This window comes from Lethenteron reissneri, chromosome 14 (genome assembly GCF_015708825.2).
Source record: "Lethenteron reissneri isolate LAM-NWPU_2019-01 chromosome 14, ASM1570882v1, whole genome shotgun sequence".
In the NCBI taxonomy this organism is placed as follows: domain Eukaryota; kingdom Metazoa; phylum Chordata; class Hyperoartia; order Petromyzontiformes; family Petromyzontidae; genus Lethenteron; species Lethenteron reissneri.
This window is the reverse complement of record NC_083792.1, coordinates 9,312,750-9,456,928: the sequence shown is the minus strand read 5'-3', so window position 1 is coordinate 9,456,928 and position 144,179 is coordinate 9,312,750. Positions and strand designations below refer to the sequence as shown.

The following is a 144,179-nucleotide window of genomic DNA, read 5'->3' as shown; positions in this document are numbered from 1 at the left end:
CGAGCGCACAGCCACCCAGGACCTTGCCTCCTCCCACCAAAAGAAGAAGAATGCGTCCAGACGGGACGTCACCACATGTCTCGTGTTTTTTCATCTTTGAGCTCATTTTCTTTATGGGTTTTGATAAAACAAAAGCACTCGCATGAACCGTTCATCTCGTGCAGCTCAACTCTCCTCCGACTTTCCCTGACTCCCCCTCCCCCCAGTCTTATCAGTGCAGGGCAGTGGGGGCTACTCTGACTCACAGCGCAATGCCGCTTCACGCATCTGCCCAGCGATGAGCAGAGCCAAGGCATTCGCGAGCGAGTGAGTTAGTGTACACACGCACGCGTGCGTGGGTGGGCTTTTCCCCGTCAAAACTCCGGGGCAGCTGCATGGCCTCTCTCGCTGCGGGTTTTTACGATGAAATCCGTGAGAACACGGGCAGACACAAACGCCGAACGCCACGTGTCGGGCGCTGTACAATATCCACAATACGTTCAGCCACTTAGCCTTTGATAAGAGTATCGTATAACTCCTTGATGGTGTCTGCAATTAGGCAGATGAATAGCTCAGCAACCGAGCACTCGTAAACCAAACTTGTGTCGAGTTGACAGAGCAATGCCAAAAGTGTTGTTCCTGTTGTGTAACAGGGAATTGCCAAGAACACTGTCCACGTGGTATTCCTTTAGTGCCTTCGGAAGCCAAGATGTTTTTTTTGGGGGAAATGCACCTGCACCTTAAGTTCCAAAAACAATTCCATACAGCCTTCACTCTACAACGTGCTCTCTTCCAAATGCTCGAGTTGACGTCAACAGCGCCGGCACTTGTTTAAAGGGCACATACATATTCTTAGGTTTTTTCCCCCCCTACGGTTTACTTGGAATTTCTCTTACTTGATACAGCTATCGTGCTGTGACTGTTCCACCTGAAGAAGGAAGCTTGTGTTGCCTCCGAAACGTCGTGATTTTTATTTTATTTTTTATTTTACTTTTATTAATTTAAAATGTTTTACCTACGTGACTTTACCGACAAAACCTAAGAATATGAATCCTTGCAGTCACGAAAGCTTCAAATCTGGCACATACATATTAACTGCTGTGTGTGTGTGTCTTTATGGCGCGGGGAATGCGTTCCTGAAACGTGCGACGACGATTATCTAAACGACGTAAATCATCGGCGATTTTCAGGGTTCGTAATGTGGAGGATGACGAAGGCTGAGAGGCGACGGGAACGACACAAGACGGACGATGACGACGGTGGTGACATTCAGAACAAAGTGACGACGTATTTGCGAAGCAACGTAAACGTGGGAGACGTAAATCGGGGTATTGCTGTGGTTTGAGTGCCGTTGTTGAAACGTGTTTCATAATACTTTCGTTTGTAGCCCTGTCTCCATCTTCCGCTGGATGAAGGCCTCCTTAAGGTCAAGGAGGGGGGGGGGGTGTTGTGTTTGACCATACTTCACCAATGTTCGTCAGTGCGGGTTCATGAAAGGAGGTCAAAGCCGGGTTCAAGCATCGCACGGCACTAAGGGGGCGCCGCTCTGGCGAGGTGTTAACTCGCTCGCCTGGTATGGGGCCGTCCATAAATGACGTCATGCGATTTTGGGCGATTTTGGACGATTTTTGACCACCCCCCCCCCCTCCCTCGTCACACGGCTTCACAAAAAGTCAGACCCCCCCCTCAAATATGACGTCACAAAGCTCTGCCCCCCCCCCCCAAAAAAAAATTTAACATGCTCAAATTGCTTTAAACTATTGTCATTGTAGTGCGTATTTAATGTGGCGCTGCACTCTGATGTTGTAGGAGAAAACATTAATTAAAAAGTCTACTTAATTAAGTAGAACGTGTTGTCTATATTTATTTAAAGTTGCGCATTTTGATGTGACGTCACATTTCTCAACCCCCCCCCCCCTTCGTTACACATCGTCACAAATGTCTGAACCCCCCCCCCCCTAGGTGCGTGACGTCATTTATGGACGGCCCCTATACAGGAGGTTGTGGGTTCGATCCCGACCCTGACGCCTGCTGTACAGTTGGAGTTTGCGTGTCTCTGTCCCCGTGGTAGAGTGGATTTTTCTCCGGGGTCCTCCGGTTTTTGTTCCTCCACATTTCAAATTAACATCACGCGTTCAGACGATTTGACTGCTGTCAATTTCCACGTGACAGGCCACTTTTGCTCAGCTACGAATTGCGGCCAGGTCGCTTCTGAAAAACAGCGACACATCTCTGCGGGCCTATCCTGGTAAAATAAAAAATATCTCTTGATTTAGTGTCACTTGAGCGGTGACAAGGGAATCAAACCGAGGTCGTCAGGTCTGTCACGCAGTGCGCTACCCGCTACACCGCAACTCCAAATATCATCGTGCCCCCCACCCACCCACACCGCTACTCTTAAACAAATGTGACGCTTGGCGACCGATTTCCCCACTGTAGTGACAGCAGCCGATGTGCGACGACACAAAGTGTGGAGAACTTCACAAGAATGACGGCTCTGTGTGCGTGTGTGTGGGGAGCGGTGGTGTAGCGGTTAGCGCGCTGCGCTCCAAACCCGGAGACCTGGAGACGTCACATTGCCGCTCACGGCCGACACCCAGTGACGATTATGTGAACCGGTCCTGGCCCTCCCCTTGGTCGACTCGGCCTAAAATTGATACCTGGTGCGGTGTTTAGTAAGCATCGCCACCGGGGAGATAAAATAGGCCGGGCGTGGTGTTGGCCACTCACCCCCTCGTGTGCCGTGCCGGCCTTCATAGGTGCTCGCTAACAACACCCAAGTCTGTTAAGGCCACACGTCGTTGTGTGTGCGTGTGTGGTGAGTGCGACCCGCGTGCAACGGCATCGTCGCTTCACAGATCCGGGTCGCTCTTGAGAGAGAGAAGTCGATTGCCCCACTTTGCATCTCCGCCGACGGCTGCAGTAACACCGCGGGCCCCGTGACGATTGTAAACGGACCCAGAGATGTCGAGATTGCTGATTCCCAATGACTACTGCGCCTCAACGAAGCTCGCCTCTGCAGCAGGAGATGGGCACACACACAAAAAACAACTACTTTCCCTTGTCCATGTGCCGTGAACTATCTCAAAGGATCAGAATGTGTGTGTTATCTTGGAGGAATCCGATGAGCTGTAAAGCTCTTTTATCCCAGATGTAGGGGCGGGTCAGAACGTTACAACAACAAACAGTGCAAAAAAAACGATAGGAGTGTAAAGTATAGGAAAGGTATGCAAATCAATTAAAATGTATACGAATAAAACTAAACTAGGTTTATTTTATCTTTCCAGGTAACGTCCACTGAGCTATTCGCTTATTTTTCAGAAGCGACCTGGCCACAAATGATTGCTAAACAAAGTGGATTATTACGTGCCCATTTATACCAGCAAAATAATCCAAATAATCATGGCCTTCCTTTGAATTTATCTCTGTCCATGATAGATCACTCAATGACGTTGCCTTGCATACTCCTCCCAGTGGCATCCGATTGTTGCAACTTTCTGTGTGCTTAAATCAACTTCCACGGATGAAAAATAACGACGACAGTTGAAACCTTGCAAGGAGATTCAAATACCTGTTATTTAAAAATGTGAACTTAAAAAATAGCGGTAACGATGATGCAAAGATTGTTCCTCTTTAAAAATAAGCTACGGGTAAAAACAAAAAGTTATTTGTCTGTCCAAGAAAGCCTCACTGAGACGAAGGATTCCATTTTACAGGGACCTGAAGTGATATGCTTGGGCCATTCCTTTTTAATGAGTGCTTGGCATGTTGGAGGAAACCAGAAAATTTGACTAGTACCCAATTATTTTTGGTGTTTAGTTTGTTGTCCTTCCGCCGCACCTCTAATTAGCCCCACCCCTCCCACCTCCCACCCAGCCCCTCCCCACCCTCCCCTCCCCTCCCCACCCAGCCCATCCCCACCCTCCCCACCCAGCCCCTCCCCTCTCCACCCAGCCCCACCCTCCCCACTCAGCCCCTCCCCACCCTCCCCTCCCCACCCAGCCCCTCCCCACCCTCCCCACCCAGCCCCTCCCCACCCTCCCCTCTCCACCCAGCCCCACCTCTCCCATTTTTGGATGCACGACGGACGGACAGAATAATCCCCTGTGGGCTGGTGTAACCAGGAGGTTCCTACCAGTATAAGTTCAACATACATAGTATACCATACATTGTACAACATACATACTCAGAGGTACACCACACAGACAGGTCCACACAAACAGGTTCACAAAGGCAGTGCCTTCACGAACACATTCCTGGTCACTTCAGCCCAGCACAACTGAGCGTTTCACAAATCAACGCCTCGAAAGTGCCAGCACGCCAAACGAATACATGCACATTCGCATGATATATTTCCACCAAGTGCCTTTGCGTTTAAACGAGTGGTTTGCTGTTGCTGTCTCTCACAATTTGTATCGTGATTGTGGTCGCCACGAGACGATGCCGAGCGTCTGCTTCACTCCGTGTCAGATAATCATTTCTCACAGAAAGATTTCTAATCTTTTTTTTCGTGCGATTCCTTTCAAGGGACTTTGTTTTTTTTGTACCCACACATTAGGGAGTGTGCGCTTTCCCACAATGGGAGGACGATTCTTCACAAGATGTTCCAACTTTTTTTTCAGAAGTGTAATTTAGACAAAATTAACGTGACAGTTTCTGGTGGAATCATTGGGGAATACATTAAGTGTGTTTTTTTTGTTGTGGAGTCAATACCGAACCAGGCCGACACCATCATCCCACCGTACTTAAGAACCCAGTTTTATCTTCTTCTTGGTTCTTTCGGTAAAGTCACGTAGAAGGGAAGTAATAAAATAATTAAAAAAAACATAATAAAATAATTCTCACGACGGGTGAAGCCCAGATTCAAACCCAGACTCTCAAATATCTGAACGGCACCCAGCACAGCGCTCTGTACTAAGTGAGCCAACACCCCAGGACCAACCTCACGGCACAGTCGCGTGTCACCAGGCAGCAGCAGCAGCAGCTCGAACATCTTCTGCCGAGATCACTCGAACGAGCCGAAAGCGGCCTCGCTACGTGAACACGACGGCGCACGGAAGGTGGCGCGGGCATGGCGGAGGCAGGGACGCCTGACCGCACCACCATCACTCCAAAGTGATGCGCTCAGACCGTTCGGCGTGACCTCTCCCACAACCCCTGACGATACCGGCGCTGCAGTTTGCTGCGTCAAGCACTTTTTTTGGGGGGGGGGGGGGTGAGGGGAGGTTTCTTTAATCACTCCTGTCCACTGCTCCCCCTCAAAAGATCTCTCAAACACCCTGGCCTGACAGCGCTGACGCACAGTCCAGCCGTGCTCTTTCTTCCCACTCATGCCCTCAATAACAAAACCAGCCAGCCGGCCGTGGTGGAAACCACCAGGTCCACAGTTTGTCTGATTACATTTTTGTAATATATATTTTTTTAATTTTACAGCCCTTAGTCAATCCACTGCTGCCCGATGACCTCCCCCGCACACCGTGCCAGTCACGTGGTTGTCTTAACCATACTTCACCATGCTGGTCAGCGAAGGTTTGCGTAGGAGTGGGGGGGGGGCTGGAACGAGGACAGGTTGGGTTATCACTCGCCACTCGTGTTCGCTGTGGTCGAGAATAGAACTCGGGTCGCGTTAGGCTCACTGCGCAAAAGTACGCTGTCCACTGCACTCGGCCCCTGCTCCATTGAGTCAATTTGCTGCTGGGTAATGTTGCTTAATGGAAAGCACAAATGCTCAAAGGAGACTAAACAACGAGACATGATTTTCACACGGAGACGAATGGCCGTATGTATTTATTTACTTTGTGCAATGGTGGATGTACTTCCACCTCTTCAGCTCAACTATAGCATGAACCAAACAAACAAAACGTGATAAAGAAAACTAAGCAAATAACTAATTCGTCCCATCAACAAACCTGTGATGTGTTGCTGCGGAGCATAAAGGATGAGAGTAAACATAATCACAACTCTGTGTCTCCACACGTAAACACAAATGTGTATTTAGTCCATGAGGCTGTGGGGCTTTCCGGGCCAATACTTTTCAAGCAATCTCTGGGTCGATTTCAACCTACTGCGTCTCATCAGCGGAGTCAGGCTTGCTAAGACAAATGCTGCTTGCTAATTTACAAGACGTTTACTGGCAAGGGCGCTCCTTATAAAATATGGCACCCAATTAAACACAGAGAGAGAGAGTCAGAGAGAGACAACACCGTGCCACAAAAACTCATTACGCATTACTGCCGCGCATTTGTCCCATCAAGGCCACTGAAACATCATCGCTCGCTGTCAAGACACTCTCCCGAACTTCAAAAATACATTCTTCTTCTCTAGTTACGAAATGTCGAACGTCTGCCGCTATAACCATTCGTGCGTTCCCCTGCAGACGCAGGCTGCACATGAGCGGCTCGTTGCGAGACGTTAATTCGCTCGTGAGGCCGCGCGGTGCCAAAGCCTTGAGCTTGTGGATAGTTGTGGTTGTGGTGGTGGTGGCACATTTTTAGTGGCGCCGATATCGCAGACGTCAAATGCAGAAATCTAATAGCGAAGCTGAAAATAGCGAGACGGCGGCTCGCGTGTAAATATACGCGGTCTATATGGGACTCTTTTTTTATTTTGCCAGTATCAAAGTTATGGAAAAAAATAAGAACAGGCTTTACCCTTTCTATATTCTCTCAGTAAAAATATTCTTGCTGTGGTTGTCACACCTGATGATGATTGCTTGTGTTGCAATCGAAACGTCGCGATTCAAAAAAAATTTTCACCTATGTGACTTTACCGAAAGAACCAAAGAATATGGATCCTTGCAGTTACGAAAACTTCAAATCTAGAATTTACCCTTTCTGACAATGAAACAGGTTTTTAAGACGTTTAAACGCGTTCAACCACGCATACTTGTGGCGAAAACGTGCAGACTTGATGCCTTGTAGTATGTATCTATACGGTGGTTGAACATCTCAACACCTCCGATTTTATTGCCATCAATATACCCGGTGTTTGACAACCTCGCGCAAGGGCGAACGTCACTTCACTCAGATCTCACGTGATACGGGGGGTGGTTCTGCCACAGGTCTAATCACAGGGGCAGCTCTCGGCATGTTTGCCTGGTTTGATAAACAAGGAAAGCCGGAGTGATTGCATCTACCCCCATCTCTCGCGTTTAGCAATCAAAAGTCTGAACCTGTCCGAGCAACTTCAGTATATTTCCAGCCCCTTTGTCAACTCGCCCGCTGGATGAATTTCCTACACCATGCCATGTCGATCTTGATGGGGGTTAATTGGTCAGTGTGGGTACGTGCAGTGGTGGGATTCCCAGGAACAATTGAGATCTCACTCGCCGTGGCAGGGAATCAAGCTCAGGGTTTAGAGTGCAATGCGCTAGGTAACTTCCACCACCGCTACCCAACCTCAAGAAGCTTGTATCGACTTAAATATTATTATTTGTGACTTTATACAATACACTGGGGACTTACAGCGCGCCGAGACGCTGTCACGTCTTCAGATGCTGTGCAGAAACAGTGGGCACTTATTTATATTGTTTTATGTTGGAGGGGCTGGCGGTCGTTCACAGAGGATTAAAGGAAGGTTCTTGAGCCTGGACCTAGGAGTTGACAACACAGAAGGCGTGGGGGTGGGGGGAGTTCTAAACTATTGGCACAGCATAGGAGAATGAGCGACTTCCCACTGATATGAAACAACGTTATGACTTTTTTTTCGATTTAAAGCTTTCGTGACTGCAGGGATTCATCTTCTTGGTTCTTTCGGTAAAGTCACGTAGAAGGGAAATAATAAAATTATAAAAATCAAACATAATAAAATAAAACATAATAAAAATTTCCCTTCTACGTGACTTTACCGAAAGAATCAAGAAGATGAACGTTATGACTGTTAGTTTCGACAGAGAGCCTTGGTTCGTGGGGCAGCGTGCGTGGAGAAAAGTTGTGGTTGAAGAATAAATAGCAACAGTGCACTTGTAGGAAAAAAAAATACTTCTGTTCAGTCCGATAACATACGTTATACTTCAACCTAACATCACAAAATGACGATCTTGAGGCCGCATTGATTGCATCGCCAGAAACCCGACAGCGAAATTCACCGACACATGTACAAAATACCAAAGCAGCAGCAGCAGCAGCTGTAAGCGTTACACAATACCGTGAGACTCGCTTCGTAGCGAGCGAGCGAGAGAGAAAGCGAGAGCGAGATGATAGAAAAAAAATCTCCACGCTGCTTGCTACGTACAGTATTACCACATGTGCTTGGCATTGCCGAGTCGAGGTCGCGGCAGCCTGATAAACAGGACGCTGCTGGCCAAGGGGAACGAGGGACAATCATTCGCCATCGCCCTCACCACTCAAAACCCTCCTCCTCCTCTCTCTCCTTTGCTGCCACTGCAGCAAGAGGAGAGAGAGAGAAAGTCCTGGCGATAAGCATTTCAGTGCGCTAACGGCCTCCTTGAAAGGGCTCACGGCACGCACACATTTAGAAGCTTCACTTCTCCTGTTTGTACTTTGGGGTTTATATTTTCTTCTTTTGCGGGGTGGGGGGGGGGGGGGTGTCCTGCCACCGTGCTGTAATGGTCAACAACACTGGACTTGCAATCCAGAGGTGGCCGGTTCGCTTTGATCTGCCCGTGCTGAGGTTCAAAGACAAGTGTTGTCATCACACCCTGGCTCTCTCCGCCCCGGCAGTATTTAATGGGGGACACGATACACGTTCGGCATCAGGTCGTGTTGGGTGGAGTAAATTGTTTGGTTGTTCCCACCTCTTCCAAGATGTCTGGCCAGCATGGAAGAGTAGGCCAAATACCCTCGAGAGCTTCCCCTGATAGACGAGGCCCTTCCACCAGCAGTGAGGCGAGCAAGGGATTTTCAGGGTTGCGCCTTTACCGTACCGCCTTGTAATTCCGAAACGGCCAAGTCCTCCGTCTCCGCCTCGTGTGCCCGCAGAGAAAGTTCAGAGTTCCCTGACCTCTCGGGACCCAGGGCGCAAGGGGCACGCGGATGGAGAGGGTGGAGGAGGTGGTGGTGATGGGGGGGGGTAGGAGGCGTCTGAAAGCCACACCTGGCCACCACGGAGCCACCTGGCAAAGCCATTTCCCGACACCAGGGCTCTCCACGGACACTCCCCTGCAATTGATTATTCACGCGGGGGCCCAGGGTTCCTGTGATGTGCTACGATTAAAGGAAAACAAAGGAGGAATGCAGAGAGTGAGGAGGGGAGGCCGAGGAATTGGTCGGCGGGCAGAAGAAAAAAAAAGGCAGCTGGGAAATACGTGCCGAGCGAACCTGTGTACACAAAACGCACGCGCGCGCTTTGTGTACACAGGTTCGCTCACGCGGGCAGGGACACAAAGGCAAAGATATAGGCTAAGCAGACTGCTGGGGCAAGTGCGGTTAGCGAGCACCTATGAAAAACACAAAAGACAAAGATTCTCCTTATAGCCTTAACAGACTGCTGGGGCAAGTGCTGTTAGCGAGCACCTATGAAGGTCGGAACGGTACAACACGAGGGCGTGAGTAGCCAGCACCACGCCCGACTGCCTTTGTCTCCCTAGTAGTCATGTTTATACACACCGCACCAGGTACTCATTTGAGACTGAGTCGACCTAGGGGAGGCCCAGGACTGGTTCAGGTAATCGTCACTGGGTGTTGGCCGTGAATCGAGCTCGTATCGCCAGATTCGCAGCGCAGCGTGCTAACCGCTACACGACCGCACCCCCACCACCACCACACACGCGCGCACGTGGCGATGAGAGTTGGAGGGAGGCAAAGCGATGAATTCAGATTAAGGAAGCCAATTGAATCGCGTAGCCTCACGCGACACCTCTCTCGACGCTTGCAAACATAACAAACAAAACGTCATGAAACCCGCGGTCTAAATGTTCTGATGACTTCAGTGTGACGGTGCAAGGTCTTGCGTCCGCGTGACGCCTGGCACGCCGCGCCCGCTCTACTTTTATGCGGATTCGCGGTTCTACTGCCAAAAACAACAAACTCCCCCCCCCCCCCCCACACTTCGGAATATCGATGGGTCCCTGTCCATTGTCAGATGGAGGGGGGGGTGTGTGAACGCTGCAGATCCTCGCCTTTACGCAAACGTCGTGGGACGTTTCATACGCGCCACGAGAAAACGCTCGTGCGAGCAGACTTCCCGGCAACACGGTCAATCATTGCCCCGGCGTAATCTCCCCACGTTTTTTTTTGAGTCTCGTGCAGCTGCGATTCAGCGGCAACTGTTACACTGCTAAAACTCAACCCCGCGACCTTCACCGCTGAGATACACCTCCTCCGCCATCGAGACCTCTGACTTCAAAGCCAACCTCCCGAACTACAATCGGACTGCTCCGACTAGACACGCTGGCATTCCCGACGGCGGCTCCGTGCCTCGGCAACTGTGTTCGCACGCGGTGCAAGCCATCGGGGTTGCATTACAGGGCGAGAGACGGCATGAAGGCTTCGCTGTCAGAAGGAGCTGACGACGCGAGGTGGTGGCGCGCGAGTTGCAGATGCAGCACTGCAGATGCAGCACGGGTTGCTGGGTCACGCGAACGTTGGGTGACTTTCTTCCCGTGGGTGCTCGGGTGCCATAGCCTCGCTTGCAAGGAGAAAGGGGGTAAAGCGAAGACGGACTCCACCTCTTCCGTCTGTACAGGGCGGAATGATGCCCCCCCCCTCTCTCATACGTGTGTGGAGTTTTTCTGGGTGATCCCGTTTCCTTCCCACATTAATTAGCAAAACAAAAAAAACATGATATTACATAGAGAACCGTAGAACTTGGGCAATTGTTGGTATCGGCTCATTCTCGTCAACCATCACGCAAACTCCGGTCATCCTCGCAGCAGAGGATGTTGGCTCACCGTCGAACAAAGACGGTTGCTGCGTTGCGCGCTTTAAGATGCGCTTCTGCGGCCGTCTGGAAAGCTCTTCCTTCGGATATTAGGAAGCCACTGGAGCGATGTACTTTGACATCTAAATTGAAAACGAATTTCTTTAGAACTGCTTTTTGTGTTAAGTGTGTTGTCCTTCCCCCACACCTATGATTTGCACGGTTGGTTACATACGGTGCGAAAGAAGTTCAACGTACATTGTCCGCTGCCTTCCCACCTGTATGTGTGAGTGAATACGGTGTGGCCCATTACAAGTAGCAATTGTTATGATTCAAGGGTAGGTAGGACTCTTAGCCACACACAGCGCGTTAACTATAAATAACAGGTGACGCAATTATGAACGTGCAGACTGGTCGTGCGGTGAATGCGGCTAACAGCTCTCTGGAGAGAAATAGGCAGCACAACTCAGAAATTAATAAAAAAAAATGAGTCGAGAGGAATGGATTCCTTTGCTGGAACTGGGAATTGAAAAGAAGTGATTTGTCGGCCAAACAAGATGCTATTCCATTTCCCAATGTCAGAATCAATGCCATACCGCGTGGCAAAGCACCAAGGTAAATCGTCCATGGAACCGTAGCTGGAGAGCGAATTCCTGCAGTTAAGAAGTGCATGCCTGAGGTGGCTGGGTAGCTGGGTGGCTAAGGGGTCAGAGCACTGCTGATCCAGCACCGCTGAGAGCCTGGGTTCGACTCTGGCCAGCCATCCAGGTAATCAGACACAAGTGTGTTGAGTGATGTCACTTAATCTAGTTTTTTCGAGCTCCACTGTTTGGCATTTGGATGCATTTTATGAAGGGTATTTGACCACTTGTCGGAGCACAGAGGTCTGAAGTAGTTTGGTGACGCTATCTTATGGCGCTGTTGTCTGGCACAGGGTGATGCACTACTAGCCACAGACCTTCCAGACGGATGATAGTTTCGATTTAAAGCTTTCGTGACTGCAGGGATTCATCTTCTTGGTTCTTTCGGTGAAGTCACGTAGAAGGGAAATAATAAAATAATAAAAATAAAACATAATAAAATACAATTCTCACGACGTTTCGGCCACAACGCAAGCAGCCGTCCTCAGGTGGAGAACAGGTCTGTCAGAAAGACAGCGTCTTTCCTGTTCTTCACCTGAGGACGGCTGCTTGCGTTGTGGCCGAAACGTCGTGAGAATAATTTTATTATGTTTTAGTTTTATTATTTTATTATTTCCATTCTACAGTGACTTTACCGAAAGAACCAAGAAGGATGATAGTTCTTCAACACACGACAACGCGACACACTCACATTGCAACTGGAGTCATCATCATTAGCCCGAGTCTATCCACTGACCGATTAAGGCCTCTCTACATCGTCATCCCTCGCCGTCCTGCGATGCCACAATCCATCTTGCTCCCGCACATGGACTGGATCTCATTGCTCCACCCATGCGGTAGTCACCCTCTTGGGCGTGTTCCCTCCTTTGGGGTTCGCTTCCCCGCAGCCTGTCTTTTCCGTCAATCATCATCATCATCCCTTCTAGCGGCGTGTCCCAGCCAAACACACTTACCCTCGTGAAGTCAATACGATGTCTCTACAAATCTGGCTGTCGCCTGATGAAGCTGGTTGTAATTACCGGCGAAACGTCGTACTCGAATTGTAAATGTTGTGGGTTTACTCTCCAACACACCGGTGTGCTGTACTAGTAACGAATTGGTACGTTCTGTTTACGTGACAAACCTTAGGAATTGGCCGTGTCGGGTGGTGGGGGGTTTAACGACACATTTATATTTATGCGATCTAACCCAAACAAGCTCTGTCATGGACGATGTCTCTACGTTTGCCATTTGTTGTTCAATCCGTGTGCGCCTCTATTTGCAATCTAAGCAATAATAATCACACACGAGGACGACACCCCTCCCTCCCCCCCACCCCCCCCCCCAATTTTCCAGAGTGTGAAAGCTCCCCTGGGCATGCAGCGCGGTGGTGTGGTGGGGCAGTGTGGCGTGCCGTGGCATGTGGCACGTGGTGTGGCACGGGCATAACGATGGCATAGCATGGAATGCTGTGGCATAGCGTGGCGTGCCATGTCTCAGCGAGGCGATGTTACTGCGTGATACAAACCTCAACGCGCCACGTCGCGTGGCATAGCGTGTGCGGTACTGCGGGGTTTGCGTATGACACGGTGTGACATGCAGTTTCATGGTGTTGATCGGCCTTGGCCTGTATGTATGTAGAGGACGGTGAACTTCTTTCGCACCGTACGTAGCCAACCGTGTTCATGGGAGGTACGGGGGGAAGGACAACAAACACTAAACATTAAACAGCAGAGTTCTAACTACGCTGACTGGCGTCGAGAAGTACGGGGCGCGGGAACCGTTATGTCAACTTTGTTATATTTCAGAAAGGCCAAGGCAATGATAGCGGCACCATGGCACGGGAACAGCATTGCATGGCGTGCGTGGTGCGGCATGGAATGGCGTGATTTACCTCACACAGCCAGTGTGGTGGGGCATGGGAAAGCACAGCGGGTAAACAGCGTGGCATGGCACAGCAAGATATACCTTGTTTCGTTCAACAACAACCAATACCAAAATCCAACATTCGCCACGAAGTGACGGTGATGCCACCACCGCGGTGGCTGTGCCAGGCCAACAACACGTAACATACATACACACATATGGGTACAGGTCGCTGTGTTGTCTCGATGGTTTTATACGAGTCTCTGGATCTCCGTGGGTCTCTATGGGTATCTTCCGATATCGGTAAGCCACTGGAGCTATGCACTTTTAAATCTAGATTGAAAACACATTTCTTTAGAAATGCCTTTTGTGTGTGTGTGTGTTTAGTTTGTTTTCCTTCCCCCGGCATCTCCGAACAGCACGGCTGGCGAACGTACGGTGCGAAAAGAAGTTCAACACGCATCACGGCATGGTCGTAGCGTCGTTCCGTGCCGTGGCAGAGTGTGGCACGGCGTGGGGTGGCGCGGAGTGGCACGGAGCGGGGTGGCACGGCACGGGTGGCATGGCACGGGGTGGAAGGGCACGGGGTGTTAGGGCACGGGTGGCATGGCACGGGGTGGCAGGGCGCGGGGTGGAAGGGCGCCAGGTGGCATGGCACGGGGTGTTAGGGCACGGGGTGGCACGGCACGGGGTGGCAGGGCGCGGGGTGGAAGGGCGCCAGGTGGCATGGCACGGGTGGCAGGGCGTGGGGTGGCACGGCACGGGGTGGCAGGGCGCGGGGTGGAAGGGCACGGGGTGGCAGGGCGTGGGGTGGCAGGACACGGGTGGCAGGACACGGGTGGCATGGCGCGGGTGGCACGGCACGGGTGGCATGGAACGGGGTGGAAGGGCGCCAGGTGGCACGGCGTGGGGTGGCAGGACACGGGTGGCGCGCGACCTTTCAGACGTCACCGGTGCCCCCCCCCCGCACGCCCGCAGGCTCCGCCGCACACCGCCTCGCGAGTCTAAGGCGGAGGCGAGCCACCTGCTGCTGCTGCTGTGGCTCCCGGCTCCTCGTGCTACAACAACCTCGGGCTTCCCGTAACCCCGACGCAGCCGGTTAATTACACAGCGAGAGAGCCGCCACGGAGGACATCAATCACTGGTAGTTACCGCGGGCCCAGCAACAAGGGGGGGGGGCAATGTGACGGGACGCGCCACGGAGATTTGAGTTGAGGGGACTTTTCATCATCGGGGGTTGGGAAAGGCAAAAAAAAATAATCACAAATAATTGTATCGGGCTATTAAGATGTATTTCAATTGGGGGCCGTCCATAAATGACGTCACGCAATTTTGGACGATTTTTGACCCCCCCCCCCATCGTCACACGGCGTCACAAAAAGTCAGACCCCCCCTCAAATATGACGTCACAAAGCTCTGCCCCCCCCCACTATTGTCATTGTAGTGCGTATTTAATGTGGCGCTGCGCTCTGATGTTGTAGGAGAAAACATTTATTAAAAAGTATATTTCATTAAGTAGAACGTGTTGTCTAGATTTATTTAAAATTGCGCATTTTGATGTGACGTCACATTTATCAAACCCCCCCCCCCCCTCGTCACATATCGTACCCGGCCGGGTACGGGTACCCGTTTGCGACCCGGGTGCGGCCGGGTACGGGTAGGCCGTGAGTCACTGGTGAGTAACCGTTTGTCACTCATTTCTCAACGTCTTGTCTCTTCTCACAATTCAAGTTCCTAGAATCAACGCACCCGCGCCTGCAACATGGCTTCATCCCAGAGGTTGCAATCAGGTACCCGATACCCGTACCCTACTCGTACCCGGCCGGGTACGGGTAGGGTACGGGTACGGGTACTCGTTTGCGACCCTGTTGCGGCCGGGTACGGGTAAGGAATCAAAACTCGTTTGCGACCTCTGGTAAACAGATATCATTGCGACTTCTGGTGCAGTTGCACTGCCTGCACACTCCAGAGCTCCGCCACTGAACTGAACCCCCCAAAAAAAACTAATTTTGGAACGAGTCAAGGCAATGTTGCAAATTTTTTGAGAGCTATTCAATGTAAACATTGGCTGATGAAGCTCTGGCAATGAGTGTGATGTTATGAATTTCCTCCTTTGTGTAAAGTATGACATTATTCGGAAAGCTTCAAATCAAGATTATTCGGAAAGTTAAATTAGCCCTAATAATAGACAAAAATATATCATTGTTATGGCAGTAGTATTGACATCGATATTAAGACAAGCTTACTCAATAATAATAATAATGAAATACTTATTTTAGTTACCGAGGAAAGCCTCACATTTGGACGTTTGGCCATTTCATATTTGGAATCATCATAAGTCCGTGTCCATCCACTGCTGGATTAAGGCCTCCCTGCATCGCCATCCATCACGGTCCTGCGATGCCACAATCCGTCTAAGGGGCACTGCTGCAGTAAAGTGCTGAGCGCCAGTTCGATCTGCTGGCACGGCAGTTAACAGAGTCGGCAAGTCCCTTAAAATCCCACCGGCTTCTGCCCACCAAGGCGATCGGCAGTCTGGGTGCTGTGGGCTACAGTTGTGGCTACTCCCACCTTATCCAAGACATGTGGTCAGTATGGAAGAATAGGCCAAAACACCCCTCTAAAGGGGGGTCACTAACGCTCCCTTTAGTGGAGGCCCTTCCACGAGCAGTAGCGGGCGCAAGTGATTGCAGGACAGCGCCTTTATTTTTAGATTTTTACTTTCAAAAATAAAAACAACAGTCCATGATAAAGACGGGACGCATTCTCATTGTTGTCCAACAACGGAGCCCCAGGTTTTCAGCATCTACTTCCACGTGCCAGCCGTGCTGGTCTTTCCCTGCCCGGCATCTGGATCCGGCTTTGTGGTCGCGTTGACATTTTTTTCCCCTTCACTTCCCGTAACCTAAATACCGAAGAGTGAGGCTCCTAGCCATGACCCGGTGTTGGAGGGGTGGTTGGAGGGGCAGTCGAGAGAATGGAGAAGGAAAGGAAGGCGGGATTGGGTGAGAGAGGGCACACAGGGTTTAGGTTGCGGAGGTAGCGAGATTGAAGATGGTGGTGGGAAATTCTGTTTAAAAAAGAAATCAGCAACTTGTTGACCTAACGTTGCCATTCGTGGGTCAGCGAACATTTGAAAGTCGATACGCCGCCGCAGTGGCTAGGCCGAGACGGTGCGATGCTCATTGCAGATGGAACCCTGGCCTCAAGTTTTCACGACGCGTGCCTTATTTGTGCTCGACGGCGTGTCTACCACCGTGCTGAGCTCTCCACGCACATCATCAACATCATCAACAACAACAACGACAACACTGACGTCACTGCGTTATTGATTCTCCTGCACCGGAGCAGCAGGCCAATTGGGACAAGCGACAAACAAAATAAACTTCACCGTTGACCCAAAAACATTTGGCACGCGGTGCTGTCAGCAGTCAAACAGTAATAACAATAAACGGCACACATATAAGAAAAATACGTCTGTGTAGGCACGCTAGAATGTATGTATATATATATAGGTGCTCGCTAACAGCGCTTGCCCCACCAGTCTGTTAACTTTATACTGGGGATCTTTGTTTTTTGTATATAACTTTTTTTCGCACCGTACGTCGTCAACCGTGCTAATCGGAAGTTCGTGGGGGGGGGGGGGGGGGGAGGGTGACAACAAACTAAGCACACGCAACAAAGCAGTCCTATAGAGATGAGTTGTCAACCTATAAGCCGGTGACAGCTCGCACAATCCTGCCCAGGCATGCGGCTGATATCAAAGACGCGGCTCACTCTCTCACTCTCCGTCACGCCCAAACCGGGGAAGCTTAGCCGAGCCATCGTGGATGCGACTCTCCGCCTCTCAAAAGCAGGGCAATGCCACGCTTGTCCATTAAGCGTCTAAGTGCCACCCTGCTGATGGTGCTGCCGCTGCTGCCGCCGCTGCTGCTGATGCTTCCCCGATGGTGCCCGGTGCGACACAGCCAGATGCTGCTGCTGGGCAGCTATTCGAAACGTTTCAAGCAGCTGTTGGCATTTAATGCCGAACATCGCGCGCGGCTCAGAGTGGGGCGCTTTCGCGTTCCTGGCCGATTAAAGCGCCCCGAGAATGGGGGGCGAGGGGGGGTATTGGCATTTGAAGATTGGAGGGGGGGTGTGGTGGGGGGTGGGAATCACTGATACGACGACGTCGCATTAGCTGGCATCAAAGCGGTCTGTCGCGCGATGCGTGAACGAGTGGGAATGAACGAGACCAACGGGTTATTTCGCGTCATGGTGAAGCCAGAGAGAGTCGTCGACTCCGGTGACTATATACGCGTCGACAGGGGCGTGCGTGCATCGTGGTTGTGTGCCGCCGCTTGCAAGGCCAGTCCTGCCCAGTCGGTGCAGCGACCGCACGGGGAGCGGAGCAACGCGAGCAAGTGCCGTCTCGGACGACACTGGACTCGTTTTCAACCTCAACTCGGGCAGTCGACTGAGTGACGGTCCCGTGACCTCTGGGGTCAATGGGGCTCCGAGAGGTCGAGTGAGTCTCGTGCATCCAGCTCAACTTCCTCTTTACCCTCTTGGCCCAGGACCCCCCCCCCCCTCCCCGCCCCCCAGAGAGGGCCAACAGCATTCTGTCTTTGCCTTCAAATGCCTCCCTCGAGAACGACCAGCAAATGCCCATCAATGGTCAGCCAGCTCTTGATGCCTTATACGGCTGTGGAGGTCCAACATACAGATTGCTGTCCAGGAATTTTCCTCTTTTTTAAAAAAAAAAAAACCTAAGTACAAACATATTGTAATTGAAATGTTACAAAAACATATTTCCATTTCTGTCGAAACACGAGAATGTAATTTGTCTTGCTTCGCATTGCAAACAAACATACCCCCCCCCCCCCCCAGTCCCGTTATGCAGTACACGTGGTGCATACGTTAAATAGGAACATCCTGCATGGCACATTCTGTTTCATGTTTGCTGCTGCTGCTGCTGCTGTGCAACAGCGATGCCAGAGCAATGAACCCTATACCCCATGGCAAGGGGTTGGTATTCATTCCAGCGAAGCCCGGCCACTCTGCGACAACAAAGGCGTTGTCTTCGATTTCCGCCGCTGCAAAATAAACGGGAGATATCCATCTACCATACCGGCGTTCTCGTTCCGAAGCAAAGCCGGCCAGCCTCTCGCTCTCTTCCCTTGGGGCATGAAGACTTGATACTTGTTTTTTCCAATCTGAGCAACCAGAAAGAGAAAAAAAAAGCGTAAGTCGAAGAGACGGGTTATAAGGAATTAAGAAATAACGAAAGGGAAACTGTGGCCATGAATGCCGCCACCGCCGCCGCCGCCGCCGTTAAAGCAAAATAAATTAAGCGAAGGTGTCCAGGACATGTCACGAGAAGAACTGAGAACAACAAACATTGGTGAAATTAACTGCACAGTGGAAACGGCGAGGAGGCAAGAGAAGCAGCGGATGACGGCGGATGAGATGGCACTGGTAAGACAACAACCAACGCGTTTGCATTCGCCACGACTTGGCCGCAACATCGGACAAAGACGACGGTGACGGCGTCGCGCGCTTTCAGACGCGCTTCTGCGGCCGTCTGGAACGCTCTTCCTTCCGATATTAGGAAGCCACTGGGGCTGTGCACTTTTAAATCCAGGTTGAAAATTAATTTCTTTATAACTGCTTGTCGTTGCGTTTAACTTCCCAATAGTGGGAAGTTAAAGGTTGACGACAACAACAACTGGCCAACCAACATGGACTTCACACCAAGTAGAATCTCTGGGTGCTGCTAAGAATATGCTGCTTTCACTTTACCGGGCTAAGGGGGACCGGCCAGACTGGGTCAACCCTGGCCAGGATTCAAACTAAGATCTCACGGACCTGTAGTCCCCCCCGCTGCTTTACATCCCCGCCAAACAGCGGTGCCGCTCACAAATAATTCATAACAGGAGTGGCATCGACTTCCACCCACAAGGGTTGGTATTCCGCTGGGAGCTTCTGTATTGTCAGGGAAGCAATGGGGTGATATTTGTGTACACACAGCCGTGTGATTTGTTTATAGATACTCCACAAAGGGTCGTTAATCATTACATCCTGTAAACGTCAACAGCATTCTCGTCAGATCTTACAGTTTTCCCCTTGTTTTGAAAAATATTTTTCATCAAACTTGTATCGCAGGTTCCACTATAGTCACACTATTCAATCGCCCGCTGAGAAGAGAATAAGATTAGTATCATCATTATAAATCCACGTTGCTGTATATATACACACACACACAAACAGTACACAGCACCGTTGAAAAACTACATTACATTACAAACATTCCAATACAATGATGGAAAGAAGTGAAACCGCGTGTAGATTGTATCGGGGATATGCGGAGGCCACTGGGTTGAGCCATGCAGGGCATAATGGAAAATACAGACCGAGGGATCTGGGAAGCAGAAGACGAAGACGAAAACAAAAAGACGGGAGCCATCGCTCAGGCGCTACTTGACTTCATCCCCCAACTCAGCTGCGAGCAACAGACTGCCCCCCCCACCACACCCCCCACCACCACACCCCCCCACACACCATAGCACCTTCACCCCCCACACCCCCCCCCCACACACACACCCCCCCACTCACCACCACACACCCCCCACACAACATAGCACCTTCACCCCCCCCACTCACCACATAAACCTTCACCCCCCCCCACTCACCATAGCACCTTCACCCAACCCCCCCCCCACTCACCACCACACCCCCCCACTCACTATAGAACCTCCACCCCCCCCCCAGTCATCACCACACCCCCCCCCCCCATTCACCACCACACCCCCCCACACACCACAGAACTTTCACCCCCCCCCACTCACCCCCCCCCACTCACCATAGAACCTTCACCCCCCCCACTCACCACCAGACCGCCCCACACACCATATGATAACCTTCACCCAATCCTCCCCCCCACTCACCACCAGACCCCAAAAAAACCCACGGCTCTTCCTGCCAAAGCCGTGGCCCCCAGTGGGAACACACTACACACACACACGAACCCTTGCGAGTGTTCCCACGCATCTCTCTGTCTCTCGTGACCCACACCTTGATTTTATTTCCCACCACGCAGCCAGCACGTAATGTCCCCCCTGCTGTACCGTGCAAGGCGGACGGGCAGGCGGGTGGTGCGTAATTGCGAAGCACCATAATGTGTTTGCACAAAGAAAATTTCGTCGAGTATCCCGATCTGTTTTCGGCAGAGCCTACATTGAACTGAAAATCCACAAAGGCAGAACAAAACAAATACTGCAAAAAGTCATAACCTCCCACCACCACCATTCCATCACCGCACTCCCACAAAACTGCTGTGCTGTGTAAAACACCGATGCACGTGGAGTGATGTTGGGATTTGAAAAGACGAGAGAGGATGCTTCGTGTGTTTTGTAAGCGCGAATGTGAGCTGCCAAGCACACCCGGTGAGCTCCGGCTCTCCCGCGTTGGAACGCGTGCTGTCCGGCACGATGTCTGACGTTTCGCCCCACGTGCCCGAGGGCTTTTTCAGAAATTGAACGGAGCAGCTCAAATTGTCCCTCGATTATACGGAGTAGCTGCCGGTTGCTGCCGCTCATGCTGCTGATGTTTCAGAACGCGAATCTTTAATTCGACTGGAGGAATCCGATGAGCTATGAAGCTATTTTTCATAGATGTTTGGTATTATCTTTGTCAAATGTGCATACAGGGTCATCCCTAACCCCCCTCTCGAATTCTAAATTATTTATCCGGAGTACGCTCATTTACAGAGAGGGCTTGTTTGACCACACTTCACCATAACAAACCTTAAAGCGGCAGGGAACCTTTTTTTGCCAAGGAACATTTGGATATGTATAACATCTTTCGCGGGCCATACAAAGTTATCAACTTAAAAATTTGCCTGTTATATTTGGTCAAACATTAAATTAACTCGCCCCTAATGCGATGGCTGGAACTGCTTCTCTTTGGCGAGGCGTGTGATGTTAGCTGGTATTGATGATGTTGCTACTCGCAAATGCTTTTCCAGGTTTGCTCCTAAATTCATTGAATTTCGAGTCCCGCCTGCGGTTGCCTTGGCAGGGCCAGACCCAAATGATTTCGCGGGCCTTATACGGCCCGTGGGCCGGACGTTCCCCACCCCTGCCTTAAAGTATCACTGTGAGAGTGATTGCTACAGTCCATCCCTGTTGTCTGACAGTGGATTCATAACTAAGACTTAAACGAAACATTTTTATTGGAATTTACCAGATAAGGCCCATTGAGCTATACAGGGCTTTTTCAGAAGCGACCTGGTCACAAATGATAACTCTACTCTAAACGCGTGATGTTGATTCTAAGTGTGGAGGGGAAAACCGAAGGACCCGGATAAAAATCCACGCGATCACGGGGAGAACATGCAAACTCCAACTATACAGACCTCAGGGTCGAGATGGAACTCACGACCTCCTGCATATTAGGCTAGGTAGTTAACATCTCGCCACGCATAGTAATATAATACTTTTACAGAAAACAAACACATTACAAATAAAAATATTATGATTTTTGTTCAAGTCCACAATCCACTGCTGGGGTTGTTTGACCATACTTCAACATTCTGGTTAGTGTTGGCTGGTGAAGGGAAATGGGTCAGCACCAGTAATATAATCACTCGGAACTAATGTAATCAGTCATGGTCGGGGATCAAACTCAGCTTTGCGAGGTTCAGAACACATTGCGCTCACCACTGCACCACCACCACCACCCCGCCATCCACCCACCCCAGTATTATTTACTATTCCATGAAATGAATTCAGTAATTTATTTGTCACAGTATGCGTTTTAATATGCCCATGTTATTATGAAGTCAGCGTTATTACAAGTCGATGTTTTAGTTTTTTTAGTTTTATAATGTTGCGTGCTGTTTGCACGGTGCAGTCCGTATTGTGTATCACGATGCTCTCTCTTTTATCTCACTGCACACTCGCACCTCTTCTCATTAGTATTCCACCCGCGCATTACAGGGGTTGTCTTGCCAGCTCTCACATGCAAGTGGCAGACGGGCAGTGTATCAACGGAACTCCACGTGCGTGCGCGTGCGTACAGCCCCTTTTGTCATTGCACTGCGAGATGGAGGCCTCCCCACACCGGGGGTTGCTAGACCATACTTCACCACAGCCTGCTTGCTAAATGCAGGGTACATAGATGCGCGGGCAAAGTACAGCACAACGGTGGATAGTGCGGCAATCCCCTCTGTTGAATCTCCTGCGCTCAATGTGGCCCAAGGGTTTTATCACCTGATTTTAAATGAAGCATTTTAATGGCACTGTTATTCGATGCATAGAGAGATGACGTCCTGCAGCGTTCTGTTTGCTCGTGGCAGATACTCCGCATCTGTTCGTCAGTCGCGACATCGATTGAATCTTAAACTCACGATACACGCATTGAATCACTCGTTCAATCCATAGTTGATGTTTTCATCATCGTCTCATCGTCATAGGGTGAAACCTGCAGCCGCTGAAGTGTTACCGAAAAAAAAGTATTGATTATCGAATCGAAATTGTGACCCTGAATGACAGTAATTCATTGACTCACTGGTGCTGAGAGAAGGGGGATGAGTTAATATGTCCACCGGCCGTATGATGATTATTATTGTACATTTCTATTGAGAATGGACCAACGACAACTTACAATGTGCTCAAAAATAGACACGCGCTCAGCGTGGGGATTTTCCTGGAATAATAGATACGTGTGGCATTTGTCGTTTTAAGCAAAGATGATGGTGATAAATGATGCGTTTCATGATACATTAGGGGCATTTGCAGACTCACGTAACGATGCATCAACAAACTTTGGTGGTGGTGCCTTTTGTCTCATGCTAGTTATGGTTTCCTGAGTTGAAAGTGGAATGATTGGCACGTCATTTTTTCAAAACACATCAATAATAGTTTGATGATGATGATGGCGACGATGAAAATTAATGTCTTTCAGAAAAATAAGTACAAGTATGATTTTGACGAACAAAAAAAATTCAAATTCGGCCATCTGTCATAAAGTGTCTGAGACAGAAAAGCTCACAGACAAAGCATGGAACGTTTCAGGTTGTCCCCCAAGTCAGGGCACGCCTTTTATAAAAAACTAATTAGAATTTTATGAAGGGAATTTGTTTCGTGGATTTTTTTGGGCGCATTGCTCATCGTTGTGCTATTTTGCCTCTCCCGTTGTCATGGGAATGACGAACGCATTGAAGATGGTAAAATCAAAAGTAACAGACATACGCTCATAGTCGTGAGCGGTTAATGACGAAAAGTTGAGTAATGTGACGCAAAGTTGAGTAATGTAAAACGAATTCGAAGTGACAACCTGCTCAAAGTGAGCATTGAGTCCGAGGGACAACCAGTTGACTTCCCTGCACAATCTAGTCTATATTTTATCGACCCCCCTAAAGATGATGGGCTGAGTCAACAACCCCCAAACGGGATTTGAACTCACAACCTCTCTACGTGTCTGCAGGACACTTGCTCGCTCTACCGCTGACCTGGCTGAGTAGAACAGGGCACATACGGCATGGGGCTGGGAGCGAGGCTGGAGGTTCGCAGAAGCACTTGCAGATGACTCAACTAGCACGAGATCGGTCAGCTGCTCCTCGCCGTTATAAACAAACAAAAACGAATCTGCGCCAACGGGATTTGTGTACACGCGAGCACGCTATACATTGCAGACTGATGGAATTTCACGCTCGCTCAAAGTCACAACAAAGTCTTGGCCGTGAGCGAAATTAACACATTTTCATACTATATTCTTGGTTCTTTCGGTAAAGTCACGTAGAAGGGAAAAAAAAACATTATATAATAAAATTCTCACAACGTTTCGGCCACAACGCAAGCAGCCGTCCTCAGGTGAAGAAACAGAGCTGTCGGAAAAAGAGCTGTCGCAAAGACAGCGTCTTAATGAACACTGCTAAGCTTGGCAGCGTATTTTAAGCTGGATGGGAGGAGGAGAGTGCCTTGACAAAGGAGTTTACATATCAACAGAGGGAATTTAGCAAATTGATGACAAATGCAGATATGAGGTTAGTCAACCCATACGGTCAACCCGTATTCTTGCACAGGGAAATTGAGTAAAAAAATATTGTTTTGTGTCTATTTCTTTGTGTTTCTCTCTTGTGATGGGACTTTGTAGGATGAACTTTGAGATTTATAAAGGGGCACGGGGTGACCAATAATGTCTGAATTGGTCTGTAATAAGGTAGGGCACTGATTGACACGGATGTATTCTCACGGTCAACGCACATGGCTCACGATCGTTTTAAAATAAAATAAACACATTCCCCCATCCTTTTCCTAAAAAAAAGTGAGAACGTTGAATGTAAAGTTTGCCACATTGTACACAAGTCTGGTCAAAGTGAAAGAGCCCACAGTTAGTTCTGTTTGAGAAGTTGGACCACACAGGAAAAACAACAAAAGTAACGGCTGCTGGAAGGGGAAGTTTGAATGATTATCAGTAAACTCATTAGCAACGTATCATAAACAACCCGTGCGCGCGTGTGTGTTTTTCTACACAGCCAGCCTGCACAGTGGATGATTCAGATGGACTGTGCTTATTTTTAGCTTCAGAGGGCGATTACGTTAGGTTTCGGATCTTCCCATGTTTGGGTCCCCCCTCATCACAGTAGAGCACTTCAGTCATGACAGTACAGTATTTGTGAATCACCAAGAGCATTGGGCACAGACACCGCACGAATACACAACAGAAACGGATCGCTTCCCTTTTAGCCTTTTCAACAGCTTCATTAAGACTTCTGAGCCCCCCTTATTTTCAGAAAGCCAGCCCCCCCCTCCCTGGGTTTTTAGATGTTAATAGCTGCTGGATTCACTGTGAGGTAAGCATTTTCCCAACGAAACCCGTACCGCAGAGCACAATAGGGGCCACTGTGTTTTTGTTGTGTGCGTGTGTGCGTGTGTGTGTGTTCGCGTGCACTAACGAACTATAGAGGAACGGCAATCTTCTGCCACTGATCTCCGGCTAAAACGCCTTGATCTCCGAAACAGAGGCAGGATGAGAGAGAGAGAGAGAGGGAGAATGACTCTGAAAGATCTCGCGCAAAGTTATTTTGTTTGAGCAACACGGCACGATCAAGCGCGATAACTGATAACAACAACGCCACCGCTAACTCTGTCCGCCACCCATCCCTCCTCCTGCCCCCTGTCAAACAGATTAGAACTGAGAGAGAATGGGAAGCACAGTTCAAACAGAAAGTTGAGAGAATGGAAATTGCACGAAAAAGAACAGAGGAGAGATAAGGAGAGTGGGGATTTTTTTTTATTTTGGGGAGAAAGAGGGAGAGGAAAAAAAAATGAGCTTGGGAGTGATTTGTGTTGAGTATCGGCCAAATGCAGCTGGCGGTAAAGAAGCTCTGTAACTGTTCCACTTTTCCTTCCAAAACAACACCCACCCACCTCCTTTCCATACTCCTCCGCCCAGCCCGCTCATCCTTCGGAACAAAGCAGGCAGGCAGCAACCCGCAGAGGGAGATCATTAACCTGGCCCTGGTTCCTGCTCTCCGCTGTTGCCGCTGCTGTTGGGCCCACGGGCGTGGTAATCTGTGGAGGAGTGCTTGCTGCACGCTGCTGCGCATCTTGTAAGGGACGTTGTGCTGTTTGTGTAGTGCGTGTGTGTGTGTGAGCGTTGAGTCAAGAAGCCAGCACTAGGGTGGTTTTTTTCTAGTGGCAGCTTCCTGCTGAGCCGACAGAATGAGCCAGCAGACACAAACGTGCAGCAAATGAGCCAATCCCAAGCGCTGCACCGCCAATGGATTACAATATCCCAAAATCATTCATCCAATTTGTCACACCTGCAAGAAGCTGAACTTGCAGCGGGGCTGTTTACTCAAAACTAGATTTTAATTGGTTTGAATCAGGGCCACATACCGTAACTACTGTACGGAAAGCTTCTGCCAGACTAAGAATTGGTGCCCAATACTTGGAATATCATTTTAAAGAAAGCAAAAAATCTACACAAGAAATATGGAAAATAAGTACTGAGCAAGCAGGCAACTCAAAAGGACACCCATGCATTAGCCACTGAATGAGCAGCAGCTGAGGAAAGGACCCCCTGTGAATCAATCAGCATTTATCCGAATTCTATTCCCATGACATCATCATGGGTCATAAAGTTCAGGCCGCTTAAGTGAAAAAAAAGCTTGTGGAAATGAAAGCTCCCGAGGCAAAAAAAACCTCCCTCTGCCTTTCTCCACACACTCACAAAAAAACATCTCAGCAATACGAAACCTCCAGACTGAGAGAGAGAGAGAAAGAGCCCTCGAGTGTGGCATAAACCAGAGCGATTTCATTTCCTTTAAGACGGCTTGCACTTGCGGGAGCACCCGACCCGAACGAAATGATGATGCATTGTGTTAAAAGTCGCAAACGGACGCACTGTGGCCATATCGGCAGGGTGTGTGCAGCGAACACACACACACAGCGTACACACACACAGCGAACACACACACACAGCAAACACACACACACACAGCGAACACACACACACAGCGTACACACACACACAGCGTACACACACACACAGCGAACACACACACACAGCGAACACACACACACACAGCGAACACACACACACACAGCGAACACACACACACACAGCAAACACACACACACACACAGCGTACACACACACACAGCGAACACACACACAGCGTACACACACACAAAGCGAACACACACACACAGCGTACACACACACAAAGCGAACACACACACACAGCGTACACACACACACACACACAGCGAACACACACACACACAGCGAACACACACACACACAGCGTACACACACACACACAGCGAACACACACACAGCGTGCACACACACACAGCGAACACACACGCACACAGCGAACACACAAACTCTGCCACAACTCATTGCCCCATTCCCCCACCGCCAATTCCAGACGGTAAAGTACGCGATGCGACAGGCGTGAAAAATTGAGTCACAATGGAAATATCTGGGAGATGCGAGAAAACTTCAGCGACTTCCATTGCTACAGTGGAGACAGGGGGTGGTGGGGGAGGCGAAGGGGCATCTGGCGAACAAATAACAAGAGGCCCGTGGAACGACGAGGAAGAGAAATTAACATGCCTCTCCGTGAACTTGGAATTTAGCAGCGACTTTATTTCTTTCACTCTCTCTGCTTAACTGGGAGGCTTTCGCGACCAATATCCATTTTACAGACTTTTACTTTTGGGTTGGTTTGCGTCGTTACGCCCGCCACCACCCGACACAGCCAATGAGTAAGGTTTGTCACGTAAACAGAACGTGCCAATTCATTACCAGTACACCACACCCGGTATGTTGGCGAGCAAATCCACGACATTTTACGATCCGAGTACGACGTTTCGCCAGTAATTACAACCGGCATCATCAGGCGGCAGCCAAACTCGCTCCCGGTTGAATGAAAGCGCCCGTTTTTGTTTCGGTTCGTGACAATTTTAAAACACGAAAGGGAGCAGCATTTCATTTGGAAGTTTTTAATAAAGTTAAATTCTTTTACAGATGTATTCAATGGTAATCAACATACGTATGCACATCGGCAATAATGAGCAATATGTTAAAATCCGCCCCCGCCCACACCCTGAAATGACGCAGGTTGATAGAACCATGCACACGGCAGGGTCAGGGGGCACGTGGGTGAAGAGTGGATCAATGTGTGTGTGTGCACGGTGCAGTGTGTGTGTGCACGGTGTAGTGTGTGTATGTGCACGGTGCAGTGTGTGTGCACGGTTCAGTGTGTGTGCATGGTGTAGTGTGTGTGCACGGTGTAGTGTGTGTGTGCACGGTGCAGTGTGTGTGTGGTGTAGTGTGTGTGCACGGTGCAGTGTGTGTGTGTGCACGGTGTAGTGTTTGTGTGTGCACGGTGCAGTGTGTGTGTGTGTGCACGGTGTAATGTGTGTGTGTGTGCGTGCACGGTGTAGTGTGTGTGTGCACGGTGCAGTGTGTGTGTGCACGGTGTAGTGTGTGCGCGTGCACGGTGCAGTGTTACTGTTTCGTGTCCGGCTTCATTAAAAGAAGCGGCAACTTGGAGGCGACGTCAAAATCAAAAGCTAAATTAGCGAAAAGGGGATGAACGCCTCCTCCTCCATACCCCCCACCCCCCCGAGAAATGAAAGTGCAGAGATTTCACAGTCCGTCGAAAGGTTTGTTCCCACATCCAGAAATCAGCAACGGGAGGGGGGAAATCATAAAAAACAGGCACATGCGCAAGGACGTACAGAAAGTCGTAACACTGTAGGAGTAAGTGGCAGGTACAATGAGGCATAATGATAACATAGGTGCGTGTCTTAGCACAAGACACAGGTCGTTATTGTAGTCGACTTGCATTAGCTTTCTTCACGCGAGTCTCGCTATCGCGTGTAAACTACTGATAAAGCATTTTCAAATACACGCGCATCACGCGCGCCCGTGTGTTAGCGACAAATTAAAGTTAAATATGTTTCGCCTGAAAAAGCAAGCGGTGTTTTGAATATTATTTCAGGTAATATTGCAGTTTAAACAGAAACAAAACAACGGGTCGGGATTAAGTATTTCGTGGAAGTTGTACGTTTAGTTTCCCATTTGCTAAAGTTAAACGAGCTTAATGAAGAGAGTTACAGATACACCCAAGTCTGTTCTCTCTCGTCGAGTCAGTTAGTGAAGTCAGTACAAGTCAGGTGATCGAACACCGACAGTCCATATACAATATACTGTATATACACATATATTCATTGTCTTCATAAGGCTTTTTATACTGTGGAAAGAAGATCACTTCTTTAACCTCCCCGTTTGGCCACCAACCAGTGATGACCCTTGACAGGTAAAGCCGAGAAAAACCTCTCAACACTAAAACAGCAACTTAACATTTTTTTGTACAATACCCTTCCATACGTTTTAGCGCTCGCTTCAACGCAATTATAAAACCGGAACACTTAAATTAAACGCGCGTCGCCTCACCATCACGTCACCTTAGACCGAATTCAATTCTTGTGCAATAAGAACGTGTTGTAAAAAAAGAGGCGAAAAGGCATTTCGATGAGAGTTTCTTTCCTTTGTTTTGCGCTCGAACTTTCCTCCGAATCCTTCGCGACGCCGCTGCAGCAGCAGCACCCGGCCCTCCATCATCATCATCGTCGTCATCCGAAGCAGGAGTACTTCTTCCACCAAGCCTTGGACAGGCTGCGCAGGCAAGCGGGCGCCAGCGTCCTCGCTCTCTTGCGGCGGCCGTCGCTCCCCGGGTCTCCGCGCCACTGCAGCCTGGGCCACCTGCCGCCGGCGTCGGGCGCGCGTCCCAGCGCGGAGAGGATCGCGGCGTCGAACACCTCCTTCAGATTCTTCTGCGTGAGCGCCGAGCACTCCAGGTAGGCCCGCGCGCCCGTCTGCTCCGCCAGGCGCCGCGCCTCCGCTTCCGTCACGGGTCTCTCGCCGCGTTTCGCCAGCCCGATGAGCACCTGGAACGGTTGAAAGCAAAGTGAGCTCAGGAGCGGGGGGTTCGTCACCGTCACCGTCGTAGCCTCGCCTCCCGTGGCAGTACACCGTGGCGCCACGCGGCAGGGGGACCGTGCGATGCACAAGGTGAACGCAGGCTGGGTATGAGTCTGCCAGTAGAGGGGCGATGTTGTTATGCGGCTTCCCGATTAAGTAATGTGGCCTACTCTTTCTTCGGATAACGGCAGTGGGTTGTTTAACGCACCTCTGACTACCATGCTTGGTTACGTATGGTGGCGAAAGACGTTCAACATACATAAATATACTTTCGCTGCGAAGCCCACAGTGCATAGCTTTTTTACGGATATTTCAACCCTCAGTATTAACCAGGGTGGCTGCTGTGATCGAACCACAAACCTGTTGCAACGCGCTACTCGCTGGGCCGGCTGCGTTTTTCTCCGCTACGGTAAGAAAGGAATTGTGTTGGGCAGCAGTGAGGTGCCACCCCCAACCAAGTTGCCTATTACAGGCGGATTGTTTTTCTTTGCAAAGCTCTTTCGGTAATGTGCGTTGGAAGTCAATTATTTACCCAGCTCTGAGCAAAAAAAAAACGGGTCAAATTATTCGATGGGAGCGCCGTTCACTGGAATGGTTTTTTTCTTCTCGTGAAGTAGTTTGCAGTTGACTTTTATGGTAACGACTTATACATATATTTGTGCTATTATGTTGTTTAATGTCTTTATTATTATTACTACTTTCGGCAGTACTGTATTATTGAATACAGTATGTAATGTAAAGTCCGGCAATGCATATATATAAGCACGATATTTATATTTAAGTACGATTACTACTATACAGCCCTTTGTCAATCCACTCCTGGATGAAGGCCTTCCCACATTAACGGTTGTCTGACCATCCACACTTCATCACAACGTCCAATGAGTGCTGGTGAAATGGAGATCCAGGACCGGTTCAGATATCACTCTGCCACCGATGTTAGCCACGGCTAGGAATGAAACTCATGTCACCGGGTTTGTCTTTCAGTGCAGTAGCCATGGCGTATAAAGACAGCCCCCACGGTCTGCGGAGTCGGGGCAGCTCCGCATTGTGAGGCTGGGTTTCGGAATAATAAACTACAACTGCAGCGCTGTCTGCTTCAATCGCTCGCTGCTCGAAGTTCGGACATTCACCAGAACGGCTCTTGAAGCCGTCCAGCGGCTCGCCGGTCGAGGCAGCCACACGTAAACATCGCCGCTCAATTCCCCACCGCAGGAAAGAATAACACGGCGAACACAAATAAAAATACACAGCACGCGAAAATGTAAGCTTATCAGATCAATTACATAAAGGAACGTGGGAGTTGTATTAAAGCTTTAAATAGTGGTAAAGGTGCAGCCGGGCAAATTGCTTGCTCATGTTACTGCTGGTGGAAGAGCTTCCATTAGAGGTGCCTCTACAGCAGTGTGCTTCACTCCTTTTCAGAGGGGGGCCACTTTCACTGATAAGACATCAGCAGTGTGAGGGGTCACCACACCCCGCCTGCAAGGGGGTTGTTGTCACGTGTTGTTGTGTACTGCCAGGGGCCGCACGTCAGGGGCCGCACTAAAGACCACCAGGGGCCGCCAGTGGCCCGTGGGCCTTGCTCTATTGGATATTTTGGCCTACTTAAGGTTGGCCAGACATCTTCGAAGAGGTGAGGACACCCACACTTTACACCAGCACAAGTGGCTTGCCGATCCACTAACTGTGCTGTACCCATTTATACTGCTGGGCGGACAGAGGTGGGAGGATTTAAGAAACTTGTACCATCCTTTCAACAAACTACGCCGGCGGCTTGAACTGGTGACCTCTGCATTGCAAGTCCAGTGTGATAAGCACGGCGCCACTGCAGCACGCCTTCTATAATGAGAGTCTAAAAAAATACTACAGATGCTATTCCAGACTTTTGGCCGTGGGAGCAGCATAAGAAAAGAAGCGACCTCCCTCTCTCCGCCCCCCAACCCCCTCATGTGGTTGCCAACCTGAACGCGGTCACGGAGGTCGCACTGGGTCCCCACGAGCAGGATGGGGGCACGAGGCGCGTGCCGCCGGATCTCAGGCACCCACACCTCGGCCGCGTTGGCAAAGGACGCCGGGCAGACGACGCTGAAGCAGAGGAGGAAGACGTCCGTGTGCGGGTAGCAGAGCGGCCTCAAGCGGTCGAACTCGTCCTGTCCACGGGCGCCACGACACGAGGTCACAAGGTCAGGCTCGTCGCAGCTGGCCGACAGCCTCCCCCCACCAAATAACCCGCACCCCCCCCCGCCGTGGCGTTTAAATATAGCGAAGAGATACCCACACCACGCTGGACAATGGTTATTGAGTTTTTTTTAATTCTACGTTTGCTCCCTTCAGTAAGGTGACATAAATGCTGTTTGTTGCACTAATGACAGACATTTACAATATTCACATTGCATTGCTGCTCTTGCAATGTTGAGTTTTTTTGACCGAATTTGGAAAAAAGAACGGCTCTTCTTGTTATTACGCTTGCCGACCCCTGAAATATTCTGTAACGAACAAACAGCAGGCTCAGTACAGAGTTGTTAGCCGCCAGTTGCGCAGGCTTTAATACAATTATCGTGCTTCACAGTGGAACGCCTCCTTATCGGTGAGGAAGTGGGAAATTAACTTCTGGGATTCTATTCATCACCTAACAAATGAACCACCAGGAATCAATTCGCTCGGAGGAGACCCGCAACTTTCCTGAAGTGTGGCCGCTCCTTGCTCGGGCAGCCTGTGGTGTGTGTTTGATCAACGGCGCTGCTGTTCTTCGTATTCCGTTGAAGAAACATCCACAAACACCGTGGAGCACAATGCACGTCGTGCGACACTTCACTCCAATAGGCGTGGTAAATAGTTATTTAAAGGAAAAATTTACGTGCTGTTTTTAAGTATGTAATAAATATACGTGTATATATACATTTTAAAAAATCCATGTTAGTCTGTCATTCAATGCTCTGGACTGGTTTTGACTTCTCCGGAATCATCAGCAGTGTGTGTGTCAGACAAATGGTTTGTTTCCCTTGTGTTGTAGATAAGTGGCCTCCACGGATACTGCTGAGCCACCGAGATACCACAAACATATGTGCCTGGTAGCTGACCGCGGGAAAACTAGGTGGAAATTAAGCCCCGATTCTTATTCTTATTATAATTATCAAAGGTCCCATGATATAGCTGCTCAACCCAAGCTATAATTGCTTTGATACGTGCAATGCCTTTGCACCGTTTGTATTTTGGCATTCTCTGGTCTGACACTGGTGAGGCAAGGCCTCGATGAAAGCTGTCTCTGGTGTAAGCCAATCAGTTTTAAAGACAGTGTCATATATTATCAGGCCATGTTTGTTTGCATGTTCACTACAAGTACGTGTGGTTAATGCAGACTTGATGCCTTGCAAAAGGTTTGTATTTGGTGTGTGGACATCTTAACACCTACTGTGTTATTCCCAGAAAGGGTAAAACCTATTAAGAGTGATTCTAGATTTGAAGCTTCCGTGACTGCAAGAATTAATACTCTTAGGTTTTTTCGGTAAATTCACGTAGGAAAATAAATAAATAATGAGAATTTTATAATAAACAATAATAGAAAACATAATAGAAATAAAAACATTTTATTTCTATTTTTTTTGCAATTTTTATTTACTTATTAAAAAAATAATAGAAACAATAATAGAAATAAAAATGTTATTTATAGATTTATTTTTTATTTTTATTACGTATTTATTTACCTACGTGACTTTACCGAAAAAACCTAATAAGAGTGGTTCTACTGTACTTTGATACTGGCAACAACAAAAAAAGGCCCCGTGATATGTGCCGTTTAATTGTAAACGTTTGTTGCCAAGATGAGGCAAGGCACGGGCAAAGTATCCCACCGCTCACCTGGCCTGCAGTGTCGCACAGCTGAAGTCTCACCGGCTTCCCGTCCACGGCTACGACAGCTGCACGGGCAAGTGGGGGCAGAGGCAGGAACACAAACACCGAAATTTAAGTCACCCGAACGGATCGTGGCAAGGGCGGCACGACACGGCTCCCGGGACGACCCCTTCTTGACACCGACGCGCGTGAAGGAGCCGACTCTGTCACGCGTCACTCACTCGCGCACGGGGAGAGATGAAGTCACGCAAGTGCCGTCGGGAGGGCATGGGCCACTTTCCGTGAACTCGCGTGGCACTGACACTTATTTGTAATATAATCAACAGGCCGCACGCACACGGTATGGCCCTGACTTCTCCATGGCTCCTTGTGCCGTTACCATTACACCAGTATGTGTTTATGTTTTCGGGTGTCACGGTGGCGAGGTATTATCTCCCTCGCCTGGTATACAGGAAGTCGTGGGTTCGATCCCGACTCCGATGCCTGCTGCTGTATATTTGGAATTTGGATTTATGATAGCCAGGTCGCTTCTGAAAAAGAGCTACATAGCTCAGTGGGCCTTACCTGGTAAAATACAAAACAAATATTTAATGTTACAAGTGTGTGCGGTCGGCGAGTTGTGGAAATCACGATACGCAATGCTTCCACAATGGATTTTTCCAACCAAACCACCAACGCACACGTAAACCCAACCGCTGCTTTTCCTCCCACCTGCGGATGGAACGTCCTTGCGTTACATTTGCATGAGACTTGGCATGATTCACGTGTTAATTTTCTCCCACTTCCATTACATTAAGACTGCTTTTGAAAAAGAAAAAAGTCAAGCGATGGAAATTGTTATAACCCAGGGGTGCTGAGCTAAGTGATGTGCCATGTGTTTTTGGCAAATTCCCAACACCACGTGTAGCCAATAAAAGTGAATGGCAATATCACACAATTTTCTTTCGGTTCCACGTAATAGTGTACCATATAATACATCGTTCTGCCCTCTCACCTAAACCCTACCGCCCCCCCCACCACAATTCTGCTTCTATAAACGCCACTGCTTAACCCAGAGTTAAAAGTCAGCTATACATCAAGTTAGAAATCTATTGAATTTGCGACAGCGCTGTAGGAGAGCCGTAATCAGGTCGCCATCGAATACCCTGTGAGTGAATGCGCCGTGTGACCAGTTTGGTGTATTACTGTAATCCAATCAAGCGTGGAGACTCAGCAAGCAAGAACTGGAAACTGCCACACTACAATCACCCATTCATTGCCTTATTAGCAGCAAACCACGATGCGTCGGCATGGTTCCCTGCGTCATGTGCTTAACTGTTCATGACTGAGCAATAGGGGAGAATGCCCTGGCCAAGGGTATCAGGACGGAGAAAAATTACCAAGTGAACCAAATGGAAAAAACAGAGTGCAACTTGATACGTGGAAATAGCGCAGGCACAAAAAATACTTATACAGCAGAGAGACAATCGAGCCAATGTACTTTGTATCTGGAGGATGAGAATTATGACCCAATGTCTTCCAAAGTTGTTCTTTTCTCTTTGGCCCCCTCCCTCTCCCAGTCTCTGGTGGGGGGGGGGGGTTGACTGAACGCACGAGGTCGTGCCAGTTTAGACAGACGGCAAGTTGCTCGCAAGCCAATAATAACAGGACAGCGGCTCGTGTGTCAAACTTTGAATTCAACACTCGTCGCGATCGCCAATGGGAGTTATGACCCGTTGGCAGGTCAGCTCAGTGGGACTGCTTTCCATCCCCTCCGCCCCGCCATCTCGAGTACAAGGGTCACAAGTTTGGAAACCAAATGCTGACCCTTGTTGCTGCACATCTGATATGAGGCATCGCAAAAAACACCCATCACACCGGCGGACATCGATATGCTACGGTAGCTGCCCAGCTTTTCGGGCGACAACACACGACAGTTAAAAAAAACCTCAGAGGTCAGCTCAGTGATGCGTTTCTGGGTTGTGTCGCGCGCGGGTCGTTCGGCACGATGTCCGACGTTTCGCTCCACGATGATGGGAGATTCTTCGGCGCGCGGTGGGAAACATTGAACACGTCGAATGGCACGCAGTACAAACCGAAGAGACATTGGAGAGTCGTACAGCACAACCACCAACGCAGTAACCAGAGCAGAGAGGCATCAACACCACTCTAGTTCCCCAGACACTCTAATAAATCACCGAGGCGTTTTCTGCGACTGATGGCCATCACCATCCCACGGGAGATGGTAGATGGTCCGTAAAAGGGTACCCACTCAGGATCTCACCAACTTGCATGACTGGAATGGTCAGCGGGGAGTGGGCGAGTGACAATTACTCACGAGATGACACTTACTCACAGGGTGAGTAACGAAGGCATCCTCTCTCTTCCAACACATGTCACTAAAATGTGGGTCATATGTCACTGAAATACAGTAACATTGGCAAGCACACTTTAAAGAAAAAATAACACATTTTCTAAAAAGTGTGATCCAACCATTTTTGGCACGTTTTTATTTACCCTGTCCGGGAGACCTTGATTTTTTTCCCTGGGTTTGGGGCACGCACATGTTGACGTACAAACACACAAACAGAAAGAGCACTGATCTGATGCAAATGTTGGCGGAAGCCACCCTTTCTCCTTGCCAATTCTTGGCAAAAAAACAAAAAACACCGGCGAAAATTGGAACACCGTACGGTAATTTTTACAGCGAATAAATTTTACACCCGATTATTCGTTACGGGGAAAAAAAACATGCCATGACGCCAACTCTCGACTCGGACCCACCCAAACATTCCCATGGGGTGAATAACAACTACAATTATAGCAGTTATCATTGTCTGCTGAATTTTCCATTCTTGCACCACAATAGCAAAAAACAACCACCGCTGTATAGCGGGCTCCAGCTCGGCCCGGCACATCTGCGAAAAAAATAGAAGCGCTTCACGGCTCATCGGATTCCTCCACTCTAAATAAACGACCGTGATTGTGTCTACCCGCACACGCTGCTGCTGTTACCGGAGAAGTTGTCAAAGGCGGTGGGCACGTAGTCGGTTGGATACCCGTTCGTGGTGTAGCTGATGACCAGACTGGTCTTTCCGACGGCCCCGTCTCCAACCAGGACGCACTTAACTCGCCTCTCCCCTCCGCCAGGACTTGTCGAGGCTGATGCCACCGTGATGCCCTGGTGTCCTGCACCACCACCACCTCCACCTCCTGCTCCACCATGCTGAAGCCCTGCTGCTGGTCCTGTCACTGCACCAGCAGCACCACCAGCACCACCAGCACCACCAGCACCACCAGCACCACCAGCACCACCACTAGCACCACCACCAGCACCACCAGATCGTGAGCCTAACCCACGACTCCGCCGTGGTGGCACGGGGGGTGCTTCTGTTTCGGTCAGAAGCTTGTAGTCGGAGTAAGGTGGCATGGGTGTCTTTGCCAGAGACCAATGATGTCTCTAAAAGCTTCCCTTGCTGCTGATCAACAATGGCACTGCTGCACCTCCTTGACCCTGCTTCAGGAGCTGCTGCAGTTGTTGGTAGATTGATGCCTTCTGATGATGCCTTCTGATGATGCCTTCGTTGTTTGACGTCAACACTCGGGTGTTAATTCAAACTAACGCCGACAAGTTGCACTGCTGCTGCTGAATTAATGAGGATGAATTGATGAAGATTTTTTTTTAATTATAAAAGTCGAAGTGACGGTAACGCGCCAGCCCCTGATTGGAACGCGGAGATCGTGGCCAGGTTTGGTGACAGAGCCCAGACTTGGTTCCTCTCGCTGAGCCGAACCCTTCAGATATTTCCTTCACCCCACTCCTCCTTCATGATCGTCCGGACGACGCGACTCGAATCACAGCCGACGACGTCGCGTTAAACACTGACCGCGCAAACTCGACGGCGCACATGCCGCCGCTGGGAACCTCTTCCACGGCCCCCCCCCAAAAAAATTAGCCCGTGGGATTGTCCGTCGCCTGCGTTGACAGCAGCGGAGTTTGCTGGGGGGGGGGGGAAGTTGAGAGATTTGCCGGCTGACGTTGCAAGGATCGAGCGCGCAGAGCGACTGACCGACCCGGCATGGGGCCACTTCGCGTCTCACTGAGAGCGGAGCGGATCGTGGGGGGGGGTCACTCCGGCGCGTGACCACGCCCAACACAAATCTGCATAACCACACCCCCTAATTTTACATAACCACGCCTACACTAATTAACATAAACACGCCTACAAAAATTAACATAAACACGCCCTGCATATTTTACATAACTCCGCATTTGCAGTTGGATCCCCATTCTCTGCAATGAACTAATCCCGTCCCGTTATCGATTGTCTAATTAACCTTTTAAGTTTGGTGATGCTGCTGCTGCTGCGTTGGCAGCGATGCACAATCACAAATATCGCCTTCGAGTTCACATCAAGTTCAGTGGTTAAAGTCGCCTATATTTTAATACAATTAACGCCGTTCACGACCCCATTAACTGTCCTATTTGTTTTAAAAATTCCCGTTCATATATTTTTATCTGTCCTTCACAAGTATGCTCAAACCCCCACGAAACATACTCCTAGGTAAAAAATAAAAATAAATAATCAAAATAATAGAAATAATACTAGAAATAAAATAATTTTATAGGGGAGAATAAAATTATTTTATTTCTATTATTTATTATAATAGAAATAATAATAGAAATAAAAGTATTTTATTTCTATTATTATATTTATTATAATAGAAATAATAGGAATACAATTATTGTATTTCTATAACTATTTTATTTCTATTATTTATTATAATAGAAATTATAGAAATAAAATTATTTCTATTATTATTTCTATAAATGTTAGTATTTATTTTATTTGTTATTATGTTTTATAATTTATTTTTATTTTTTACCTACGTGACTTTACCGAAAAAACCTTAGAGTATGAATCCTTGCAGTCACGGAAAGCTTCAAATCTAGAATTACCCCACGAAACAACCAAACGGCTTGGCGAGGCAGTACTCATCCAGCAGTGGATTTGACGACATTGGCTCTACACGAGATGGTGGTTGGATACCAAAGGCTTCAAATGTAATGTGACACCAATTCTGCCACAACACAAATTCACGCGGGGGGTTTGGTCTGAAAACAACGTGCCGAATTTGAATGTCCAAGGTATACAAATCTGGTTGCACAGATAATCGCAAACCTGTCAACCCCTTTGTCAGTGCCCTACCTTATTACAGACCAATCCAGAGCTTATTGGTCACCCCGTGCCCCTTATACATCTCAACGTTCATCCTGCAAAGCCCCATCACAAGGAGAGAAACACAAACACACACACACAAAATACATTATTTAATGTTTTTAATGCCCGTATTGAAAGGGCTGCAAGCCGTGTGGACCTGAAAAACTCAAATTTCCCTGTACAAGAACACGGGGTTATAAAACCGTATGGGTTGACGGGTATGCATGAGACACACACACATACACAACAACAACCGCAATTCGCCACTAAGTGGCGGTGACGTCACCACAACGCTTGTGCCAGGCCATGTGCACCTTGAGGCTACCACGTGAAGTGTGGAACGCCCGCTGGCAGGAGGTCACGGGGCAGACCCAGGTGCCACAGGTCGACTGACTGAGATGACTGGCTGATGCACCACCTGTGCTTCATGATGAACAACGGATTATTACATTTAAATGAAATCGGTCTGTATCACCGCGTCTTTACAAACTGCACACGCATTAACGCAATGAATATCACGTGGCGGTCTGCTTTTCGCGTGCAAGTTTCAGATTGACTGCAATACACCCCTCCTTGCACGTGCAAAAGGCTCGTCGTCTTATAATCGCCTAATCGTCGTCTTATAATCTTAGGTTTTTTCGGTAAAGTCACATAGGGAAAAAAATAAATAATAATAAATAATAAAGTAATGGAAAAAAATAATAGAAATAAAATGAATGCGCTATTATTTATTTATTTCCCTTATTTATTTTTCCCCTACGTGACTTTACCGAAAAAAACCTAAGAGTATGAATTTTTGCAGTCACGAAAGCTTCAAATCTAGTATCTTATAATCGTCTAATAATATAATGAACACACATGGCAGCGCCGAGACGCTTCACCGCGGTCCTTTGGAACTCCCCTCTCCGTCACTCGGCGCACGTGGTCGGGGAACTTCCAAACGGCGCAGAATTTGAGAGAAAAAACCCAGAAACCTGTGGACTTGCTTCTGATTATTCTCGTACGCACGCTGTTGGCATGGGGAGGGGTTATCGCTTTTCCCGCTCACAGTCAACACGAAGTGACGATTAGTGGGCTTGACTGGAAAGATGTTGTATATTTTTAAAAGTGGTTTATTTACCTTCGTTATACTTTGCACTATTATCGTGTGTATTTTGTATTGTTGCAACGTTTTGACCCCGCCTTTGACTTTTGTGACTGCGGGAATGAATATTATTTGGGTATTTCGGTAAAGTCACGGAGATAGGTTCAAATTAATAAAAATAAAATGAATAAGAAACTACGACGTTTCGATTGAAACGTCGTAGTTTTTATTTTTTTATTAATTTGAACCTATCTACGTGACTTTACCGAAATACCCAAAGAATATAAACCGGATGGGTTGAAAGCAGCCGTCAGGTAAAGACGGCTGCTTGCGTTGTAGTCGAAACGTCGTGAGAATTATTTTATTTTATTGTTTTATTTTTATTATTTTATTACTTCCCTTCTACGTGACTTTACCGAAAGAACCAAGAAGAAAAAAAAAGTGGTGTAATTATTAATCGATTGGTATTGATGATTAAGTTTGTGATACAGTGCATGCGTCGAATCACTTGCGTATGAATGAATGAATCCTCTGCATCTGTTAAAACACCGAGACACTTCACCGCGGACCCTCGATTCCCCCCACCCCCGCCCCTCCCCCCCACCCCTTCCTCCTCCTCTTCCCCGACTGCAGCTGGCGCCATGTCGGCTACCCGCGGCGCCCCCGTGGAACTCGGCTTCGCCGCGCTGCCGCCGTCCTCCTCGTGGCGTCTCCGCGCCGCCAACTTCCCCAGCAAAGTGGGAGGCCGCCCCGCGTGGCTCGGCCGCGACCCGCTGCCGGGCCTCGCCGAGCAGCTCGCGTGCGGCCGGTGCGCCAACACGTGCGCCTTCCTACTGCAGGTGTGGGCGGGGATGAGCGTGGTGGGGGGGGCTTGTGGGGGGGGGGGCTTGTGGGGGGGGGGGGGGGCTTGTGGGGGGGGGGGGGCTTGTGGGGGGGGGGGCTTGTGGGGGGGGCTTGTGGGGGGGGGGCTTGTGGGGGGGGGGCTTGTGGGGGGGCTTGGGGGGGCGGGTGCTGTTGGGAGTGAGCGGCGGCAGCGGCAGAACACGTGCGGCGGCGCCATAGCGGTGGTCACGGCGTGCCTGCTATGGTGGTGTTCGTTTGCATTGCGTCGTGAACTCGTGATGTGCCATGTTGGTGGTCGCGGAGTGACGTCATGATGCGCCATGGTGGTGGTCGCTGAGTGACGTCATGATGTGCCATGGTGGTGGTCGCGGAGTGACGTCATGATGCGCCATGGTGGTGGTCGCGGAGTGACGTCATGATGCGCCATGTTGGTGGTCGCGGAGTGACGTCATGGTGCGCCATGTTGGTGGTTGCTGAGTGACGTCATGATGTGCCATGGTAGTGGTTGCGGAGTGACGTCATGATGCGCCATGTTGGTGGTCGCGGAGTGACGTCATGGTGCGCCATGTTGGTGGTCGCGGAGTGAGGTCATGATGCGCCATGTTGGTGGTTGGAGAGTGACGTCATGTGCCATTGGTGGTCGCGGAGGGACGTCATGATGCGCCATGATGGTGGTCGCTGAGTGACGTCATGATGCGCCATGGTGGTGGTCGTGGAGTGACATCATGATGTGCCATGTTGGTGGTCGGGGAGTGACGTCATGATGCGCCATGTTGGTGGTCGCGGAGTGACGTCATGATGGGCCATGTTGGTGGTCGCGGAGTGACGTCATGTGCCATGGTGGTGGTCGCGGAGTGACGTCATGATGCGCCATGGTGGTGGTCGCGGAGTGACGTCATGGTGCGCCATGTTGGTGGTCGGGGAGTGACGTCATGATGTGCCATGTTGGTGGTCGCTGAGTGACGTCATGATGCGCCATGGTGGTGGTTGCGGAATGACGTCAAGATGCGCCATGTTGGTGGTCGCGGAGTGACGTCATGATGCGCCATGTTGGTGGTCGCGGAGTGACGTCCTGCGACCACCACCACGGCGCATCAGAGGGACGTCATCACGCGCCATGTCGGTCGTCAGTTTGGCGTGATGTGCCATGGTGGTGGCCGCTGTGTGACGTCATGATGTGCCGTGGTGGTCACGGCGTTACGTCATGATGCGCCATGGTGGTCACTACATTGTGTCATGGTGGTGTTCGCTGCATGACGTCATGCGCCATGTAGGCGGTCAGTGAGTGACAGTCGCCATGGTGGTGGTCCATGTGTGATGTCGGTGCCATTTTGGTGATCAGTGCAATGAATGACACGGGACATCGTGGTGGTGGCCAGCGTGATGTCACGAAGCGTCATGATAGTGGTCAGTGTGTAATGTCACGAGGTGGAATTATAATGGTGGTCATTGATATGAATGCTATGATGGTGACCTGTGTCACATCATGAGATGTCCCAATGGGCGGTCTGTGCATATCCATCTTTATTTTAAGCGATAGCAGCACCAGGTGCTGCATTGACAGCGCCGGTGAAAGTCTGACTGCCATATTACGGGCAAGGTATCGTCGCTAACCCTCACCATCTCGGGACCACCCCCCCCCCCCCCCCCCCACACAGGTGTACGCTCCTCTTCCTAACCGCGACGACTGCTTCCACCGCTCGCTGCTGCTGTTCTGCTGCCGGGACCCCACGTGCTACGCCGAGTTGCACGACCCGCGCTGCCTGCGGGTGGTGCGCTGCCAGCTGCCTCGCAAGAACCCATTCTACTCCTTTGATCCGCCCCCGGACGATCCTCCCTCGGGCACGACAGCGGCGGTGACAGCAGCAGAGTCCGAGGAGGCAGGGGAAGCATGGAGCCATCGTCTGTGCCTCGTGTGCGGGGGCCCGGGCCCCAAGGCCTGCTCGCGGTGCCACACAGCGGCCTACTGCGGGAAGCGGCACCAGGCAATGGACTGGAAGGCCGGACACAAGCACGAGTGCGGCCACGCGGCCGAGCCTCCGCAGACGCCGCCCGAACGCGACCACGGCTTCCTCTTTCCCGAGTTGGAGATCTTAACCGAGGCCGAGGAGGATGATGATGACGACGACGACGAGGTGGAGGACGAGCAGAAGGAAGAGGAAGCTACATCGGACGCAAGCCAAGGCGCGTTGAAGGCGGCCACGGAAAGTGCGTCCCTGCTGGTTTTTGTTAGACTCATCGACTTTAATCGATTAAATGCTTTTGAATTGGCCCCGTTGAATAATCTCGTTGGCAAGTCTTTTTTTTACTGTGCGAGACTTTCCAGTTAATACACCTGATTAAAAGAAGGAAGACTGCACACAAAAACATAGCTATTGTTTTGTAGCTGCATACTTAATCTGCGGTTGTACCTGGTTGTCCTTTGCACTTTTTAAGTTTAGTGAAAAAAATATTTACAGCCACAGGTGGTGGGGATATCACAAAAAAATCTACAAGATGCGGGCTCCATCTTAAAGGTCCAATATCACAATGACGTAGGCATTTAACAATTTCCCTCCGTTGCAAACAGATGAATTATCGCGATTCCATCCAACACTCATGTTTTTTGCCACGGTGAATGTAGAATCTATGATGGCTGCAGCTAAGCAGGATTGAGCATGATACATCAAGCACATCGCTGTGGTGTTTCCACGTCGACCTATGATGGTTCTATCCCTGCTGCACGTGATGCAGGCGAGTTTGACGAGCAGCAGCTGGAGGCCGTGGCGCGCAGGGAAAGCGCAGACGACCGCGCCTTCCGCCTCTTCAAGGAGAGGATCGCTCGCGACCCCAAGCAGGTCGGCTCGCCCCTCTCACCAATTCACTGTTGGCACTAGCCCCAGAAAAATACATTTCCTGTAGTAAAAGAAAAAAAGTCACGTGAGCGAGACGTTTCTGGGATGCATCTTGGAAGGGGTGGGAGCACACCCACACTTTTACCCCAACACACACGGCCTGTTGATCGACTGTGGGAGAAGGGAGTTCTAAACTATGAGGGCCGAAGTGGGGAATGAACATCCACCGACTTAAGGTTGACGCGGCTTCAATATAAGCAGTTACATGATAAGCGTGCATCGTAACAATCTATTTTAATTTTCATCCTCATTATTCCTTTCCCGGATGGGTCTCTTTCACTGCTGAATCTTGGAACACGCAAGCAGTTAAGCGTTACTATTATCTAAAAAGGGGCGTAGCGCTGTTATTTTTAAAGAGATTGTACTCACCGGTTCCATTCCGATGACATGCGTGTACGGAAGAAAAACTCCCGACGTACACCTACGTCATCAGAACGGGAAAGGTTTAACATCCCTTGCAGGGATGCTTTGACCCGCATGTTAATGGTCCAATGTGAAGATCTGACTGACATTTGTGCAAACAGGTGCTGCGGTACAGCCGGGAAGGACAGCCCCTGTGGGTGTCAAGTGAACACGTGGCCACAGCCTCTGACATCCCAGCCTGCTCCTGTGGAAGTCCCCGCACTTTCGAGTTCCAGGTAGAAAACGCTCGTGACACTCACGAAGCCCGACTTCTCAGCAAATTGTTTTACAACTCATCAAAAACGGTATTCCCTCGTTATTCACGAACTTGCTATCCACGATTTTGGCTATCCACGAATAGCATCAGGAACTCTACACAACTGCATCGCGAAAGTGATGAGATTAAAGAGGTTAAATTACGTGATGAGATAGAACTTCTCGACTGTAGATGTTTCCCGTGCGATATTCGTAGACCAATATGATTACCTGCGAAAGTTCCTATTCACGAGCATCTCCGGAACGTATCGCTCGCGAATAACAAGGGAATACTATAATGGTTATCAATAATAATGCTCTTATTGTGTAACTATTCACCAAGTCTCAAGACTCTATCAGGGTCCGGCTTTGGGATGTTCAATTGCATTAATGAGTGTTGTATATGTGGGGAAATTGGAGCATCTGGTAGAAATCCACACATTTGAGGGAAAGCACCAGCATCTCACACACCACTTTGTGCTCGCTTCTGAGCAGATTTTGCCATTTTGGTGTACCGCTTGTTGTTCGGTATATGTCCTGGGAGCTTCCAACACGCGAAACTGAACGCAGGCACAAACCGAAATGCGCCAGAGCTGCACGGCACAAATGTTGACAGTTTTTCTTTCTTCTGCGTGGGGCTCCACCTGGTGGTACGGTTTACCAAATCGGGTGCATGCTGCTACCACACCTGCAGGTGATGCCACAGCTGTTGAGCGAGCTGCACGTGGACAGCCTGAGCACGAGCATCGACTGGGGCACCTTGGTGGTGTACACATGCTCACGGAGTTGCACGCCGCGGGACGGACCCCACGCGTACAGTTTCAGAGTTCGTCTGGAAGCAGGATTTTGTGCACAGCGCCGGGGGACTGCGCCAGCAGCGCCAATGACAAGTGTTTAAAACGTGCAGTAAATCCACTGCTGGGTGAAGAACTCTTCCCCCAAGCTGTCGCCATCTCTCACGGTCCTGCGATGTAACAAAAACAAATGTCTCCCGCATAGCCTGAAGACTGTTAGGGAAAGTGCTGTTTGGCGAGTAACGCCTACGAAGGGCGGCTCGGCACATTAAGAGGGTGGGTGATGCCACGTACAGCCACCTTTGTCATCCCCCCAGTGCCGATGTTTATAGACGACCCCAGGTACTCATTTAAGGCCGAGTCGAGCTAGGGGAGGCCCTGGAGCAGTTCATACAAGTCACTTGTATTGGTCGTGAGCGGGAAGCTATTTCGGGTCATGGGGTTTGTAGCTAACCGGCGCGATGAATTATAAATTGCTCCTCCATGATAGAGCATTGTCTGCTGTAAATTATTTTGTACAGTAATAAAAACATTCTTGAAATAATTTTTAAATGTTATTCGCTTCACACACCCATGAGATCTTTGAATAGTGTAAGTGTTATAAATATACATAAAAACGTATTTGGAAGTCCACTAGTAACCAGTGTACTCTTCTTGAGAACTTATTTTATACTTTTGGCAGGACATCTGCAGCTAACCATGTCTGACGTTTTGATCCATGTGCTGGATGCTTCTTCGTACACTTCAGTTCCTTAAGAAGCTCCCAACTTGAAGCTATTCACTTAAATGTATAACAGTACTTGTGGAAATAACTTGCAAAAACAGGGACACATGTTTTTGAAACGTTTAATTGTATATCGCCATCTAAACTCAACTGCTTCAATGTAACCAAAGGAAATGTCTGGTCCACGTTCTAGCGATATAACTCTCAATCCTTTCAAAACTACAAACCTACATCAGTTTACACAATGGAACTGGTACGTTCAAGACAGAGAACTTGGCTGGCACCACAAGATAACATGCGCCTATATAGCATCCAAAAGACAAGGAACAAATGGCTAAAATCTTAAGGTCATAGGTGACAAAATACAGACTTTTTAAGTACTTCATAAATGAAACTAATGGTTTCCTTTTACATATTTAGTGCAAGCATTGCTCAACCACGGACAATCTGAAATCGCATTCATATCTGCTGAGGATAAAATGATTTCAGGTTTTTTTTTTAAATGTTGCATTGCATGTCTTAAAGCGGATACATTCTAGAACGCACTTGGATGGATGTTCAGCGTTGAAACACGGGACAAAGAACGCGGGACAAACACAAGGGGAGGGGGCGGGGGCAACGTGCCCTCGTCCACACAGACAGCAGCCAGGGGGCAGCACCGTTAGCTTGGGCCACTGGCAGGCACTTAAGCCAATCCAATCACACAGCTTCGGTGGGTTGGATTTGGGGTTGAGACAAAGGCTCGAAACCTATCGGTTGGCAAATGTAATCCTGCCTCCGGTGATTTTTCACTTTGGCAAAAAGCCACTTGAATGTAAATAATAAGAGCCCTACTTGTAATAAGCTAAACAAATTGTATTTCTTTATTCATATGCCTCCCGACTTTTTTAAACTATCTACAAAATTCAATAATTTAAACATGTACGTTCTATTTACAATGGTAAACTGTAAACAGTCTAGAAAATCATAGCACTTCTCTTTGAGAAAATGAGGGAAAAGATGATGCATACTCTAGCATGCTTGCCTTACAAAGTACAGTACTAGTAAATATACAGCAATACACTTTTTATATTCTACCACAAGTTGCCTTTCATATGATCTTAGTAGGTCCTCTATACGTAATTATTACATTGCAATTGACTAAGATATGATAATTTATGAGAAGCTGGGATTGTTAGTCAAGTGTTTCCGGTAAAGGCCTTCGAAACAAAAAGATGAATCTTCTTTGTGCCAAGTCCTTCAGGTCCGTTTACAAATCACTTATATATGGAGCGAAGCTAAATGTCAGCAATAACCATGATCAATCCACTGCTGGACGAGGTCCTCACCAAGTCATCGCCTTCTCTCACAATTCTGTGATGTAATAATCCACCCAGCGCACGAGACAATGTTATTGCTCCATTTACGCGATGGATGTTCTCTAAGACTTTTTCCATCCCTTGACTGCCCCTCCATGAACATTCTTGGCCATCATCCCTCCTAGCGATGTGTCCTTTCCAAGCCCACTTTTTTTTGTAACAGTCAGCATGTTATCTTTTAACCGATACATATTCCGTGTGTTTCTCAATGTAATTACAAGCAAGCACCTCGACATGCTGTGCACACTTTTCAGTTGGTTACATTTTCTTTGTTAATGTCCATGTTTCTGATACATGTCTTAGCAGGTAATAACACACTGAATAAAACATTCGACTTTAGGCACATTGGTACGTTGCTTTTCATGATCAAGTTCAGTTTTCAGAAAGCACTCCACACGTCGTCCAAGTCTGCCTCTATTTCATCGTTTTGATTCTGTTCCACTTCAACAGCTCTCCTAGGTGTTACATACTCGGCTGCGAATTCCAGCTGTGTCCAACTCCCGACAGATATCACACACTTTTGTTCTGCGATCTCAATTGTGCATGACCACTGTTTGCTCATTTATAGTAAGCCCAACATGGTTCTGTCTCGTCTTGCAAAAGGTGACCATTTGCGAATTGGCAACCATAAACTTCTTTTTATGAGACATATACATTTATATCAGGATATATCTCAAATATATTTGTACTTTTCTCTGAATCCTGAGTATAGAGTGTGGGTTTTCTCACTACACAGGGATTGTAAAAAAAAAATTAAGACACATTTTTAAATGAACGATTCAATGAATATGAGCAATCTTAACGATCAGGCTCAAAGGGCTTGTAGACGCACTTTACTCCTTCATTTAATGCTGATATTGTACCTCTAAATTGCAACCAACTAATAAGCTGATGAAGTAACCGTGTAGATTGCCCGTTACTTCGAATTCAAAATTCCACCAACAAAACTGTGCTTCCAAGTTTGTTCTACAGGCAGTCAATCCATCAAATCACGGAACACAGAGGCAATGGGTGATTATATCAATATATGGGTAGAACATATAGGACAAATGAAATTGGCACAGGCATGGAAGGCTGTGTAGATATGTGAATGGATCTATTGTAGAGAGGAGAATGGTCGGTGTGTGCATTAATGTTTGCTCTGACATTCCTAGCTGGTGCTCTCAATGGAACCTCGCCGGGCCAGGTCCGAGTGGCTTGCGCTCAGACCCTGGGTTTTGTTCAGTGACTTCTGCAGAGCGCCAGGAAGAGGGTGAGAGGTGGGGGGGGGTTGACAAGGATCACAACACAAGAATCACTTCTTAACACCGACCTCAAACCAGACTATTTTAAACTCCACAGTATTTTTAGGCAAGTGACAAATGTCGACATAAGGCTTCACAAAAGCAAGTGATGTGCAAGACTGATTAGGGTCACGAAGGACTACGGAAGATTAGGTAAGGGGCAAGGGTGTCCAGAACAGATGGCTACAAAAAAAGGGTGTCTTAAGAGAGAGACAGGGCTGGCCTTACTTGGTAGGCGTCATCCTCGGCTTTGGGACCAACGTTGAGTGTGCTCAGAGAACTGGCACGTTTCATGCTGCAATAAAAAAAACCCCACGTGGACATGGTATTAAAACACGGGGGTACAGCAATGGCTCGGTGGCTCACGCAACTGTTCTATGAACCCGAGAACCTGAGTTTTATTCCTGGCTACGGATAACAATGGTCACTGATCTGAATCAGTCCTGGGGTTGCCCCACACCTCTTTGGCCAATCCACATTGACCTGCGTGGTAAAGTTCGGGTCAATATCCCACATGATTGCTGACATGACAGAGGCCTTCAACCACACACCTCCGATTAGCGCGGTTGGCTACGTACGGTGAGAAAGTTAAAACATACAACCAGCAGGGGATTGACAGGGGGCTGTACAAATGTACCTTGCCTCCAGGAAAAGGAGAAGTTATGTGCATGTCTTATAAAAACATATCAACAATTTAAAGATAATACACGCTAGCTCATTGGAAGACTTTACAATCCACGTAAGCAAACGCTGGGCACAATGGTGATTGAAATTCATTTAGTCTTTTACACAACCTGTTCAATAGAATTTGCTATCAATGGTTGAGAAGTATTTCTACAAGCCTTCCATGGTTGCTTGACAGTGATCTAAATGTTTTCCCACTGATCTCCAAAAAACTATGAATGTAAGCTAAGAGGCTAATGGGTTTGTAGTTCTTTAAATCAGTTTATTGCCCCCCTTTGAATATATGAATTGCAGAAGGTTGATCCTCCTACTGTGTATGGTGTGGAAGAATTTCAACATACATACTAAACTAAAACTATTTGTTTTATTTAACGAGGTAAAGCCCACTGAGCTATATAGCTTTTTCAGAAGCAACCTGGTCACAAATGAAAGCTCAACGAAGTGGCTTATCACGTGGAAATTTATAGCAGCCAAATACTCTAAAACGCACACGTTTCTAAACGTGGAGGAAAAAGCAGGAGGACTCGGAAGAAAATCCACACAACCACGGGGAGAGAGACATGCAAACTCCATATATACAGGCGTCGGGTGTCGGGATCGAGCCCACGGCCTGTATATACAGGCAAGGTAGTTAACATCTTGCCACCGCAGCGCCCCATACATACAAGGAGATTCAGCAGCTCATAACGTTTTCAGAACACTCCTTAATTCTTGAAAGTTAACTAATATATAACATTGGCGAGTTGGTGGATGCGATGTCCAACCCAGGGTTCTTGCTGTCGGCTTCCTTGTTGCTGCTGCTGCCCTTGAGCTTCATGACCAGCTTCTCGCTGCTGCGCCGAATGGAGGCACGGAGACGGCTGAAGGAGCCACTCCTCTTGAGCCCACCGCCTCCCTCCTGTACACGACGATCACGTATTTTAAACGTATTGCAGTTTGTATATTTATTGTCTCTATACTTTCGTCAGGTTAACATTTCCGCATTAAATTTTAATGGACCCAGCTCTTTAATGGCTGCGAGTTTGCATCGCCTGAAGTGTTGAGTCTGGGAACTAAGAACCTTAAAGGTTATTGGGGGGGGGGGGGGGGAAACTCCACGAGTTTAATTAGGATTTCATTACACATGTTAATATATCTAAATATACCAGAGCCACAATCTGAACGAATAGAAACCTTATCACACGACATTTTAATTGAATTCGTGTCTCTATACACAATGGCCCCAGGCTATGTCGAAGCATGATAGATGCTTCCCAATTGGTGTTCATGCACTTTTTTTTTGAAAAGCAATTGAAGAAAGATTGTCACCGCATCGCGCGTTTTTCAGATGCGCTTCTGTGGCCGTCTGGAACGCTCTTCCGGTATTAGGAAGCCACTGGAGCTATGGACTTTTAAATCGATATTGAAAACTAGTTTCTTAAGAACTTATTTTCGTGTTTAGTTCTTCCCCCGCACCTGTGATTAGCACGGTTGGCTACGTACGTTGCGAACAAGACATTCAACATACATGTACATACATACCCCGTTGCACTCCGGGACTTTTCCTGGGTCCCGCTTGGCCTCTGCGTCTCCGTCCACCTTCCCCGACTCACTGGAGCTCGTGCCGTTCTGGCCACGGCGCTTTTCATACACCTCATTGTCGTAGAGCACGTCCGACACCCTGGGCTGGTGCACACCCTGCACGGCAGAGGGACCACGCCAGCAGATGGTCGAGCGAGCTTGTGCACGTTTATTAACCGCCATTGACAATGCAGCACCACCGCATATCCAACGGTCACATAGCCGCCGCCCTTGTCAATTAACTTCCTCCACCCAAGTGCAGTATTTGTGTGTGGTGTAACCGTAATTTTCTGCAGAAGTTAACTCATATGTGAGCTATTCACATATCTGCCTTTTCCTCAGTCACCCAGTAATTCGGACATGCGCCATTGTACTGTATTTTTTTAACTAAAATTACCATTGCTATGTTGGCTTTTAAGAAATATAAAATAGCATTGTGGCATATACCACTTCGTATGAGTTTTGTCACCCAATTTAAGTTTTAAATTAGTAAACCAATAATTGATCATTACAATAAACAATGTTCTAACCGAAATGCTATTACTTCCACCCCTCCCATCATGTAAATTATATATTGCTTGTGCAGACTTAACTAATACAGCACAAAGCACCACACTACAAATGGGATACCCCCTTAACAGGTGATCTCCCTCTGGTTCACTTTAAACAGTGTTTGGCGACCTTAAAAGCTGTCCCACTCTTACCTTTTTGCGGGAACGTGAGGCACATTCCTCGAGTGTTTCTGCCGCTTCGAACTTGCCCTGCCGCCGGTAAAGAGCGCTGAGGTTCTTCAGAGTGTTGGTCACTGTGTAGCTGCAACCAAAACATTATTACGAGCACCGTTTTACCCAACAAGGCCTTGCTGGGTTCTCCAGACTCTTTTAGAGGGTCCTGCCAAGTTTTCGCAACAGGGTGGCGATGTTGCTGTTGTGTGTAATCCCAATGGTAATTTATTTCAGCATTGAGATGTTCACCAATACCAGTTACGTTGGGTTTTGTTAGCGTGATGACACATGCCAAAGGCAAAGACCCCCCCCATATAGCCTGTTACAGACTGTTGGGGCAAGTGCCGTTAGCAAGCACCTATGAAGGCAAGCAGGTCATGCGAGGGGGTGGGTGGCCAGCACCATGCCTGGCTACCTTTGTCTCCCCAGTAGTGATGTTACTTCATCGCACTAGGTACTCATTTCAGGCTGAGCCGACCTAGGGGAGACCTAGGGGAGGCCCAGGGCCGGTTCAAATAATCGTCACTTGTGTTAGCCATGTGCGGGAATCGAACCCGGGTTGTCACTTTTGTCGCGCAATGCGCTAACTGCTACACTACACACATGCACACACACACGCACGTGTCGCACATCCCGAGTGTGGTTTCCCACACTTCAGCGATTGAACTCCTGAAGGTGCCCGTAGCAGCGGGTGGCGATAGCTTGAGAGAAGAGATGACGCGTAGACCCAACCCATAAAACCGCATTTGGATTATGATCAGCTGTGAAAACTTAAAGATGTCACGGACCATAATCTCGCCTGCAATTTCCAAAAACTTTTGAGTCCTCCTGAGTCTCGTTTAAGAGCAATTGTGTTAACAACCCGTTACCAATGAGTCATCATCAAACAAAACTTTTGTTTTACTTTACATCAGTGTTTTTAATGTCTACTCATACTCATTAGTAGTTCCTCATACTCATTTATACTCTAAGAAATTCAGAGGGACATTAAATGAATGCACAAAAAGTGATACCTTGAGAAAAGTAAAATTTTAAATAAAAGAAAAACAATTAGGTTAGGTCTAAATTGAATAATGCTCAGCTGCCGTTCCATCACATTTGGCAATGTGCTGAGAACTCAGCCGTGAGCGCACATTTAATGCATGACGGATAAAGGCAATTAGAGATTTACCTGTCTATCTTTCCAGACTTGTACCAGCCACCATACTCCCCACAAGGGAGTGCCTCCTTCTGTTTGCCCTGCCGACGAAATACATCACTCGTGAATGACATAGGATCGCACTTCCTTCACAATGCCACGACTACAAACGTTGCATTATGTATATGAAGGATAAGCTCACCTTGCTCTGTTCACGTTCCTCAGCGTGGACCCAAATAGGTTTGTTTTCACCTGCAACACAAGCTTAATATTACGTAAAAAAAAGCAATCAACATCAATCATCCGTTTATATAATGCGTAACTAAAAACATAATGCATATCTTACTTCACTATGAACGAGAAAGCCAAGTACGATTGAAGGCCACGGCTAACGTCAGTGGCAAGTGATATCATAACTGGTTCTGCCTTAACCTCTGCACCAAGCCACACCGATCAGTGTGGTGAAGTATACCGTGGTTTTTTTTTACTCCTAATAGGTCTCGGTGTGGAACTTCCAAAAGCACGTGAGCAAAAGTACAGTGTATCTTACCAACCAGTGATGTGACTTACAAGAGAGTAAAAAACAATCGTTGACTTTAAAAGCATTACAAATGATTCCACAAAAACAAGTCAACGCAAAACGGCTGGTGAAGCAAATAAGATGTATCATAGCAGTTACACTGGGAATACCCAAGTAAAAAAAATATTCAAGACAGAATCTATAAAGTTAACACCTCGAGGAATGGCCATAAAACTGCATACATCTTTTCAGGATGTTTTTAACGACAGAAACAACAACATTTTTAAAGCAGTATTATTACCGATATATAAACAACATTGTAGGGCATTACTATGTTGAAGCACTCGGTAAGAGGGAATTACCATTAATTCTAGATTTGAAGCTTTCATGACTGCAAGGATTCATATTCTTAGGTTTTTTCGGTAAAGTCACGTAGTTAAAAAATTTAAATTAATAAAAGTAAAATAAAATAAAAATCACAACGTTTCTAAGGCAACACAAGCTTCTGTCTTCAGGTGGAACCGTCACAGCACGCTTGCTGTATCAAGTAAATGAGCGATTCCAAGAGATACTACCCCGTATATATACTGGTTGAGGGGGGGGGGGATGGGCCAGGACAGGCCCCCTTTTTATTATTATGGTAAGGTGCGGCTTGAGACTACGGCTAGTCTACATAACAAAGGACTGAGCCTTTGTTATGTAGACTGGCTGAGAGGGGGGGGGGGTGCCAGAGCCAGAGTTGTTAAAGTGCAACTGCTGCTAATGAGACCGAGCCTCTGCCATGTAGATGGTAAAAGCACAAAAGCAGGTCAGGAAGAAACAGCCTCCTGCTATGTTGCTTGGTGGGTAAAACTTATAGCAGGAAACCAGTGTGTGAAAAAAGTTAAACATGGTAAAACAAAACTGGCTGTCTATCAGTAAACTGTACAGTAACTCAAGAATAGTTGTCTGTCAAATAAGATGGTTCAAATATGTGTAGTTAAATCTTTTTTGCATGGTTAATCATAATTACCATCGACAGAGCCGAACTCCCGCTCATGTGCCCGCGTGAGGATTTCTTTGTACAGGGCCTCGGCATCCTTGTACTTTCCCTGCTTCAGGTAGCACGACGCCTGGTAACACAAACAATGGACAATGCACTAAAGGACACTGGCAACATCATCACACAAGAGGGAGGTTTCCACCGACTAGCCAACCTCAGTTCAAAAATGGTAAATCATCCTAATAATACATATGGAGTGACATTTTTAAGGTAGATACTGTGTGTTGTTCGTCACGATGCCCGATGTTTTGTTCCAAGGTCTGGAAGCTTCTACAAGAAATTAAATGAGCTGTTCACTTCCTCTCCCTCTGTCGCTCGCGCCGGGTACTAACCATTAGTGCTATATAATCATGTAGCATTAATTACAATTATATAGCATTAGAGGGCAACACTAAAATCAAGGGAAAAAGTGAGCAGCTCAATTCATCTCCTGCATAAGTTCCCAGTACGTGGAGCAAGAACACGTGGCACAACTAACAACATACGTCACAATCACCAAAATGCGGCACAACCATCAACACGCGACAAACAACAACACGCGGCACAACCAACAACCACATGGGGCACAATTAAAACACACACGGGAGAGTGCTAATGAGCGTGTGGGCGGCTTGAGACCAGATTGTTCTTGGTCTTGGCGACGTTGGGATCATCGGTGCCGAGCTGCAGCAGGTAGATGTCGAGAGCCCGCCGGTAGTAGGTCTCCACCTCCTCGTACTTGCCCTGGTTCTGGCACAGCAGTGCCAGGTTGTTTAGCTGCTTGGCAACGTCTGGATGGTCTTTTCCCAACACCTGTCACGGCGGAAAGTCCATCACAAACAGAGCCAATGTCGGGCACAATTTCAAATGTAAACCGTTTATTTATGAAATAATATATGCGGGTACCAGTGTGTGGTTGACAGCTCAAAAATGAATCGGTTTATAACTGTCTGAAATGGAGTCATATTAACCGGTTTAACGAATGCTGCAGTGATTATACATCATTATGCTGACCATTAGGAATCCATTTGGGGTTTTTAATAAATGTATCTAGGATATCAACTCGTATAACAGATGACATGAAGTTGGTGCTTCAGCAAAATTATACGTAAATAGGTTGATATAAATAACAAGTATTTTTTTTGTGCTGTAACTGAGACAACGAAGACGTCATCATTTTGGCTGACTGCCATTCAGGAAATGTTTTTCATGAATCTGTTATATTACTGTGGGACTCTTTGCCTCAATCAGAAATATTTACCTTCAGGGGGATAACAGACATTTAAAAGTAGAGCTTTGTATATTTACCAATGTACTCCGCATATGTAAAAATATTTTTTAAACCAATAACAGTTCACAAACACAGTATTTGCCCTTGAATGCTCAGCTTACTGCTTTGCATTAATCTGCTTAACACTACATATTTTCACAACCGTGTGAATGGCATCCTTTACAATGCTCTCTTATCAAGAGCGTCTGCTAACTCCGCAAGGCATGGCAGCGATTCCACGGGGCAGACTAGTAGGTGGGCCCGTGCACCAGTGCCTTTACCTTCTCGCGAATCTCCAACGCACGCTTGCACAAGGGCTCCGCCTCCTTGTACTTGCCACGCTTGCCATACAGCACTGCCAAGTTGTTGAGTGTGGCTGCCACCTGAAGCAAAACAAATACAAGAGAATGCATGCATTTTCATGAAAAAAATAAGTTCCATTAATTCTAGATTTGAAGCTTTCATGACAGCAAGGATTCATACTCTTAGGTTATTTCGGTAAAGTCACGTAGGTAAAAAATAAAAATACTAAAAGTAATAATAGAAATAACATAATAAATCACGACGTTTCGGAGACAACACAAGTCTCCGTCATCAGGTGGGACTGTCACAGCTAAAATTACTGCATCAAGTGAGGCAAAATTCCACCCAAGCATGGCATTGCGTTCATCTCTACTGGACATCTGTGAACAAGAGCTTGATAACTCATCGGATTCCACCAGGAAAATACATTCTGATTCTGATCTCCATTTAACAGCCCTGATACAGTGGTGGTAATTCAAAATTTCTATGACGGGGGTCACTATCCACAGGACAACCACTCTTGATGCGTATCGAAGTGGTGCTCATTTTACCGAGGCTCAGGAGGCACAAAAGGCCCGTACCGGATTTTGAACTCTGCCCTTTGATCGGTGAGACACGGGGCTCTGACCACTGCCGCCAGCTGGTCAGACATCATGTAAAATATTGTTGAATAAAAAATACCAATTCAATTACCATGCCCCTCAATTAAACGCCTTTCTTATCAAGCAATGTCTTGACTTTTTTTAAGAGGGTAGATAAGATTCTTTAGCTGTGATCTTGCTCCGTGTTGTGCATGCCCCTCGAGTAATCGTGTGACTGTTGTAGCACGAAGCAACTCACGGCTGGATGATCTCTGCCCAGGGTTTTCTCTCGGATGGCTAGGGCATCGTTGAGGAGGTTCCCTGCCTCCTTGTATTTGTTCTGATCCCTATACAAATGGACACACAATTGACAGAGAAAAAGATAAACTCACCGTCATCACAATCATTAGCCATGGGCAATCCATTGCTAGAAGAATACCTCAAGCCATCGCTCATAATCCTGAAATGTAATAATGCACCTGCAGGGTTGTAGATATTGTTTGCTCCAAATCTTCACTTGAAATCTACTCGGATACATTATATCCCACAGCTATCATTAATTTTTCATGATCACTGGCCACCCTGAATCCACACGTTAGTTAACTTTAAGTCTAACCGGTGCATTTTTTGCGTTGTCAAAACACATTTTAAATGTGTTGCCGAGTGCTTATCTGTGCATACTGACTTTGTGCTCAATGTTACTGGAAAAACCCAGAAAAATCTATTTTAAAGTATGAATATGGCAAGCACTGCACATGATCGAGCATCTAAGCCACACCGCACGGAAAATAAGAAAATAAAATGAGCTTGGCTCCGCGCCTCTGAGTTGCGGCCGTTACGTCCGCAAATTTGCGCGCGTTATAAATTGAATTATTATTAAAATAAGTGCCGAGGACACAGCACAGCCACCTGTAGACGAGCGCCAGGATGTTGAGCATGGTGGCCACGTCCGGGTGGTCGTGGCCGCTCGTCTTCTCCAGGTCCTCGAGCGCCTGCTTGCAGAGCGGCACGGCCACCTCGTAGCGGCCCTGCGACGCGTACTGGATCACCAGGTTGTGCAGCGTGCGCAGCCGCGCGGGGATCTCGTAGCCGCCCTGCTGCGCCGCCGCCGCGCCCGATATGCCTCGAGACTGGGTCACTGTGGTGGAAGCACAGAAACCGGGGGATGCACGTGTCACTGGTGGGCAGTGCCGGATGGATTGCTTTTTTGCCTCTTTCTGTCACCCTTTCATTTTGGGGTGGTGGAAGCTTTGCCTTCACAGAGAGATGGAATTTACATGTCGCAGGTCACGTAACAAAACAGACAGCTGGACAAAATTTACGACAGATACCAATAGAAGGCATGGGGGAAGACGGATGCATTGATGGCGAGATGAAACCATAAAAGAGTTTGGAGGTCACTGCTAGATACTCCAGAACAACTAAGGAAAAGATGAGAAACATGGAGACCTTTGCCCAGCAGTGGAATATTGCAGGATAAAAACAACAACAATAAAATACACTATAGTCACTTCTGTCAAGGAAAGAGGCCCTTGTATTGACAAAAGTAGCTAAGTGCGCTAAAATTAGAAGCACTGTTGCTAGGTAGAAAATATTCCCCCTCTCGTACCCGAATGGTGTAGCTCAGATGCTTGCATTGGATAAGATAAATCCTGATTGGAAGCTGAATTCAAGTGGCATGCTGAATGAAATGAAGTCACAGGTCACACAAGGCCGATCAGTTGTATTTTCCCCACCCTTGCTTTAATGGAATGTGCCAAATTAAAGGCTCTACATCTTCATGATGTGAGGATCACTTCTGCGGGAGGACAAATGCGGGAAATATATATAAAATCTAGTTGAATAAATGTGCTATTTATATTGGCTAGTTGCTGGCGGGTGAGTAAATTGTCAAGATACAATGGATGAACGTGTAATTGGAATGAACCATTTTAGCTGTTTGGCAAGCCATTTTACATTTTAGGAAACTGTGCATCAAATAATGATTCAAAGTACTGTGGGGAAAATGGAAACATGCATTTAAATTAACGCCTTCTGAAATGGCTATGGAGCAAATAAAATATCCAAAAAGGTGATTTCAAGGAAATACGAAAAAGGTCTTGCATCGACTTAACATACTAAATACATTGGCATTCCGGTTGCATGCAATTGTTCAACCTTATTACTTATTCATTGCCAAGCTATTCAGCTTTGCTTCGGACATTATTTAATGCACACATTGCAGATGACCAAGTAAGATTTTAGATAGAAACCTATGCTATTTCACTTGGACATTCCGTAGTACCATTGGTGAAGCAATACATGTGCTGGCCATAAGCTGCTGGGTCTTCACTTAATTTGATTGATGTAACATTGATATTCCTAACAGGAGAACCTACCTATTCCTAAGTAGTAGAGCTCAAGGCATCCCTGCAAACGTTTTTCCCTGGGATCCTAGTCCGGCAAAACATTACCCGTCTCTGTACAAAACAGCCAAATGTAACGTGATATAAAACACACAAAATACTGCAATATAACACGAAGAACTACCATACAAATATGAAACTAAACAAGTATACAATATAGACTAAGAAACAAAACCAAATACCACTGATAACAATGGAGCATAGAGACACACACACACACACCTGGCCACACAGTTCAAACGACAAGTGGCAACAGCACAAATGCTCACACATCAGGTGCACACATACAATAGCGATTTTATGCTGCCTACAATAGAGGGCAGCACAAATAATGGCGAAGTTGTCTGGAATGGGAGAGACTGCAATCCCTCGGCGACATTGGGTGATTTATTGTACACCCCGTAAGGAAGAGGAGCAGAGCCCTCGCGAGTCTCACGCTCAACAACAGAAGGGAAACAAAAGAGCGTGATAAACACAATGTGACACTTTAGATTCACGTGTTACACTTGGCACATTCCAAGGCCGCTGCCTAGCATAGCTGTTACCGGCTGTAAACGGTTACGTCTGTGAACAGTTAAAACTGCCAAGAGAGATCTTAACAAAAATGTAAGCATGTGAAGCTGGAATGTTAGAACACTGGGATAAATTTAAAAGAAACGTGGCGTATAAGCCACAATAACAGCTTGTTATTTGCACATTTTTTCCGTGGTCAGCAATGCCCAAATAATAGTATAAAAGTTGCAGCACAAAGCACTTAACCTAAAAGGCTACTTGCACTGCAAGAAAGACTGTAGTGTGATACGAGTTATTTACAATTTCGAGAAGGCAGAAGGCTTCCACTTGCTGTGACTTCCACATCATACACTGTACCGTGTAGTCATTATATAAACTACAAGGGATATAGCAAAGAGAAAACTTGAAAGCAGATCATTAACATGGAAGTCAATTTTAGGAAGACACATTTTCAATAATAATAAAAAAATGTTCACACAACAAACCAACTTCAAACAACCAAAAGATCTGTCTGATATTTCTAAAATAAATGAGAGCTTAAAAAGGCAAGATGAGAGACTTCGACCGGCTGCGGTTGAGAGCATCCTGTGTGTGCAAGGACGCGCCAACACTCACTGCTGGAGCTTTGCTCATCCTCATCGTTTGGGAACAGGTCATCAAGGGGCTCCTTGGAGGACTCTCCATCCTTCTCCTCCTGTAAAGATCAATCAGTTGTGAACCCCCGTGGACCTAAACTGTATACCCACACACTCCAATTATACAATTCACTCGCTGGTAATCCATTTTCAAAGAGGAGCAGTCACATCAAACAGTTCAGATAGGAGAAATTTAAAAAATACAAAATTAGACTTCAGGTGTATTTAATCTTGCATGTTTTGCGTTTAAATTGATCTGAAACATCGTAACGAGCAACACGGGCAATTAAAATGTCAACACCCAACCTGGAAGAACGGAATCAACCGGGTAGGGTGTGGACTTATGTTAGCCGACTCTCTGTGTTGTATTGCATTATATTTCTAAGTTTACTAGGTTTGTTTTCTCATTCATTTGTACCTGATGACGATTGCTTGTGTTGCAATCGAAACGTCGTATTCTATTATTTAATTTATTTATACGTGACTTTACCGAAAGAACCAAAGAGTAATTCCTGCAGTCACGAAACCTTTGAATCTAGTAACAACATAGAATGTCTTCAAACAAAGCTTTTATATCACGACATTTAGAGACTTGTACAAAAGTTAACCTTCAGGCCCAACAAAAAAATAGCAATTAACACTACGCACCTAGGCAACAACAATGCAGTGCCAACTTGTGACCTCCCATGTCTTACTGCCAAATTAAACACAATCAATGCAGCCTTTGCCTCTGAGATTGCCTTTGGCACGGCCAAAGTTGTTGTTCAATATCGATGTATTAAACATGCCTATACAAAAGGTTATACAAAAAAATGGTACGAAAGTGCTAAATACTGCTGCTCTGAAAAATTGCGCTAAAACAAAGAGGTAGCCCTCACCCCAGCCACCCACCCAAATCTATCTTTCCACTTTTCTCCCAGACATGGTTGTGCCGTGTCAATTAGATTTCGCATTACTGTGCTTATGAGCCATGAAACCAATTCCAATTAGCGGCAGCGGTATGTTTCAGGACAAAAAAATTCACACAACAGTGCCATAGATTTTGGTGCTTTTGTTATGGTTGTTTTCTACGAGCTCAAGTTAAACGGCAGTCTCATAACAACGTACCGCTGAAAATCGATTCTTACGAGTGCGAGAACTATAATTTAACTTATGATATTCTAATATTACAATTGGGCTAATTTGGCAAAACGAAATGAACTATAACGATGACTTAAATGCAAAAAAAATCTGACGAAATAAAACACTGCAGCGGAAGGAAACTCACGGGGGGCGAGGCCTCGTCGTCGTACTTGCGCAGTTGCCCCATGAACTGCAGGTGCCGGTTCTCCTCCTCAAGCTGCGCCACGCTCTGCTCGCTGCGCTGCAGCCGCTGCTGCGCCGTTGCCAGCTCCTCGCGCAGCCACGCGTTCTCCTGGCACAGCCGCCGCACCTGAGCGCGCAGCTTCTGCTTCTCCGCCTCCACTGATCCCAGGTGCGACGCCAGCGCCACTATCACCTGCGCCACGCCACGCAAGGGGGTGAGAGCCAGCCGGCGGGTACAGAGGGGGGACATGGTATGGGCAGACGCATTCCGGAATTGCCAACATACTCCGTGGGCTTTTTCAGACCTAAACATTTTAATTCAAACAAGGGCAATCATCTTTTGTGTGTCATGAGTCCCTGCTGACGTAAGTGCTGCATGCTGGAAGTCATGCGGCCGGGAGTTGTGACCAGTTGAAGAAGATGTCAATGGCGACAACAAGGCATGCATTGTGTTCTGAGAGGGGGCCACTTATGAAGCAAAATTTGCAAATGCAGAACCTTCATACGGCAGTGAAGCTGAAGAATAAAATGATTCACAAGTGAAAACATTATCGGATTTGACAGCAAGCCTGTCAAAGTGTTTGCGGTTGGATGTCCGTCTAAAGTAGGGCAGGCATTCCATCCATTTTTTCCCCCTTAGGGATTAGGGAAAATTGTTTTAGAACCATTTTCTCTGCACTTTCAAACTTACTCCACTGTAAAGATGCAAATGTGAGTGATACATAATTTTAATGAGGGATGGGGTTTAATATTTCAACACTTTCATATTTTCTGGCTTAAGGAAATTGTCAGATGTTTTTCAGGATTTTCGGAGCATTTACATTACAAAGTAATGTAATCCAATGCCAAGTGTCATCACTTGTGGCAAGAAAAGGGTGTACCTCACACCAATTCCTGTTAAATACGTGGAAAATATTACCTCCTGTGAATTAATAGATACAAAATTAACTTCCTGAATCAGTCAAAACAAACCCATTTTTGGAGCATCCGAAATTATTTATCTAGGCCCGAATTTTTTTTATGAATCTGAAAATCGGGAACATATTATGTAAATAATTAAAGCTTTCAATCACGTTGCCAGGGATACGCATCATTATTTTTGTTCAACTAGTCTTCATATCAAGCATGTGGCAATTTCTTTGAAGTTTAAACTTACCGAGATAAATTGTAATTGTCTGCATTAAAAGGAAAACAAGACTTTTCATGAAAACGTCTAGTGCTACCACGGTGTGGTCATACCTAAATACTTGTAAAAATCATACAATAGGCTCCCTACAATTGTACAATGATACAATTGTGTTTTTTTATAACATTAGATTAGAAAACCAATGCTTATGTATAATATCCATAAATATATTTTCATTATAAAAATCATAGCTATACCAACTTGGTGGATGGTTTATTCATTCAAACGATAAATGCATGTGCAGTATCTAAACGAGAATGGCAGTGAAAAGAAAATGTCGTTGTGAGCAATTTATTTTCGAGATAGGGCTTTACTGTACTGCAGCCTAGTCAGTTATCACTATGGTGATCTCACACCTAGCAACACACTCCCTCTGTATCCATGCAAACAAAAGCTTAAGCAAGGCTCTTTGGCATGGCTATTTAAACGCAGAAGCAAAGCCAGATACATGCACATCAAAGATGCACAATGCATTTATACAAACAATAGAATTATACCCAAACAACTAGGAGCAGAAGAATGACAAAAATGGTGCCAAGACAAATTTGCTGAAAAATTACACCAATATTCAAACAGGAGTTTTTATTGCCTTATTTTTTACATCTACACAGAAATTGCATGATGATGGGTCATTATCCCACTGATTAAAAGGTGGGATATCTTTTGACAATGACAGCAAGGCTGTCAGACATCGGTGAAAACATAACCACCTTGACATGTGGCAATGTCAAGAGCGATTATACAGAAGGCGATGGAAATGGTTCGTCTGGTCATGATTCATGCCCCCAACACTGATGCCAAGTTGTTTTTTTCTCGTCATTGGCAATTTCCACTCCTATCCAACGATGCTTAAGGGCGTTACCAAAGTGAACGGTCTACTCCAACAGGGACATTAAAGATCCTATGACATCATTCAAGAGCAGGCAACTGTGCGCACTGCCATCACAGCCACAACAAAATTAATGCCATGCAAACCTGGAACTACCTTGAAACATAAAAAAGACCAGATTTGAAGCTTTCGTGACTGCAAGGATTCATACTATTAGATTTTTTCGGTAAGGTCACGTAGGTAAAAAATAAAATTAAAATTAATAAAAGTAATAATAGAAATAAAATAATAAATCACGACGTTTCGGAGGCAACACAAGTCTCCGTCATCAGGTGGGACCGTCACAGCTAGATTTACTGTATCTACGTGACTTTACCGAAAAAACCTAAGAGTATAAAAAAGACCATTATACATTTTTTGATCTCTATTGTAAAACAGAAATTGTATTTCTGTCTGGAAAGAAAACATGCCAGTGTGGTTCTTTTACGAAAACACTATCCACTTGCCCTCACACTGGAAAACTGTAACCGCATCGATCTCAGCTACTAAAAAAAACACACATCATGCCGGTAATTCTGCATCTTATCCGTGCCAGCTTCAGCTAGTCAAATGTAACCACCTCCCCGGTCCCGTTCTGAGACTCACCTGAGCTTCGCTGAGGCCCAGCTCTATGGAGTCGAGCGAGTGCTGAATGATGCCGGTCTTCTCGCTGACCAGGCTGCCCTCGTCGGCGCGGTTGAGGCAGCTGAGCGTGGTGATGAGCGACTCCAGGATCGAGTGGTGCTCATTGCGCAGTGCCTCCAGCCCCTGCATCACGACGCGCGTGTTCGACAGGATCTCCTCCTGCGACAGGCGCTCTGGGGCATCCGACTTGGGGCACGCCATGGAAGACATGGCCACCTGCTAGCCGCACCTGGTGAACAAGCACGGAGGAGGGGAATGTCGCATGTCACAAAATAGATACAGATATTTTGCTGTGACGGTTTCACCTGAAGACGGAAGCTTGTGTTGCCTCCGAAACGTCGTGATTTTTATTTTTATTACTTTAAATTTTTACCTACGTGACTTTACCGAAAGAACTAAGAGTATGAATCCTTGCAGTCACGAAAGCTTCAAATCTAGAACAAAATAGATAACACGTGCTTTCCATCGCGTTTGAGTTGATTACAGAAGGAACAAAACAGCACAGCTTCCTGGGCATCTCAAGCGATAGTTCTGTGGCATCTGCTTCTATGGGCTGTTCTCGAACACGAAGGATCGCACTGCTCTGAGAGATTCGAATGAAATTATTGTCTCATGTCATGCCTATAGCACAATGAGGATTAAAAGGGGATGAATGTAAAATATAAAAAGCAAAGCTTCTTAGAAAATTACTCTGTCACAACAAAATGTAGTGGTCGAATGTATGAAATTTTAACATTAATCTTAGACTCGTGTGAAAATGCATTAGATCTGTGTTTACCATGAATAAAAACAACGAACTTATCAAGTAAAAGGCGCGTATGAAGCTGTGATGCCCATAGAGCAATGCAAGTCTGTGGGTGTCCGAGCACTATTTCTTGTTACAGTAAGAACCACTCGTGTGGTGACGACCTTCAATACATATTCAGATCAATGACCTATTTTTTGTGCACCTCTCAGAATCATAATTGACATGCTTGAAGACACTGGAAAAGGCAATGAAGCGTGCTCTTAGTAAGCCATGGCCAGCGAGCCACATCAGAGTCTTGAGGCCTGTGAAGGGCAGACGGTCATGCAGTTGTACAGCGCACGAGCATAATGACACGTTCGTAAACCGGCACAGACAACAGCCTAGCAATTATTGGACACAAATTAGCAACCCCAAAGCATCTAATTAACATCAAGGCACAAAAATGGCATGTTACTAATGAAGACGTGAAAATAGTGTACACAAACGTAAACAACATTTTTACTGCAACTATGGGCTCTTAAAATATATTTATAGACGTTACATCGTACTATTTTCTTTCAGGGTAGCGCTTATGTATTTAGTATATTCATATTCTTTTTACGTGGATTTGTGGAAGATATGATCCTGCCCATGCACTTTACATAGCTCTGAACATGGAATACTGCAGGCAACGCATGAAATGCGCATTTCTTGATCTCTCATTATATCAAGTTGAGCAGAAAAAATTCACCTTACATACGACTGCACATACGTTACTGCAGGATATTTGACATTGTATTTGATAACGAGAAGGCATCATGTTCTCAGCCTGGAAATATTAAAACAAACAAGGGAGGCAGAAGCAGCCGACAAACCGGACGAGTGGTTCAGTTTAACACAATGACCTTTGTAAAGAGACATGACGTAAACTCGACAAATAAATGCTTTGTTGACTCACTCGCAAGTGGAATCGGCAGACGGTGTTGCTGCTGAGTCAAAACAGCAATGTCCCTGCTCCGAGTGGCAAATATCTACTGTCAGCAGCACTTAAATTCAAGGGGGTTATTGCGCGCTGCTATTGCACATATTCGAAAACAGGTCTATAGTGCCAATTCAAGTACGCCAGTGATCAGGGATAGAGGACACAGTGTACAGCAGTGGGGTGGGGGTGTAAATTATCCCCAAAGTGAAAATACTGTAGATGATGGGGGGCAAGAGGCACGTGTTAGGTCCGGGAGTTAAGACACAATGTCCAGTGTGTGGGCGCAGGCGAGGGAAGGGACATTGCATGGGTCAAATAAATACTGTACGTGGGAGAGGTAATTCAGGAGATAAGATATTTTGGGGGGTGGCATTTATGTTGGTGATAAGTATGCTCCAGTTGGGGGTTGTGATGTACACAGAGACATCTGTAAAAACAAGCTTCATAGCTCATCGGATTCCTCTCGTCTAAAATAAAGATTCAGATTCTGAAAATGTAGTTTATGTGTGGGGGGGGGGGGGGGGTGCATCCATCTGGTGTGTGAGAATGGCCGGGAGGGAGGAGCTGGGTGAGTTAAGGTCACCCATCCAGTTAGGGAGATGTCATCAGGAGAGGTCAGGGGATGTGGGAGGGGATGTTTCCAATTGGTCAGAGCGAGAGTCCTGTAGAATGAATAAATAGGGGGTGTTGGGTCCAATGAGATAAGTAAATAAGGGGATAGGGGCTTGCAGGATATATGTATGACCTGCTGGCTTAAAGGCTAGGCAATGGTATGGGAAGATCGGAAGCACGTGGCTTTTTGGCTTTAAGGGGAGCAGCACAAGCATTGCGGGATGGTGCAATGAGAGGCTAAAGGACATACGATATGTTTACGCGCTTAAAACAAGAGGGCAAAAGTCTTGTGGAAAAAATATGTGGGTGGGTGGGGGGGGGCTGCAGCAGTAGTAAATGACCTCTTGAGTTAAAGAGGGAACACGTGTCCAGAGTGGGGGGCCTCGACAGCAAAGATGGCAGTGGGGGGGGGCACATACTATGTGGCATAGTTATTTGAGGTCCTGTGGGAAGTGTATGACATGTTGGCTTAAAATGTTTTTTTGGGGGGAGCGGTGGTGCAGCGGTTAGCGCTATGCTGACCAACAAACCCGGCGACCCGAGTTCGATTCCCGCTCACGGCCAACAACCAGTTGACGATTATTTGAACCGGTCCTGGGCCTCCGCTAGGTCGACTCGGCCTCAAATTAGTACCCGGTGCGGTGTTGTAAACATCGCCACAGGGGAGACAAAGGCGGTCGGGCGTGGTGCTGGCCACCCACCGCCTCGTGTGCCGTACCGGCCTTCATAGGTGCTCGCTGACAGCACTTGCCCCTACAGTCTGTTAAGGCTACACGGGGGATCTTTGTCTTTGTGGGGGGGGGGCAGTGCAGCAAGTAGGATGAAGTGCTGCCCCCCCCCCACCACCAGTGGGTTACCCGTTAGACGGGGGTGATGGAGCGATTCAAACATTAAAACACAAATACTGTATATTAAGTCACAGTTTAATTTAATCACACAACAACCAAACGTACTCCGTGTGGAATGTAAAGATACAATATAAAAAAAATTATTAGTCACATTTAATGATCACAATAAAGCGGGCGTGAGGAGAGAAATATCACGATGGTCCCCGGACGACTAAAAACCGATCAAAACACATCACTTAGAACACAAGACGGGTGAGGTTAGTGGGGGGCAAGGATGTCTGAATCGTCGTCGTGTCATTAAGTAAATGATTAATAGCGAATAGCGGGTGAATCATTAGCGACACTCACGCAAGATTCGTCGTCCCGCCGCCGCCGCCGCTGCTGCCGCCGCCGCTGTTGCCGCCGCTCGTTTAATTCCCCTTGCAAATTCCAAATGGCTTTTAATCTTTATATTTTATTTGTTGTCGTGTTATTTTTTTGCTTATTCGACGAGGCTCGCGGAGTTAATTCTGCAGCAGGAGGAGCCGCTCCTCCGCTCGCGGCCGCGATTCTGTCAACATGGCGGGGGATGAGGGGGGGGGGGCCGCCCTGCTCGCGCGCGCGCGACGCCGCGGAACCCGGCTCCGTGACGTCATTTCACAGGCGCGCCGTGACGTCATCCGTTGTTGTTTGTGTGTGTGCTTTGTTTGCGGGCGCGTGACGTCATTTTTTGTGTGTGTGCGTTATTGCTGCGGGCGCGTGACGTCGATTTTGTGTGTGTGTTATTGTTGCGGGCGCGTGACGTCGTTTTTTTGTGTGTGTTATTGTTGCGGGCGCGTGACATCATTTTATGTGTGTTATTGTTGCGGGCGCGTGACGTTGTTTTGTGTGTGTTATTGTTGCAGGCGCGTGACGTCGCTTTTTTGTGTGTTATTGTTGTGGGCGCGTGACGTCATTTTGTGTGTGCGTTGTTGCAGGCGCGTGACGTCATTTTGTGTGTGTATTGTCGCAGGCGCGTGACGTTTTTTTGTGTTCTTGTTGCAGGCGCGAGCGTCATTTGTGTAACTTTATAGTTCGTATGCTTTATTTTGATGATCAATCTCAATTTCTTGATTGTGGCTACACCCGTTGATGTTTGCGCTTTATTATTTAGAACGGCAATATATGACCCCCCTTTCGAAATGTGTTGTAGCCCTTACCATCTTTCTCCTATATATTTTTAAATAATGTATTTCTTAAATAACATATGCAGCCGCGGCGTGTCGCCTGCTCTGGCTCACTTGAGTGTGAATAAACGATGCATTACACTGTAACAATTTGGGTAGTGTTATTTTGAAATTTACCTATTTTCAATGAGAAAACGTGTGCATTTGTGTCATTCCTTCACGTAAAGTCCTGGTCACAAAAGCAAAGTTTGTGGGGAATAACAATTTTCTATACTTTTGAGGCATAAGCAATTATAAAAAAAACACTTAGTACCCAGGAATAAAAATCGTGTTACATCGTGAATTATTTTCCCGAACGTGACGTCACCCTGAGCACGCGGCACCAGCAATGACGTCACGTGGCTTCACACGTCATCACACCCAGATTGAGAATCTGAAAATACCACCCAAGTTGTTGTTGGTGGTGGTGATGCTGCTTATCTTATTTTATATTTAAATAGCTGTATTAGCAGTGGTGGCACAAACAAAAACCGAACACGTTCGTCCACGCTGTATTAGAAACAATAAAAATATATCTATATTCTTAGGTTTTTTCGGTAAAGTCACGTAGGTAAAAAATCAAAATTTATTATTTTATTTTCATTAATTTTGATGTTTTTACCTACGTGACTTTACCGAAAAAACCTAAGAATATGAATCCTTGCAGTCACGAAAGCTTCAAATCTAGAAAAAATATCTCGAGCTGCATTCCTGGTTGGCTGGCGTGCGGGTGGGGACGTGGGCAGTGGTGACGTCACCGCGTACATTTGCGTGATGACGTCACCCGCATCCCAGTGCGTCGGTCCGGGTTCGTGCGTGGTGACGTCACGCCCCTCCCACCCTCCCCGCCCTCCAACCCCCCCCCCCCCCCCGAGCATAACTCCCTTAGAAATTGATATTTAATTGTAAATTGATCAATTCCCAGCCATAAAAAAAATGATTTCATGGTTCCACATCTGCAGCGGCGGTAATCTTTGCCACTGCATCGTTCGTCAAACGACGGCAAAAAGAATGCTTTCTTAAACCATGACAATCTATCGAGGGTGGATCGATAGATGCATAAATTCTGAAATAGATCACTTACCCATGAAATGCCCCACTTAGTCTAAAAAATGTCTGATTGCAATGTTATGCCAATTTTTTGTTTCATACAGTAGAAAGAGTAACCAAAACGTCGTGATTTTTTGTTTTATTTTATTTTCATTAATTTTGATGTTTTACCTACGTGACTTTACCGAAAAAACCTAAGAATATGATTCCTTGCAGTCACGAAAGCTTCAAATCTAGAAAGAAATGCATACAGGAACTCAAAATCCGCCCTAAGATATGCCTGTAACTACTTGGCAGTACTGCTTCCGACAGATATCACCCCGGTGCCGTGGATGTGTGATCGAACAACTCCTCCGGCTTTCCACAAAACTTGGCCTCCAAGCACTTCGGTTACAAGCTACCTCCCAATCCCATAATAATCGAAACTGCACTGAAATCACACACACACACGCATTAATAATGAAATACTCTACGCAAGAAAGCCTGAGTTTTCAAAATTCGTTTCCAGGAAGGCCCTGAAAATGTTTTAACATCCAAAGAAAGAAAAAAAGAAACCTGAAACAAAATGCATAAGCATGTGCAAACTCTTCTGCGTCGCACAAGACATGGGCATTGTGCTATAGTGCCCTGTGAACATGCAAGTGTTTGCTTAAAGCAAATCCATACATACCCTGTTGAATATTTTACGAGTGATATGAATCCATCAATAATGCAACATGACAAGTCCCGGTGCTTTGGTGGCCAGTGCACTGTACACCTGATACACGTGGTAATGAGGCCCATTGCCAGTCACACCAGTTTATGAGTATCATTATCCACCTCAAGAGTTATCAAGCGATCATAAATCAGCCATGATCTACCATTGCTGAGTGAATGCCTGCACAAGCCATCGTCATTTCTCATGGTCTCGGTATGCAACGATCTAGCCCAGGGGTCGGGAACCTTTTTGACTGGGAGAGCCATAAAAGCCAAATATTTCTAAATATATTTAATTGAGAGCCATATAGTATTTTTAACATATAATAAATTAAATGTCTTACTTTTAATGCGACTTCTGGTGCTGCATGGTTTTGCTGATGGCCTTGTAGTCTGGTACACAGTATTATTAAGTAATATCACAAGTATTTTAAAATCAGTTCCAAACTGATTTTTTTTTCAACTCAAAATTGTCTGGGAGCCATATGCCGTCACTGGAAGAGCCATGTATGGCTCGCGAGCCATAGGTTCCCGACCGCTGATCTAGCCGGTTCCCACGTGCCGATTTCATTGCGCCCTTCTGTGGCGGAAGTTCCCTTAAGTTGTGTTCCCCTTCGTTGGCTGTCCATTCCATCGTCAGCCTCGACCACCGGGCAATATCCTCTCTTGCAACGTGTCCTAACCCCAAATCCCACTTGTCTAAAATGACCTTGTTTCGGAAACGGTTCTCTGCTGTTGGCCACATTTCAATCAGATTTTGAAAGACTTGAATATCAAAGAACACGATAAAAAGGCATGACAGAAAACATTGATACGGTTATCAAAGCTCTTGCACACTGAAGCAAACATAAAATATTTAATAATATTGAGCGATATTTCCACTAATTTAATTCATTCAGGTCATTATTGTGGGGAGCAGTGGTCAAGTTGGAAGGACATGTGGAGATGCCTTCATTGAGCAGTGGACTGACAGGACAATGGTATTTTTGTAATGTTCATGATGGTGACATAATTTGGTGACCCAAAGTTTTTGCAGCAATATCTTGAATTAGAACGGACTTTAAGTATTGTTGACAAGTCAACAAATGTTATAGGTGTAATGATGAAATACATATGTATTTAAATATTAACACCAAACAAAATAAATTGGTAATTCGGACATAAAAGGAAGAAAAAATTAAACCGAGAGATTTAACAGCATTAATCGAATCCATTTTATTTTAAGACTTATTCGGTACATTTTGTCCAACACTAAATCCACACAACCCACTCATAAAATGAGAAAAAAAATCCACCAACATTTTTTTGAGTAAAACAGCAGTTAACAGCATATATTGCAACGGTTGAGCGATATGCGTCATTTCAAGCTATAAAAAATGTACATGTGAACAAGAGCCGGAATTAAGGGGCATGCAATGTGTGTAAAAGCACCAGGCCCCCAACAAGGCTTGAAATGGCTATTTAATGAAATTGTGAGCATATAAGCCATGACCAACCCACATATTAAGAGATGTACAGTAACTTTAGGTGCAAGATCTCCCAATCCTTAATGCCAGAACTAGGAGTTCCAAAATTACACTTTGCACAAGGCCCCAAATGCTTAAGACTGGCTCTTCCAAAATACAATGTTGATAAGCCCAATCACATCCTTTTTTTCCTTTTAAGAGTTCCATATATTTGAACATTCACAGCTTTCAACACAACACAATACAAAAAACAAGATTATTTTTGTTACAAATTTCAGGTTCCGGCAAATGGGCAATTAACTGATCAATGTACATAGAATTTCACCTGTGGTCGCAATTCTCAACATTGTCCAGATGTCAAAATAAAGCCAACAATATATTTATGCAGTGTAAAACCTAGTGAGCATACATTTATATGTAGCAAAAAAGCCCTTTTGTGAACACAAATTAGCAAAATCAGTGCTTTCACAAACGTACGCATAAAGTAATACACATCACATTTTAACAAATGACAGTTTATATTTATATATACACAAGGAGTGTAATTTACAGTGCACAAAATAAACATCTAAACAAAGTAAAAAGTAATGTTGTGCTTTTGTGAAAAGTTACAGGAGCCAAAAAGGCAAGCGAATTGGGTTTTGAATTCTAGAGCTGGGAAACAACTGCAAACGATGCCATCTCTTGTCCAAACTGCAACACTGCCCCATCTCAACTTAACGGCACACATTTTTTTTATTCTTAAAAGGCCAGTGTGGGTTAAGCAATCGGCATTTGGTTCAGCTGAAAACAGCAGTATTTCAAATGTGTGCATCGTTTGAAAAAAATAAACCAAATTAGGCTCAAGTAAATAACAAAAATGTGCAATACTTATTTTGTTTTCTGATTAATAAAAACCAGAGGCAAGAATGTATATCCAACACAAAATAAAACAATGCTGTGCAAAGCAACATACTGACAGTTAAACATCTAGGGCAAATTATATTTCAGTAACAGTAACAATTTGCACAAATGTGTGCCCATATACACACGCACCGACACCTTACATGTGTTTGGCTCAGAAAAGCAAACCATGAACACAAAATTGACCTTTTTTTCTTATTACAAACATGGTGCAGTTGTGCTCTGGCCAAACTTAAAAAAAAACTGGAAAAAACGAACATTACGCTTAATACATATTGAACACTGCTAAGGCAAAGGGACAACATATCCCCGTGTTAACAAAAATAACCCTTAAGACTAGTAGTGCCATACACCTAAACACATTACACGCCAGCCCCGCACTCTGCCCTTGAAAAAACTTGGCCAAGACACTTTGATGTGAGTGAAGCTGATGGAGGTACATTTCAAAAGAGTTTATTTTGACACAAAAAAACCTTGAAAGCAACCACTAGCCACTCATTTAGCTTATAATGGTCCACCCTCAAATTAGTAGGTTATTTTGGCAGTAGGCGTTTGCATGCGAAGACAACATTCTACGACGATGTTCCACGATGATGCCTTCGAGTTTGGGCTAACTATGCCACTTTCGTCAAATAGGCAGCTTTATGTCGCTAGGCTCTCTCATACCTCCGCGACTACGCTGAACCGGGTCCCTTCGGTTCTGGTGAACACCGAATCTGACTCGGGCAGCCTCCGTGTGGAGCAGTGCCCCTCTTTAGCAGGTGGGTTTGGAGTAGCCGAAGACGCCCACAGGAAAGTGCTTGACGTGCGTGGACCACTGAGCTGCCAGCTGGAAAAACTTCACATCGTTCCACTCCACTCCGTCAATGGTCACTGTGGGTGAAAAGAATCGTGTGAAAATCCTCCGTCAAATGCACCCGTAGCAGTTCTCCGACGTGTTTTTAGGTTGCACCGCGTGTTGTTTGGTATTCATGTCTGACGTTTTTTGCTCCACGTGCTGCGAGCTTCTGCAGGAGCCAAACAGAGTTTCTGAAAACCTCCCAGCATGTGGCAATAAATGACAGATATCGTGCCGAACAATACGCGGTAGATATAGGCCCAATGCACATTGGAAAGATATATTGGACACCTGCAAAAACTTGTGCAAATATAATCTTATAAACAGCAAAATAACATATCTAACCATGACAATGGTTCTTCTGTTTTTATTAAAAAAAAGAGCACTGCTGTAATAAAACCCTTGCAAATGGCAAAATACCATATGGAAGAATAGAATATAACCCTGTCCCACCGTTTATATTTTCTATTGCCAATGTAACCATGTTTGTAACCATGTTTAACGACTCAGAATAAGACCATGATTTTTTTAACATTGGTTGTGTTTTCATGAAACACGTGCCCTTATTCATCTCATGATTAACACTGTGGTTTGGATAATTAACGGTTAAAATCAAATAACCCAACTACATCACTCAAATCGAAGAAAACACATTTAATGCGCAGACTTGAATAACCCTTGTATTTGATTCATTCATGTCCTTTAGTCTGAAAAAAATTACGATGACATTTCTAAACGTTAAGAATTAACAAACCTCTAAGCATGGTCTGTTGGTGCTTGGCTGTGCAAATGAGGCGGTTGATCCCCTCCATGACCTGACTCTTGGGCTCAGATTCTTTGTCCTTGGGCTTTTTGGTGAGAAACATCACTGGACAGACACGTGCGCGGCGGGAGGGGTGGTGATAAATAACACGCATTTACAAGTGGTCACGTGGACAAAGCAGATGGACCGCAGGCAATTTTTTGTACCGCATCATTGCCAATAAATCCAGTTGTGCATAAAACAGATATTTCTCTTCTGCGAAGCTTATAGGGCAACCCAAAACCGCATCCGTACACACCATGGCAGATGTGGTTATTGACACACAAATGGAACATTTAAAACTTTCCAGTGTTCGAGTGTGGTCACCAAGAACAGACCATGGAACTTTTAACAGCTCAATTCACAATTCACAAATATGAAGGAGGTATCACAGCGATACACTGGGCTACACTCCTGATGCAATTACACTGGCTGGCTCCACCATCTGAAGGTAAAATTAGTTGTTGCTCAACATCTACATCAGCTATAGGAAGAAGCACTTTGTCAAACCATTGCATGCTGAGAGCATTCTCTTGCCATGGGTCATGTGGGTTATTGGAACATCTATTACCATGCTTGTAAAGCCAGGCAAAAGGAGGCTGGGAGGATAATACAGCACAACAATACATGTTGGCTGCAATGCCCTCTGCTGACAACAAAAAAATGTACCACATACATTAAAAACAAGTGTAATCCCCTTCAAGAATATAACACACTTCGGCACTCAAGGGAAGAGTTAAAGCACAGTGGGGCTCCACAGGAATGGAGAGCGGAAATCCCTTCACAATGCAAGGCGAGGCGGAACTCAAATCCTGGACGTGGTAAGGAAACAAAACTGTGGTGTTAACAATGCACCGGCAATCAGTTTAGGCAACGGTGTTGGTCAGCTCTCCGATGTTATCAAGTTGCATTGCAAATTGTTCCGCGTTCTGCACAACTCGCCAAAAACAAAACTCGGGAGAACCACGCAGCACACAAACGCGACAACCTACGCCGGTATTTAAACCAGTGGTTCTTAACTTGGGGGGCACGCACCGCCTTGGGGGTGCGTGATGCCCTTTCTGGGGGCGGGAGACATGCCGTATTTTTTTAGAAGGTAAATAATCGAAAGACAAATTAACCACGGGCACGTAAGTACAACTACTTTGTTCCATCAAACCCTATGTATTTATTAACATTATTTTACGATTGATTGCGAACCAAAGGGGTGCAAGGCTGCAGTAAAGGTTAAGAACCACCAATTTAAATGGTGCCGGCCGCTGCACCTCGCTGCGGAGCGACAACCAAGAACGGCGGACCGTTTCGACGTCTCCGCAGCTCCGTCGCCTGCCTTACCCTTCTTGTTTTTCTCCTGAGTGACGACTGTCATGGACATGGTGGCGGTGGGCAGGCTGTCTCCGCTGGACGGCAAGCGGCTCACGACGAGCGAGCGGAAGTTGCTCTTGAGCGTATTCTTGGCGGCCGGCCCTTCGCGTTTCTCCCCACCGGCCTTGCGCTCGGCAGGCCAGCCGGCAGGACTCGCCCAGTAGTCCACTTGCAGCCCCATGAGCTCCGTGCCGGGGCTGGATGTATGCGGTCCACTGCCACCGGATGCGCTGAGTTCAGGGAAATAAGGAGAGCAATGGTTAAGCGGTCCGTCAGCCCAAGGATTTGTGCGTACGCAAGGATTTGTCTGCCTATATTATTAGGTATTTGACGAATTGGTACAATTTGGGGGCCATTAGATGAAATAATTTACATTTCAGTCTTGTTTTTACCAACGTGTTGGTAATGTTTATTGGGCTTTTTTTGGTCTCACTTGTAAAGGGTTTGTTGGCTCAATTAGCCTCAAATTAACATGTACATAAAATCTGCATAAATTATTCTTATATGCCCAATTCCTTGCGTATATTGTGAACATAAACATCGATTTTTCAATCAAAGAGCCTATTTTCACGTCCAAAAGAAATTAAATTTTTTATTAGAACTCTGAGATAAAATGAGGAACCGAAAAATAAGCATACAAAATATAAAATAAAGCATAAAGGGAATTTTGATTGGGCGGATGTATATGACTGGAGGCAGAGAGACGTCAACAATTTTCTTCCATTGAGCACACTGGCATTAAATGTCGAGGGGGGCAACTGATGCAAGTCTACGCGAGCGCAGCAGAAGTGCGGCCGTATCGCTGCGCGAGCATCGTACCCCGAGGCAGTCAGTCCACTGGTGACGGATGGGGACGAGGGTGGAGTAGCGACCACCTCTCGCGCTGGCACTCCCTGGCTTGGGCCGAGTGTGGGCCCACTGCCCGCAGAGCCCGTGGAGGGAGGAGTACAGGTGAGGGCCGTGGAACTTGGAGTGGCGAGCATCCCATCGTCCGAATCGCCTGAAATAACATGGCCAAGGATGTAAATGCGACAGCCTCGTGGTGTACAGGGGGCATAAAAGCTTTGCTAATTGTGGTGTTAAGATGGAAATGGAGGGGGTGGGGGGTGGTGGAGGGGGGGGGGGAAATCGACTGTTAAGTTGAGAGAGAGGGAGTCGAGTGTTGAGTGGGATGAAGTGGTGGCTTGTTTTTATGCCGAGAGAGGGGAAGAGGCCTTGGCGGAGCAAGTGGGAACTCACTCACTCGGGGAGGAAGAGAAGGGCATGGGAAGAGAAGGGCATGGGAGAGGGGTGGCTGGAGGACAGTGGGCTCTTATCTCAAGCACTGAAGCGTTACTTAAGGTTTGCTTTGTGAGTTGAACAAAAGTATTTACCTGATCCGGGCAAAGAGTGTTCCACTATTCCGACAACGACAACCTGTAAACGAATACGTTAGATAAGATTTCTGTTTCTTGTTGACTTAACATATGGCACAGCATCATACAAATACTGACCTTTGATCTTGATAAATGCTCATTATTTAAGAAAAATATGCATGCAAAATAAGTAATAGGTGAATTTCACTTACACTGACAAAGGGAATAAACTTTTGGCAAGAATCTTCATCTGGGCTGTTTGGAAAAAAAAACCCAATATATTATGCACACATTTTTTGAAGGAAGATAGAAACAAAATCAAACATGTCCTATCTAGTACAATCTCAGCAATTTCAATGAGACAAAAAAAATGTCACATCGTGGAATGGGATCAGGTACAGCTCCGAGACTGCACCCCGTAGAACCAAACCAAAGCTGTGGCAGCAATACGTATTTGCTTCGCATGAGCGACACGCGTAATCTAAATAATGCAGGCGACGAGCCTGCTTGATAACGTGCCAGCGTACGGAGAGGCGAGTGCGTGCGGCCGTTACACACCTCTTTTGCTTGTACGTGAGCATGGCCTCGGCAATTGGCAGCTGGTGCGTGACCACAGCTCCACTTACAAACTGCAGGACGCGCGACGCCACGTCCAGCGGCTCTGAAAGGACATACGAGGATTTTACCTTTTTTTTTTTTACAGCACAAACAACACAGCGGAGCGCAGCACAGCAGCTTCGTTCATGTACCAGCAGCTTCATTTCTGTACGTCGAGGGCGACCGTAAAGTCCAAACCTGGTGACGATTTTTTTTTTACATTTATTTAGCACGTGCAAAGTACAAGACGGTAATAATAATAATAATCTATAGCCCTTATCAATCCACTGCCAAATGAAGGCCTCCGTACGCCGTGCAAGTCACGAGGATTGTTTGACAATACTTTAAAGCATGCTCGTCAAAGCGGGTGAGTGAAAGGGGGGGGGGGGCTCAGGACCAATAAAGATATCATCAAAGAAGTAGGTGTAAAAACTTGTACTTAAGAACCCCAACCTAAGAAGAGGCCTTTGGAAAAATAAAATCTTTCCACTGATGCAATGTAAAATATGGGCCGGGGCGATATGAACGAATACCTGTGACGGGAGCCTCGGCGCGACTAAACAATTCCCTCCACGCCGCGTCCATGAAAGCGTTGCCGTATTTGCCATCAATGGTGGCCAGGTACTTCGCAAGTGGGTGGGGAGCTGTTGGTGGACAGGCATGTTTCAGGCGGTTGGGCAAAGAATGCATGCTTTGCATTAAAAAGAAATCGATGAATTTCATGCAATACAAAATAACATGATGAAATAGATCTAATACAGAAAATACACATTTGTGATAAATATTTATTGAAACATTTATTTGCGGTTGGCCATGTACGGTGCGAAAGAAATTCAACATACATAGATACAAATATAAAAGTTGGTAGAGGATCTAGGTAGGTTACCAACTTCAACTCGCTAACAAAAACATCACAACTAAAGGCCATGGGCAGACAGCTTGAGCAATAATAGCCAGAGCCTTTGTATTTCAACTTAAGGTTGACATGTTGATCACTTTTGCCCATCCACTGCTGAATGAGACCCTCCCCACATCTGTGGATCATTAAGGCCACTTGACGGTACTTCTCCATACCAGTCAGTGTGGGTTGGCGAAGGCAGGTGTACAGTACAACAATGCATTTTGGTGTACTTGCCCTCTGCTGCTGCCCACCACATAGCCAAGGAGGCCCTATGACAAACCGTTTGTGCGCGGTGGTTAACCGTTCAAAGTACTACGCAGGCTCAAATGTGATCGGCTTCTGAGATCTGACGAGACTGGGCGCATTCTGGGTAATTTGGTCGTAGAAAAGGTAACGGATATCTATTCCAAGATACTCTATATGTTTGGGCACAATGGTTGTTTCCAAGCTGGCTTAGCGACAGACCGAGCGGGATGAGCAGGAAGCGGAGGTAGCCGAGCCAGTCGGGCGTCTTGTTTGACAGCTGTTCCACAAAGTGCCGTAACACATAACTCAGGTAGCTCTGCCCGCCCGCCACTGCCAGTCGGATCGGGTGAGGCGTCTGTGCGTTCGTGTTACAACTGTCATGGAGATGAACGGAGAGACACAAACACAACACAAGTTTCAAATGTGTTTTTTTTGTTACCTTGAAATTTTTATATACGTTTTATAAATACATCGTATTTATTAAAAAATGGTGGTTTGGCCAAGCGATAAATCCCTCAGAGTGATAGGACGGTGGTCGGGGATCAGCTTAAACCGCTTTCATAAAGGTGTTTTCTCTTTTGAATGCGATTATTTTAACCGTTGGGAATCACATGAACGGAAGATTTTGTTCTCTGCACTTAACACATTTTAAAAGACGATGAGAATTGCCTTGCAAGCACCCTTGTTTTGCATGCAACAATTGACTTCTGCTCCTGTGCAAGGAAATACAATCTGGATATAAAACTATTTAAACCAAAATAAATTCCTGGTCCTGCAAATAACACGCCTGCAACAACTAACAGATATATATAGATTGTCCGCCTGAGATTAAATAACACTATTTTTTTTAAAATAAACACTGCATTTCTTTGTTATGGGTACATCAAAGACAAAATGAAACTCAAAGCACTAACATAAAACAATCTGCTTCTCATACATCAAATGAAAATGCCTCTTGCAATGAGGATACCAACTATGCCAAAACAAGCACAAATTCGGGTTGGCATAGAGAAAGTTAATATTCATTTGAAAACATTTATTTTCCAACCTACCTTCCTCCCTTTAATGCATGCAGACAGTATATATTTATGCGTGCACAGTAGAAGCATGCGCTTAAGAGTATTTGGCTGCTAGAAATTTCCACGTGATAAGCCACATCATCGAGCTCACATTTGTGGCCAGGTCGTTTCTGAAAAGAGCTATATAGCTCAGTGGGCCTTACCTGCCAAAATAAAAATAAAATGCTTAATATCTTAAATTAAATGCCTCATATATGGTCCACAAATACTTCGAGATATGCCTTGCATGATGCAAGTAGCCGTACTTCACAAATGTTTTTTCGCTTAACGTTGCCAAATATATTTTTTTGGCAGCAACCGATAGACATGTGAAGCAAACATTCACGTTTTTTTTTATACCACCAGGACTCCTCTAGGGCACGCATAAAATAACACTCATTAATACTCAAGTCCAAATGCATAAGCAGTCACAGCGGAGGGCCACTGAGCGTGATGTTTATCCTTGAGTTAATCCTTGGATTCATGATAACCGTTTGATGAATATACAAAGAGACACACGGATAAGTGGACACGTTAAAGAAATTGAATGAAGTTGCTCACAAGCGCTGCACGCGAGAGACGATGTTGCTGAAGGCGGCTTGCACATCAGCAGAGGAGCAGGTGCAGACCACAGGCTGGCCCCTCTCCTGCAGGCACTCTGCCACATACTGCTCTCACACAAAACAAAGACAAAGATCCCCCGTATAGCCTTTAGTTGACTGTTGGGGCAAGCGCTGTTAGCGAGCACCTATGAAGGCTGGGACGACACACGAGGGGGTGGGGTGGCCAGCACCACGCCCGGGCCCGCCTATGTCTCCAGAATGGCGATGTTTACACACCGCACCAGGTACTCATTTATGGCTGAGGCCCAGGACCGGTTCAGATAATCGTCACTATTGTTGACCACGCGTGGGAATCTAAGCCGGGTCACCGGGTTTGTAGCGCAGCACGCTAACCGCTACACAATCGCAGCTCTCTCTCACACACACAGACATGCCAGACACCTCCAATAATGTTTATTGCTCACCAGAGGTTGGACATGCACTGTTAGCGAAGGTTTTTTTTACTTGTTAGTAGTATTATAAAAGCAAACCATCCAAACGTTGTGGAAGAGTCAGCGCCATGTCCACACGCCTTTGTCTCCCTAATGCTGATGCTGATTTACCACGATAATCATGGGAGTCGTCTGACCACACTTTACCACACTAATCAGTGCTGATATGTGAATGGGTTGGGTGGGCTCAGAAATGGCTTAGACATCACGAGCCACTGATTTTAGCTGAGGCCAGAGGTTCGTAGAAATGTGGACAATCCACCTATGCAACTATACCACCACATTTAAAGGGTATTTATTTTCTCCTAAGCAAATTTTACTTGATAAGTCACATGTTTATTACTGTCACGTTTTATTTTTTCAGATAGCTTGGAAAATTGAGCAAATCGAGTTGGGACGATTAGCATATTTAGTATGCTTAAGTGCATGCCGTACAAGAGGAGCTCAACAGAAGCAGATGCTAAATGCACTCAATTATGACTGTGTACTGCATTTATAATTTTACTGTGCCATGAAATTGCAGAGGCTTTCTAGATTACAGATAAATACAGCTGCTGCTGCCGAGCCGAGGTGTAATATTTAGCATACTGGTCTTGTTAGTCAGAGGTCGCCAGTTTGATTCGATCTCAAGAGCCACTGTAAGGCCCATTCATAGGTCGCATATTGTGAGGTAAAGCGTGGCGAGTACATGCCACCACTTTTCAAGATGTCTGTCCATTGCGGACGAGTACGTCAAAATACCCTTTTCTAGAGGGTCTTGCGACAGCTTCCTCTAGTGGAGGCCTTTCCGTCAGGAATGGCGTGAGCAAGCAATTGTCGGGCTGCATCTTTACAACGTTTAACAATAAAAAAACCAAGGAAACTATAAGAATAGGCTTTACCCTTTCTGGCAATAAAGCAGGTGTTAAGATGTTCAAACAACAAATAGATACCTATTGCAAGGCATCAAGTCTGCATTAACTACAAATACTTGAGGCAAAACATGCAAACAAACATGCTCTGATAATATATGCATTGTCGTTCATCATTTTGATACCGGCAAAAAGGTCCCAAAAATAAAGAAACTATAATGTTAATAAGTTCTCTTTCCCGTACCTGTCCCTGCCAGTCAGACGTGCTGACCAGGATGATGCTCTCTGGAAGTTGATCCTCGGAACTCAAGATCTGATTGAGTTGATCGTACACAGTTTTTCTGGGCGTCTGAAAAGGGGGGTTTTAGAAAAAAATCAGTTCCAAGTCTCTTATTCGTTTGCGGTTTGCATGCATTGTTTTATCAGAAAGATTTTAAAGTGGAAAATCAAGTGTAATTTCTGCCGCTACTAACGCAGAACCAGGTGCAGAGTCATTGGTCCATTCCCAGATAACTAGAGTCTAATTAGTCTAATGAAACGTTCGGTACCTCGGCTCAAAACATACAAAAATCACTTCACCTGTAATTTATTATTCCATTATGCGAATAATCCATCGCAGTTGATTATAGATGCACAGCCCTTTCTAAAATACACTGCGAGATTTGGGCCTACACACATTGTGCGGGTCACGGGAGTTTACTTGACGAAACTTTACCGCACTAGCCGGTGCGAAACGTGGAGGGAAGTGTGGGGGGCATTGAGGTGTAGTGCAACAATGGATTGTGCTGCACTGCCCTCTGCTGCCCACGATATATAAATTCCGTAACCCTATTTGTGTATGGCGGCGATTCGTCTGTAAAATATCCAGGCTCAAAATCCCGCTGAGCTTCTGAGATCTGATGAGGTCAGCTGCATTCCGGCCAAACCAGAACACTGCAGTCTAAATGCGAGGACTTGGTTTGAAACATAATTCGTCACAATCTATACTTTAACGTTCCATCGCGTGAATATTTGATGGCAGTACATTATACAACTGCTTGTTAACGAACCTGCCAAGAGCATTTAAATGTACTCAAGATAAAGATCCTCGTGAAGGTGCAATTCTGAGAGAGTCCACCATGAGGAGCTAATGAAACATCTCCAGGACCTTATTTTTTCAGTTGGGAAGTAGCAACAGTTTCTGGCTCTCACCCAAGCCAAGCACGCCCGCTAGTTTAATCACACGTTGATACCATTTCAATTGTAGCATGGTTGTGTTAAACAGTTGTATTATTTCCCTGCATAAATTCATTACATTCCTCAATAAATATTAAACTCGTTCTAATTAAATGGGCCGATGATTAAAATTGTCGAGTGAAAGAAAACGGAATATATTGTACACCTATGGTGTTAACTTGTTTAACATAAAAAATAGATATAAAAGAACCGCAAATCTGTGGTCCACAATTTTACTCTAGCTTATTAACAAAATAACACACCGTGTGTGCATGTGCGTGATTATGCAGGGCTATTTTAAAACTCTAAGTGTATACCAGCATTCTAAACTGCGCAAAGAATGATTACATTGGTTTCTTGATCCTATCATTAAATGATTCACAAATCACCACAAAGCAGCTTGTAACCACATAAGGAGAGCAGCTGCCTTTGGGTGTTTATGATCGTACAACATGCACTCCACCTAAAAATATATTCGTAATTTTAACAGTCCATTTTTGCGCTTGGTTAACTACCGACATACGTTTGATCTGTTCAGTAATTTCTGACAATTAAATGTTAATAAATGCATATATCACGAAATTGGGGCAATTACCAGAACAGAGACATTTTCTCCCGTTAATTTTCCAGCTTAAACGCTCTCCCCCCTCGTCTGACGAGTTTCTCACCGTGCACAACGAGCGTGGTCACACTGGTTGACAGCGTTTTTTACATTAAAACTGGGTGTCGCAACCGCATACCTGTCAACCCCTTATCAGTGCCTACCTTATTACAGACCAATTCAGACCTTATAGGTCACCCCGTGCCCTTATAAATCTCAACGTTCATCCTACAAAGTTCCATCACAAGGGAGAATCACAAATATACCAAAAAAAAAATGCGCCCGTATTGAAATGGCTGTACGCCGTATGGACCTGAAAACTCAATTTCTCTGTGCTAGAATACGGGTAAACCGTATGGTTTGACAGAATATGCAACTGCACTCGGCACAAACCTGAGAGGCGTGCAGGGACTCGGGGGACCTCTCCGAGTCACCCCTCTCTGGCAAACCGCGCTCCGACGGACGCTCCCGCAAGGACGTGCTGCGCGCTCGCCTTTGTTGCTTCAATTCCACCTTACTGCAAAAAACGACAGCATGGCAAGAGGCATTCAGCCAAAACATTCAAGGTGTAGCCCCGCAATCACCGGTATATTCGGAATTTCCGTGTTCTCCCCCGTGGTCGAGTGAACTTTTATCCGGGTCCTACGGTTTTTGCCCTCTACGTTGACTCAACATGCGCTTAAGAGAATTTGGCCGATATAAATTTTCACGTGATAAGCCACTTCGATGAGCTGACATTTATGACCAGGTCGCTTTTGTAAAAAGAGAGGCTCAGTGGGGCTTACCTGGTAAAATAAAACATAGTTTAGTTTTCTTGCAAGAATCACAATTCTTCGAAAGGAAATTTCCATGTTAACAATCTCCCTTTCGTTTGAAGGTGATTCAAACATGGATTCTGCCAGGGAATATGAATGCAATATAGTGGGATTCTATTGTGATCCTATGGCGGTGAATCTGGCTTAACAGAGCTTTGGCTATGCTTAGCTTAGCAGAGCATAGCTGATCGCAGCCAGCCAGAATAGCGGGTTTGGCGGATTCCAGACAGCCTAGCGCCAACGTAAAGCATATCTGTCGCATCGGCTAAATATTTCAATAGCGATTGTGGACAAATCTAGCTGTCACACTTGCCATTGAAATGTATTGGCAATGTGTGGGCGGGCTACACATTAGACTGCAACTCGCAGACCAGAAGGATCTATGTTGAATACCAATTCAGATCACCTAGAGCACCACGGACACCACCGGGTTTGCCAATCATAAATACTGCGACCAAGGGACTATAATTCGGCCCACTGGGACTACGAATTGGCCTACCAGTCCAACAGGACTCATATTTGGTCCACCAGGTTTCCAATTCAGAAACACAGAGACTACTACTCAAGCTTTTCGGCCCACTACTTGGATTACTGGGAATGGCAAACCTACCACGATGGTGCTGAATACAGTAAAGACAATGGAAACAAAGACAACACGCCACTCATGTTACACACCGCACATCACGCTATTTTTGCCCATGAAATATGTTTCAAGAGGGATTCCACCAGGCTGGTCTGGCTTACGGGCCTTCCCAAACTTCACGTGAGGCTCCATGTAATCTGCTCCCCCCCCCCCCCCCCAACGATTCCGTCGTTCCCATTGGCAGTCATAATCGATCATATGAATTGAATTGCGATTACAGGCTAGGAATGGAGACAAATCACCTAGCTGCAGTGTTCGCCAGTTTGTTTTGTTGGATAACCATACAAGAGTATTTTTTTGTTAATGTTGTGGGTTTACTCTCCAACACACCGGTGTGCTGAACTAGTAACACATTGGCACGTTTTGTTTACGTGACAAACCTTACTAATTGGCTGTCGGGTGGTGGCAGGTTTAACGACACATTTATATTTACGCGATCTCACCCAAAAACCTCCATTATGGACAAAAGCGTTTTGTTCACAGGGTGAGGCAGAAATAAGAGCTCAGGGGAGGGAATGTGATCTCGCCTGGGCTGGAGCCCCTTGTTGTTGTGCCTGGCACACATGCCCTTTCTGGCCAGGCATGTGCCCTTTGTGCCCCGACACGTGCTCTGGCATTTGGCTGTGCATGCCACCCCGCTCGGCTCCCACCAAGCTTTATAAAAAGCTGTAAACAAAAGTTTGAGCCACCGTGCCATTCACGTGGAAATACAACGTCAGCCACAGGAAACTGTGGTCTGCGTAAACAACGATAAACACAGTTCCAATGCTTTTCCTTTCCCATACCCTCCTGCTATAATTTACATAAATAACAGTGGACGAGTATAGAATGCGTTTTTAATGGAATAAAAATGTGCAAAAGTGGCCATTTGAATATACAGCATGCTAACATCAGCATGCATATTCAATTCGTATAGGTTTAATATGCAACATCATCTTATGCTTCTACACACTCGGTCGGCTGTTTGCAGGTTCCATTCAATCAAGGGGAAAAACAAACAAAAAGATAAGCATATTCCACTTTGAGCGTTGTTTGCAAAGACTCAAGTGCCATCATTCTAACTAAAGATGCTACAGATTACCTCTGGGCACAAATTACCGAAAGAACACTGAAGTGGAAACAATCTTTAAGGGCCTTGGCACACGGAGGTTTCAACGAGAAGTCGGAAAACAAACATAACGTTGACATCACCACAGCACATGCAGTCTTCAGTGTCAGCGAGTAGGTTTTTGTGCATGCGATGTGTAGCTCTCCGATGTGATTCCGAGCTGTACCGTGTGTTGTTTGGCACGATGTCTGATGTTTCACCCCATGCACTGGGAGCATCTTCAGGAACGTTGGACCTCATGCTGAGCAAAACAAAGACAAAGATCCCCCGTATAGCCAACACAGACTGTTGGGGCAAGTGCTGTTAGCGAGCACCTGTGAAGGGCAGCATGGTACACGAGGGGGTGGGTTGGCCAGCAACACGTCCGGTCGCCTTTGTCTCCCCAGTGGCGATGTTTACACACCACACCGCTCCCGGTACAACCCACAAGCACATCATAGAGCTGCTCTTTACAATTATAGAGTCCAATTACAATGAATGGGTGTGTTACCTTCAGGGCATGAGTACTTTAAAAGCACAATTGTGTGTATTAAGCTACCGCACTTTCATCTGTATTTTTCTAAGTGAAATAAAGGTCGTGATATTTGAGAATGAATAAGGAATGTGTATATAGACACAAGCATGTAGGCTTATTTACAATAATATTATGAAAAAAGCTTATTTTTGTATTTCATTTCAGAGCTTCATTTCATAATATTTTACCGCTGTGCTGCAATTCAGATAATGAAACTAAACCTATTTCTGCAGCAGCAAAGTAAAAAAAGGCAAATGAATTGCAAAGAGATAAAGAAAATGCCATGTGACCAATTCAGCAGGAATGAAATGCATAGATATATGCAACCATTAATGACTTAGCCTTAGGGACACGGATTCTGCTATTTATATGACCTTTTAGAAGCCTAACTCACCTTTCAGCAAACAAGGAGTAGGTGGTATTCTGACAGTGGAGGCTAAATAATTATGTTGCCATGACTACAGCAAGAGGTGGTGGTGGTGGGGGAGGAAATTACGTGGACGTTTGAGGAAGCGTTACCTTGGGGATGATGAGATGATGAGCGACTCGGTTTTGCTGATTTTAGCGGAAGGGGGAAGACGGTCTATTCCAACTTCCCGAAGGCTCATTTCAAACACACTGCCTTCCCTCTCCTCGCCCTCCTGATCGGGAAAAAAAAACAATCAATAAACTCACAATTACTGGCCCAGCAATTACTCAGGAAAATGAATTTAGCTTTCTACGGTCTGACATTTCACATCGGTGCTAAGTGACCATTAACATGTCAAACGATGGCATGAAAGTGCTCAGCTGTTTCAGAAAACTGTCAGAGGCTTTTAATAATTTTATTTTATATTTTTTATGGGGTAATTGGTTATCTAAATGGAGGCCAATCTGAGAAAATTTACTTTCTGCTGGAGTAAAAAGCTTCCCAGATGGCCTCTGTCACTTTTCAACCAAATGCAAATTTTTGTTGTAAACATTTAATCACAATAAATGATTCAAACACATTTAACTACAGGGGCTCAAGCCAAAATACAATGGGGAACTTTGCATAGTTTCCTGTTATGAAATTAGGTGTTTTCTGAATACAACGGCAAGCTGTGCAGTGCACAAACACAGCAGCAATAGGGCAGGGTGTGTGTGTGTGTGTGTGCACCCAGCATGTGACTTGCAGAGTCAATGCATACAGCAACCATTACGTTCCCAAACATTTCATCATTGTCATTGGAATGCAACCATTCACATGTTGTGCAATTGCAATACATTTTGCCAATATCTCAATGTGAATGCTAAAAGCTATAAAAATACAATGTGTGTCAAGCATGCATGCAAAACAAGCCGGCGTTTACCATGGAAATGCTTTCTGTGATGGTTTCTCCCAACTGATGCCTGCTAATGGAAGGCTTAGGTCTCTCTCCATCTACCTGGTAATTGGGGAAACAGCACGCAATAATGAAACACCTCTTTCAAATTAACTATGGCAAGTCATCCTCAAGTGTACATATCGATGAGCACAAAGCTCCCACGAGCTTAAATTACAAAACAAGAGGTGCCAAAAACGCACGAACATACACACGCGCACACACGTGTGTGTCTTTGCATGGCAGTCTTTGTTTGGGAAGCGGTTGTGTAGTGGTTAGCAGACTTCGCTCGAATCTGGCCACGGTTAACACCAGTGGCGTTATATCTGAACCTATCCTTGACCTCCCCTCGGTCGATTCAGCCATAAACAGCCTTATGCTATAACAATTGCTTGAACATCGAATGTACTTTTGATTTCATGTGAAATTCAACATTAGGTGCGGTGTGCACAGCACTGGGGGAGACAATAGGTTGGGCCGAGCGCACCTCCGATTAACATGGCCTGGCTATGTACGTGCAAAAGAAGTTCAACATGCATACAAACATACTATACACTACCCTACGATACACTCCGATTAGCATGATTGGCAACATAGGGTGCGATAGAAGTTCAACATACATATACACACACACAATGCTGGCTACACACGCGCTCCCGCTTATGAGCCGATTTGACCTTCAGTCGAGCTCTTGCCCTGACAGTATACGGAGGCTGTACGGGCAAGACCTTTGCCTCTGTGTGTGTGTGTAGGGCAACCCAACACTCACTGGACTCACAGACTCGCGTGTCTGGCTGCGCAGGCTTTGTACGCTGCCCAGCTCTGTCTGCGAGCTCGAGTGAGACATGCCTTCGAAAAAGGGTCTGCAAGACATGAGAAAAAAAACAGTGGACGTAAAATGCTTTAACTTTGGTGACTTGGAAGACAAAACCATGAAAGCCGTTTAGTCAAAAGTAATAAAGCCTTACGAAGAGGAAAACTAAATGTATTTTTTACTGCTCGGTTTGTTTAGCAACGTTCAAAGTAGAGAATGGTTTAATAAGCATGGCGAATGCACGGCAGGGTGTGGAATGTGGCATGTAACGGTGTGTGAGTGGCGAGCGTTCTATAAGTAAGCTGCAAAAGGACCCTAAAGTGTATGCTCGTAACTATGAACTGTACAACATGTTACATTGTACTTGTTAATACTTCTTTAGTACAAAATATGATCGATATCAGAGGGACTCTAATTGCCATTTTAAATGTAAGTCTAAATTGGGTAGAAACAAACACTTCATTAAAAGTGACACATAGTTACAGCTTTTTGCAAGAGGGTGAGTTTATAATATGTGAGTGTGGAGTACACGTGCATTAGTACGTACGCATTATTGCTTGGCTAGTGTACTGCGTTATAATCCCAACGACCTAGCTTTAATTGCCACGCATGGATAACATCAGGTGCAAGAGGTATGGAACTATTTGTCTTTTGTCAACATGACACTTTTTTGCCGATTGGCCATGTCGGGTGGTGGAGGGTTACGACACATATATAAATAACGCGATCTAACCCAAAAACGTTTATTAAGAATAATATTGGTCGCGAAAGCCTGCTACTTCTTAAACCATCTGAATCAGTAATTGGTCTATATTCTTAGGTTTTTTCGGTAAAGTCACGTAGGTAAAACATTAATATTAATAAAAGTAAAATAAAATAAAAATCACGACGTTTCGGAGGCAACACAAGCTTCCGTCTTCAGGTGGATACAGCTGTCGTGGCTGTGATGGTTCCACCTGAAGATGGAAGCTTGTGTTGCCTCCGAAACGTCGTGATTTTTATTTTATTTTACTTTTATTAATTTTAATGTTTTACCTACGTGACTTTACCGAAAAAACCTAAGAATATTAATCCTTGCAGTCACAAAAGCTTCAAATCCAGTAATTGGTCCCCCTTTCCCAGGTCTACTCAGCCTCATAGGAACACCTGTTAAGGCATCGCGTGCTTAAAGATGCGCTTCAGCGGCCATCTGGAACACTCTTCCTTCAAAATTTAGAAAGCCACTGGAGCGATGCACTTTTAAATCTACATTGAAAGCTCATTTCTTTAGAATTTATTTTGTGTTTAGTTTGTTGTCCTTCCCTCACACCTCCGACTATCACGGTTTGCTACGTACAGTGTGAAAGAAGTTCAAAACACACACATACATAAACATCAGCATTGGGGAGACACAAGATGGCCACGTATAGTAACTGTCCACACCACCCTCATGTGCTGGTTCTGCCTTAAGTGCTTGCGAACAACATTTGGAGCTACAACTACAAGTCAAAAATAGGAACTTTGATGTTTGCATATGTAATACGGGGTGATCCGTTTATAGACACTCCACTAAAGTAACAGATACATTACAGAAGCCAACACATTTTATTCAAACCTCTACACATGTCTTCCGCCAATCTTAATATACTCTTAACATATTTTAACAAACTAGATTCGAAGCACTTCTCCAAGATATGGAGACATCGCTTTCACAATACTAAATGGCTTGTTGACAAGCAAGTAGTGTCATTAGAAATCAAGTAGGGGTACTGATAAAATAGATAACCATGTATAGCCGCCAACGAATGCTGTGTGCATAACACTACACGATAAACGGCACGCTTGTTAAGTGCATGTTGCAGTGAATATTTTTTGCATCCAATGGGTGTCGATTTCGACGTTCATTCAGTGTCCACGACGCATGGCCCCCCACATTACTTGAGCTTAGGCTTTGGTGTGCTCATAAGGCTCTCATCCTCCTCCATCTCAGGCCCACTGTCGCTGGGGTTGTACACGTCCAGACTCTTGTACAGGAAGTCCAGGTCTTCCACCTCTTGGGGATGTGGGTCAGGCTCCGAGTCCAGGACCTGGTGTAGACCGAGCAGTGCAAGACGCGAGAAAAAAAAAAAACATTGTTGCATTTCACATCGATTGGGAAAGGTCACTGTTAAGAACTCAATAATTTTAGGTCTCCTTTTAATATTGATCCCCAATGCACTTTCTTGGTGGGTGTAAGCATATATTTAAACTGGCAGGGCCTTGGTGCCCATAGGCAAACACACCAACCACTGGGTCACCACACTATTTTCAAATGCAACGTAATGTGAAAGAAACCTGCGTTGGGGTGGATATATGATACATTTTGGTCGTTTACTTAAAAAAAACATGAGTGTATTGCGGGACTAGGGATATGACATACTCGCATCAGAAATACCAATGTGGAAAGTTCATGGTTTATCTTTTTCATTCATTCCAGAAAATAAATTTCAAGATACTTCAAAAGAAGGAAGCCTGGAGGTCACGAGAAATCCAATATGCCATCATAAATAATAATAGGCATTTTCAAGTTATTTCATTCTAATACTCCAAACATGAGCAACACATAAAAACGTGTAAATGCTGTCTGCTCTTACCTCGTCAGTGACCTTAAATCGCCTGAGTAAAGCTGTGAACTTCTGTTTGAAGTTTTGTTGCTGAAAAAAATTCAAAAGACCGCATTATACTAGGGTCAAAACAGAAGCACAAAGATCTCAAAGGAAATCTGTATTGCGGTGCAAACATTTTGTTACAATGCGTCTTCCTGTGTTAACAAACGCAAAGTATTCATGAACCGTATAGATTTAATTTTAAACCTCGGAAGAAAATAATGTATTCTTTTTTTTTAGAAAAGATACATTTGGAAACCAAATAGCAAAGCTTTTTTTTCAAGACAACTAGCAATTACGGCCGAGTCAAGCCAGTACAAAGGTACTTCCACACAGCAGTGCGTACAATGTGGCTTCAAAAAAAAAAGTGGGTACGATTCATTTTGACCTTCAAATTTCTCTCGCAATTTAAAGTGCCTCTCAAAGCCGACACGCTTATTATGTTTGCGCACTGAAACACACGTGTTCTCCACAAAACATCCAGCCAACACGCAGCAAGGAGACAACGTGAAGGAAAATTGAGTCATCGTTCACAGTTATCAATTATTTTAAAGTATCTTTTGCTTTCATTATGCTACAGATGCTTGACCGAATGGCAAGTATGTTTGTTCTGCGAGTGCATGCGTCATCAAACACCCATACCCGTGCCATTGACGTGGGTTGGTTTTTCCGTCTCGGCTTAGGCTTTCGGATATCATCATCCTCATCGTACAAATCCTACAGAATGAACAAAGGATTACACAGAGGGATTATTCCCCCGAGGCAATAAATAATTCACAAATCGTGCCGCAAACAAAAATATTATTAAACGCAACGGGGGTTCGCTAAGCCAGCAGCATTACCAGTTAATGTGACAGCAATTGTAAGTGTCACATGAAAGTAACCGCAATGTTAAACTCATGAACAAGCGATGGTGGTGGTCTTAAAGGTCTTGTGCACACCGTCGAGGCTACAGTTCACGGATTAATAACTCAACACGAGCTCAGGTGGGAAAAAAACTCAGCATTACAAAGCATAAGCGTCCAGCTTAAGGAATGTTAATCTTGCATGTGATATAAAACAAAAAGCCCTCTCAACTAGCGAGGCTACTGTATGCCCCCCCCCCCAACTGAAGACAGTGTTACGCACTACTCTACCACTTTTTAATGCATTCTTGACTCAGCCAGTGAAGCGTACCAAGAGAATGCTGTATAATAAATGCGTCATCAAAAGGATCTCACCGGCGCATGCTCATCGCTGCCCTCTTGCTCCGAAGAGAAGCTTTCATACTCATCCTCCGAGAAGTTGTACATGTCTGGCGAGCGCTCTGCACAAACACACATTAAGCAAGCACAATGTTATACAAGTTTTCGTTAATTTATAGCTTTCCTACAATTGCGTGACAAAATAATTATAGAGACATGTAAAAAATAAATACCTTTAACGATCAAAATTATTTGCTTAATCCTGCCAAGATGATTAATATGCTCTTGATGTATAGTCAATGTTGTGGTGGCACAGGTGGATATTGCACAGCGCTATTAACTATTCACCAACCAGCGCTGACCAGCTTGATGAATTATGGTCAAACGACGTGGCATGAAGAGGCCATCATCCAGAAGTAGATTGACAAATGGCTGAATCATTTTTCTTCAATGTAGCATTACATTTACACATGCATATTTTAACAATAGCCACTACATTATCCCCCCCCCATCCCCTTTATTAAATGTTCTTCCCCTACCCCTTAAATTCACTGCTCCCCATCATTACCATTACTGTGATAGGGCAGCGAGCCCGGACGCCCTCGATCGATCCCGAATTTTGAGGGTGTATTACGTCGAGTTTGTTACACATGTTATCTGCAATTTTTTGGCCCCTTTTTGAAATCCACTTTGTATTCTGGGTTTTTTCATGACAATAAAATATCTATATATATACAAACAATACCACTTCATGGTGGATTTGTCATGGAATTGTATGGTATTATCAAGGTGATTTACCTTTGGCGAGCTTCATGAGACAACATTTTTTAAAATGCGAACTATCGTTTAAATGTAAAATTTTCGCAATAAGAGTGACAACTCTGACTCAACAACATCGAGGGCCTCTCACCAAGGGACTTGCGTTTGGGTGCCGCCTGCAGCCCACCGTCCTCGTGGTCGATGGGCTGGCTGGACAGCGAGAAGATTGCAATCTCGGCCACGCGCGCTGTCTGTTCTTTCAGGCTGCTGTGCAGACTCAGCATCTGCCGCCCATCCGTGGGGCACTGCATTACCTGCTCACGAGCCACAAACAGCGTTAATGGGAAATCCACTACGGGCGGGAACGGTTTATACCATTTTTCATACTTTGGCTTTTAGTCTGTCGTTTACAATTATTTACGTGAGAAGATTTTTTTTTTAAACCGTAACAAAGGATCCCCCACTCGCACGCTCGTTCGCTTACTAGAATTAAAGCTGGCACTATGTTTTCGAAAGTGATCAATTGTGTTTTGTTGAAGCACATTATTGGCAATGTAGATTTCTTCTACGTCCAAGTGATGGAGCACACGGAGGCCATTAACGAAAGCTCCATAGACCATTGTACAAGAGACAAGCACCTTCAATTTGACTTAATGTAATGCTGAAGACAGGAAAGAATCTACAGCACGGGATGACCAAACACAATGCTAAGGATGATTGCGGCACATTAGAGCCACTCACCCCTTTTGCGCCTTCACTTTAAAAATCCTGGCATGGCCATGAAACGTTCATTATGAATCCACACAGCATGAAGAATTTAGGCTACATAAAACAAATCCCACTCGTCTCAATATTACTGCTACTGCCCATTAATTTCTAATACGTTTTTTGTAATTGTTATAAATGTAAATAACATTTTAATCTAATAACGTGTTAAACTAATTTAGCTGTTTTATCTATTCATTCCCAGATTCTTTGGCATATATCCTGCACATAAATACCGCACGATAAGACCTCTGCATTATTAATACAAAAAGCTTCATAATTCATCACAGCACTTTACCTCCGACATGTTAATGACCCCGACTGCAAGCGTCTTGTATCCAAGAATAGTTCGGTTTTTGTATCGTTTCCGCCTCTGCAACATAACTTGCAGTTTGTTCCCCTCGCGCTTTAAAAAGTGGGGGTACTGTAAAAAAAATATACAACACGTAATTAAAAGAGGTTTTTGGGTTAGATCGCGTAAATATTAATGTGTCGTTAAACACGCCACCACCCGACACAGCCAATTAGAAAGGTTTGTCACGTGAACAGAACGTGCCAATTCGTTACTAGTACAGCACAACGGTGTGATGGGAGAGTAAACCCACAACATTAACATTTCGAGTAAGACGTTTCACCGGTAATTACAACAGCCAGCATTATCAGGTGACAGCCAGAGTTGTGGAGAAATCATCCTCATGTTTTAGTCTTAAATAAAGGAATAAATGTTATGTCGTCACTTATGGCCAATCAGAGAGGGGGGGGGGGCGTGGGGGCAGGTTAATGTCATCATATAAATTACAATGGATATCCATCACCAGTTGGGTTATTAGAAAAATATCTTAACAGAACAATGCAACAACAGCAAAAAACAAAAAGGATTTCGCAATACAGAGCTGCAAAACAAGTGTACAAGTATAATAGCTCTACCCTTTAAGTGAAACCACTTAGTAAAATACATAGCTGTAATGTTAATTAGATTAACTGAAAACCACAGTTCATCCGAGTGCAGTTCTCTGGGTTGGGCTGCACGGTGAGCGTTTCTTCTCGAATGATTTCGCCGCGCTGCCACTACGAGCGCATCTTCGCGAGTCCGCAACATACACGTCCAACCATCTGGATTAGCGATGCACATACCACCGCATCCGGCTACTCCTCGAGACACCCGTAGCAGTGCATGGCAAAAGCTTGAGAGAGGAAATGCTCAATAACACAGCCCACACGGTATTAATCGTCCATAATACAGGTTTTTTTTTGGTTAGATCGCGTAAATATAAATGTGTCGTTAAATCCACCACCACCCTACAGAGACAATTAGTAAGGTTTGTCATCTAAACGGAACATGCCAATCCATTACTCGTACAGCACACCAGTGGGTTGGAGAGTAAATCTACAAACAACATTTACAATCCGAGTACAACGTTTCGCCAGTAATTACAACCACCATCATCAGGCGGCAGCCAAATTCCTTTTTTACACCGGCATTAATTGTACTTGGATTACAAGTGGCTGCACAAACGCATGCGTCGAGGACACTACACTCGCCACCTACAATTTCCATCCTATCTGTGGTCTGTCATGTCTACAAGGACAAATTTACGTGCTATAACCAAAAATCCAGTGAAACGGTGGTTTCTAAGACACACATAAGCACGTACAAATAACACTTTAGTTCCAAACATTTGCAGCTTATTTAAATAGTACACAAGCTTGCTGTGCACAGTTACAGAAGAACAGCGCGTACCTGAAGTGAGAAAGACAGCTGCAGATCAGTCTCATTTGGTGGCAGTGGAATCTCATTTGATCGCAATACACGCTTGGAACCCTGTTGGGAAACATTAATAACACAATCAAAGCACTTCTGATCTGTTGTACAAAGCAGACAGTGCCACAACCAAAACAAAACCAGGGCCGCATATCCAAAGCAACAACGTTGACAATCTCCTGCAGACGGGGCACATGTTGACATTCTCTGTCTCACCTCAGCCTTGGCACACCCTCCGAGCTTGACTCACTCTCAAGCTATCCCCCCCCCGGCTGCACGTCAGTGAGTGCCCTCGTTCCTCTGGCCGGCGGGGGGTGGCGAAAATTGGTGTCGGCTCTAAACCAGACTGTATAATTTCTAAAATGTCAACTCTTTTTAAGCACGTATCCCTTCACCTCCCACTTGATTCCAATCCCCAAGCTCCTTGCTGTCTACCAAAGTCAAACGTCTCCATTCATCATTACCGATGATTGCGATGTCAATGTTGATGAGCCATCTCATTCCACATCAACCACCTTCAAGTCGCTCATGGAATCCACGGACCGCTCTAAAGTAATACCGTATACTACTCACTAACAACGGTCAAGCTATCAACCTCATCATCTCAAACACCATGTCCATCACTCAGGATCTCACCTTTTTCAAGATCCTCCGTGCACTCGCCTCTGTATACCTCTCCCCCTCATCTCAGTCTATTCTTGCCCGCACTCTCCACTCCAGCCACAAAAGCTTTTTGTTGAAGACCCCAGTCAATCTTGGCTCAGTGGGCGGTCGCATCCTCTCTTCATCACCCCCATTGTCTGGAACTCCCTTCAACTCGCCATTAAAGCTGGCAAAACCCTGCTCCGGTTCAAGTTCATACTAAATATCTTCCTTTTCTTCCTGTGCCTATGACGGACTGCCTCTTTATCTCTGGAAAATAATTAAACCCACTGTTTGGTCGTTTTTATTTAAATATGAAGCCAAATAGTATTGTAACACGTTACGATCACATTGTGGAATATATAGTGTCTTGCAGGCCAGTAAAAACAAAACCACACGTATGTACAGAAAACTCTCGTCACTGCTGGCAAAACATTTCGCTAAATATATTTTCTGGGAATGGCATGAGCATTTAGAATAAACATCGTTGGCAAAAATGTTAAAACGGTCAATCCTCTATACAAATGACATGGAAATTGGCATGGCAGGTGTCATGCATCATTTGCAAGGATGATTTAGTTGTAGTTCGGATCCATTAGAGCAGTGGTTCTCTACTGGGGGCACGCGGGCCCCTGGAGGTACATGGTAATGCCCCAGGGGGTACGGAAAGGCGATTTATAAATGTGTGAAATGATATCATACATGAGAGTCATTGGTGAATACTCGCATGTGAATCTGGCAAGATAAAATAACTACGATAAAAATGTACTCCATATGGTAACCTAGACCGATATAAAATACCTTTCTAAATTCGTTGATGGTAAATAACGTGGTCTTCAAGAGTAATACAGCGAGCACGAACAAATTGCATCATGCATGCAGTGCGTCCGTTGATTTTTATTTTATTTATGCTTGCTGTTACTAGCTAGCTGGGATACCTCACAAAATTGACAATTGTGTTAAAATATTGATGTTCATTATTCACGCATTTATATTTTAGAACCATGTCGGGTCAGGCAAGGTGGCACTTGGTTGAAACGAAATTCAACAAGGGGGGGGAGATACAGGAGCCTAAAAACGGTTGAGAACCACTGCATCAGAGGACTTTACACAATCTATTGGCTGTCGCTCAGGTGCTACAAACCTGCATTTTGACAGCTATGACGACGGAGTTGAGGTCTTTGTCCAGTTCTTTCAGGACGATGAGCTTTTTCAGCGTGAGGCTGCACAGCCTGACATGTTGACCACACATGGGAAAGACATCAGATTAGCTAAGTGCACTGGTATACCAACACAGCTTTCAAAATGTAGAAATTAATCACAGTAGATAAATGAAGGAGATATTCTTGATTTGTAAAACAAGCATATGCTTTACACGTGCAATATTTTGCGCTCTACAAATTAAGTGCAATAACTTCAAATTACCAACATGCAAACAAGGGAATTGTTACGCAGAAAGATATATTAAATCGCTGCATAGAATTTAAATTTATAACAGGCCCTTTTTTATTCCCAAAACAGTGTTGTCTCTCGGCCTACAATTACGCAATGTATTTGTGTCGTTCAGAACCTTAAATTTGAACAAAACAGTCGCTTTGATAAAAGCCGACCTTAAGATTTTCCGTCTGAATCTACAATGGTGTTCCAACTAAACAAGTTCAGTTCGTAAATAATTCCCTAATTATCTCACTTGAACAGACAGCTAACATTTTTTTTTAACAATCAATAATGCCTTTGGGCAGTCACTTTCTTTGGCCACTGAAACAACGTGGCAAACCGTGTTCGATAGCTCTCTGAACGATCACCGCCGAGTCTGCCGCATCGTGTTTTGTGAATGCAAAGCAGGCCGGGCTACCTCCTCCTGTCTCGCTGTGGTAAATTGCGAGAGCATTTTTAGTTGATTGTCCTGCTCTTTATTTCCAAAGAGAAACCCGTCCTCGCTCCATTGCCACCACTAACACGCCGCCACCCGCCAAAGGCATTGATGGCACGTACCCTCGGCACGCTTGAATGTCGTGACATTGGATTGACAAAACGTACATCCGGCACAATGTGACCAAAGCCCATTACCGCGATGGCAAATCCAACAGAAATTACTGGATTATAGAAGTGGATCACAATACAGTGTCCATCCCAAAAAACAATGTTCGCCCCCCACTCCTCCCCACCAAGCAAAGACCCGACCAAGGGGAACGTGACTCGAAATATTCCATGCACGCATCAAGCGTACTTGCGGGCATTTCGCTGTTGAGCCACCCTGTCACATTAAATAGATGCATTAAATTACACAATACCTCCAATATGGTATACAACCGTGAGCAAAGTATGGTCAAATAACCCCCACAACCCCACAGTGTGAGGAGGCCCCCTCTTCCAGAAGTGGACTGATAGAGGGCTGTACATGTACACGGTAAACACTATACAAGTGTGTATATATATCAAAGACAATCGTCAATGTGTTTGCCGACAACATTAAAACAAGTGCTGTATAAGCATTGGTCTCTAGCGCTGGCAATTACTGTGTCAAGCCAGGCGATTCAATGTTACGCGTTACAAAATAATGTGGCACACGCTTTAACAGTCTGGTCCCCCCCCAACCCAAGTAGCCACGGTTACTGCCAAGCCCCCCCCTCCCCTCCAAAACAAACAGATTCTACTAGCAGGATTTAGCCAGCAGCTGAGAATGAGTGTCAGTTGTCACCAAGCAGGAATGTAGACAACAGCACGTTTCATTTACTGGCATTAGTGCACAAACAGCAGTCGCATGCTTTGCCCCATTTCCACGTTTTCTCTTGAAGAAAACAAAGTATTTACTGCACTATCGGGGCACTCTCACAAACACAATTTCAACGGGCGTTCCGGGGGCAATGCTCTGCACTCATTTGCAGCGCAGCTTCGGGATGCCAGAAGGAAGTCTGTGGCCGGAGGCGATAAGGCAGTCTGCAGCCGTCACACGTGCCGAGCTTAGACAGGCTCAGATGTGCAAGCCCCAGCCACCACACTTATCTCACAACTCATTCAGCAAAATAAATTAATACCCATACTGTGGAATATTTTATAATTATTATTATTGTCACCGAGCGTGCGAGAGGACACACCGCCAGTAGAATGCGAATGCACACTGCATATTCTATTTAAATGCAATGTTTCACGGCCATTGTTACGAAAAATAATGAATGGCTCCAGTAAAACTAATCCTCTTCGCCAGCGTGACGAATGCCATCATTAATCAAGGCTTGTTGCAAATAATTATTTTTAACATACGGATAGGAAACAACATTTTCAAAATGAATGCAGATCATTTGATTATAATGACAGAAAAACAATGGCATTTATATCGGCAACTGTGTTAACAGCACTCCAAAAAAACAGCACATCTATTAAAATATATATGCAAAGGAAATCCATTAAAAAATAATGCATATAAGATTAGATTACTGTAAAAACAACAACTGTCTTGTTGGGCAGAATTCACAATCTTATAAGAAAGCCCTGCTTTGGGTTATGAAATTACAAACATAATATACATACTAGAAAGTGTAATTATTTAGCCAAAGACATTTAAAAGATTTAAAGCTTAGTGTTTTTATATTGTGAAAAAACTCCAACACCAACATTACCAGATGACAGGAAAACAATGAAACGTCTAATATTTGGTTTGTTTATTTTAAAAAAATCCAATTTTAAGGACTTGTGCAGTACAATTTGTCATGTATACATACATTCTTAATGGGGCGCAATGTCTGCTCTTGAACTATGACCTGCAATACCATTCCCCACGATGGATTGTGACTCCCCACTGACCCCCTATGTCCCACAGCCATATTCCTCCACAGCCATGAGTGGTTTTTTTCCCAGACGTTCATGGAATCGCGCAGGGATGTGGCTGCCAGAGTTCATTTAGTGTGATGGGTTCCCCCCTCCCTGCAAGAAGACCCACTGCCCACCAGAGCTCCAATCGACCTACGATTCGACGCCCCAGGCAATATATTGCTCCGCAGATATAGTCACGAGTTCCACCTCGAAAAAAGCTCTTCAGCTGTGCCCACCACCTAAACAACCTGACAATATTTCTGCAATGGTTAGCTGCGGACACATGCAGTTCAGCTCGGGGTAAGGCTGCGGGTATACCATTACAAATTGCCCGCAGGAATTAAAGGCGGGTTGCATAGAGCGCAGTGATTTGGATATATCATATAATGTACCGCTGAATGGTTTGGTAGCCCAAAATATGGGGTAAAACTGAGGTCATCAAATTGACCGCCAATGTGCCATGGGCAGTACGCACGAGGCAGGCTTTTATACCCAACAAGCACAGAGTTTCCTCAAAATGTTTATTTTGCTCTATTCATCACATCTCATATCCCTTTACACTACGTTAACAGAACAAAATTGACGAATTGCAGATATTAACGTCTTTTTAAAAAATGAATAGCCTGTTAGAAACAAAAAAATTAACAATTTAGCTGCCCGTGGCGATTGTGTTCTCAGAGGTGCCTTTGGCAGAAACAGCATATTTGAGTGGTGCTTCTGAAATGAAATATAGGACAGCTGTGCGCGGCAGGATAAATGCAGAAGCAAAGTGATCAGTTACCACAACACCCAAGGTTTTGTGGTTCAAAATCCAATTTCGACCTTTGCGGCAGACTGGTAGGTAGTGCTTTTCATTATGTACCAACCTGATAGCTTCGATGTCCATTGCTGGCAGACATTTAAGGCTCTACAACACATTTTATACACAAACGGTAGCTGTGGCAGAAACACTACCGAATAACACTCCGACATCAATGAATTTTAATGCAATTCTCAATGCTAAATATAAATTTACGTAGTCATATAAACAATGTATTATCATTTAAAGCTTTCGTGACTGCAGGGATTCATATTCTTGGTTCTTTTGGTAAAGTCACGTAGAAGGGAAATAATAAAATAATATAAATATAAAACAATATATTTATCATATATTAATATTATTTTATTATTTCCCTTCTACGTGACTTTACCGAAAGAACCAATAATATAATGTATTATCAATTTCAAAGCAGTACATGAAAAGCTATATATTTATTGTCCTGTTTGCATTCCACATAAAACATATATCCAGTCATTACAAATTACCCTATGATAACAAATAATTGCTATTAAGATAATGTTTTGCCCAGTGAAGCATATAGTTGATTTAATGAATGGAATGGATTTTAATGATGTGAAATAGAGAAACCACAACCGCTCCATGATATTTGGCACGATTTACTCACTTGCCAAAAAAACACACACTTGAATGCTTTGCATTGGGCCATAAACTGCCTCATAACAGTAAGGCATTCACAACATGTTTGACAAAACCAGCACGTTTTGAGTTCTATATGTCAATGATGAACAAAAAAACGTCAAAAGTAATCTTATTATATCTCTGGAAACAGATTCCATAGTGAACGACATGTGCCTTGAATGTCCTTTTAAAAAAAGCTCAATATATATTTTCGAAGGACCAGTCTCTTTCCATTCACACTAACGGCTACCGACTGACGTCAACGCTACCCGAAACAAAAGTCACAAGTGTGCATTACGACGTAACGGGACACTTTTGAATAGGGTGTTTCAGCTGAGAGAAAATGCATTTCGTGCTTCCCACTTTGCCACGGGTCATGAAACACGGCCTTGAGCAGTCTGGTGGGAACAATACATCATCTCCCGTTCTCCACCCTGTTTTGGACACAGTGCCGCTTATAAAAAGCCTCGTGCAACTCAGGAAATAGATTTCTCTCCGTATCAAAACTAGATTTTGCCAAAAAAAATAAACCCTGCAGATTAATCCCTTCTCGAAGAAAATGCACAAGGTCATCTAATCACAATGCACTGCGTTTTGTGTTTTCAAATAGTCTCAGGCGTCTAACAAGATAATAAATTAAGATAAAACAGTGACATCAATGTAGTTCTGTCAAGTTGGTGAAAATCAATGAAATTTCTTTCAACGTATGAAAGGCTTTAATTTAGCCAATTGGAGATGTAACGATTGCTTAATCGGAATAAATAAATGACACACTGGCCAGCATGAGTGAAACTGCACCAGATTACCAAATGTAATTATATAACAAGACTGCAGTTTCAAAACAACTGGTAATGAATTGCACATACAGTTGGCTATTAAACGTATCAACATGTTTGCAAATCAGACGTACAGGACTACAATCTTACGCAACAAAAATCATGTGCAAAATAAATTTAGCAAATTCTAAATTAAGCAAGCATGGGTGGTGTAGAAAAATTGATAAGAATTCACAACCAGCTGTCAAACATATGAAAAACAACACTATTACCGTCATCACATCAAACCCCAGTCTGATTTGTATTCGAACGGATTTCATTGAGGACAAGCCAAACTCATTGAGCAAACAGCTCCAGTTGACTACGCCTCTTTAAAAATGCACAAGGTGCTCAGACCGACAGCACGGCCAAAAGCAATTGCCACCAACATCGTGATCTCCTAATAACCAACACATGCATTAAAATGAAGCAACTGTTCTCGGAATGAAGCATTGGCCCATTGACATCTTGTTTTGTTGCTTACCTATACAATGTTACGAGGCTGGGACATGTGGTTCTGTTGGTGCGCTGGAACTAATTGTCTCTGTAATATTACCCAGCCTTTAAACTAACGTCTCGTCTTCACATTCAATTACAAAATTGCAGAGGCTTGCACAACGCACTATTTCATAGTATGCAAATTAAGATATTTAATATACACACGAGGTGACCAACCACAGTAATTATCTTTTCCAATTACGTTAATAAAAAAAAATATTAACCAGCGTTGGGCGATATCAGAAATTAATGACCGCAAGTCTCTCCTCCAATTACACGATGAGGATTTCATAAATTGATTGGTCATGTTAATTATTTATATCAGTGTTCTTGTGTAGGAGGGGACCATGCCATAGTGGTAATGTGCTGCGTTATGCACCCAGTGACCTGAGTTTGATTCAGGGTTATGATGTCCAAACAGTCCAACCCGCCCCGACCAGGGAGGTGAAGTCTGCGCCAAAAATCCCAATGGCAAACGAGGCCATAGGAAGGCCTTCATGCAGCAGTAGAATGGCAATTGGCTGTAAATTACTGTGTTAGTTTATGCAAAGCCAACAAAAATCTCACGGCAAACACTTTTTAACGAATCATGCGGCCAATTATATGCATCAAATCTTTAAGGATAGTTCTGCAGTGTCCCTCCGTGTAACGAGAATTAATTTGCAGGTCATACTGTCAAAGGGTAGCAGTGTGTCCTTTGTCAGAGGTAGAGAAAAGTTACGTTAATGGGAAGCCACACTCCGCACCACCTCTTTTAGTGCCAACATTTTTCATTTTTACAGAGAATATAAATCACAATAAGATTCAACCCTGAAGCAACGCATTCAATTATACTCGACCACGTAAGAAAATCACTGGATCTCTCCGATATAAAGCCTCCATTAAATCTGCACCACTGGAATGACTATGTATTGGAATTCAAACATGGCATCTGGCATTTACAAGATAAGTCTGTTATTTCAGAATTTCTCATGTAATTTAAATAAGAGCACGCAGCTGAAAAATGCTCCCTGTACAACAATCGTAAATAATTAATTGTAGACAGTGCACACATATACATATTTTTCATTTCCCAATATACAAACATCTAAACCCAAGGCCATTGAATTAAATTTCGGTGACCAAAAATAGCGTATTATAACAAAAGCAATAAAAATAAGACACATGCAGTGATGTGTATTACATTCTATGAACATGCACACCTCACGTGTTCTAAGCAAACTTGTAAAACCACAAACATCAAGAAAACAGCAATGAACAGCACAGGTATATTCATGCACACAAATTGAAATTCTATGGGACTTTTTTTAAGGAAATGTTGTGGCTTCAACACACCGGTGGGCTAAAGCAGTGAACTATTTGTCTTTGTCAACGTGACACATTTTTTTACTGATTGGCCGTGTCGGGTGGTGGAGGGTTACGACACATTTATACATAACGCGATCTAAACCCAAAAACGTTGATTATGAAAAATATAATGGTACAGTATGAGAAACAAATAATGAAAAGAACACTTAATCACTCAAATCTTCATTTGTTTGCTGCAGAAAACGCCATTTGAGTATAACTATGCATACAAATGCCACGTAATCACCACAATCACCACCATCTACCGGCATCTATCCAACGCTTGATGAATGCCTCCCCAAGCCGTCACCATTCCTGACGATCCTGCAATGATACGATCCATCTCACTTTCGCATTGGGCTAATCTCATAGCCGCCATCACTGCTACGGTCATCCTTACAGGTGAAATCGTTTCGTCGGCTGTCGCTCCATCACTCGTATTGTCCATCTGTCATCATCCCTTCCCTGCAATGTGTCCTGCTCAAACCTGGTTGCTTTTCTGAAGTCAATACGATTCCTCCTGTTTTTGTTCCCAATCCAAGTGGCCCCTCATTCTCTCAATGTAATTGTGGGATCTCGACGAATTGCACTACTGAATCGCGTGTAACAGATCTATACTCACGTACTCACTGCGATTGTAAACAATTTAATGCGAGCAAATCAATCTTAAATAGTCCTTGTGAAAGCTACAGCACGTTAAATGCAGCACATCAGAAAGATAAAGGTTTGCATTTCTAATCAATCTGCTGCTTGGAAAACAAATGTATATATATTGAACCTCGTTTGCACCGTACGTAGACTAATCAGAGGTGCGAAAAACAAAAATATAACAGTAACTTAATCTATACATTAATCAGTACCATATTGTGACTTAAATACAACTGTAATTAGTATAAATGGCCTTTACATGTTGCCAGAAATAACTTAACCTGCAAATATTTCGTACAACACAACATTTTATTTCAAGAATTTATGTTGCCCATTAATTGGTGCTCATGAACCCTAATCACATTTCAATGTCACACACTTTGACTCAATATAGAACAATGGGATTAAATGATCAATAATAGATGCGGTAATAACATGAACATGGACTGCGGCTCATCGGATACACAAAGACAAAGATTCCCCCGTAAAGCCTGAACAGACTGTAGGGGCAAGTGCTGTTAGCGAACACCTATGAAGGCTGGCACGGCACACGAGGGGGTGGGTGGACAACACCACGTCCGACCGCTTGTGTCTTCCCAGTCGCGACGTTGATTACACACCACCCAGGACTGGTTGAGATACTCGTCACTGGTGTTGGCCGTAAGTGGGAATCTAACGCGGGTCGCATAGTTCGTATCGGATACAGACTTGAGTGCTAAAAACCCATCCGAGACACCTGGCCAATGAAAATGTACGAACAGCCGCACAAAGGAACTGGTCTGTTCTGGTTTTATCTATAGTCTGTGCTTCAGGCAATCAAATAGATACAACCAGACAGCCCCATATGCACAGCTGAGAATGACCACAAAAACAGTAACCCAAGCAGAAGATCCGAATATTTTGAAAAAAAAAACGAAAACGCGCGTTCAACAAATAAAGGAAATGAAACCAAATTTCACGCAACTAATTTGGACCTCATCATTTGAACGTAAAAAAAAATCACCGCAGAGAAAAGGCAGCAACAACAGCATTCTCTTTCAAGCTTTGTGTGTCTCTCTCAAAAATGCAAGCCGAACATGATGATCAGCCAAGTGGGCCAACATCTGGATTTTTTCTTTCTCTCTCTCTCTATCGCTCTCTCATTCGGTCTCCGTCGGAAACAGGCGGGCGTGCAACAGCAGCGGCCGTGCAGAAAGCCCAGCGATCTTCACAGAGACCCCCCATCTCCTCCAACCCGCCGTTACGCATCCGCGACATTAAGAGCAGCAAACGTGTCGAGCACGTGCGCGGTTGTGCGTGCATGCGCTGGCCCTGGTTTGTAAAAAAAAATTGTGCGTTTTAGCTGCGCCACACTCCTTGACGCTCGCTCTCTCTCTCTCACTCGGAAGAAGCCAAACCATTTCTCGGAATACCCAGCCAGTAACCATCGCTTAAAACCCACCCCAACTGGACATCTGTGTAAGAAGAGCTTCATAGCTCATCGGATTCCGAGTAAAAAATAAATGTTATGATTCTGAAAAACAAACAAACATACCTCCAGAAAAGTGCATTCAATGCCGTCCCTTGGTCAGTGTTGAGCCGAGAAATGTTTTTATTTTTTAGGAACGAAATGTGGTTATGGATACATTTAATGGTATTTTGGGCAAAGAATAAACTGAGAATATAACGATGTGCATTAACTTAGCTGCGTTAGCAAGAAGTGCTCGACAATGCTGTATTATACATTACACAACATTTCCTGTCTTACATTTAGTGTTTACCAGTATGTACAACTAAAACACATTTGCATTATACGTTGCATGTTTAGGGAAGTAATGTTTCCGTTAAGTTATTTAATAAATTACTTAATCTCAAACACCAGTTTTAAAAATGTTCCCATTTATAGTTTCAACAAGCTCCCGTGAAGCAGAGCTTATTAACAATACTGGGGCACTATAAAGTTTGCGCGAGATGTGTGTGTGTGCGAGAGAAACTTGCAACGACAACAACCTTGTTGGTGCGTGACCTCCAACAACATTTTCTGTGGGTTTGTGCTCAGAGATGACACGCACAGCAATCTCTGCAGCATCATACACCCTGCTCACCGCAAAAAAACACATATCGCATGGAATGCGCCTCTCCCCAAGCCTCTGTCTCATCAGATGTCACGTAACGTAGCAGGATTGAGGTTGGAGAGGCTTCAGATTAGTAATGGCCATGCGTGAAACAGCCTCTTGCGGGGAGGAGGAGGAGGGCGATGTTGCAAGCAGGAGGCTGTGCTACAACATCCACTGTTGTTACTGTACTCGTGCTCCACACCTTCAACAACACGCAATGAACAAGCGTTTAAATCCATAACAAAGGTTTTTTTTTGGGGGGGGGGGGGGGGGTGTTTATATCTCTGCGTATTTCATGTGTCGGTTAACCCGCCAATACAGCCAACAAAACGTGCCGGATTAGTTACCGTGTGCTGGGAGAGTAAAACTCCATCCACAACGTTTACACAATCTCTGTACTGTGACGTTTCATTTGTAATTACATCCAGCATCATTGGGCGATTTTGACAGAATTGGCTGTGTCGGGTGGTGGTGGGTTCGCGACACATTTTACACTCACGTGATCTCACCCAAAAAAACACATTTATTATTAACAATATTGGTCGCGAAAGCCTACGTGTCAAACTGAAGCGTTGCAATGTCTCTGTGCCCTGCATTCACCAACCTGCGCTGAACAGGTGAAGGGAAGTAAGATAAAGCGCATGACCCGAACGCCATGGAACAAATACCCTCAATTCCCAGAATTTTATACAAAAAAAAGAATGTTTAAAAATATTTTTTTCATGATATAATATAGTATTGTCATCAGTATATGACATAAGTATACCAATTTTGCAGTCGATACCACATTGGGGAGTGTGTTAAAATTTAGTTACAAGATTTGAGGATACAACAACGACGACAACAACAACGACAACAACAACAACAGACAGATTGAGTTAAATTAAAGCGTGTAATAAAGGGGATCGATCAAAAATAATAAGGGCTGTTACATGTACTTGAGCCACGTGCAATGATTGGCATAGATGCGCCTACATAAAGCACTGTAATCAGACAAAAAAATCGGAGTACAGTACTGCAAAGAGAAAAATTCTGAAATGTGGCAATTAAAAGCTCCAGGGTGCAATCACATTGTTACTGTCCATCTAATGCACTACAAAACACGAGGCATAGCCACACATATTGCACAATTTATTAATCGTATCCACTTGAATACACTCTCAGAATTACGGTACTTAAAGTGTATGGTCACAAGTTAAAGGCAGGGCCTGTGTGAAATATATTTTAAAAACACAAGGGCCCACACACACCACATTGCTGTACTAGATATGCAAGCCACATCGTGAACTATATCCAGCGAGTAGAAATTTTAAATAATGAACGTAGGCAAGCAGAACATCTAATTACAAATTCATAATGTCCACGAAGTAATGGTAAATTACTGTCAAATGTACTTATTAAATTAATACATTAATAGCACGTACAATACAAATGAAGATTCAAATGAATGCATACGTACATAAATTAAACGTATACTATTTTGCAAGATAGCTGTCAACAATGTCCTTAAACGCAGTAAGCATGTCCGTACCAATACGGAATAGTAATGTCATTTTTTTTTTAGCAAAGGTGACTCATACCGGATACACCCAAAATAATAGAACTCCCTATATTGCTGGATTAAAATAATCAGACCGCAATTATTCACCGTAAAAAGTCCAAATCCAACCACGTAACGTCACTATCACCATCGTGTATCCATAATAGTTTTTTTGTTAGATCGCATGAATATACATGTGTCGTTAAACCTGCCACCACCCCACACTGCCAATTAGTAAGGTTTGTCACAGAAACAGAACATGCCAATTCGTTACTAGTACAGCACACCGGTGTGCTGGAGGGCAAATCCACAACATTTACAATCTGAGTACGACGTTTCGCCAATAATTACAACCAGCTTCATCAGGCGACAGCCAGATTTGCGGAGACATCCTCCTGTTTCGTTCCTTAAATAGAGGGATAGATGTGATGACGCATTTATATTTACGATATTTACGTGATCTAACCCCAAAAACCTATCTTATTTATGGATATTGGTCGCAAAAGCCTCCGTGCTAAACTGACCATCGTGTATATTTACAGCCTTTTTGTCAATCCAGTACAAGAGGAGGTTCTCCCCAACGCCTTGCGTGCAGGTTGGTGAAGACAAGGGAACCGCAGACATGGGAGCGTACAAGTACAGTACAACATTTCCTTCATGGGCCCCTTTCTGCTCACAGTCGTGGCCCCGAAAGCCGGCAACACCCGTCGAAGGTAAGCACCATCACCGCTTTAATAACCATTCCAAATGTCAATGACCACACCAACAAGCTGCACACTTTACTTCGGGCATAAACGACAGTAGGTTGACGATTGCAAGACAAAAATCTCAAAAGAACACATCCAAAAAACCCATCAAAATTAATCTCCTTGCTCACCGAGATATTCATCCTTGCAACAAGAGCACAAGTCATGGATTGATGGAGCCCATCCTCATGCAATGCATCATTGCACACTTTTGATTCATATTCAGCACAAAAGATATAAGCTCTAGACGCTGCCCATGGCAAGACAATGCACACAATGAGGGCATGCAGATACACTATACACTGCATCCACAATAAGAACATAGGGAACAATTGCATGAGCACAGTATAACCCGTCAAGAGTAAATACACTAAAATCCACGGTAAAAAAATTGTGAGTTCGTGTAAACGGTTAGGCATTGCTCATCATAATAATTTTGCAGATGTTTTTAAAAGCCATTTTACTATATCAATTAAGTGGCCGCGCAATAACTTAACGAGTCCTCGATTTGTGCAGCCCCTGACCGAATGCCTCGGCCCCACAGGGCCTCCTTTGTCCCTTTTCTCTCTGTACCCGGGGTCCCTCCATGTCACTCACCAAGGGTACTCAAAACCACGGAATTCTTCCCAGAGAACATTATTTCCAGAATCCTCAACTCTCTCTCGCTCCTCAGGTTCTCACCTCTACGTCTGCCCCTTGGCCCACCGTTTTATCTCCTCGTTCTTGTATCTCTGTGTTCGTCCACAAGTACAAGTTTTCCCAGGTCTATGTCCCGAGCTCCGTCTCACTATTATCCTAGAATCCTCTAACCTCAGCCCAAGGGTCCCTTATTTACCGAATCCCAACCTACAGCCCAAGGGTCCCTTATTTACCGAATCCCAATTTCTTTCCCCATATCAGAACTGGGGTCAAGAATAATCACAAATTGAGCAGCACTTTTGTTTACATTTATAATTTGTGCTTGAAATTCAATACGAACGACACAATCACAATTGTAATTAACCTCAGGTCTACCCGAGATCCCCACACATCTCTCTATTCCCACCTGTCCCCGCACCATCAACTTACACCTGTCATATCCATGTCCAAATCACTTTACTCTGCTTACATGCCCTGTCCGTCCATCCCAGGGACTTCACTCCTCCATCTTCCTGTCCAAACCATTCCCCTTTGGTACGATAGGAACCCTCTAAAATACTCCCCTGTCCATGTTTACCCCTATTCCCCTTTATGTCCACGTGTCCCTCCGTTATCCCTTGACGTCTGTAGAACTTCTTTCGCGCCGTACGTAGCCAACCGTGTCGCCGCTCCAATTTCCCACCTGTCCCATCATAACCCCTTTACCGTTCCTCTCATCCCTCCAGTCTACGTCATCCCTTGTCCACCAATTCCTCATATCGCCCACACCCCTCTCGTAATCCCCTCGTACCCCTCTCGCCATACATCCCCTGATCCTATCCTCCATCCCGTTATCCCTCTCGTTAACCACTCATCCTAATAACATATAATTGGGTTTTTACCCTTTTATCTGGCAACAAAACTGCGCCTTTTGGCGTCTTCTGGTCCAACACCAGGGTGAGACTGGGCTCTAAAGAAAGCTGTCTCGGGTGTGGACCAATCAATTTCAAGGACAGTGCATATTTTGGATTTGAAGCTTTCGTGACTGCAAGGATTCATACTCTTAGGTTTTTTTGGTAAAGTCACGTAGGTAAAAATAAGTAAAAAATAAAATAGAAATTCTTTTATTTATATTATTTTTTACTTATTTTGACAGTGCATATCATTATCAGAGTTGTGTGTTTCATTTGCATTCCAACAGCAGGTATTGTGGTCAATGCAAACACGACTCCTTGTAAAAAAAAAAAGGTGTCAGTTGTGTCGCCAGATAAAACGGCAAAAACCCCCAATAATCACATTTTGCTGCTGACAAATGAGGTTCCAATGGTCACTCATCCGAATTTCTCGATACTCTCCATTCACCCCCCTGCTCTCCCTTACCCCTCGTCCCCTGTACACCCACCACCACCACCCCCAGTCTCACCGGGGCACGCAGCTGGGCGAGGCGCGGTCCACCTCCCAAGCCGCGTACAGGTTCATGGGCACGGGCTTGGCGCCGGGGCCCGCGGTCACACTTCGCGTCTTGTCCGCCATCATCATCATCGCCGCCGCCGCCGCCGTCGTGGCCGTCGCCCTCACCTCCTCCAGCCTGGCTCGCTTCACCTACCACCCCCTTACACCTGACCTAGCCCTGACCTGAATTCACCACCACCGCCACCACCAACGCCGCCGCCACGCCGCTCACAATCCCCGAGGTGGCCGAGCGTGCGCCGCGGGGCTCCTAGGAGCACAGTACAACAGAGCGCGTGCGGCTGCTTGCTTGCTTGCTCGTCTCTCTCTCTGCCGCGCTCTCTTCTGCTCTCCCGCGCACAGCAACAACAACAACAGCAGCAGCGGCAGCAGTAAGTGATGAGGCGGACGAGGTGGGTTGTTGCTGCTGCTGCTGCTGGTGGTGGAGGAGGAGGTCACTGCGCGCGGGAGCCTCGTGCACACAGCCCCGCCCCGCCCCTCCCCCGCGAGAGTTAGACCACGCCCACCGGAAATGACGGAGACTCGCGGACGGAAGTTGCGCGCGCGACGTGTGAGCGTGGGGGGTGCGGCTTGCAGCAGGGGCCTCCCATGCTGGAGCGGCTGGCCTCACTCCTGCAGCAGTAGGGGGGCGGGGGTGCTGGCCTCCCTCTTGCAACAGGGGGGGGGGGGCTGGCCTCACTCTTGCAGCAGTAGGGGGGCGGGGGTGCTGGCCTCACTCTTGCAACAGGGGGGGGGGACTGGCCTCACTCTTGCAGCAGTAGGGGGGCGGGGGTGCTGGCCTCACTCTTGCAGCAGGGGGGGTGGCTGGCCTCCCTCTTGCAGCAGGGGGGGGTGGCTGGCCTCCCTCTTGCAGCAGTAGGGGGGGGGGCTGGCCTCCCTCTTGCAACAGGGGGGGGGGCTGGCCTCCCTCTTGCAACAGGGGGGGGGGCTGGCCTCCCTCTTGCAACAGGGGGGGGGGGGGGCTGGCCTCACTCTTGTAGCAGTAGGGGGGGGCTGGCCTCACTCTTGTAGCAGTAGGGGGGGGCTGGCCTCACTCTTGCAGCAGGGGGGGGGCTGGCCTCACTCTTGTAGCAGTAGGGGGGGGCTGGCCTCACTCTTGCAGCAGTAGGGGGGGGGGCTGGCCTCACTCCTGCAGCAGTAGGGGGGGGGGGCGGGGGTGCTGGCCTCCCTCTTGCAGCAGGGGGGGCTGGCCTCACTCCTGCAGCAGGCGGGGGGGCTGGCCTCACTCCTGCAGCAGTGGGGGGGGGCTGGCCTCACTCCTGCAGCAGGTGGGCGGGGGGGCTGGCCTCACTCCTGCAGCAGGTGGGGGGGCTGGCCTCCTTCTTGCAGCAGGTGAGTGACCCCTCCCTCGTCCCTCCTGCAACAGGGTGGCCTGGCCTCACTCCTGCAGCAGTGGGGGGGGGGGGGCTGGCCTCCCCCTGCTGCTGCAGGAGTGAGGCCAGCCCCCCCACCTGCTGCAAGAGGGAGGCCAGCACCCCCGCCCCCCCCTGCTGCAGGAGTGAGGCCAGCCCCCCCCCACCTGCTGCAGGAGTGAGGCCAGCCCCCCCCACCTGCTGCAGGAGTGAGGCCAGCCCCCCCCCACCTGCTGCAGGAGTGAGGCCAGCCCCCCCCACCTGCTGCAGGAGTGAGGCCAGCCCCCCCCCACCTGCTGCAGGAGTGAGGCCAGCCCCCCCCCTGCTGCAGGAGTGAGGCCAGCCCCTCCCCCCCCCTGCTGCAGGTGTGAGGCCAGCCCCTCCCCCACTGCTGCAGGAGTGAGGCCAGCCCCTCCCCCCCCACCTGCTGCAGGAGTGAGGCCAGCCCCTCCCCCACTGCTGCAGGAGTGAGGCCAGCCCCTCCCCCCACTGCTGCAGGAGTGAGGCCAGCCCCCCCCCCTGCTGCAGGTGTGAGGCCAGCCCCCCCCCCTGCTGCAGGAGTGAGGCCAGCCCCTCCCCCCCACTGCTGCAGGAGTGAGGCCAGCCCCTCCCCCCCTGCTGCAGGAGTGAGGCCAGCCCCTCCCCCCCACTGCTGCAGGAGTGAGGCCACCCCCCCCCCCCCCCCACTGCTGCAGGAGTGAGGCCAGCCCCTCCCCCCCACTGCTGCAGGAGTGAGGCCAGCCCCCCCCCCCCCACTGCTGCAGGAGTGAGGCCAGCCCCTCCCCCCCACTGCTGCAGGAGTGAGGCCAGCCCCTCCCCCCCACTGCTGCAGGAGTGAGGCCAGCCCCTCCCCCCCACTGCTGCAGGAGTGAGGCCAGCCCCCCCCCCCCCACTGCTGCAGGAGTGAGGCCAGCCCCCCCCCCCCACTGCTGCAGGAGTGAGGCCAGCCTCTCCCCCCCCCCCACTGCTGCAGGAGTGAGGCCAGGCCACCCTGTTGCAGGAGGGACGGGGGAGGGGTCACTCCCCTGCTGCAGGAAGGGCGGTCCCCTTTATGCTGCTGCTACTCCCGACACAACTGGTTCACACAGCCTCCCACCTGTCGCACTGAAAGTCAATGACAATGAGATCTGTCAATGACGAGGCACCTCCTGTCCTCGCATTATAACACAAAACTAGTGCTGGCCGGAAAACCAAAGGGTTAAAACAACACGAACATATGTGGCCTCTGGCCAGACGAACACAATGCAGATCTTCAGGAAATGCTCATTCTTTTTGCATAATGCACAATTGCTGTGTGATTTTAAACACATTTTTTGGATCTGATTGTAAAACTTTTCTGGCCTTCACGGTTTTTCTAGTATTGTTTATCCCCCCGTAATTTACATTTACAGATTTGATACGTGTTGGCATTACCCAAACTAATGGGCCCCACAATAAGGAAGTGAAAACTCTACATACCGTATGATTTCCCAGAGGCAGCCTTGACAGCTGTGGGCATTGGTGACTTCTGTGCTGATGGGTCCTAATAAGGATCAAACCGGTTCACAGTTATCTATGTCTCGCTGCTGTCGGTCACGTTTGCTCAAATCAATTTTGATGGCGACCGAAGGCAATGGGACCACAATGCACTTGTGCAGAACCGCTTATTGTTTTTATTTCGCATAATGAAATGAGATCAAGTTCACGCTGAGTGCTTTTACACTTTATTGTGTTGTTTGAAACACGATTTATTTTTGCACTGACATTCCATAAGCACTTATTCAGTACTGTATCTTTTTTAAAGATGTATTTTCATTTGGTGTGTAATGACTGGGTCATCAGACATTCTGCGAATGTACATCGTTGAATTAATGTTGATGCCGTTATTTCTCCAATCCAATTTTCATTGAAAACATTTTTAAATCACCGTGATTAGCTGTTGATGGAGCAAGTCTGCGTAATATTGACATTTGGCCATCTTGCATGGCACTAAGTCAATATGCAACATACCTTTAGCGTCCCAACAATTTGTAAATATAGCATTTCCTGGTGAGTACTCTGACTTTAATTTGTTTGCGTTTTGGAAATGTTGGATATTTTCGCGGCATTAACTGACTGGCGTTTGGGCTTGGGGTCGCAATGATGAATCCAGGTCTCATCTGTCCAAGATTGCCAGGAAACATTATCACACGCTTCTCCCTCTTTGTGTCGAATGTCAGCATTTTGGGGAGCCAATATGATGATCACACACCGTGTTTATTCCCAGACGGCCATGCAAGATTGTTTCCACTGCCCCTACACGAATTCCCAAGGTGTCGGCTAACTGTGCAATAGTAACGTGGTGGCCTTTGAAAACCATGTCTTGCACAACCTTGATGTTGTCCTCATCCGCCACAATCGCACACCACCCTGACCTGGGTTCAACCCCAGCAGACTTTCTGGAATTATAAGGTGCTGCAATACATCTTTTAAACGTTGCACATGATGCATTATTCCCACACATTTTCAAGATGTGGTTGTCCCTCAGTTTAGTGTTCTCTTGCGTCAAAATTCTGTTGATAGGGCGATGCCTGATTTTCTGATTTTCAGCATCTATAGTGATCTCCCTGCAATAGACGAAGCATACATTTGGTACAAACTCAACTGGAATATTCTTCTCTGGCTCGTTCTCTCTACTGAACATGGACCAATAATAGCTACAAAATCAATGTTCTCTGATATTTAATTCTATGTTAAGGTCCATTTGTTTCTAGAACCATCACATGTGTTTGACAGGAGGCTAATGGGTCTGTAATTTTGAAAGTTTCATCTGGATTTTTAATAGCAGAATATTTGAGGCATAATTCTATAATTGACAAAATGTTATTACTGTGTAAATGTTTACACAGTCATGAAATATGACACCTGTATGATAGCTGAAAGAGTATGGGTATTAAGCATTACTGGGAATAAAGTCGCCTTAATTTGACCAATATTAAATACAAAATGTGGATCCAATGTGAAAATGCTAACTTTATCAAACTGGAGACAGAATTCAGAGAAATAAATTGGGACAAAGTTGGACTGCATTTGTCGAGAAGAAAAGAGTAAAACTCCCTACATCGGAAAAACAGCAACATCGTTTATGATAGAGAGAAAGATGAGAGCGATTAAGGAGAAGTGGGGTATGAAAATGTGACAAAAGGTAACCTTAACGCAAACGTACTTTATTTCGTTTAAATTCAAAATTATTTTGTGAAAAGTTAAACAATTTCCAAGTGAATTATAGATATGACAATACGAAAATGTAAGCTTTTGAGATGTGGTGCCAGCCAAGCCAGTTTTCTGGACAAAAAAAAACCAAACTACTTATGTCACGAATATTAAAGAGAAATTGGTGCAAACTTAAACAAATTGCCAACATCAAACTAGTGTTAATTTTCCAGAATGAAAATATTCGTCCACAAAGTGTTTAATGCATTCGTTGATGATGACTACGAGTGGATGAATATTGTCAGACGTGATGATGCCTACCGACAAAAAACCAACGTACGGCTAATGAAGAAATAAAAGAAATTAGTCTGAATAAAGACACAGATCAAGATAATTTAGGTGGTCTATAAGGAGTATTAAATACACTTAATACGTCTCCCAAATTCCAACCCCCTGTTATCATCGTGGGAGATTGAAAACATAATGAGCAGGTCTTCTGAAAGTGATGTCTAAGGGGATCTCTGATGTATTACTAACTATACCCTTAAGGCAGATGAGCCTCTCAGAGGCCAATGGCGCTCACAATAGGGTAAGCAGTTGTACGTACCCTGGCCAATCTGTTTAAGGCCGTCGGCAGTCAAGGCTCACGTCGGAGTGGCAGCCAAAAGAGTGAACACTTCCCGAGAGAGCAACGTCCACAATAGAGATGGAGCGATGCAATCTGCTCACGAGACGATAACGGTGTCACAAGACCGTGAGAGATGGCGACGGCGGCTCATGGAAGCCTTCATCCAGCAGCAGATTGATCACGACTGATGATGATGATGATCAGCTCTTTCGTGTTGAATTTGAAATTCTAATGCGGTTGCATAGTCGCAGGAGATAGTGTTCGAGAGATGTGGTTTGTGACTCCACCTAGAGATCAAATTCCACATTTGCAGTGCAACTGCCTACCAGGGTAACGTGTTACCCTGTACGAGTGTATGGCATCCTATTCCCTCAAGAAATCAAGACGAATCCATTAAACCCGATGATGGATATGAATGCAGGGTTTCATTTTCGCCGGGCCTTTTCGGGTTGGCGATACGGCAAAAAATATCAGTGCCCGGTAGACCCCATCCAGTCGACCTCTCGCGATGGCTGAGGACACGTGCCACCACCTCCGACCCGAAAAATATTCCGTGGGAAATGAATCCCTCCATTTCCGTGTCTTGAGCACTTGACTTGCAATTATTAAGATCGCCTTACCTCGCGATCAATTTCCCAGAAAATTACAGTTGTTCGCATATTGTCTACCCAATTTTGTGAAGAAATATAATATCATTCATTGATCATTTACAGCCCTTCGTCAATCCACAGCTGGGTGACGGGCCTCTTAATGCCATGTGGGACATCGAGGTTGTCTGGCCATACTTCACCACGTTGGTCAAAACAGGTTGGTGAAGTCGGTGCGGTTTCCTTGGGGCCAAGTGCTTGATCTCACTCACAACTGCTGTTAGCAATTTCCTGAAATCGAACTGTACGCAAAATGATTAATTGTCTTTTAATTCTCATGCGACGGTTGTTTTTTGTGTTGCTTATGAATTCCATTTACTTCATCGCTGTAGAGTACAGTAACTTTATTTGATCGTGCTTTTGTCATGTTGGTGACTCAGTTCACTGACTGGATTTAAAAAAATAATAAAACTGGTAGGAACCTCCTGGTTACACCAGCCCAAAGGTGATTATTGTGTCCGTCCGTCGTGCAGCGAGGGGCTGGGTGGGGAGGGGAGGGGAGGGTGGGGCTGGGTGGGGCTGGGTGGGGAGGGGCTGGTCACCCCGTGGTGCCCGTATAAAACTCAACGTTTAACCTACTCACGCCGGCTTGTGCCCGCCCTCACAGTCGGGCATATTTGCGGAATACACCACGCCGCCGTTGACCCTGGCCATTGACCGATCAACCAAACGTTCCTATCAGCTCCCTACGCAGCAGGAATGTGTTCTAGATTTAAAACTCTACAGAACTCCTTTTGTGTTTAGTTTCTTGCCTTTCCCCCGAAACCTCCGATTTGCACGGGTGGCTACGTACGATGCGAAAGAAGTTCAACATACAAACAAATAAACTTGATTTGAACTCGGATCCTGAGTTTATAGCACAGCGAGCTGAACACTCCCCGTCTCCCAACAAACACGAACCGCAGCTTTAATGCGACATATAATTAACCTTGTTTACGAAGGGTCAATTAACGGTTTAAATTTTCTATCCCTTTGGCAAGAGTTGGAAAAACGTAAGAGCGCCATCCCCTCGTTCAATCGTAGGATCATATGACAATTATTGATCGGATTAACAGCACGAATTACAACGCATTGTCGAGAAAGGTGCGGTGAAATGGCAAGCAGGCACGCCGTGCTGCTCATGTGTGGCACATGACGCATCATTATTGCAAGCCATTACAGATTCCTTCCTTCATTAAGAAAAAAAAAGGTTTTGTGAGCTGACTCTTAAAACTAAGCATAATTAACTTCCAAGAATTTTAATTGCCCGTGAAGGTTATTCCAGGAAGGGCAGCGTACAAACAAAACGCGCAATATATATTTAGTTTCGATTTAAAGTTTTCGTGACTGCAGGGATTCATCTTCCTGGTTCTTTCGATAAAGTCACGTAGAAGGGAAATAATAAAATAATACAAATAAAACATAATGCAGAGGACGGCTGCTTGCGTTGTGGCCGAAACGTCGTGAGAATTATTTTATAATGTTTTATTTTATTATTTTATTATTTCCATTCTACGTGACTTTACCGAAAGAACCAAGAAGATATATTTAGTTGTTGTTGACTGTTGGGGAAACTCAAGTTCTCCAAGGTAACATCATCCTCACACAGTCGTTTCTGATCGAATTACGTTACTTTATTTATGTACTGTCTGTTGAAAAGTACACGGCGTGTTTACGTGGAGTGCCCTTTGTTAATCCACTGCTGGTTGAGAGCCCGGCTACCCACCACGTATGTGGATTATTTCCCCACACAGTACATGAGCATTCTGGTCAGCCAAGTTCGCGAATGCAGAGAGAAAGAGCAAACACGCAAAAGCATCGACATACTCAAGAACAATATATTTTGCAGGACTGCCCTCTGCTGCTCACCACGCAACTTTTATATAGTACAAGTATTGGATTTAATTTTGAAAATTTAAATATTATTTTAAAATGTCACCTGTTATTTTCCTTCCATGGCCCTGCCTCTGCCAAAAAAAAAAACAGTGGGCAGCTGCCGGCAAGACACAAACTTCATTGTGCGTCTGAAGTGTCTGGTGCCTCTCACATTACTGATTTGTTCGAACCATAAACAGCAAGACGCCACAAAGAATTGACACATTGACTGCGCTTGCAATTCAAAAGTTTGCGTCTCACATCGTCGTTTCTATCCCATCGGGTCTCGGGCGTGCAAGCAGTGACGTGGCATTTCTAATGCCCCTCTGGGAAATAAACATTGAGATAGAACCATTACGATTCTTACGTGAAGACTCCCTCCCCCATTTCCCATAGGTGAATTCTGGTGGTGAATGATGTGCGGCGTTGTGTTCAAGTGTTCTGTGAACTCGTTGGCCTCTGGCGTTGTGCAATTCCAGTCATGTACTCACTTATTGCCTTCGGCTATTTCGATCTCTGTACTCGGCGAGTTATTCTCTCACACTGCGTTGGCAGTGGTGTGTACAGTCACGACAACAACAGAAACCCTCAACTCATCCGTAAAGAACACGTTTGCAGGAAGATGTCAATGGCCCATAATTCGTAGCACTCTTTTACGTGCGATATGAAGGGTCGTTGCCTGAAACGTTGCCTGTTATATATATATTTTTTTATTTTAAAACCAAAGTGTTTAACACGTAGGCTTTCGCGACCAATATCATCCATAAGAGATTTTTGGGTTAGATCGCGTAAATATATAAATGTGTCGTTAAAACCCGCATGTTCTGTTTCCGTGACAACCCAGCCCGATGATGCTGGATGCAATTACCAGCGAAACGTCGTACTCAAATTGTTAATTGTTGTGGTTTCACGCTTCAACACACTGGTGGGCTAAAGCAGTGAACTAATTGTCTTTTGTCAACGTGACACTTTTTTACTGATTGGCCGTGTCGGGTGGTGGAGGGTTACGACACATTTATAAATAACGCGATCTAAACCCAAAAACGTTGATTATGAATAATATTGGTCGCGAAAGCCTGCTACGTGTTAAACTGACAACCCTTACTAGTTGGCTGTGTCGGGTGGTGGCGGGTTTTAACGACGCATTTATATATTCTAGATTTGAAGCTTTCGGGACTGCAAGGATTTATATTCTTAGGTTTTTTCGGTAAAGTCACGTAGGTAAAATTTTAAAATTAATAAAAGTAAAATAAAAATAAAATTAACGACGTTTCGGAGGCAACACAAGCTTCCGTCTTCAGGTGGAACCGTCACAGCCTGACAGCTGTATCAAGTACTTTTTTTATTTTACTTTAATTAATTTAAATTTAAAATTTTTACCTACGTGACTTTACCGAAAAAACCCAAGAATATGAATACATTTATATATTTATGCGATCTAACCCCAAAAAAACCCTCTATTATGAACCACAGTGTTGTTGACAAATGTGTTGAGTTTATTTATTTTTGTGTAAATTTCTGTACCGACGAGCAAACCCACGGGAACGCCAGGAGGACAGTGTCGAGTTTGACGTTCACATTAGCCTGGCTGAAGGTCACGCGAATGGCAATTAGGCAAAATTGACACCGGCCAACAGCAGATAACAAATTATTTTCATTATCAGTACATTTAGCCGTGCCTCGTGCGGTCCTCACCGAGGAGATACAACAAGATTGAAAACCAACACTTTGTTTTAATCAGGACGAATCGCTCTGATAAGTAGACGGAGGCTGAACGTGGCATTAAGTAGTACATGGTTATGAATGTATCCAAAATGCTGCAATTAAACGGGGATTCCATGCATTTGCGTCCGATGAGCCCACGTGAGAGGAAAGAACATTAACAAGTAAACAGTCTGCCTCAGCAGCTGTCCCCCTCTCTTTTTTCTCCTGATGACGAACGCTTGTGTTGCGATCGAAACGTCGTATTTAAAAAATATATTTTTTGTTATTTTCTTTGAACCTATCCACGTGAAGGCCAAACAACTCCGAGTGTGAAATGTTTGATTCGATGCTGCCCGGCGTCGACCCATCACCACCGAGTGTGTGGTGCACGGTCTGGTGAGTGCCTGGCCAGTGCCAGTGTCTGGTGAGTGTTCAGTTCAGTTCAGTTTATTAGGTATAGCCCTGTGAGCCATTCGGCTCTTGAATCGGGTGCAACCGCAACAAACAAAAACAAAAACATGAACAAGAAAACATTTTAAAAATCCAGGAAAAAACTGCAAAGTCTTCCAGAAAAAAGCACCGTACACCAACGCTGTGCAAAAATCCAGTGGGGTACAAGTCAAACAACAACAACAACCACAAGACAACTTAGATTAAAGCCATCAGTCTAACTCCATACTACAACAAACAAAACATGGCCAAACCAAAAAAACGTGCCCATGTTTTGTTTGTTGTGGAGAGTAGTATCCGGTGAGTGGTGAGTTTGAGTGCCCATTGAGCAATTGGCCTAAGGTGAGTCGTGTCTGGGTGTCAAATGAGGGGCGATTGTAAAGGCAAGGCACGTGATGACTCGAGCGAAGCCAGTGCGTGACCTATGAAGTGGTATTTACCGTCGTCTCAAACCTTTATTGCCGCGGAAGTTAGTGATGAAGTCACCGTACTTTGCACTGTGCGTAACCTGTTTTGTGGGTTATGTTGTTTACCACTCAGCATCACGATCACCATCATCAGTCAACATCATCATAATCATCAGCCATTCGTGCTTACACAGTACAAACAGTACGCTCCCAACCCAAAAACATTGCATTATTAGTGGTGTAATTTCGATTTAAAGCTTTCGTGACTGCAGGGATTCATCTTCTTGGTTCTTTCGGTAAAGTCGCGTATAAGGGAAATAATAAAATAATAAAAATAAAACATAATAAAATACAATTCTCACGACGTTTCGACAGACATGTTCTTCACCTGAGAACGGCTGTTTGCGTTGTGGCCGAAACGTCGTGAGAATTATTTGATTATGTTTTATTTGTATTATTTTATTATTTCCCTTCTACGTGACTTTACCGAAAGAATCAAGAAGAAAAAAAAAAGTGGTGTAATTATTAATCAATTGGTATTGATGATTACGTTTGTGATACGGTACATGCGTCGAATCACTTGTGTAGGAATGAATGCATTTTTTTAAACGAATGTTGGACGTCATGGGTTCACGTGACCACGCCAGCCACAAGGGGCCGTTATTCACCACAAAGAAAAACAAAACGTTATTAATTTGCAGCCTTAATTATTTAGTAAAGTACGGTAGTTAAGTTCTTAAGTAATTTATTGTAGATGACAGTGGCTGTCATGAATTTTAGATGGTTAATGTTGATATTTTAATGTGTTATGTATGTAAATAATGTTATATTTTCTCCATTTCTGTTTACGCCCTCAATGGAAGGACAGACACAGATCTCACGCACAACGCAGCTTGTGTCGTTAAAGACGGACCGAGATCCACATTATTTGAACGATAAGAGGCAAACGAGCGCAGGTTTGAGTGCGTTTTTTTTCTTTTTTTACACGCTTTTATTTAACCCACTCTGTCTGTTGTTGTTGTCGTATCCTCAAATATTGGAACTCAATTTTAACCCACTTCCCAATGTGGTATCGACTGCAAACTTGGTATATTTATGTCATACTGATGACAATACCATATTCTATCATAAAAAATTAAACACATATATTTAAAAACATGTTTTTAATATGTTATGTTTCGGCTTGGGTCTAATTGTCCACGGTAAACTCACGTTGGCTGTAAATCACCAAGGTCCCTTACGTTATGGCAAGCTTCGGGGCCACTTCTTGGAGTCGTGGAGTTCTTGCATTACTAGTACGGTACATTTAATTAAAGCGTGTTTTTAAAAAAAGTTTTAAAAAATATAACTTATTGAAAACTAAACTTGATAAATCAGATAAAAAAAGATACCAACGCGTCGCGATAATAAAGCCATTTATCATAATCTTAGTTCTTTCGGTAAAGTCACGTAGGTAAAAAATGAAATTAAAATTAATAAAAAGATAAAATATAAATTTTTAATTAAAATTAATAAAAAATAAAATATTAATTTTCATTTTATTTATACCTACGTGACTTTACCGAAAGAACTAAGAGTATGAATCCTTGCAGTCACGAAAGCTTCAAATCTAGAATCATTTATCATAACACACGGATCAGAAACATGAGCATTGACAAAGAAACTGCAGCAAATGCTGACAAGTACACAGACAAACGTGGAGAGGTGTATCCTTGGTGTGACACTGAGAGACATTGAAAGGAATACGTGGATCAAAGATGTGCAAGCTTGAGACATCGTATTGACTATTACGTTTATTTAAAGTAAATTTTCGATCTGTGTTGCATTATGATTGTTATTGGGATCAAACATCGAAATTGATTTTTTTGCACTTTTTGTACGCAGCATGGACGGGTTGTGCTTTTTCTGTAGGATGTTATTGTTTATTACGTATGTGATGTTTAGATTTGTGTGCAATGAATTTTAGGTGTTTCTTGTAATTTTAATGTTTGTTGCGGTTGAACCCAAATCAAGAGCCGAATGGCTCACAGGGTAAATCCTAGTAAATGAAATGAAAATGAAATGAAATTAAGAAGTGGGCTTGAAGCAGGACACGTTACAATGAATGGTGGCTGATGATGGAGACTGACCACGGAATGGCAGCTAAAGGAGTAAACGCGCTCGAGAGATACATTATTTTTATTACGGCTTGTGGAACCGTTAATCTAGCGGTAGATAGATCATGGCTGATGATGTCGTTAAATGTGATGATGGTTACGTACGCGTCTCCACGAGAGGGCGCTAGAGTCCCATGCACTTCGCATCATATGCTTGTTTCTTGCTAAACTTGTTGAGAAAACACCAATTGTGGATTTTTAAAAATTCTTTAACAATACCTTTAGGTATTCACGTGTTAAAGGAGCATATAACATGCACAAGTATGAGCAGTTTTAATGGATACTTAGTTTTGTATTTCTTGTTAAAAAGTGTTTGATAGACAATTGGAAATGTGGTTAATTGCCTACTCTGCAATTAAAACTCAATATTTCTAATGCAATCACATCAGTAGAGTCTCATCTTAATAAATAAATACAGGATTTTTTTTAAACAATCAAAATAATTGCCTTCATATCACGCTTACTCGTCCAGATCAGCAGGTTTGTGCACGATTCTATTTTTTTAAATCTCTGTTTTGAATTTCCACCTGCCCTTATTTATTCTATTTGTGCAAGAAATCATTCGCCCCACGTGCCACACAGAATGGCCCGCACGAAATATTGTTCGCCAGATTTCTGAAAAGTCCATCAATGTGCTTTTTTTAAATTCTAATGCAGTCGGGGTAGCAATTTACCATGAATTCTGAAAATAGATTGTCGCGTTATGGGGCAAACGCAAATGCATGTTTTTATTTATTTTAATTATAGAGGAGGAATGTAGCAAATTCGAGTGTAACCCCAAATTCAATGTAATGAGAATTGTTGGTGCGCGTAGTTATTAGCGACTGGGCTGAGGCCATTAGCTCACTGACTTTTGACCTCTGAGCCACCTGGCCACCTCGATGTGGAATTTGATTATCATGCCCAGAAATTAATATTTGTATTGTTAATTATCTACGGAAAATAAATATTTTCAAGGCAGTACTGCAGTTGTATATTGTCAGAGGGAAAATATGTGTTTGATGTTTTCCTTTAAACAGCACATTTTCAATATGCATGTTTATGTTCACAACGCCCTATTAAATATGTTTCGCTAAAACAAATGTTACAAATAAATTGATGTTGCTGCGATCACTATTGCTGCTGTTGCTACTTCTGATGATGATGAATGCACTTGCAGATTTTTTTTTTGCAAATGTAAGAACAAGGCCGAAGATAGGAAAACAGCCATTACCAGTGTCTACTTAATGAAAATGGGATGCTTCGGCAGGAATACGCAAAATGGCACGAAGCTATGGAACATTAAAAACATTACCATTTGTAATTACCAGTGTTCCATTTTTACATTTTTAATATTCGTAATTTACATGCACGATTCCATTCCTCTGGCCCTGCCTGACATCAGCGCAGCTCATTTATTCTTCCAATTGTACATAACCCTGCACCGACGTGGCCCATGGGAGGGACAAGGGCATGCACGACATACCGCGTATGAATTTGGGATGTTGTCGGAGGTCAGGGAAGTCGTGGCTACAAAATGTTGCTCCGTGAATTTGGAGTGCTTAAAAACAATCGAGGCGCACTTGTGACACGTGGTGAGAGCGCGCACCAATTTCCATCGTACGTCTTGATTTGAAGCATTCGTGACTGCAGGAATCCATACTCTTTGGTTCTTTCGGTGAAGTCACGTAGGTATTAAAAAAAAAATTAAAATAAATCACGACGTTTCGGGCGCAACACAAGCGTCCATCATCAGGTGGGAAAGCGGACGCTTGTGTTGCGCCCGAAACGTCGTGATTTATTTTAATTTTATTTTTAATACCTACGTGACTTTACCGAAAGAACCAAAGAGCATCGTACGTCTCCAACAAAAATCTGTAATCAACGTGCAACACTAAGCTAAACATGCCGGGAGTAATTTCTCTCGTGGGCAAAAAAAAACATAAATTAGCTTGAAGAAAAAAGCGGGGATGGCCTGGCAGGAAAGAAAATGAAAATAACAATGCAAGCTTTCAGCAGCTTTCTCCGGGGCATTAAGCGCCCTTTGATGCAATGAGGGCAATTAACAACACCAACAAAAGGCCAATTATGGAGAACACACAGCGATACAAATGTAAAAAATGTTACACGTGAAATATTGCTGATATTTGCTACAAGATGCCTTATCTTGTTTATAACCAATTGTAAAATTTGTGTCAAGCTCGTAAGAAAATTTAGCTGAAATCAGGTAGCACAAAATGAGTGATGTTCGCTTTTATAAGCTAACGGAGCACGAGAAGGAAATACATAGATACCAGATAATAAGATTTGTTGTTTATTAGCATAATCAATGTATATTGCTAGGACACGTCTAGAGTAATTAGGTTTACCTAACTGTCCCATATGGCTCGCTGTTCGATTTACACCGATATCAATCACGAAGGAAACTGGAAACATCTCTCACCGAAAATAATATTGTTTCATTCAATGTGACATATAACACAGTGCTAGGATATCGAGTAAATAACTATAGTGCCGTTTGTTCATCCAGCAAAGCGTCACTGAGGAAACCAGACTTCCCAGAGGAAACCCATTAATACGAGGAGATAACACTTAAAACTGAGGATGCCTGTTCTAATTACTGGCGAAACGTTGTACTCGAATTGTAAATGTTGTGGGTTTACTCTCCGACACACCGGTGTTCTGTACTAGTAACGAATTTGTGTCGGGTGGTGGTGGGTTTAACGACACATTTATATTTACGTGATCTAACCCCCCAAAAAACCTCTAATATGGAACATTGAAAACTGTTTTTAATTGGTTCAATCCCCTTGCTGGATTGCCATCTTCTGACCAACTCACAATTCAGATTAATTAAAACTCTGCGAGATGTTTCAGAGAAAAATCGACAAACAGAAGAACAAAGTAACTAGTTTCATGACATTTGTGGCCGAGTGTTTACAAAAGCACACTTTTTTCCGAGATAATACAAAGGACATCAAAAGCCGACATAGCAGATTTGCGAGATCAATGAAAATAACCGATTTGAGGCAAACTTTTGTTTTTAAACCTTTATCGTGATCAAATGAAGCAGAACAAAACCATTACGTTACAACAACAAAATTGACGCGTTACAAAGCCACCTCAGGTGGGAATGTATCGTTTGACATCACGTCCCAGATGCTTGTGGCTTTCATCGACTGCTGGTGGGTGAGCGATGTTGCTGCGGAGGGCCGCTGAGTTGTCATGTTGACCTGACCCCCCACTGTCGTCATGATCACGACGTGGCCCAGCGGTAGCGAGTTTTGCCGCTCGTTGTAGAGGCTCGCGGTTCGAGCCCATTGGCCACCCCGGTTAATGCCGCGACTGTAAATAACCGCATTGACCTGCCGTCGTCCGCTTCACAGGCCTCCGTCCAGCGGTGAGTCGAGCCCAGCTGTCCAGGACGACGATGACATAAATATTTGACATCTCATGATGCAATGCAGGAAAAAGAGGAATTTTATTTCAAGTAAAGTTTTGTATTTATATAACGTGGACTAGGAGGTTAGGGAGAGCAGTGTGTGTGGGCGATGGAGAACATGTATGTGCCGTGAAGGTGCAACTAGAGGCACCGTGACAGAGGGAAACTGATCAGTCATAAGTAGAGAGAAAAAAAACAGTCTTACGTCTGGACTTGAATTGGACAATGCAGACAAAGCAGTTCAGAGTTCTAAATTATTGATCAACTTGACATTTGGTCTCCACTTTCGGGCGACGAAAAGAGAGAGGGGGGGGGGGTGAGAAATTGATCAGTGGGTGGGGGTGGGGGGGGCAGTTTTCGGCAGTGACGTGGTCCAGCGGAAAGCTCGTCCGCCACTTGTTGCAGAGATTCGCGGTTCGATTCCAGCGGCCGCCCTGATTAATACTGCAGGTGCAAGAACCAAATAAACAAACAACTCGCCCCGTCTGCCTCACAACGGACATTAAAGATCGCATGACGTTATTCGCCATCGTGTGCCGACGTCATGGCCCAAATTCGCCAAATTTAGAAAAATTATCCGCGAATGACTCCACTGGAATATACAGAGGAAATCAGTGCCCCCCACCCATCATCCCCCAGGCCAAAAATAAATACATACTTGGCAGAATCCTTGTAAAAAAAAAGTAATGAGACAGAGTGAGGCTTTCGCTGTGTAAACAACAAGCGGTCACATCAATAATTCAATTCCTTTGCACCAGGCGCGCACGCTGCCAACCACGACGACGCCACCACCCACGACGACGCCACTGATCTCCCACTAACACGCGAACACCAACCAGCAGGTGGTGCTCACCAACTCGCCGGGGCCTGGCCACCAGGGTATCCGCGCGTAAACGCAGCGATGACCCACGCATTGTAACTATTGATAGACCGACCACACACACACAGGGAGAGACGGGGGGGGAGGCGGTGACATTTTAGTAATTAAATGCGACGCCTCGCTGGCTGGTGCGACGGGCAATCATTATTCGCACGTGGGGAGCAGAGGGTGCAGGTGAGAAGAGACCACGGGGCACGCTTCCCCTAGACCCGGGCGCGCAGAAATCCGCAGTGCAGCCGCAACATCAATCAGCTTAACCAAAACGATCGTTAAGTGCGCCGACCCACAATTCTCCCTCTTGCATGTTAACCGGCACCACGGGGGGAGGGGAGCGGGGTGGCGTGGGGGGTCGGCTGTGTAAACAATTTCTCCCGCAAACGCCAGGGGAGGGACAGGGTGGGAAGCAAAGCGAAGGAGATGACAAATCACTTGCGTCAGCTCGGCATAAGCAAATCATGCAACAACCTTAGGGCCTCCGAGTGAGTCGTGGTGCCCCGGATTCATGGGGAAACAACAGGGGGTGGCATCATCATCACATGTAACAGGTCACATGTGCAGCCCTAGAGGGGCAACGCGATGGCGAGATGTTAACTACCTCGCCTGGTATGCAGGATTCATATTCTTAGGTTTTTTCGGTAAAGTCACGTAGGTAAAAACATCAAAATTAATGAAAATAAAATAAAACAAAAAATCACGACGTTTCGGAGGCAACACAAGTCTCCGTCATCAGGTGGGACCGTCACAGCCGAATTAGCTGTATCAAGTGAGGCAATGATTCAAGATGTAATCCCTTATAAGCAAGTTGAAGGGGGGGAGGAGAGGGGGGGGGGGAGCTTGGATGAGCTGATGACGGAGACTTGTGTTGCCTCCGAAACGTCGTGATTTTTTGTTTTATTTTATTTTCATTAATTTTGATGTTTTTACCTACGTGACTTTACCGAAAAAACCTAAGAATATGAATCCTTGCAGTCACGAAAGCTTCAAATCTAGAATGGTATGCAGGAGGTCGTCGTGGGTTCGAACTCCATCCCGACCCTGACGCCTGTATATTTGGAGTTTGTGCGTTCTCTCCGTGGTCGCGTGGATTTTTCTCCGAGTTCTCCGGGTTTCCCTCCACAATTTAGAATCAAGAACACGCGTTTAGAGTATTTGGTTGCTATACATTTGGGGCCGTCCATAAATGACGTCACACGATTTTGGACGATTTTTGATCCGTCGTCACGCAAAAAGTCAGACCCCCCCCTCAAATATGACGTCACAAAGCTCTGCCCCCCAAAAAAAAAAACATGCTTTAAATCGCTTTAAGCTATTGTCATTGTAGGGCGTATTTAATGTGGCGCTGCACTCTGATGTTGTAGGAGAAAACATTTATTAAAAAGTATAATTAAGTAGAACGTGATGTCTATATTTATTTAAAGTTGCGCATTTTGATGTGACATTTCTCACCCCCCCCCCTCGTCACACATCGTCACAAATGTCTGCCCCCCCCAGGTGCGTGACGTCATTTATGGACGGCCCCTTTCCGAGTGATAAGCCACTTTGTTGAGCTGTCGTTTGTAGGCCAGGACGCTTCTGAAAAATAAGTTAATACATCTGTGGGCCTTACCTGGTTAAATAAGAAAACATAGTTTTTTTACTTTTTTCATATCGTTTATAAGATACATATCTCTATCATCTCTGCGTTTTTCATTCTTACTACACTTCTGCGTTTGTATTAATTTCTCACTGCACGCCCGCTTGTCTATTATCCTTTCCCCGCAACTCCGATTATATTACCACAGTTGGCTACGTACGGTGCGAAAGAAGTCCAACATACATGCATCTATGCCCCCTTGTCTTCATCCCTTTTGTCGTCTCGCTTGTGATATTTTTTTAAAAATATATAAATGTAAAGGGGGGCTGCCAGAATAGAAAACAGCATCTGCACACTGCCCCCCACCACCAATGCTGGCATCGGGACTCGCGTTCGGAATCGCTCCCGATGCACGGCTTGGCTTGTTGCTGGCACTCAGCCAAAAGACTTCAGGCCGACAGATCCGCATTGTTTGTTCCCTTGGGCTTATTGGCTTAGTCACAGTGCTCCCGAGCTCTCTGCCATGCCCATCGCCGTTTGTTATAAACATTCACGAAGGCATCTTGAGCAAAAACAAAAACGTGAACTCCTGGCTCAAATCAATAGGATAAAAATCAGTGGTTATCCTAGCTCATTGGGGAGCTCTAAGCAGAAACACTTTTAGAACCCCCTTTCCTTCCACTCCTGGTGGGAGATAACAGAATAAATACTGATGTCGTGTGACGTACGGTGTGAACGAAGTTCAACATTACATACATAAGGGAACTACAGGAAAAAAAAGCGAGATGACAGATATGAATCGTCTATGTTAACGAGTTGATTTTTTGGGGGGGGGGGGTTAAATTTAAGTTGGCGTGTGATGCACCAATAGTTTCTTATTGAGTTATTTACTTGGTTTGCTCATGCCCAATGCCGCCACTGGACGAAATGCTCACAAAAAAAAACTAACATCAAACACCCTACGTTATTGTTTATGGGAATTTCAGGATGTTCTCGCAGAACTCATCTGCGAGAATCAGAGATGAGTGGAATCGACGATAGTGTGTTCCAGTTACTGTAAACTGGAAGCTCCGATGTCTATTGGGCACCGACTTAGAATTTCTGGACATAATTTCTGCTTTTTCGATTTAAAGCTTTCGTGACTGCAGGGATTTATCTTCTTGGTTCTTTCGGTAAAGTCACGTAGAAGGGAAGTAATACAAAAATAAAAATAAAACATAATAAAATAATTCTCACGACGTTTCGGCCACAACGCAAGCAGCCGTCCTCACCTGAGGACGGCTGCTTGCGTTGTGGCCGAAATGTCGTGAGGACGGCTGCTTGCGTTGTGGCCGAAACGTCGTGAGAATTAATTTATTATGTTTTATTTTTATTATTGTATTACTTCCCTTCTACGTGACTTTACCGAAAGAACCAAGAAGATAATTTCTGCTGTCTTTTTTTTCCCCATTCAAACCAGATGTAGTCTTCCAGAGTAAAATAGATGCTGAGAGAAAGACAATGAGAAGCGGCCTAATGAGGTCTACATATGACATGTATGCTATTACTTTATGGTCTGCTTATGCATCTCAACATTGGTAGGGAAAGGCACGGACGATATATCCGGCTTTCAATTTCCCCGTAGTGGTGGAGTATTGTACATTAAAACACAACAGATCAGGGCGCCTGGCACATACCGCGACATTAAAATCGCAAAGCGAATCTTTGGTATCCCACAACTAAAATATTTACTGGAGTGACGTCTCCCGCTCATGATTATTAATGAGGGGTGGGGGTGGGTGTCCATTTAGTGGACGTCACCTGCTCATGAATATTAATGAGGGAAGCTGGTCGATGTTGAGTGACGTCACGAGCGTTGACAGAAATTCCTGGGTGATTACAGTCGGTATACGAGCCAAGATAACGACGAGAGAGACGACAATTATGTATTTGTACGAGCATTGCTTTGTAACATTTGTCCAGGAGTAAAATAGCAATTCGACACCACTGCTGGGATTTTTTTGTGTATGCGTGCCGGTGACTGGGTGCACACAAGTGGATGAGTGGCTTAAACATAGCCTTGCACAGGAAATTGAAGGGATTGTATGTTTTTAATTTCGCATTCAAAATCCTATCAGCGGGTGTTTGAAAAAAGCAAATACATATCGCCAGTGAAGCATGCAGGTAGTGAAACATTTGAAAAAACACAAGTAATTTCGAATGAGATGTTTTTCTTTTTCTTACAAGCGTGCCTGTGGGTGCGTGACAGTAACTCGTCGAGAAATGAAATGCTTGGAAGGCATTCTTTTTTGGTCTTAATGGCTGTAAAAATATCTATAACTCACAAACCTATTAAATGTTAAGAGCTCGAGTGGGAGAGCCGAGAGCCTGAGCAGGTTAGGGGGTGCTTGTGGAAAAAAACGAAAATGTTTTTTTTATCATAAAAAGCTTTTTGCATCCCAGGGATCGAGAGAGATGACGCTGGCTTCGGCGAGGGTCTTCATCCAGCAACCCATTGATCGTGGCGGACGACGATGATGATCGATGAATGAAAAGCAATTGTTAATTGACACACTGGACACATTTGCCAGCGAAATGTCCCATCTCAAGGGATTTCCCAAGTGAAAGATGTCGATTCATAAATACGCACCCCCCCCAATGTGCCAATTTCCCATCTTTGGCATCGGATCGAATGTGGACACCAACAAGGAAATTGGAAACAAAAGCTTAAAAAGGTTGTCCAAAGCAGCACGTAGAGATGCGTGCTGAGATCGCACTGACAGATGATGGGAAGATGGCCACGTGGATGAGCAACCACCAATTAGACGCTTCGCGATTATTATTATAGTTTATATAAAAGTAGTGGGGGCTCGGGCAGGAAAGCATTTGCGAGAAGTGTTGATAAGCTCACGAACGAGGCCGGTAACAGAATGCACGCCAAAGTCGGGCAAGAGACACTCGCGAGAGGACCACCACAGCAGGGATGCGGGGCCAGTAAATGAACTAGCAATTAAATAAACTAGCAATTAAATAAACTAGCAATTAAATAAACTAGCAATTAAATAAACTAGCAATTAAATAAACTAGCAATTAATTAAACTAGCAATTAATTAAACTAGCAATAAAATAAACTAGCAATTAAATAAGCTAACAATTAAATAAACTAACAATGAAATAAACTAACAATTAAATTAACTAACAATTAAATAAACTAACAATAAAATAAACTAACGCGCAGGAACTCGACAGATTGTGGCGTCGCAAAACCAAGTGGGATGTGGACCGGCGTGGGAAGGCCTTCATCCAGCAGTGGATGCTGTTGATGATATAAGGTAACTGCATCACACGGCGCATTGTTTAACAAGTATTACCACGTCGGAGTTATGTAAAAGTGGAGAAGTGGTATTTACCGCCAAGGAACCGAAAACGGTTTATTGCAAGAGTTTAGCAAACATTTACCGCACAACTCGCTACAGTGTACATTTTAGATCGTATAAGAAAGCACGTTTCTCGTTTCTGTTTAAACATTATTGCAGACATCAAGTCGAGTATATTTATCACAAGCTCTGTTTTGGCTGCGAGTGGTTTGGTTTTTTTGCTTTGTTTACACGCTCGCAGTCTTGTCATGTGCCGCTTTTTTTGGGTTTGTTATAGCAACAATGTAGAGGAGCGTTCGAGTCTTCTTGAAATCTGTTACGAGACCTGGCTCGGGCTGGAAATGGGAGTCGTAAAATGCCTCTCGGTACAACACAAATATAGGGACGAGAAGAAAGGCCCTGGTTTTATAGCGCACCTTCCAAACCCAGCCACGTGCGTGCAATTACCAGCGCGCAAGCCCCGACACGCGGTTGTTATAGCTATAAAAACGCGAGGCAAAAGCGCAGCCCTGCAATTGCTCGCTAACGCCACTGCTAGCAGAAGAAATGCCCCCCCAGAAGAACAAACTTAAGAGATATCATCTTCGAGGGGTATTTTGATCTACTCTGCCAGGCTGGGCCAGACGTCTTGATTGAGATACGAGTACTAGCACTACCCCCACCGTATGCGACATGCAGGTCGACTATGGAGTCCCTTGACCTATCCACACCCATTATATTTCACCAATAATTCAGGATGTAACGGTTGAATATTTACGTATTCATGTTCACTGCATCCAATTGTTATTCGAGTGCTTCATTTTTTTTCTTCTGCAGTTTCCCGTCAGCAGCGATTGTTTGTTTAGCAATTTGCGGCAATGAAATGCTTTGATCGTCAGGATTCATTTTAATCTAATAGAAGCTCCCTGGAGAGAAACTATATTTTATTTTATTTTATCAAAGTCATTCTCTTTCCCTCAAATCACGTTAGCAGACGTTTCACAGTGCAACTTATTATTTGAACACGTTCATCCCCCTGCAGATCTTAAATTGGCTTTGAATTGCTGGCAAAATGAAAGTCCCTTTCATATCTCTGCGAATGCCAAGGTTCAAAAAAATCCTACCTGGCTCACAGGTGACAAACACGCTCATGTCATTAATTTCTAAGCATAATGGGGGGGTTGTATTTTCAATACACAAAATTATATTAAATTTCTATTGTAATTAATTATGCAAAGGTGAGCGCACTGGACTGAAAATCCAGTAGTGGTCGGTTTGATTCGATCTCCCGGCTTGGCAGTTAAAACAATGGGCAGCTTAAACATCACACATCGCAGTTAGTCGAGCAGCAGTCCGCATGTTGAACGTTTGTCGCGCCGCACGTAACCAATCAGGCTAATCGGAGGCGATGGGCTAAAGTGTGGGTACTCCCAACTCCCACAAGACGTATCTGCCAGCGTGGAGAAGTAGGCCAAATATCATAGGGTGGGGGGGGGGGGGGGGCTCGAGTCCTTCAACCTATTTAAAATATATGTACACACGATGTAGGCGCTTCGTTTTACAATTTAAATAGTTACGCTTTGGCCAAAATTATACGTTGTCCTGACGAGTTACAGTAACGTGTTTCATTTGCCCACAATTAGGCTTTTTATGGATGGGAGACAACAAGATGTGGGCTGGGCTATCATCTACACGCCGACACGAAGACGCGGTGGCTCTCCGACCGAGACGTGGACATGGGCAGGGGTTAGTGCTGTGCAGATGCCGAGAGGGAATGACACCAGACAGTGGGGGGTGCAGAAAACGAGCAGCCGCCCATTCAGAATAGATTGACTGTGGAGGCTTTTGAAGAGAGGCAGAGGTTGTTAACACACACACAGAGAAAGAGAGCATGCGTGAGCAGTGCCATGAAATTACAGATGAACACAAACGTGGGGTTAAGCCGACAATTTATATGAAAAAAAATTAACCCGTAAAAACAGTTTTTCACTATAAATCCTTTATATGCGTGTTCAATGGGCCACAACCCAGCCCACATTGGTCTTTGAAACGGGCGGCTAGAGTCCTCTCGTCCTCTGGCTTGAGATGGCTGCCACCTATGGGTCAGATAATTGTCTGCCACCATTAAGCAATTGGTCATTAAATATAAAAAAAATTCCTAAAAAGGTGTGAAATTTAGGAATTTTTTTTCATGAAAATACATTGTCTCGCACAACGAGTCTGTGTGCAAAATGTCAGCTCGTTTGGATCACGGGAAGTGGGTTAAAAAACAACCGAAAGATTTGCACGGTCGTAAGCAAGCAAGCAAGCGAACTTAACATAAAAGATTTAAAAAACCTAGTTTCTCTCCAGGGAGCTTCGGACAGACAGGGCAGCGATCTTCTGCACACGGGCACGACGTGCACCATCATAGCCACCGCTGCTGCGAGAGATCGAAATGCCGAGTGCAATTGGAGAAAATAATTAATACGGTTGTGTTTGAAGGTTCTGCATCTGGAAATCCGTCACGTGGCATCTCCGTCTAAGCCCCATCTGCGCCGTCGCTTGCGTTTCCAAAAAAAACAAAGGTGATGTGCGAGGAGCATTTCACGCGCGCTGTTGCTGCTGGCGCGCGAGAGTGGAGCGGTTGGGGGGGGGCTGGGTGGGTTGTGGATGAGGGTGGGTAGGGGGAGGGGATGATAGACGGGTTAAGTAGTGAGAGTTCCTGGTCAAGACGTTCAAGAAATCCCCCTCCGGGGGCAGGAGTTCAAGAACTCTTGCACACCTGCATCTGCCCACAAGAAGTCTTTTTTTAAAATCATTTATATTAAGTTCGCTTGCTTGCTTGCGTGCTTGCGTGCTTGCTTGCTTGCTTACGACCGTGCAAATCTTTCGGTCGTTTTTTAACCCACTTCCCGTGATCCAATCGAGCTGACATGTTCCACACAGACTCGTTGTGCGAGACAATTAATGTTCGTGAAATTTTTTTCTCCAAAATTTTACACTGTTTAGGGAAAACTAATTAAATATTTAATTACCAATTGCTTAATACTGGCAAACAATCATCTGACCCATAGGTGGCAGCCATCTCAAGCCAGAGGACGAGAGGACTCTAGCCGCCACGCATATAAAGGATTTAGAGTGAAATACTTTGTTTTTACGGGTTATACTTGTTATCACTCCAGTCGATGGCAATCACCGTGCCACGTCCAGCTGTTGAGTCATTCCACCGACGAGGACATGAGGGCCTGATCTATGCTGTGCAGGTCACGAGGGGTTATTTCAACAACACTTTACCAACGCTGGGTTGGTGCGGGTTGCTGAAGGAGATGGGTAGCACAGAAGTAGAGTACAACAATGGATTTTGCTCAACTGCCCGCACAGCAGCAACCCCCCCCCCCCTCCGCCACCCCCAAGCCTGTAACAATTTGTTGTGCATGCCGGTCACGCATCCAAGTACTGCATTATCCAGGATGAAACCCTCTTAGGTTTGCCATATGACATGGTCAGCCACATGGTGGGAAATATGTTCGTAGCTCCAGATCAGGAATTATTTTTTATTTGAATATTGACATGTGGTCTTCTTTGTCGCTTCTCCTGCCCAACCTCTACACGGGTCTTTTCCCAATATTCTGCACAGGCCACCGCGTCTGGTGTTGGCATTGTCAAATCTTAAGTAGCATTGTGGTGCATTGACAAATCTCAGGAGATGGCCCGAGGTTTATTGCTCCTGACCAAGCACATTATTTAGGTTGTGTAGAAGCCCTCCCACGATTTCCTGAGCTTGCACCTGCCGAAACCCACGGAGTTCAAAGTCAACATAATTTCAAAATGTGCTCGTGTCGCGCATTTCATAGTTTTATTTGGTTTAATTCCCAAAACAAACAATAACGAAATTAAATGCAGCGATTAACTGGGGCGATGTAGTGATGTAATGCGTAGTATACTTTGGCTGCCTCCAAGCAAGTGGTTGAAATCTGCTTGCGTAAAAAAAGCCCCCACCAGTAAAGTGTACATTTGTAAATGTGGCATTCCAATATTACAAATATTTAACGTACATAAATGTTTGTAAGCTCAACATGAAAAAGGCATGCAGAACGAATTTGTAATGTGGCTTCATTTATTTTTAAAAGCGGTTCTTCCACGTAGGATTCTCCTGTTGTTCAACATACGAGTGTATTCCCTCAAGCACATCATTTAAAACAGTTAATATTGTTTTCATTGGATTTGCTTCCAGTGAAATTAACATTGGGTCACAAATACCCTGGGAGGGGGCTCTCTACAGCTCCCTCCAGGAGGTCTGTGCATGAGCAGTGGCAAGAGCAATACATTGCAGGGCTGCACCTTTACCACAAAAGCAAATTCATAAAAACAAAATTGCCTTGAGCGTTGTTGTCCACAACTATTGTACACACAATAAATGTCCCATAGCTGCCACCGTCGGTTTAATAAAAAAGCAAAGACAATATTAAGTACGATTAAGACTACGGTCGTAGATTCGCGGTCGTGCTGCACGGCTCTCCGATGAATTTGCAGGCCGGACCGTAACGATGTCCGGCGCAATGTCCAACGTTGCTGACCTGCCCTGAACATGAGCTGCGACCATCAGCTTTATATCCGCGCCATGGTGGCGAGATGTTAACTATCTCGCCTGGTGTGCAGGAGGTTGGGGGTTTCGATCTCGGCCCCGACGCCTGCTGATGTATATTTGGAGTTCGCATGTCTTTCTTCAAGTGGATGTTTCTCCAAATTTAGAAACATGCATCGATATTATTTAGATTATTTTGCTATTCTCAATTTTCACACAAGCCAATTTATTGAGCTATCATGTGTCCGGGTCACTTCCGGAAGAAAAAAAAGAGAGCGATGTAGCTCAGTGGGCCTTCGCTTATAAAATAAATAAATTATAGTTCATATGACATTGAGGTAGGTAGGCAAGAAGTGAACCTGGACATGTGTGAAAGAGCTTTATAGCCCATCGGATTCCTTCTCCTGTATAAATAGCTTGACCTCCGAACATACTGCTCCATTCATTCCCTGAAGAAACTGCCACCGTGCCGAACGACACGCAGTCACACAACCCAAAAGCCACGTGTCCGACTAATTTAAAATCTGGATTGGCACTCCCACACCGCGTGTAAATTAACAAAACATTTTTTTTACCCCTCATGTACAAAAGTGACGAGGCCAGATTTGGTCACACGCCTATCCGCTTAAACAGAGCCACTCATCACGCTAAGCAGGGTGACGGTCCTGTAACGTTGGGCGGGGCTAGATGGGGACCGAGCCCCCCCCCCCCTCTCCTCCTCCACTTCAAACATTTTCATAGGGGATCTCAAAAATATGCTGATACAATATTTAACGGTGGCGGTCTTTCATTGGCGAACCTTCAACACACACAGGGTGGGCGCTTGAGCAGAACGCACGACAGAAAAGCAGATCGCATTGTTACCCACCTTATTCTCTAGCGTTTTCACATTTATTTAAAGTTTGTTTAACATTTACCTACCATACCCACCTCCCCCCCCACACTTTAAATAAGGTCCCAACAAAAAATGGCTGGCAGGGCAGCCGAGTGGATGTTGCGAACGAGCGGCAGCAGCCCGCGACAGCCGAGGGCTGGGATGTTCCGGCTTGTGGGTGGGCAGGCGATGGTGGTGGTGGTGGGGGTAGAATTGGAGCTATCGAGTCAAGTGGTCCTAAACATTTCACAATTTCAGTAGAGAACTGTTGAACTGGTTAGAACCACTTCACTCGGTAACCATGGCAAATCCAGTCGTCTCCCGCTGCTCCTCGGATGAAGGCAGTTCCAGCCTGGAAATGCAAAACAATTTAAGTGGGTGACTTACATCGGCAAGAGACTGCAATTATGCACAAGGACAAAGAGCCTCCGTGTGGCCTTAATAGACTGATGGGACAAGTGCTGTTAGCGAGCAGCACCTATGAATGCAGGAGCGGTACACGAAGGGGTGTGAGTGGCCAGCACCAGGCCCGGCCGCCTTTGTCTCCCTAGTGGCAATGACTTTACACATCGCACTAGGTTCTTATCTGAACAGGTCCTGGGTCTGTTCAGATAATATAGTCACTGGTGTTGGCCGTGAGTGCGATTCGAAATCGGATCGCCGGGTTTGTAGCGCAGCGTGCTAACTGCGACAATACCGCTCCCCACAATTATGCACACACACATTCAACTGCTTAATACAGAGCTTTAAAAGAATGCCAACATGATCTTATTTCGTGGTAATTTTCTGAGCCAGCAATTTAAATTCCATATTTCTGTGCCGATGATCGCCGTGTCGCGGCCACTGTCAAGCTCGAAAAAAAAAGAGAAACTCAACCACGTGGCGTACAACAACATGACTCGTACAGCGTTCACCCTCGCATTTGTTTCGGCGATTGCTCTCACCGTGTCACCACCAACATCGCCATTTCAGACCTGGGGGTGGTGGGGATGACGCACCCACCTAGGGGCGAGGATATATTTATAGTTAAGTGTAGCCCCCCAATCTTCAAGGAGAGAGTCTGTTCGCTACAGTGCCCCTGGGGGGGGGGGGGGGGGGGGGAGTGTTTACAAAAAAAAGTCCCGGTGCAAATCACTCAGGTGCCTATAATAAGGCGCGAGGGTGTGCCTTGTGTGCCTGACAGCGTGGGGAGGGGGGGGGGCTGGAGAAAATGTTTCTCTTTCTACAAAAAGACTGCTGAGCAAACAGAAACAAATATTTGAAAAGGCAATTCATCACCACCAAACACCGCCCAGCCTTTTGAGCTTTAAAAAAAACAGGTGTCATCGTTGCTCTACAAACGTCCATATCTCTCTCACACACTCACATTATATATATAGATTACCGTGTACGCAGACAAACCACAATCCTGACAGGAGTGTACACGTACGGTAAGTACGGGTTGTCAAGATATTTATAAAAAAATATTTTTTAACAAAAACGAAGAAAGCATATCCATTGCATGAGGTTTTCCCTCCTGCAGAAAAAACATATATATCCCACATCGGTTCAACTGCACCACTCTGCATTGTTTAGACTTAACCAAAAAAACCATGCCGGACAATACACTGCACGGTGCCAATATTAGTTCAAGCTTCATCTTTTTGGGGGGGGGGGGCACCTTCCTTCGTGTGTGCAGAAAAGTAATTTCCCTATTCAGTTGCCGACCTCTCAGAGACTGCGCAAACACCACGGGGGAGTAACAATGAGCACGGCATAATAACAACAAATGTCAAACGCGAAATGTGACAAAGTCTTAGCAACCGGTGGAAGTGGAATAGCATTATGCAATTCGCGCAGGTAATGTGCTGTGGTGGGCATTGTGGTTCACACACTCCGCTTATGAATGAGACCTACGTTTGATTCCCAGGGCACGGGCTAACAGTGGAACTTTAACACACAAGCCGATTTTAGTACTGGCACCAGCCCTCCTTTCATACCAACCTACACCGCGGTGAAGGAAGATCTTAACATAGCCTCCATGACAGACGCTGCCTTCATCCAGCAATGGCTTAGGCAATTAAGTAAAACAATATTGCTACTGCATTATTTACTTTCTGCGCGGATAGGCCATTTAGGCGAGATAGCGTTTCTCGTGTAGTTAGGATTACTGTTGGTAACACGTCACACAAAAAAGACTGTGGAACCAGTCTTGCTAGAGTCCAACTTTGACAAAATCGCCTTCTGCAAATGTAGTTGACCACCCCGTTTAGATGCATCACCAATTTGGGTTCGGTCATAATTGGCCAATCCGTGACCTTCTCGCAAAGTGCTCTCCCCGTCTCGCTCTCACGCTGTCAAGCCTTGGGGGAGGTGGGGGGGGGCGGCATGAGGGTTAAAAATAAAAGTAAATTAAAGTTAAGAACAATGGTCGTGTCGTGCCCGCCCTGAGGGGGGACCTCCTGACAATTTCGGCGAATTGTCGCACGGCTCCCCGATTGCTGTCAGGTTCACGGCCAAGGCATTAAAGGGCTATAGAAGAAAAAAAAACCCTTTGCTGGCCCTGGTTTCTCGTCATTAAAAAATGGAAGCGCACTTGGCCGATAACGCTCCGTCACCATGAGCGCGTTTTACGGGGGGGGGGGGGGAGGGCAAAGCCACGTGCGTGGCACAGCGAGCGGACATCATCCGTACCGTGCCACGATAAAAAATAAAAAGTGACAAAACGTTCACGCTCGGATTTATTTAGTCGATCGATAAAAATGGATCGTGGCGGCAAAGTCATTTTTAAATGGTTATCACGGAATTAATGGTTATGAACCAAGTAGAAAAATATATATTTTTTTAAACCCATCGCTGCCACTAAAGTTTGGCCGATTCAAAGCGTACCGGACAATCTTCTTGGTTCTTTCGGTAAAGTCACGTAGAAGGGAAGTAATAAAATAATAAAAATAAAACATAATAAAATAAAATAATTCTCACGACGTTTCGGCTACAACGCAAGCAGCCGTCTTCATTCTTCACCTGAAGACGGCTGCTTGCGTTGTAGCCGAAACGTCGTGAGAATTATTTTATTTTATTATGTTTTATTTTTATTATTTTATTACTTCCCTTCTACGTGACTTTACCGAAAGAACCAAGAAGATGAATCCCTGCAGTCACGAAAGCTTTAAATCGAAACGTACCGGACAAGTTACAACATGGTCAGTACCCCGAGGCATAAACGTTTCGGGGACTCGCCATCTCGAGAGAACGAGGTTTTCCTGAATATATTCTCCGGGTATAAACCAGTTAAGACCCTTCTATACCGTGGCCTTGTTGCTCAGATAATTAAAAAAGACGCTTACCATTTCACAACTGAACTAAAATGCTATGCAGAAGCTATGGGCTGCACGCACACACACGCGGTCTTGGAATATGGTAATACTTCATCGGATCGGAATGATTCTGAGTCGCGTCTGCCGCCTGTGCGCACACAGGAGCAATACGCACTCAGCAGGTACACGGGGTGGTTTAAACGCCACACAGGAGAATGAATAAGTAATCACAAGAGTACAAACTTGCGTGAAAATATGGACAAGCATTCACACAACAGAGCCAAAGTACGCAGCGTTAAGGCATACGAGGTTACGTGTGTAATGTCACTGCCATTCAGTGACTTTACACAATAAGTAATGTTGTGCTATTACAGGAAAAATAAACTTTAGGACGTGATATTTATGCCAAATGTTCGTGTTTGAAACCGAAGGCCGTTTGCCTAAACAAGTTGAACTTGAGCTAAGGCCGTTGTATAAAACGGCATCACGCAGACACACAGACACACACCAGCACACGCACGGATGCACACAGACACACGCCGACGTAAGTACGATTAGCGAGTAGCAACCTCTGAATGACCCGCAGAGCACACGAGATGGTGGCTGTCCAGCACCAGACCCGGCCACATGTCTCCACGGTGGCGATGTTTACACACCGCGCCAGGTACTACTCGTTTGTCAGGCAGAGTCAACCACGGGTACCCACAACACAAGACAAAGATCCCTCGTATAGAGTTAAGACTGTTGGGGTAAGCGCTGTTAGCGAGCACTTATTCAAGGCTGACACGGCACACGAGGGGGTTGGTTTGCCAACACCACGCCCGGCCGCCTTTGCCTCCCCAGTGGCGAGGTTTACACACCGCCCCAGGTACTCATGAGTCTGAGTCGACCTTGGGGAGGCCCAGGACCAGTTCAGATATAATTCATCACTGGTGTTTGGCCGTGAGCGGGGTTCTAACTCGGGTCACCAGGTTCGTAGCGCAGAACGATAACCCGCTGCACTACCGCTTTGCGCACACACACACACACACGCAGTGACACACACACGTGGACAGTGACACACACTGTTACACAGTGACACACAGTGCATCAATACCTCGTTGCCGCCACGACCCGATCACCTGTTGGCCGATCCGGCCCGGCGCTCTTTAAAACTCTACCTGAGTGCACGGCTATTTATACGTGCGCGCGCACACAGGTATCTCACGCAACAAGCCCCTCTCGCGTGAACACGTGGGGCAGTCGTGTATGATGTAAGAGTCATGGTGGAGGTGGGGGCTCAGGGGGGGGGGGGGGGTACAATGGGAGTGGAGGTGCGTGTGCGTGCCCCGCGATGCGTCGGGCTAGGGAAGACGCCCGGGGCAGGAGTGGGGGGAGGGTGGAACGAGAGAGGGTGGTTGGGGTGGAAGTGAGCGACTTCGAGTACTGCGCCCGTGTGTGGGTGGGGAGCGCAACAGGTTTAGCGCACCCGAGTTCGATTCCCGCTCACAGGTCAACACCAGTGACGATTATTTGAGAACCGGTCCCTGGGCCTCCCCTAGGTCGACTCGGCCTCAAATGAGTACCGAGTGCGGTGTGTAAACATCTGTCACTGGGGAGACAAAGGCGGCCGGGCGTGGTGTTGGCCACCTCATCCCCGTGCCTGCCTTCATTAGGTGCTCGCGAACAGCACTTTCCCCAACAGTCTGTTAAGGCTACACGGGGCGAGGGGGGGGGGAACTTTGTCTTTGTGGAGCGGTCGTGCAAGAGGTTAGCGAGCGCACTGTGCGACGAAGCCAACCACCCGAGACCGATTCCCGGTCACGACCAATAACAGTGACGAATATCCGAACCGGTCCCAAGCCTCCCGCACCGGTGGCCTTAAAACAAGTACTTGGTGCGGTGTGTAAACATCAGCACTTGGGGAAGACAAAGGCGGCCGGGAGTTGTGCGAGCCACCCACCCATCCCCTTCTCGCGTGCCTTGCCGGCCTTCATTCGGTGCTCGCTAGCGGCACTTGTCCCAGTGTCAAAGGCTATACACGGGGGATCTTTATCTTTGTACGTATGCGAGGACCTGGCAGGCAGGCTCTGAAAATCAGTTGGATTGGGTAAGGCCCAGGGCTGTTATAGTTTTCAAGTCTGACTCTGCTGATGAGACGGTGTGGATCAAAACCGGTCCCAGGAGTCTTACTGAATCGATGCTGCTAAAATTGGGCACTGCCGTCAAACATCAACGACTGCATCGCCATCAAAATGTAGCTTGATTATTGCAGCTCTTATTTTTTTTTTTAAAGTGCCGTACAAACATTGTAAAATTTTAATCAAAGTCAACATTAATCACAATTATTTTAACTTCGACACTCAGGCACATCGTCATGCTGTGGCTTTAATTGCAAAATTAACCATACGATGTACCCCAAGGTGATGCAGTATTGACTTTCAACCATTATAAAAGTCCTTGCATTCGTTCGACCCTGCTGTGGGTGCGGCATATCATCTTCAGAACTGGGGAGACAAAGGCGGCCGGGTGCGGTGCTGGCCAATTCACCCTCTCGTGCATCGTGTCGACCTCAAACATTATTAGGTAGTCGCCAAACTCTAAAGCTGGATCACTGTGCGCGTTTGCTGTATCTGCATGCGTGGTCGACAACCCTACTTGCCGCTGCCGCTACGAATCCAGCAAACC

General features: G+C 45.6%; 4 protein-coding genes across 7 annotated transcripts; 1 reads left to right on the top strand and 3 right to left on the bottom strand.

Annotated features, from left to right (window-relative positions):
* Positions 1-27,224: 27,224 nt before the first annotated feature.
* Positions 27,225-37,715, bottom strand: LOC133342369 (rho-related GTP-binding protein RhoU-like). Its single transcript, XM_061551484.1, has 4 exons — positions 36,621-37,715; positions 33,633-33,691; positions 31,736-31,924; positions 27,225-29,737 (listed from the first exon to the last, which is right to left on the bottom strand). The coding sequence occupies exons 1-4, from the start codon at positions 37,033-37,035 to the stop codon at positions 29,423-29,425; spliced, it is 978 nt and encodes a 325-aa protein (XP_061407468.1). The 5' UTR covers positions 37,036-37,715; the 3' UTR covers positions 27,225-29,422.
* Positions 37,716-40,530: 2,815 nt separating this feature from the next.
* PDCD2 (programmed cell death 2) lies at positions 40,531-47,520 on the top strand. Its single transcript, XM_061551483.1, is given in 6 exon segments — positions 40,531-40,750; positions 42,413-42,962; positions 43,488-43,591; positions 44,173-44,286; positions 45,000-45,125; positions 45,127-47,520. Coding segments are annotated over 6 exon segments (1,158 nt in total). The 5' UTR covers positions 40,531-40,552; the 3' UTR covers positions 45,193-47,520.
* On the bottom strand, positions 45,932-67,557 carry LOC133342366 (kinesin light chain 1-like). 2 transcript variants are annotated; one of them, XM_061551481.1, is made up of 16 exons: positions 67,341-67,557; positions 63,785-64,052; positions 61,087-61,317; positions 59,800-59,878; positions 57,176-57,404; positions 56,526-56,613; positions 55,664-55,765; positions 54,752-54,925; positions 54,104-54,203; positions 52,774-52,835; positions 52,605-52,672; positions 51,413-51,521; positions 50,670-50,825; positions 49,913-50,046; positions 48,693-48,759; positions 45,932-48,412 (listed from the first exon to the last, which is right to left on the bottom strand). In XM_061551481.1, the coding sequence occupies exons 2-16, from the start codon at positions 64,031-64,033 to the stop codon at positions 48,332-48,334; spliced, it is 1,929 nt and encodes a 642-aa protein (XP_061407465.1). In that variant the 5' UTR covers positions 64,034-64,052; positions 67,341-67,557; the 3' UTR covers positions 45,932-48,331. The 2 variants fall into 2 exon arrangements, with proteins under 2 accessions (XP_061407465.1, XP_061407466.1); XM_061551482.1 differs by having other exon boundaries at positions 52,774-52,823.
* Positions 67,558-72,132: 4,575 nt separating this feature from the next.
* On the bottom strand, positions 72,133-111,657 carry LOC133342365 (phosphofurin acidic cluster sorting protein 2-like). Of its 3 annotated transcripts, none has more exons than XM_061551478.1 (25): positions 111,151-111,657; positions 97,292-97,379; positions 95,485-95,565; positions 94,042-94,167; positions 93,130-93,292; positions 92,256-92,341; positions 91,678-91,752; positions 91,024-91,083; positions 90,329-90,477; positions 88,367-88,460; positions 87,586-87,660; positions 86,774-86,895; positions 85,907-85,981; positions 83,568-83,691; positions 81,603-81,707; positions 80,015-80,121; positions 78,615-78,769; positions 77,782-77,892; positions 77,210-77,312; positions 76,864-76,906; positions 76,670-76,712; positions 76,116-76,296; positions 75,267-75,526; positions 73,884-73,997; positions 72,133-73,164 (listed from the first exon to the last, which is right to left on the bottom strand). In XM_061551478.1, exons 1-25 carry the CDS (start codon positions 111,267-111,269, stop codon positions 73,046-73,048), a joined length of 2,778 nt encoding a protein of 925 aa, XP_061407462.1. In that variant the 5' UTR covers positions 111,270-111,657; the 3' UTR covers positions 72,133-73,045. The 3 variants fall into 3 exon arrangements, with proteins under 3 accessions (XP_061407462.1, XP_061407463.1, XP_061407464.1); XM_061551479.1 differs by having other exon boundaries at positions 88,376-88,460; XM_061551480.1 differs by lacking the exon at positions 85,907-85,981 and having other exon boundaries at positions 111,151-111,656.
* Between the last annotated feature and the right edge of the window lie 32,522 nt (positions 111,658-144,179).

What these genes read in the sequence shown, in the direction of transcription:
- LOC133342369 (XM_061551484.1), bottom strand. Translation starts at nt 37,035, where the DNA reads ATGCCACCTTACTCCGACTACAAGCTTCTGACCGAAACAGAAGCACCC. An exon ending in CGCCTTTGACAACTTCTCCG is followed by an intron (nt 33,692 to 36,620) that starts GTAACAGCAGCA and finishes TTGCCCGTGCAG; the next exon opens with CTGTCGTAGCCGTGGACGGG. An exon ending in TGTGCGACACTGCAGGCCAG is followed by an intron (nt 31,925 to 33,632) that starts GTGAGCGGTGGG and finishes GCCCGTGGACAG; the next exon opens with GACGAGTTCGACCGCTTGAG.
- LOC133342365 (XM_061551478.1), bottom strand. Translation starts at nt 111,269, where the DNA reads ATGATGATGATGGCGGACAAGACGCGAAGTGTGACCGCGGGCCCCGGC. An exon ending in GATTTAAGGTCACTGACGAG is followed by an intron (nt 90,478 to 91,023) that starts GTAAGAGCAGAC and finishes GGTCTACACCAG; the next exon opens with GTCCTGGACTCGGAGCCTGA. An exon ending in CTTCCTGCTCATCCCGCTCG is followed by an intron (nt 77,893 to 78,614) that starts GTCTGTCGCTAA and finishes GTCCACCAACAG; the next exon opens with CTCCCCACCCACTTGCGAAG.
- LOC133342366 (XM_061551481.1), bottom strand. Translation starts at nt 64,033, where the DNA reads ATGTCTTCCATGGCGTGCCCCAAGTCGGATGCCCCAGAGCGCCTGTCG. An exon ending in CGTTGGAGATTCGCGAGAAG is followed by an intron (nt 54,926 to 55,663) that starts GTAAAGGCACTG and finishes CCGCCGTGACAG; the next exon opens with GTGTTGGGAAAAGACCATCC. An exon ending in GGAGTTCGGCTCTGTCGATG is followed by an intron (nt 52,836 to 54,103) that starts GTAATTATGATT and finishes CGTAATATTAAG; the next exon opens with CTTGTGTTGCAGGTGAAAAC.